The sequence below is a fragment of the Hylobates moloch genome, unplaced genomic scaffold, assembly GCF_009828535.3.
Source record: "Hylobates moloch isolate HMO894 unplaced genomic scaffold, HMol_V3 SCAFFOLD_4, whole genome shotgun sequence".
In the NCBI taxonomy this organism is placed as follows: domain Eukaryota; kingdom Metazoa; phylum Chordata; class Mammalia; order Primates; family Hylobatidae; genus Hylobates; species Hylobates moloch.
Genome location: NW_026652279.1, coordinates 110,853,898 through 110,998,076, shown reverse-complemented (window position 1 = coordinate 110,998,076; position 144,179 = coordinate 110,853,898). Strand labels below are relative to the sequence as shown.

The 144,179-nt window shown below is 40.2% G+C and overlaps 2 protein-coding genes and 1 long non-coding RNA gene across 19 annotated transcripts in view; 2 read left to right on the top strand and 1 right to left on the bottom strand.

The window, feature by feature from the left end:
* CAB39L (calcium binding protein 39 like) overlaps positions 1-69,577 on the top strand; it is a 135,132-nt gene extending 65,555 nt beyond the window's left edge. For 12 of the 16 annotated variants that reach the window (XM_058437883.1, XM_058437884.1, XM_058437894.1 and 9 more), the window contains 9 exons: positions 308-449; positions 3,639-3,803; positions 18,962-19,080; positions 27,884-28,052; positions 32,036-32,167; positions 34,539-34,598; positions 39,038-39,103; positions 46,112-46,255; positions 67,244-69,577. In XM_058437883.1, the coding sequence (XP_058293866.1) occupies positions 339-449; positions 3,639-3,803; positions 18,962-19,080; positions 27,884-28,052; positions 32,036-32,167; positions 34,539-34,598; positions 39,038-39,103; positions 46,112-46,255; positions 67,244-67,423 (1,146 nt within the window). In that variant the 5' untranslated portion in view covers positions 308-338 and the 3' untranslated portion in view covers positions 67,424-69,577. The remainder of the gene's footprint in view (positions 1-307; positions 450-3,638; positions 3,804-18,961; positions 19,081-27,883; positions 28,053-32,035; positions 32,168-34,538; positions 34,599-39,037; positions 39,104-46,111; positions 46,256-67,243) is intronic. The other 4 variants (XM_032150885.2, XM_032150892.2, XM_032150887.3 and 1 more) reach the window with 1 other exon arrangement.
* A 17,291-nt stretch (positions 69,578-86,868) lies between these two features.
* On the bottom strand, positions 86,869-130,873 carry CDADC1 (cytidine and dCMP deaminase domain containing 1). 2 transcript variants are annotated; one of them, XM_032150883.2, is made up of 10 exons: positions 130,652-130,873; positions 129,802-129,899; positions 122,859-122,933; positions 119,239-119,416; positions 110,420-110,989; positions 104,232-104,281; positions 100,229-100,398; positions 98,073-98,262; positions 92,499-92,559; positions 86,869-87,116 (listed from the first exon to the last, which is right to left on the bottom strand). In XM_032150883.2, exons 1-10 carry the CDS (start codon positions 130,731-130,733, stop codon positions 87,043-87,045), a joined length of 1,548 nt encoding a protein of 515 aa, XP_032006774.1. In that variant the 5' UTR covers positions 130,734-130,873; the 3' UTR covers positions 86,869-87,042. The 2 variants fall into 2 exon arrangements, with proteins under 2 accessions (XP_032006774.1, XP_032006775.1); XM_032150884.2 differs by lacking the exon at positions 130,652-130,873 and adding an exon at positions 130,302-130,446.
* Positions 130,874-130,929: 56 nt separating this feature from the next.
* On the top strand, positions 130,930-143,266 carry LOC116467274 (uncharacterized). Its single transcript, XR_004247750.2, has 2 exons — positions 130,930-131,131; positions 142,816-143,266. It is a non-coding gene; the product is annotated as an uncharacterized LOC116467274 (long non-coding RNA).
* The last annotated feature ends 913 nt before the right edge of the window (positions 143,267-144,179 follow it).

Below are 144,179 nucleotides of genomic sequence, written 5' to 3'. Positions count from 1 at the left end.
TATCTAGTTTTACATATCAACTTGGACTCTAAAATTATTTCTTGTATAACCCTTATGTTTCTATTGCAGGAAAGATTTTAAAACTTTGTAAAAAAACTTTCAAGCAAAACTTTAAAAATATCTTTTTAAAAATATCTTATATGTAATTAAATTTGGCATAAAACTTGAAACTCATTTTAATTTGATCACTTGTAATGTTTCAGATTACTGAATTCGTGTTATTGAAAACTTATAAGACGTACTGTTATAAAAATTTAAGCATATTAAGAGTTAAAGTTATAATTTTTGTTGGCTTGTTTGTTTTTAGCATTCCATATTGGAAGAAGAGATTTCTACACATGAAAAAAATGCCTTTGTTTAGTAAATCACACAAAAATCCAGCAGAAATTGTGAAAATCCTAAAAGACAATTTGGCTATTTTGGAAAAGCAAGACAAAAAGACAGACAAGGTAAGAGCTAAAACAGTAACATTATGATTAAAGTACATGCATTGCAATGCCAAAAACCAATGTAAAAGCTTAATGAGGAATTCAAAATATGGTCTGTGATGTGCACATAGAGCCTCTATAAATAGATTTAAGTTGATTTCAGGTTTTATGCAACTGATTATTATTTAGTCTGCTGTGATAAACTTTAGGTTCACTCTCTAGAGACTCTGACCACACTGGATCCCTCTAGACTACACAGCTTAAAGATCTAAAAGGTTATATTGGTGTGTAATGTTACATTTACATGAAAGGTAAAAAGTTTTTATTTAAAGATTGATAGTTTCTGTTACAGTGAATCTCATTTTCATATGGTTTTAAGGTCTTGTTAAGTGGGGCTTCCTCACAGGAATGCTATTTACTCCTTTAAAGGGATATTGAATCCTATATATTCGATTTCTCTCTAAAGTTTATGGCTAGATTCAAGATATCTATAAAAGAAATACACGAGTTCATAGTATCCTTCTATTCCAGTAAATGATACAATCTTGAATTCTACAAGGGGTGTAGAAATAGCTTATTCTAATTCTAGTACACTTTGTAATATTGAGCCAAATCTTGGCCCAAATAGAAGAAAAATGGCCTTTTTGCAAGTATAAATCTAAATGGCAAAAGAGAGAAAAAAAAAATCTTTTGACACATTTTCATTAGTAACTAGGAAAAGGCCAACTAAAACCACAATAAATTCACATTACACAACTACTGTCTTAGCAAAAATGAAAAGGTGTGATGATGTAAGTGTTGACAAGGATGGACAGCAATGAGGACTTTCATAAACTGTGGATGATGACGTATACATTGATGTAACTGCTTTGAAAACCAGTTTATTATCTGTGAAATATGAAGATATGCATGTACTAAAATCCTGCCGTGCCACTCCTAGTTATAAACTCTAGAGGTATTCTTGCACATCTGCACCAGGAAAAATGTACAAGAATGTTCATAGCATTGTTGTTAATAAAAAACCTTCAATGGAAACAACCCAATGTCCTTGAACACTAGAACCAATAAAAAAGTTGTGGTGTAGGCATTAGTGTGGAACATTAGAAAGTGATAAAAATTAAAGAAATTCTGCCTACATGCAACAGCATAGATGCATTTCTCAAAAATAATGTTGAATGAAAGAAGCAAATCATGAAGGGGTAATGTACTGATCCATAAAGTTGAAAATCCGTGGAACTAAGCTATATTGTTTCAGCCTAAGTTTTCTCATCTATAAAATAGGAATAATAAGAAATGTACAGACATGTTTGTCACAAGAGATATAAAAATATTTACATCTGAGCTGAAAGGGGCCTTCAGGTGACTCCTGGGTGCTGAAAATGTCCTGTTCTTGACTGGGCGATGGTCATAAAGATGTTTGCTTTATGATTATTTTTAACTCTCTCTTAAACATGCTCTCCATGTATGTTTAAAGCATTCTTCTGTGGATATATCTCACAATTTAAGATGCTTCCGGTCTTTAGTACATTAAGGATTGCTTCAGTCAGGCTATTAAGGATATGAAAAATTACTTTTTAAAAGTAGTGTCGGCCAGGCGCAGTGGCTCACGCCTGTAATGTCAGCACTTTGGGAAGCTGAGGTGGGCAGATCACCTAAGGTCAGGAGTTCGAGATCAGCCTGCCCAACATGGTGAAACCCCATCTCTACTAAAAATACAAAAATTAGCGAGGCACGGTGGCGGGTGTCTGTAATCCCAGCTACTAGGGAGGATGAGGCTGGAGAATCGCTTGAACGCAGGAAGCGGAGGTTGCGGTGAACTGAGATTGTGCCGTTGCACTCCAGCCTGGGTGACAAGAGCAAAACTCCATCTCAAAAATAAATAAATAAATAAAAGTAGTATCACCCAAGAAGCAGAGATAGAGAAAAATAAAAATAAATAAATAATAAAAGTTGCATCATGCTACCATGAGTTATTTTTATGTAATTTGCCTTATTCTACTCATTTCCTTCTTCATTTATAATGATTACAGTATTATACTTAAAAGTAATAAAAGTATATTTCTTTAAAATGTTCAGACAAATTGTTAACTAAATTAGTCTGCTCTCCTTTCCTACCTATATTAATTTTAAAGATTTTTAAATTGAGATATAATTAACATACCATATAATTCACTATTTAAAGTGTACAATTCATTGGTTTTTAGTGCATTCACAAGGTTTTGCAGTTCACCACTATTTAATTCTAGAACATTTTCATCACCCCCAAAAGAAACCCTGGAGCCATTAGTAGTCATTCCTTATTTCCCTCTCCCCCAGGCCCTAATACCCACTAATCTATGTACTTTCTGCCTCTATGGATTTGCCTAGTATTCTTTAAAATATAGTGAGTTTTTTTTAAGTTTCATAGATAGCAAAAAAGACAGTGATTCTGTATAAGGAATAAATGGATTGACAAAGAAAACTTATGAGTTTTGACAATTTACAATCTTATACTTGGACCATTCAAAAATCAGAGGAATAGGGATTTGTTGAAAAACCTTAACACAATGCTTTAAATAAAGATTAGTAGCTACTGATAAGTCTTCAAAATGGAATCAATTTAATTTTCAAGAATAAAGTTTATGTTGAATTGCTAGCAAAATTAGACAATGAGTGTGGTTTAAAAGATTATTGGGCCAGATGCGGTGACTCACGCCTGTAATCCCAGCACTTTGGGAGGCTGAGGCCGGCGAATCACGATGTCAGGAGATCGAGACCATCTGGCTAACGTGGTGAAACTCTGTCTCTACTAAAAATACAAAAATTAGCTGGGCATGGTGGTGGGCTCCTGTAGTCCCCGCTACTTGGGAGGCTGAGGCAGGAGAATTTTGTGAACCCAGGAGGTGGAGCTTGCAGTGAGCCAAGATTGTGCCACTGCACTCCAGCCTGGGCAACAAAGCGAGACTCTATCTGAAAAAAAAAAGATTATTTAATGTATGTTGACTAAGTAGAAATACCAGAGAGCTTTTTTATATAAATAAATTTTATAATATTTATAATATTTTCCAAAATAAAAAAGGCAGTGCTTACGGTTTTTGTTTGTTTATAACTGTACCATTAATTATAAATAAACAGAGCTCAAGACCAAGAAGTGGTTTTTTGGATTGTTTGTTTGTTTATGGCCTAAAAATTTTTGTTCTTTTAACTGTTAGCATACATTTTGGTCACTAGGCTTCAGAAGAAGTGTCTAAATCACTGCAAGCAATGAAAGAAATTCTGTGTGGTACAAATGAAAAAGAACCCCCAACAGAAGCAGTGGCTCAGCTAGCACAAGAACTCTACAGTAGTGGCCTGCTGGTGACACTGATAGCTGACCTGCAGCTGATAGACTTTGAGGTAAACCATCTGTAAAAGGACGCCAGTGGTGCTTTTCAATTTTAATATCTATCTATCTATCTTTCTATCTATCTATCTATCTATCTCTATTCGACTTTTGCTTTTCATTATTGCTTTCCATATGTTATTTTTTAATGTTTTTTCTAAAATGTCTACAATTAATCTATTTTTTACAAAAGCAAAAAGCCAAACTATAGTTAAGTTTTATGCAGCTAGGTAGCAAAGCTAATGGCTAATAGAAGTAATAATAAGAAATAACATTTGTTGAATGCTTGCTATATGTCAGGTGCAGTTTCAAGCATTCAACTCATTGAATTCTTAAAACTACCTTTGTGTTTAATACTGTATTATTAGCCCCATGTTATAGATGAAGAACCTAAAGTTCAAAGATATTAAGTAATTTGCCCAAAGTCACTCACTTACTTCAGAGCTTCAAATTCAGACAGTTCTTTTAATGAACATATTATACCAATGATTTAAGAAATGTGTTAAATGCTAGTAATATGTTTATCTCCTTTTGAAAGCAATTATACCTAATTTACCTAAATAATAAATTGACTAAAACAAAAGCTTAGAAATGTAAGTGGTGAATATGTCTAGTCATTATTATCTATTGTGTAACTCAGAGGTTGTGATTTTTCAGTGAGAAATGGATACATAGGCAAGTTTGGGCATTGACTGTTGAGGTGACAGAAGTCCTGGTTTCACTTTGTTGCTTTGTTTCTATCATAATACAAATTTTGTTTGTATCAGGTAGGTACTTGGGTCTCCATTCATTCTCAGAGATAGAGGAGATATGCAAAGTGAATAGCTTTTAGTTTTGTTCACTGAATAAGTGGAAGGAAAACTAATGACAGTGATTACCGTGATTAGACCAAGATCAGGTCAGGGCTCTGGGGATCTGTGGAAATAGTAGCCCACAGCTCTCTGCACAAGTTAGACCAGGGAAGATTTTTAGCAGCCGAAGCAGAGGAGGAGGAGTGCAGAGCCAGGAGGTGTGCAGTCCGGTTGTGGCTAGAAGCAGGACCAAGTGGGGACCCGGAAGGGCCCGGACTTCACCTCATCCTTTCAGTTACAGCTGTCTTTTTCTTTCTTTCCCTTCCTTATTCTATCTCTTTCTCTGCCTTTGGCATTTTCTGACCCATAATCTTTTTCTTTTTTTTTTTTTGATTTTTTTTATTATACTTTAAGTTCTAGGGTACATGTGCACAACGTGCAGGTTTGTTACATGTGTATACATGCGCCATGTTGGTGTGCTGCACCCATTAACTTGTCATTTACATTAGGTATATCTCCTAATGCTATCTCTCCCCGCTCCCCCCACCCTACCACAGGCCCCGGTGTGTGATGTTCCCCTTCCTGTGTCCAGGTGTTCTCATTGTTCAATTCCCACCTATGAGTGAGAACATGCGATGTTTGGTTTTTTGTCCTTGCGATAGTTTGCTCAGAATCTTTTTCTTTTTCCTCTTGCTTGGCTTGCTTACTCTCCCTCTCCATCTTACGTCTCATTTCCTTTTAAAACCAGCTATATGTGAAATTATAGTCTTACTGTATGTATATACTTTTCTGTTTCTTTTATTTAGCTTAAAATTAGGTATTATGAACACTTGTAGAAGCTGTGGCATAGGGAAAAAAACACTTGACTTGGAATTAGAATTTAGAGTCCCAGCTCTGCTATTTCATGGTCAGTAACTTAACCTCTTTGAGCTTAAGTTTTCTCATCTATAAAATAGGAATAATATAAACTTACAGCATTGTTTTAAATATTAAACTAAATAAAAATATATACATATATATGATGTGTTATATAGGGACACTAAATATAAATGCAGACTGTATACAAATGTCAAGTAGTAGTATTTTTTTTCATTTCCTCTTTTTCTCAAACTTGGGAACTAAAGTTAAATGTAAGCTGGTTTGTTTTTCTTGTAACTGTTGATTTTTTTTGTTATAACCCTTAATTTGTTTTAGATTTAGTTGGTCAGTGACCATAAATAGGAAAATGATTCCCTATTCTTGTAGTATAGTTTTATAAATTTACTATTGCTTTGCTCGTTTCTCTGAGAACAGCAGCATATTAAGCTACTGTCGTCATTAATTCATAAGTACACTTGAGTTAGTTTATGAGATTAGCCCAATTTGCAGTGGAGTGCTGGAAGGAATACAACTAAGGATGGTTATGTTTTGAAGAATGAGTTCAGGGATGAGATGTCATCAGGTTCAGTGACCTGGAGAAGCCTTGAGCAGCCACAGAAGCTCATAGGTTCAAAGTGCTCTCCAAGAATTGGGGAGTTAGGGAGGAGTATACCAAAGAAAAACTTTGGGTGCCTTACAACTTTCTTTGGCATTGGCTCAGATAACAAAAGTGAAACGTAAGAAACAGTTATGCAAGTTCCCCTTCTTTTACGTGGCACATCAAATATAAATTAAATTTTTGAGAACAAGTTCATTTAAAAATTATTTTGGAATTAAGACATTTCATTGCCTAAAATAGACTTGTACATTATTATCAAGTAAACTTTTATTCTCTGGAATCCTTGGAGAAAAGAAATATCTTTCTGAACATTTGAATTTTCTATATAGCTGAAGATTAAGCCTAAAAATGCGAGTTAAATCGATTACTCTTGTGGATTACTTTAATTTTTAAAATAAAATGTATGATATACTTGCCTTCCCTCCAGAATAATATGCTAGATATAACAAGTTTTTAAACTGATGATTCAAAACTATTATGAAGATTTGTTATTGTGATAATAAGATAGGCAATTCTTAACTTTATTTATTCAATTGACGTGACACATACCTAGAACATAATTATAAGTGAATGTGATACTCCATAGATATGAACTGGAGGCATGGATGATCAGCCTGCAGGCAGCAACTCTCCTTCTCAAGCCTAAAGTTATCTATATAAGCTACTGACAGCTTGATAAAATTCCTTCTGACTTCAAACTTACTCCAACGACACAGAACCCCCACCCCCATGTCTCTTGGTTCATGGCTTGCACTGGGACAGCCACTTCTATGTTACCTTGAGTACTAGGACTGTATTTGCCACACCTAGTGGCATGTTAATTTGTGAATTGATTGAATGAATGTAGTAATGAGAATGAGATGTCAAAGCAGAGGTAAAAGAATTGGACCAAAAGAAGGTATTGGGACATACCAGTGAGCCATTTTTCTGAAGGAATCAGTAAATTGTTTAGAAGATAATTCAAACTCTTTGGAGTGATGATGATATGATTTCAGTAAGTGAATAGCCTCTGCTGGTGCTTCTTTGGATAGCAAAACAGTCATTTGACTGTAAAATTTCTGGTGTGTTTTGATAACGGAAAGGAAAAATTATTATTTTAAGGATGGTATACAGCTTTTGCCAGATAACCTAGGAGAATGGCACATTCCTTACAGAGAAAAAAAGTGAATTTTTATTTAGAAGATACCTTGATTGGCTTTTTTGTTAGTTTGAAAGGCTGAAGTCTCTAGGCAATGTCTGTAAGGAAAAGACTGAAAGAAGAAAGCTTAGATTTCCTTGGCAGAGAAAAGTAACAGAAATTTGAGAAATGCCCTCTTTGGCCAAGGTTGACAGGAGTAGGAAATAGAAGAAAGATAGGAGAAAGGTTTGGAGGGAGAGAGAGGGATCCAGAACCATGACAAAAGGAAAGTGTTCGTGGAGAACGATGATCAGGAAGACTGAAGAACCTTTCATAAAAGTGATCTGTAGACTTCAACTTGAAGGTGTTTCTGCACTGTGCTGTAATTATCCTTTGTTCACCTTAAACCTTTGTAAAGGAACATTGTACTAATAATACATGTTGAGGCTGGGCGCGGTGGCTCACGCCTGTAATCCCAGCACTTTGGGAGGCCGAGGCGGGCGGATCATGAGGTCAGGAGGTCGAAACCATCCTGGCTAACACGGTGAAACCTCATCTCTACTAAAAATATAAAAATTAGCCAGGTGTGGTGGTGGGCGCCTGTAGTCCCAAGCTACTCGGGAGGGAGGCTGAGGCAGAAGAATGGCGTGAACCCGGGAGGCAGAGCTTGCAGTGAGCCGAGATCGCGCCACTGAACTCCAGCCTGGGCGACAGAGCGAGACTCCGTCTTAAAACAAAACAAAAACAACAAAAAACATGTTGAGTGAAGAAGGGGTGGTTTTCTACACTTGGAGTAAACTGAGTGTTGAAAAAATAAGCAGTTGCAGGAAACAAGGCAATGAATGGGGGTTGAAGAGCGCTGGGAGCAGGGGTTTGGAACCCTGAGCTGACAGCAGTGATGGTGGCTGGCAGCACTGACTTAGACTGGATGGCAGGGACTGACTCAGGAATCTTTGACAAACCCACTTCTCTGTCAGGAATCTAGAGGAAAGTGGCCCACTGGGGTAGGGACAATACTGGAGGATCCAGCTATCATCATGTAAATAATGGCTAGTTAGGAGGTCGGCCTTTGGGTTAAATAAAAATCTCATGAAGTAGCTATAAATTTTTATCTAATCCTTTAAGCCTTAAAATTGCAGACAGAAAAGAACCATTTCAGCATACTATTATGAGGTTCAAAAAATGATTTGTGGCTGAGGTTGCAAGGCTTCTGATTTTTATGGGCTCAGGATCAAACTCAGCTGTGTTTTTTGAGGTTTGGCTACTATTCAAGACACAGCTTTAGACTCTTTGATGTTTTGAAACACAACGTGATAAGAGATCAAAGGAGGGAAAATGTATTGCCTATAAGGTCTGATACATTCATTTTAAAGGCAGGTGTGCCTTGCAAAACTAGGGTGGATGCAAAGTGAACTGTTCAGGCTGAATAAGCAGCTCAAAGAAGCAGAAAATTGTCTTCTATGGTAACTTAATCCCTAATGATTATTTCTCACTACACTAAAAAAAAAAAATTAGCAAAACAGGCCCAGTGCAGTGGCTCACGCCTATAATCCCAGCACTTTGGGAGGCTGAGGTGGGAGGATTGCTTGAGCCCAGGAGTTTGAGACCTCCCCGGGCAACATGGCAAAACCCTGTCTCTACAAAAAATAAAAAAAATTAGCAGGGCATGTGTGCCTGTGGTCCCAGCTACTCAGGAGGCTAAGGTGGAAGAATCACCTGGGCCCAGGTGGTTGAAGCTACAGTGAGCCAAGATTGTGCCACTGCACTCCAGCCTGGGTAATAGAATGAGACCCTGTCTCAAAAGAAAAAAAAAAATAGCAAAACAAACACTCCAGGATCAACTTTTCCACTTTTCATTAAGCCATTTTGTAGTCCTATGTTTTGTAAATGTTTATCTTCTAATAATCTTTTTCTATTCCCTGGACCTGATTAAAGTGGTCCTTGGCCAGGTGTGGTGGCTCATGTCTGTAATCCCAGCATTTTGGGAGACCTAAGGTCAGGGGTTCGAGACCAGCCTGGCCACCGTGGCAAAACCCTATCTATACTAAAAATACAAAAATTACCTCTGCCCATGGTGGCATGCACCTGTAATCCCAGCTACTCGGGAGGCTGAGGCAGGAGAATCGCTTGAACCCAGGAGGCGGAGGTTGCAGTGAGCCAAGATCGCACCATTGCACTCCTGCCTGGGCAACAAGAGTGAAACTCCATCTCAAAAAGAAAAAAACGGAAAAGAAAAAGAAAAAAAAAAGTGGTCCTTTACCTTTGGTTTTATTACTGCAAAAATACAACAGAAATTGTAAAGCCTTGAAATACCAGCTTTGACTGTACTTTATACATTTAACAATTTGAAATGCTTACTATGCGTGTCGGCCATTGATTTTATTTAATTATATTTGGTCTTGATTTTATTTGATTGTGTATATATTTTGTGCTCATCACTGGATAAATTAAAGAATTTACAGTCTCAGGTAGGGAAATACTATGTCATAGAAAATGGAATTTTATGTTATCATTACCCTTTTGCCCTCCTAAAATTAATGAATATAAGCTTTAGAAGGCCTTTATCCTATAAAGGAGTATAATTTATGGGTGATTAAAAATGGCATTTGGCATCAGACTCTTAATTAGATGTGAAACCTGCTGATTGTTTGTAGTAAAATTAAGACAGTGACCATTAGTTTGATCGTACCAGACATTTTAAGGAATGTAATCTGCATAAAGATGAAGACTACTTGTGCTGTGTATAAAGCGTTGTGTCTGCCCACTCCCTGTGCTTTCTGGGGAATGCTCCCTCCTTCTCCACTCACATGGTTACCATGGGAACAACCATTTTGGGTGACATGACACCCTGGACAACACACAGCTGAATGACCTGCAAGTGGATATCTGACCAAAAGAGGGCCAGAGGCTTTCTGCAGGAATTCTGGAACTAGAACTGAGACAGAACCCCAGTATTTAGCCAGGTGCTTAAAGATAGTAAATGCAGTTTTTCATCAGTGGCCATATTTTTCACTATGTGGACTAAAGAAACAGAAGAAGCTAGCCTGCAGAGAAAATAGAATGACAAAGATATTGGGGCAGTGGGGGAGATAATCTCCCATATAAATTCCCACAGATGGATTTCATGTAATATGTAAATTTAATTACATTTAAATTTTTTTGAGAGCAACTTTGAGCTAGCTTGTAGTTTCATTCCCTATATCTTTCCCAGTATCTATAAATTAGTTCAATTTGAATTTTAGTCTCCAGCAAGATCCCTCACTAATCCATTCAGTGGCTACCCCTCACACTGCAGACTGTTCTGCCTATCTACTTCTGCTACTGAAATTCAGCACAACCATTTGCTCCCACCCACCTCAACTCCCCCGCAACACACCAGCAAGGATAGAGAAGTCCCTGACTTCACTGGCTATAATTTTCATTTTTAAAAATTATGATACAATTTATAAATAGTAACATTCACCCTTTTTAGTGCACAGTTCTGTAATGAAGAACAGTTCCATCACCCTAAAAAATTCTCCTATGCCAGCTGGGTGCGGTGGCTCACGCCTGTAATCCCAGCACTTTGGGAGGCCGAGGTGGGCAGATCACGAGGTCAGGAGCTCGAGACCATCCTGGCCAATATGGTGAAACCCTGTCTCTACTAAAAATACAAAAATTAGCCAGGTGTGGTGGTGTGCACCTGTAGTCCCAGCTACTTGGGAGGCTGAGGCAGGAGAATCACTTGAACCTGGCAGGCGGAGGTTGCAGTGAGCCAAGATCGTGCCACTGCACTTCAGCCTGGGCGACAGAGCAAGACTTCGTCTCAAAAAAAAAAAAAAAAAAAAATCTCCTATGCCTCTTTGTAATCATCTCCTTTTCCTGTCCCCAGCCTCTGGCAACCATTGATCAGTTTTCAGTCCTTATATTTTCACCATTGCAAAAAGATTGGGTAAACAGAATCATACGTATGTAGCCTTTTGAGCCTGGCTTCTGTCAGCATAAGGCATTTGAGATTCATCCATGTCGTTGCCATGTATTAGGAGTCTGTTGCTTTTTATTGCTGAGTAGTAGTCCATTGCATGGATGGACCACAGATCATTTATCCATTCCCCACTTGTGGGATATTTTACGTATTTCCAGTTCCTAGCAATTACAAATAAAGCTACCATAACCATTTATGTATAGTGTTTAGTGTGAACATAGGTTTTCATTTCACTTAGGTAAATACCTAGGAGTAGGGCTGTTGGGGAATGCCAACTTTTTGTTTTGTTTTATTGTTTTATTTTAGCCATTCTAATAAGGGTTGGTGATATCTCACTGTGGTTTTAATTTGGATTTCCCTAATGACTAATGATGTTGAGCATCTTTTCATGTACATTTTTGCCATCATATCTCTTCTTTTATGAAGTATTTATTCAGATCTTTTGCCCCTTTTTAATTTCGTTGCTGAATTTTGAGAATTCTTTATATATATTCTATATAAAAGTCAATGGCTTGTGTTTTAAAGTGGGTGTTTTCTAGTCTGTGCCTTCTTTTCTCTTGTTTCCCTTTTCTCATCTATGCTATCTGTGAGGGATGCTCTTTTTCAGCAATCATTCTGGTTGCTGTGACTGCTGTTCACCACCTCTTTATTCCCTCCTTTTTTCTTATTTGATTTTAGTTAATACTTCCATATATATCATTCATTCATTCAGCAAATAATTGTGGAGCATTTCATGTTAAAGCTGACCTTTTTTGAATTTGCCAGCAAACACAAGGGCTTCTTCAGGTTTGGGATCTTATTGGTTACATTATATGTAACCCTGGAATTGCTAGCTAATTTTTGGCATTTTGGGTCATTTCTGGATGTTGCTTCTTTATTATCAAAGATATTTTCATGGTTTTTCTGTCTTTTTTTTCTGGCCACTTCTGAGTCCAGGGCTTGAGATCTGGCAGCCTGCGGGTTGCAAAAAACTGGTTTTGAAATAGTTAAGGTTTCACTCCAGTTAGATTTGGCATGACAAATTGATAGCTACAAAGATTAACATGTAATATAGAGATCATTATTCACCAGCTTGTACCTGTTTCAGTGTTCTTTAATCCTTTCTATTCTAATCCTTTCCTCTGTTTTCAGAAGCGGTCCCTGGTAGCAGAACTTGTTTTTGTTATCCACAGGGGGCTTCCTTTGCCTTTGCACACATTTGCTAATGAACTAGAAGAATGTTTTCCTCTATGTAAAAGTTGGATAGAGTTCTGCGGAGCTTCATTTCTACTGGAATGCTGTATGGAATGTTCTTGTGACATTTCACTGGGAAGTATGAAAAACATGTTCCTATGACATTTCAAAGAGGGTTGATGTTTATTCTGCAATATTACACTGTAGGGTCTAGAAAGGTTTGAACAAAACAGATGATTTCTTTCATTTTAAAATCAATTTATGCTTACAGCTATATCTTTTTTTATACAGCAAATATAATCTTTAACATCAGTATAAATAAAATTTATGTAAGATAACCTTTTTTTTTTTTTTGAGACAGGATCTCACTCTGTCACCCAGGCTAGAGTGCAGTGGCATGATCTCAGCTCATTGCAACCTACACCTTCCACCTACACCTCCCAAGCTCAAGTGATCCTCCCACATCAGCCTCGCAAGTAGCTGGGACTACAGGCATGTGCCACTACACCCAGCTAATTTTTGTATTTTTTTGTAGAGATGGGGTTTCACCATGTTGCCCAGACTGGTCTCAAACTCCTGGGTTCAACTGATCCTCCAGCCTTGGCCTCTCAAAGTGCTAGAATTACAGGCATGAGCCACCGTGCCTGGCCTATAAACATTTTTTAGTGTTTTAAAATTATGAGAGCAACTGATTTTGAAGTATTCTTTTAAATTGAAGATTCACCTACGAATTGGTTTTTGTGGGAACATAGTTTTCATTTCTCTGTAATAGATGCCAAGATCGCAATTGCTGTTATGGTTAGCTGCATGTTTAGCTGTTTCAGGAACTGCTAAAGTGTTTTCCAGATTGGCTATACCGTTTTACATTTCCACTACAATGTATGAGTACAGTTTCTCTTCATTCTTGCCAGCATTTGATGTTGTTGCTGTTTTTTATTTTAGCCATTCTAATAGGCATGTAGTAATATTTCATTGTGGTTTTGATTTTCATTTCCCTAATGGCTAACGATGTTGAACGTCTTTTATGTGCTTGTTGCCACCTGTATATCCTCTTTGGTAAAATGTCTCTTCGTGTCTTTTAGCCATTTTCCCTGTTTTGTTTATTTTTATTTTATTTTTTAAGTAGAGATGGGGTCTTGCTATGTTGCCCAGGCTACTCTCAAACTCCTGGCTCAAGTAATCCTGCTTCAGCTTTCCAAAGTAATTTCATGCCTGGGATTATAGACATGAGCCACCCCACCCAGCCTTTTGTCCATTTTCTAATTAGATTGTTCATTCGTTTGAGTCAGGATCTTGGTCTGTTGCCCAGGCTGGAATTCAGTGGCACAATCTCAGCTCACTGCAGGCTCTGCCTCCAGGGCTCAAAGCGGATTCTCGTGCCTCAGCCTCCCGAGTAGCTGGGATTACAGGCATGCACCACCACACCCAGCTAATTTTTGTATTTTTAGTAGAGACAAGGTTTCATCACGCTGGTCAGGCTGGTCTTGAACTCCTGACCTCCGGTGATCTGCCTGCTTTAGCCTCCCAAAATGCTGGGATTACATGTGTGAGCCACCATGCCTGGCAGATTGTTTTTCATACTGTTAAGTTTTTTGGGCTTTGATGGGGGTTGGGTTTCGGAGGGAGGGTGTTTGGAGAGCATGGGTTTGTTTTTTGTTTTTTTTTTAGACAGAGTTTTGCTCTTGTTGCCCAGGCTGGAGTGCAATGGCGCGATCTCAGCTCACTGCAGCCTCTGCCTCCTGGGTTCAAGCGATTCCCCTGCCTCAGCCTCCTGAGTAGCTGGGATTACAGGTGCGTGCCACCACGCCTGGCTAATTTTTGTATTTTTAGTAGAGACGGGGTTTCACCATCTTGGCCATGCTGGTCTCGAACTCCTGACCTCGTGAGAGCATGGGTTTTTATTTCTTTTTTCTCTTTTTTTCTTTTTAATTTTTGTGGGTACATAGTAGGTAGTGTATATGAGATATTTTAGTACAGGCATGTAATGTGTAATAACCACATCATGGAAAATTGGGTATCTGTCCTCTCAAGCATTTATCCTTGGTGTTACTAGATCTTATTCATTGTTTCTATTGTTTTTTGTACCCATTAACCATCCCCATCTCACCATCATACACTTCCCTACTACTCTTCCTAGCCTCTGGTAACCATGCTTCTATTCTTGATTTTCATGAGTTCACTTGTTTTAATTTTTAGATCCCACAAATAACTGAGAACATCTGATGTTTGTCTTTCTGTGCCTGGTTTATTTCACTTAACATAATGGCCTCCAGTTCCTTCCATGTTGTTGCAATGACAGAATCTCATTCCTTTTTATGACTGAATAGTACTTTATTGTGTATAGGGTACCACATTTTCTTTATCCTCATTTTGTCATCTGTTTTTGGACATTTAGGTTGTTTACAAATCTTGGCTATTGTGAACAATACTACAACAAATATGGGAGTGTAGATATCTCTTTGATATACTGATTTCCTTTGTTTTGGGCATATACCTAAGAGTAGGATTGCTAAATCATGTGGTATCTCTATTTATAGTTTTTTGAGGAACCTCCAAATTATTCTCCATAGTAGTTGTACTAATTTACATTCCTACCAACAGCATATGAGGGTTTCCTTTTCCCCACATCCTCACCAGCAATAGTTGTTATCTGACATTTAGATAAAAGGCATTTTAACTGTCGTGAGAGGATATCTCATTGTAGTTTTGATTTGCATTTCTCTGATAATCAGTGATGTTGAGCACCTTTTCATAGAAGGCCTGTGTTCTGTAGGTTTTCCCTTCACTTTATTGATTGTATCCTTCACTGTGCAGAAGCTTTTAAATTTGGTGTGGTACCATTTGTCCATTTTTGCTTTGATTGCCTGTACTTGTGGGGTTTTGCTCAAGAAGTTTTTGCCCAGACCGATGTCCTGGAGAGTTTCCCCAATATTTTATTTTAGTAGCTTCATAGTTTCATAGATCTTAGATATAAGTCTTTAATCCGTTTTGACTTGATTTCTGTATGTGACAAGAGATAGGGGTCTAATTTCATTCTTCTGCATGTGGATGGATATTCAGTTTTCTCTGCACTATTTGTTGAAGACTGTCTTTTCCCCTCAATGTATGTTCTCAGCACCTTTGTAAAAAATGAGTTCACTGTAGGTATGTAGATTTGTTTCTGGGTTCTTTGTTCTGTTCCACTGGTCTGTGTGTCTATTTTTATGCCAGTACCATGCTGTTTTGGTTACTATATAGCTCTGTAGTATAATTCAAAGTCAAGTCATGTGATTTCTTCAGTTTTGTTCTTTTTGCTCATGATGGTTTTGGCTATTCTGGGTTTTTTTTGTGGTTCCATGTAAATTTTAGGATAGTTTTTTCTATTTCAATGAAGGATGTCATTGGTATTTTGATAGGGATTGCTTTGAACCTGTAGACTATGTTGGGTAGTATGAATTTTAACAATATTGTTTCTTTCAATCCATGGACACGGAATATCTTTCCTTTTTTGCATGTCCTCTTTAATTTCTTTCATCAGTTTTTTTTATAGTTTTCATTATGGAGATTTTTTACTTCTTTGGTTAAGCTAATTTCTAGGTATTTAATTTTATTTGTTGCTATTATAAATGGGATTTCTTTTTTGATTTCTTCTTCAGATTGTTCACTGTTAGCATATAGAAATGCTACTGATTTTTGTATGTTGATTTTTGTATCTTGCAACTTTATTGAATTTGTTCATCAATTCTAATAGTTTTTTTGTGGAGTCTTTTGTTTTTTCCAAATATAAGGTCATATCATCTGCAAACAAGGATAATTTGACTTCTTCCCTTCCAATTTGGATGCCCTTCATTTCATTCTCTTGTTTGATTGCTCTGGCTAAGACTTCCAATATTATGTTGAAGAACAGTGGTAAAAGTTGTCATGTTCCAAATCTAAGTTCTGCTACTGTTGTATTGGGATCTATCTCTCACTTTAGCTCTAATAATATTTGCCCTTCATTTCATTCTCTTGTTTGATTGCTCTAGCTAAGACTTCCAATATTATGTTGAGTAACAGTGGTAAAAGTTATCATGTCCCAGATCTAAGATCTGCTACTGTTGTATTGGGATGTGTCCTTCACTTTAGCTCTAATAATATTTGCTTTACATATCTGGGTGCTCCAGTGTTTGGTGCATATATATTTACAATTGTTATATCCTCTTGCTGAACTGACTGCTTTATTATTATATAATGACTTTCTTTGTCTCCTCTTACAGTTTTCTTGAGGTCATGTTTTCTTGGATGGTGTTAGTGCTTGTAGATATTTATTAGTATCTGACAGGACAGTGAGATCTAGGCAATCTCATTAATCCTTAATTTCCTTATTTATAATATGTATATATACATATTTACATTTGTACATTTTATAAAACATATACATCCTTAATTTCTTTTTATAATATGTATAAGATTATTGTATGCATGCCAGAAAAAAATTAACAAAAAGAATATGAAATTTAAAAAATAAGGTTGTTGTGAAAATTGGATAATACCTGTAAAGCTCTTAGCATAAGTGCCTGGCACAGAGTAAGCACTCAGTAAGTATTTGCTGCTGTGAAGGTGGAGGTAGAGGTAGTGGGGAAGAGGAGGTACTGATCAATGTGACAAAGGACATGGTTGTAGTACAGAGAGGGGCACTCATCCCAGGGGAGAAAACTCCTGAACTGAATCTTAAAGAATGACAGAGTTCATGAAAAAAGGAAGAGCATCAACAAAGATATAGAACCATAAAATGTTGTGTACATGTGGTGCAGCAATTTGGCACTAATAGAACTTGATGTACGAATTGGAAGTGATAATTAGCTGATGAGACTGGAAAAGTTGGCCGCTGTCAAGTCATTGAAGGGTATTGGACTTCTTTCTTTTCTTTTTTCTTTCTTTCTTTCTTTCTTTCTTTCTTTCTTTCTTTCTTTCTTTCTTTCTTTCTTTCTTTCTCTCTCTCTCTTTCTGTCTCTCTCTCCCTTTCCTTTCTTTCCTTCTCTTTTTTTCTTTTTTTGAGACGAAGTCTTGCTCCGTTGCCCAGGCTGGAGTGCAGTGGCACGATCTTGGCTCACTGCAACCTCTGCCTTCCGGGTTCAAGCGATTCTTCTGCCTCAGCCTCCCAAATAGCTGGGACTACAGGTGCATGCCACCACAGCCGGTTAATTTTTGTATTTTTACTAGAGACGGGGTTTCACCATATTGGCCAGGCTAGTCTTGAACTCCTGACCTCTTGATCTGCCCCACTTGGCCTCCCAAAGTGCTGGGATTACAGGCATGAGCCACTGCGCCTGGCCTTTTTGTATTGGATTTTTTTCTAAGCAAAAGGGAGACGTTGAAGAGTTTAAGGAGAGAGATGGCATGGTCATATTTGCATTTCTAGCTAGCTCACTCTGCAGGGTGAGGATGCTTTGAAGTGGAGACAGTAACTGAAGCAAGTTCTTTCATAGTTCAGTTGAGAGACGAAGGCCAGAACTAGGGCCATACTGATTGAGAATGCAATGTCATTGTATTAGTATGTTCTCACACTGCTATAAGGAAATACTGAGTAATTTATAAAGGAAAGAGGTTTAATTGACTCACAGTTCCACATTGCTGGGGAGGCCTCAGGAAACTTACAATCATGGCGGAAGGGGAAGCAGGCACAGACCTTCACATGGCAGCAGGAGAAAGAAGAGTGAATGAGCAAAGGGAAAAGAGCCCCTTATAAAACCATCAGATCGTGTGAGAACTGATTCACTATCACAAGAACAGCATGGGGGAAACTACCCCCATGATCCAATCACCTCGCACCAGGTCCTGCCCTCCACACATAGGGATTATAGGGATTACAATTCGTGATGAGATTTGGGTGAGGACACAGAGCCAAACCATATCAGTCATTCTTGTACTTATTTTTCATATAGTAAACTCAGGTCCAGTCCAAGATTTCCTTTGGAAAACCAGGCTAGACAGGTTGTAAGGTGTATGAGAGTGCAGGTCTTGTCCATGAGGACTCTAAGAAGCCCTATCCATGATTGCGTATCTGGTTCCTCTGTCTCACTGATTTGGTAATCTCTTCTATTCCTCTAGGCTAGATATGATTTGTTATGATCACCTAGATCAAATATTTCCACCTAATGGAAAACCCACTTTATTTTTTTAAGTCAAAGCACTAGGGTGAAGAACAGTGAATAAAGTGATAACGTGAAAGCAAAAAATACTAGAAAGTAGATCTAAGAAAAGGAATTTGGTTCTAACCTACATTTTACTAAAACATTATTTTCTTCTTCTGTTTTCCTTCCTTATTCATGAAGGTTTAAAAATTGTAATCATAATTTTTTTTCTTGCATAAAGATAGACAGTGAAAAAACAAAGAATTAAGTTCTGTCATATTCACTTTATGTCCTTCTAGGCTCTGTGGGAGATGGACTTCCAGTTGGTCAAATTTCCCCCAGCACAAATCCTGTGGCAAGGAGCTGCATCCATTTTGTAGACTGTGTTTGCAAGCACAGCTTGTTAGGGGTCTATGGGAAGAGAAGTTAACGTTTTTTGCATATTAGAAAGGATGGTATGATTTCTGTCTGTGTGTATATATGTATGTATATATTCCACATACTATACAATTCATCCATTAGAGTGTACAATTTAATTGCTGTTTGTTTCTTTAACAGGGAAAAAAAGATGTGACCCAGATATTTAACAACATCCTGAGAAGACAGATAGGCACTCGGAGTCCTACTGTGGAGTATATTAGTGCTCATCCTCATATCCTGTTTATGCTCCTCAAAGGGTGGGTACATGGCTTCCTTTCAAGTAGGGCTAAGTTTTTAATAGTTGTTAAAAGTGCATAGCATTAGTCTCATTTCAGATGTGATCAGTTCCCTTTTGGAGCTGCAGTAAAGGTATTTGTCATGTGTGAGGTCAGCCCTCCAGATCTGTCTCTATGATTACTGCAGCAAAATCCTTTCTTTGCACCTTAATGTTTCTAAATGTTATGTTTCCATTTACTGCCTTCCTTTCCTCCACATTTCTGCTGTTTCTGTCTCTTCCTATTACATTATTGCTTATGCTTCCCTATCTGCCCTATTCCCAGCTGCCCACTCATCCTTTTCCTGCTTGCATGAGACTGAATGCCCTCACCACACACATAAGCACACACATGTATATTCTGGTTCTGGGAACTGAAATGCAGGTATGAGAGTTTTTCCAATAGCTAGCATCTGCCAAGGTGAATGTATATGGGTCTATAGGGAAGCCATAAAACTGAAGTCGAGCTGGGTAATAGAATCCCTGATTATTATTTTTATGTATACTTATTTATAAATGTTTCTTGGGCATTTGGAGGCTACTCTGAATCATAAAGACTGGAGATCTGGGTGTAGCAAAGCTTGAGGACAGCAGACCATCTTCTTCCTCCCCTTGTCTTTCTACTCCACCATCTCAAACCAGGACGTCTCCTTATTGTGTTGTATTCCTGTTTTCAATTCTGCTGTTTCATACCTACTCCATCTCACCTGTGTTCATTTTCTCTCTTGTACATTTTAAATATTTAATTGTATCAAAATAATACATAGTTTAAAAATTAGATATATCAATAAATGCCAATTCTTTGTCTCTTCCTTTTTTTTTTCTTTCTTTCTTTCTTTTTTTTTTTTTTTTTTTTTTTGAGACAGCATCTTGCTCTGTTGTCCAGGCTGGAGTGCAGTGGTGTGATCTTGGCTCTCTGCAACCTCTGCCTCCCGTCTTGGCTCACTGCAACCTCTGCCTCCCAGGTTCAAGCAATTCTCCTGCCTCAGCCTCCTGGGTAGCTGGGATTACAGGCGCCCACCACCACGCATGGCTAATTTTTGTATTTTTAGTAGAGCCAACTTTTCACTATTTGGCCAGGCTGGTCTCGACCTCCTGACCTCAAGTGATCTGCCTGCCTCAGCCTCCCAAAGTGCTGGAATTACAGGCGCGAGCCACTGCGCCCGGCCTCTTTGCCTCTTTCTTCTCCATTTTTTATTCTATTACCCAAAGACAACCACTTTTATCTTTTTTATTTGTTCATTCGTTTATTTGTTCATCATTGTTTTCATCATATATTTACCTCTGTGTTACAAATAATGGGCTTATACTAATTTTTCATTTATTAATTTTAAGCAGTATCTTTAACAAGATAAACTAGATGATAGTCTTTTTACTGCCACCATTATTCTATTTCCTTTCCCTTATCTTCCTAATAAACTTTATCATAATTTTAAATTTTAATAATCACATTTAGATTATTATGACTGTGCAGTTATTATTCATTAGTGAGCAAAGTAGTGTACTATGATTACTTTTGTTTTTGGTACAAAATAATTGTTTTACTGGAGAATTGTTTCTTTCAGCTCTGGAAAGGGAAAGACCCTTGTATCATGTATTAGGGGATGCAAAGCCTCTATAACACATAGACCCCAAAGTGAAGTGGCCCCACAAAAAGATAAGTGTATTTCTCATGTAATAGTGCAGAGCAGATGTTCTAGTTCATCAGGGGGTTCTGCCATCTTCAGCATGTGCTGTCTAAGATCAGCCCACAGAAAGGTGAAAGTATATAAGAGATTTTATGTGTTTAGAGAATGACAAGAATTCTGGTGTGACTAGAGCTCTGTGTGAGTCAGAGGGAAGGGTGCCGTATGAAGTTGGAAAGACTGAGACCAGATTATGAAGAGCTTTCCAGGTCCTACTAGGGAGTTTGAATGTCATTCTGTAGGCAACATGGAGTCATCCAGGGACTAGACATGAGGAGTTCTGGTGGCAACATAGAAAATAGCTTGGGGTGGGAGGCTGAGATTCCAGCTTAGAAGAGTCTGGGGAAGAGATTATCATCAGAATTTTAATGGAGATACTGAGAATGAAGAGAATGCATATTTGAAAACATTTCCATTTCTTTCCAATTCAAAAGTAATACATGGTTATTATTTAAAAACTAAAACATTTTAGAAATGTATAACAGAAAAAGAAACTGCATCCCATAATCTCTCCAAAAGAAATCATTATTGACAATCTGGGGACTCTGCCTCTGGTTTTAATTCTCTATTGCAATGATTATTCTTCTGTTTTTCAATCCAAACTTTTAACTCATTCCTTCACATCCTGTTTTATGTAAACCATTTACTCATTGTTTGCTATGTGCCAGCTATTGTAATGTCTTTACTTATGTTATATTGTTTACTTTCCAAATACTATGAGGACTACGTATTTTTTTTTACCATTTTACAGATGAGGAAACTGAAACTCAGAGAGAGTGAGGATATTGCTCAAGGTTATACAGCTAATACATGACAGAGCCTAGTTTTCCATGCAGATCTGACACTAAATCCCATGTTCCTTTCCATTAATATAGCTTTAAGAAGATTCGAGGACCATTCAAATGTGAAGGGAGAGGGAATTGTTGATGCTCCTGAGGACAGGGTAGTGGAACAGTTGTACCATAATCAGTTTTACCTGTTACCATTTTCTTTTTTTTTTTTTGAGATGGAGTCTTGCTCTGTCGCCCAGGCTGGAGTGCAGTGGCATGATCTCGGCTCACGGCAACCTCGGCCTCCTGGGTTCAAGTGATTCTCCTGCCTCAGCCTCCTGAGTAGCTGGGACTACAGGCACATGCCACCACGCCTCACTAATTTTTTGTATTTTTAGTAGAGACGAGGTTTCACCATGTTAGCCAGATGGTCTCGTGATCTGCCTGCCTCGGCCACCCAAAGTGCTGGGATTACAGGCATGAACCACTGCACCCAGCCCCTGTTAACATTTTCTAATTTAGCACTGAATGCTAGAGATTTAGCCCTTCTTAAAAGTCAGGATTTTTACTGAATTATCCTTGTGAAGTCACTTTAAAACCTAGGACATAACTTGATTGGTACATTTATACATCAAACAATAATATAAATGAGAGTATGATAGTAACGTTCTGTATAGAACCTAAGTCTAACCATAAAGAATATAAGACAAAAAGCAATTGATACTTGTCTATCAAAGAGAATTATCTGCGTATGTGGTATTAAACATGGTAAAAAGGATTTGGAGCCCAAGTTTTATGAAAAGATTATAAATAAGGACTTACTCACTCTAAATGAATTTGTCTTCTGGCTCAGGCAAATGACATTCCAGGGTACTGAGAGAACTTGAGAATGAGGTCACTGAACAGCTCTCAGTGATCCATAAAGAACTGTGGCCAGTGGACTATGTTCCAGAAGGCTGATGTTAAAAATCATAAATTTCTCCCAATTATCCTGTTTTTTTAAGTTTATTATAAAAAATTTTAAGCAGTTTCATTTTGGCAGTTATTTTATAGATGGTGCTATGTAGTTCATATTTCATCACATCAGGAGATATACGTTTAGTAATGCTAAGACTGAGCAATGGGTTCAGATGGTGACAGTCTAATCCACTATAAAGTTTCCCATCAACCTTAAACTTAATTGTTTTACCATCCATTGATGAACATTGCCTGACTCCGTCATTTCACTAGAGGTGACAAAAAGGTAATTTTGAATTCTGTCATTCTTTTTGTATTTTTTATTGGCTAAAGTAGTTTTATAGAGAATACTGTCATTCACCCACCACAGCTTCAGGTGTTAGAATACTCTGAAGTACAATTCATACCAGAGAGGCAGAATAAATGCTCAATTCTTTTCTTTTAATTATCATTTTAGAGAAAAATAAGATATCCTAGGAACTTTCATCAGTGTCTAATGAGTTATTTCCCTCCCTCCCCCTGCCTTTATATATGTGTATGTGTATAAATATATATATATTTATATATGTACAGAGACACACACACACACTCTTTTAGTATCTGATGAACTAATGGATTTAATGTTTTCTATATGTCTTATTTAGTTCTACACATTTTTTTTAATGCTTAATTGGCCATCTGTGGCCCCTTCTAGGTGATATCTCTTAACATCACTAAAATAGTTTGTGAGAGCTTCTTTGCTTTCTGGTGTAACAAGATATGCCACCCAACTTGTACATTTGCTGACAAAGACCTGAAATTTCTACCAAGGATGTTGGTTCTTTTTAGAGAGGAATGGTTCTTAGAGACTACAATCTGGACGCTAGGGGTGCTCATTGATATTGGATTGTTATTGCTTCTAGGCCTTTTTGGTGGACAGAATTAACTCATTATTTTATTTATTTATTGAGACAGAGTCTTGCTCCATACTAGAAGGTAGTGCTGTGATCACAGCTCACTATAGTCTCAACTTCCTAGGCTCAAGTGATCCTCCTGACTCAGCCTCCCAAATAGCCAGGACTACAAGTGCATGCCACCACACTTAGCTAATTAATTTTTTTTTTTTTTTGTAGAAACAGGATCCCACTATGTTGCCCAGGCTGGTCTCAAACTCCTGGGCTCAAGCAATCCTCCTGCCTTGGCCTCCCAAAGTGCTGAGATTATAGGCATGAACCACTATGCCTGGCCTAACTCATTATTTTTAGTCAGCAAATGTTTCTAGATTATAAACATACCTTCTTGACTATATTGAGGAGGCCAAGTGTTTGCTGAATGGCATTTTACAAAAGCTTTCCAGGTATTTCTTGGCCTTGTTTACTTCCAGCAATAATCACAAAAGTCATTTTCCCCCTTACATAATGTAATCTTTGTTCTTAAATTGAAATATTCTTGCACAAGATCATTCTTCTAACCATTTTCTGTGTAATGATTACTGTAACTCACTGCCAGCTGAGACCATTGCTCTTACATTTTGGCTTTCATTAAATTTGAAAGAGACTTTTCATTATGCTGTCATTATTTGATGGGCATGCCTAGATAGTGCCTTCTCCACACTGACACAGTTCATTATAGTCCAGACTATATGATCTAAATTACAAATCAAGAGGGAAGATATGATTCAACTCTATAAAATAGTGATTCAGCATTCATCAGATTAACCTTTACTGGGGACCTGCCATGGGTTAGCCATTGTGGGAAATGCAGTAATTAGGCAGGATCCTTGCCATCAGGAAGCTTATCTGTGAGTAGAATAGATTAGGTGAGATAAATATTGATTGTTTAACAGACCTAAGGATATTAATGTTAGTGGGATTTGAAACTCAACATAAGCTTATCTTTTGGAGCACTTCTTTATATAGTAAGCAATAACCTATCAAAAGTCAATATACTAGAGGGTAGTCAGGTAGAAATGATCTATGTGAATTATAAATCCCTCAAAGAGTACTGAGGAGAATTGGAATTCCCTATATATCTCTGTATATCCCTATGTATTTCTAACTTTAAGAAGTTGTAATCTCAGAATGACAGATGTCAAACTGCTGGGATGAAATGATAAGTGTGCTGATCCAGAGGAGTCTTGGTTGTTTAAAAACATTCTTTTGATTCTCAAGAATAAACTGTCAGTGCATCACAGATGGTTTCAATAAGCTTCACAAAATGAAAGGAAAAAGAGAACTAATTATACCCAAAAGTTGGAGTGGAAACTTTTTATAGATGGTCTTAGTTTGGAAATTGAATTAAGAAATGAGAAAATGTTGGCCAGAGATGATGCATATTTTATATATGTCAGAGTTTGACTCTCATTAGAGTACTCTAGTATTAAGACATTTCTTCAGTTTGAGGTTCATTAAATTCATTATATGCATGCTTTGTGAAAAACATTATAATAGGCACTCTTCGGAGACTGGGGTAGGGACAGGAGAAAGTAGCAATAAATGACATAGACACCAAATGGAGATGGGAATAGGCGAGGAGAGGAGAAGGTAACAGGATAAGTAAAACATATCCCCAACAAGTAAATTGATTGTAATGAAGTGAAGAAAATAGACCTATAGCAATTTACTGCAGTATAACATAATACAGAATGAAAAAAGTGTTAAAGAGAAATTACAGACAAGCTGTTGTATGAGTGTGAAGGGCAGAAAGAATAATACTGAATCGTAGTGATTAGGAAAGGCTTCAAGAAGGAGGTGGCATTTGAACTAAGCCTTGAGAGATGAGAAGCATCTGAGTTGTGGGAATGTAAGGAGAAGGGCATTCCAATTGAGGGAATGAGGTGCTCCAGGGAAATAACGAATGTGATGGGAGATGAAACTGAAAAGTTAAGGTTAGGGCCAAATTACAAAAATCCACATATATCTTACTAATCAATGAGTCTGGATTTTAATTGTCCTTCCCTTAGATTCTTTCTCTAGGCCAACAGCCTTTATTTTATACTCTCTTGAGTACTCTATCAATAAATAACAGCGCTTTTCTCCTTTACATTTCAGAACATATACCCCTCTTTACAACATCTTTAATAAAACCCCACCTAACAACTGTTCCTTGTGAGCCAGTAGGCTGAGTTTCAAGTTTTTCTAATAAGAGAAATTGCTGGCACTATAAATTGGCATTCCTTATATTCTGCAAAGAATCATCACTATCTGAATGTATTAGCATTTAATGTTACTATGAGTTATTCAGTGAATACTCAATATTTGTGAATATCATTCAGCATAAACAGGACAAAAATGAATAAATACCACCTGGTATCTTTGTTTGCTGTTTCTTCTACTAATATTTGTAAATTTGATATTGGAAAGTAGTGTATTTCCTCGACTGAATCTTTATTCTTGAATCTGTCTTTCATGAAAATTCTATAATCTTATAAAGAATAGTACATTACTTATTGTTCAACAAATGTTGTTACTAGTGGTTGATGAGTAATAAAATATCTTAAAATTTTATAGTATCAAAAAAGTTCCATAAAAACTAGTATTCAGTTGAAATGGTCAATGATATCTCTTTAAAAATAAGGTCAGATTTTATTTTATTTTTATTTTTATTTTTTGGAGACAGAGTCTCACTTAACTTTCCAGGGTCAAGCAATCTCCCACCTCAGCCTCCTGAGTAGCTGGGACTACAGGCGTGTGCCACCATGCCAGCTAATTTTTTTAGTTTTTGTAAAGTCAGGGTCTCAGCTAATTTTTTTATTTTTTGTAAAGTCAGCCACGTTGCCCAGGCTAGTCTCGAACTCCTGAGCATAAGCAGTCCGTCCACCTCAGCCTCCCAAAGTGCTGGGAGTACAGGAGTGAGCAGTCATGCCCTACCACATTTTTTTTTTTTTTGGAGGGGGCCCTATATTCTGCTCACTTCCCTGTGTATCACAACTATATCTTTCTTTGTTCTATTCTTCTTATATTTACCACACAATTGTCAACTGGAGGGCTTGTTGTACTTGGGCTAAGCATTATTCATTTTCTTGAAATCTTATCACACACTGGAATGTATCTTAAACTTACTTAGAGATTGAATTTGACTTTGAGAGATTGTTGTTGTATTAGAAATGGAACCAATCTAGTATGCCAGTCCTGAATTGTTTCCCACAGTAGATGTTTCATTTGTCTAGCGTATTTTTTGCTGTGAGCCATGATTCCACTTAGGATTTAAGTGAGTCAATCAATCCACAGCTATGTATTAGTCACCTATTGCATGCAAATTATATATTTATATAGGTCTCCCCTATCTTTTTCCTAAAGTCCAGATAAGTGTATCCTACTGCCAAGGAGACATTTCTACTTAGATATCAGCCATCTCAAAACTAATGTGGTCAACCACAAACTCTTAATTTCTTTACTAACTTGTTCCTCTACTAGTTTATTCATCTTAATAAATAGCACCACCATCTAGCCAGTGATTCAAGCCAAAAACATAGGAATCATTCTTGAATTCTCAGTTTCCAAATTTATTCCCTCACCCAACTCCAGCTACATCATCAGCAAGTCTTGTTGACTCTTCCTCCGAACAGTATCCACCACCTGCCCACAGTCCTCTGTTCTGCTCCTGCCACCCCAGGCCAAGCCCCCATTCCCTCTCCTGGGTTCTGCGCCTCCTGCTGTTTTACAGACATTCTCAACAAGAAGCCAGAGTGATCTTTTTAAAGCATAAGTTAGTCTTGTCAATTTCTTGCTTTAAACTCTCCAAAGCCTTCCCATTACACTTAAAATAAAACCACACTGCTTACCTTGGCTGACAAAGCTGTATCTGATCTGGGATCTGGCCACTGCCCTTCTCTCCACCCCTGCCTCATTTCACACCACTCACAGTTCTTCCCCTACAATCGAATCACACAGGCCTTATTTCTCCTTCTCTGTTTCGCCAAGTCTGTTCTTGCTGTGGAGACTTTGAACAGTTATTTCCCTTTGCCTGGAACATTTTGCCTTTTCCTTTAGTCTAAAGTAACTTAAGTAGTCACACACACACACACACACACACACACAAAGTAGTCACCTTTATAATGTGGCGTATTTTATTGTCAACAGTTTTCACAGCCCTTCTTAGTATATGAAATTATCTTTTCATTGTTTATATTCTGCCTCATCCCCCACCCCCGACCCCCAGCTGTCACCACGTTCATATTTGAGTATATCTAAGTGTTTCAGAATACACTCAAATTCCAGAATATGTCTGGAATAGTGCCAGGCACATAGTAGATCTTAAGTGGGTATTGAATGAATCGTGACAAATGGTATGTATGCTTCCATTAACAGCAGTATTGAAATGGTTCTTTTGATGCCATTAATATTATTTTAATAGGATAACAGAGTTCTCTATTTCTCTCTTGTTTATGCTTTAGATATGAAGCCCCACAGATTGCCTTACGCTGTGGGATTATGCTGAGAGAATGTATTCGACATGAACCACTTGCCAAAATCATCCTCTTTTCTAATCAATTCAGAGATTTCTTTAAGTATGTGGAGTTGTCAACATTTGATATTGCTTCAGATGCCTTTGCTACTTTTAAGGTAATTTTTTTTTCCAACTCACCTAGGTCAATTTATAGTCACTTGGCCTCTGAAGAGGCAATTTAATTTTAAAAAGCAAGAAATTTTATTTCTTAGGCCTCAGTGTAGCCAACCATGTATGATGTGGATCATAAGAGGCATCTGTAAATAGAATGCAGTCTATGAGGCCAGTCTGTCCTATTGCAGGAAAACAACTCAAAATATTTGTCACAAGCTCAAATGGAATGAATTCCAGTATATACAGTTACGTGGGAAAGGAATATGTAGTGCTCTGTGTGTGGCATGCTGCCATTTATGTTAAAAACAGATTAAAGGGCATAAGCTTCCACTTAAGGTACATATGCACTGAATACCTCTGCAAGGATGCATAGGAAACAGCAACAGTGATTAATTCTGGGGAAAGGAACTAGGTAGTGAAGGGAGATGGAGAATTACATCTTTGAATGTGAAGGACATGATGTTATTTTATGAATGTAATTTTTAAATGTCCATATGGTGAAACAAAATAGTAGTAAATTATATTGTAGTTTTTTCATAATCATCTATAGTTTGATCATGTATTATCTACTTTGTCACTATGTAGGAAATCATAGGATGCAGTATATTCACATTGTTAGGTAACCAACTACCAGAACTTTTTTATTTTGAAAAATTCAAACTCTACCTCTACACTTATTAAACAATAACTCCCCATATCCTCCTCCCTCCAGCCCCTGACAACCATTTTACTTTTGGTTTCTGCATTTTATCATCAAAAAAATGTTCAGAGAATATATCAGAAAAGAGTGCAGTTAATATGCAGACAAACATACCAAAACTTATTCATCTAATGAGTGATGTTACATTCAAGGTTTCTATTTTAGAAAACCAGTTACTTAGGCTTATGATCCTGCTATTATTTAACATATTTTGAAGTTGGTATCAATGTGTATTACATGCTCATTTTTCAATAATGACAAACTTTTATCATTCAAGGGCAGATAAAAGTTTTGGAAACAAAAGCCTATTTGACATTCCGGTTAGTGTATAAAGTGGGTGATCGAGTTAGCTAGAATTATTTGCGGGGGGGGGGTAATAATTATAAGAAAATTAATTTTAAGATATAAATAGAAATAAAAGAGATATGATTTTCTTCAATGTCTACCAAATCAGCTCTGAAGCCGTTTGAGAAGAGGAATTCAAAAAAATTATAAACTGACAATGTAACAGCATCATTGAAAAAAATAGGTTTTCAGGTTTAAAAAGTAGATAAGACTCATTTAAATGTATATATATATGTATTCAGATTCATTTCTTCAAAAGCATTTTAGCAATTTAATTGTTCTGTCTACATAACTCCAAATTGTTTATACTTTTTTCAGGATATACATATGTAACTTTTTTTTACAAGTTTTACTTAATTGTAATCCATTTATGAATTTTTATTTTTTATATATTAAATATGTATTTCAATAATATTGATATAGTCCATATACTAATATTAATACATACTCCAGTCGTATTACTTTATGAACAGTGATTGAAAGTTGCCTATGACTTAGATGATAAATAGTTCTTTTAAATAGCTCTCCAGAGGTGGAAAAGGGGAAAGCAGTGGTTTGCTCTGCTGAAAACTACCTATTATCTGCAGACTAGGAAGTTACCCAGCCTGTTCTGAGAAGGTGCCAGAAATCTGTTGAAAGGTATATTAGCTCACATGGTGACAGAAAGTGTGAGAGAGTATCAGAGAGTTGTAAAGGGCGGGAGATGTCAGTGGGTAGAAGGAAGCTGGGACTTAAGAAGAATACCTGGCGGAGGGTGAGGTATGGGGCGTGGTCTCCCTGGAGGCGGAACCTGCAGGCTGGGCCGTCAGAGGGATTTGTTGTGATGGAGAAGACCAAAGAGTGGTGGGTGGTTAAGCGGGAGGCAAGTCCTGGCAGCTGCCTGGGACACAATCTATAAAGGCAACCAGGCCATCTCTGGAAATACAGGGTGCAAAGGAAAATCTAATTGACAAGAACTCTGGAGGGAGAATACTGTTTGAGAATGATGGGAATATTTGGAAGCCACTTGGGGTGGGCTGGGGGTGGATTCCAGGGCAGGCTTAAGCCACAGCAGCTGGTTGTTAACAGCTGCCTAGGGGCAGGGTGAGCCCAGTTAACTGCAGCACTTTTTGAGACAAGGTCTCACTCCCTCACCTAGGCTGGAGTGCAGTGGCACAATCTCAGCTCATTGCAGCCTTGACCTCCCAGGCTCAGGTGATCCTCCCACCTCAGCCTCCCAGGTAGCTGGGACTACGGACGCATACCACCACGCCCGGCTAATTTTTGCATTTTTAGTAGAGATGGGGTTTTGCCATGTTGGCCAGGCTGGTCTCGAACTCCTGACCTCAAGCCATCCACCCGCCTTGGCCCCTGCAAAGTGCCAGGATTACAGGTGTGAGTCACTGTGCCCGGCCACTGTGGCACTTTTGTTGTCATAAGCAGGAGGGTGTGCGGGTTTTGGACAAGCACTGAATTGCCCAAGACATCAGAGGAAAGGAACCACAATGCCATCATTTCCCCAAAGCCTCGGGCAAAACTGCAACAAACACAAGGCCTCTAGAGTCCAGGTTTGAAGGGAAGGAGTTTGCAGCCTGCTCGGGTGTCCACAGGCCTCCGTTCAGCCTGCCAGCCTCCTATAGTCTCCCTGAAGAAAACAGGGAAGAGAGGAGGAGCCCACAGGGGAGGTCTGGATAGACAGAAAAGGGCAAGGGAAAGAAAGAGAAGGGAAGAAGGGGAGTTAACGAGAGGCAGAGTATAAAGAGTGGGAAGCTTGGAGTAAGGAAACCGAAATCTCCGGAGAACAGCCGAGTGAGGGAAGGAAGGAAGGAAAAGAAGGAGGAAGGGCTTGGGAACAGACTCCTAGAAGTGACTGCTGGGTGGAGGGAGGGGCGGTGAGGGCAGCATGGCTCTGGGCTCCGAGTGTTGGAAATCCCAGGAGTGGCTGTGTCTCACTCCAGAAGATAAAAATTGTACAGCGGCTAGAGATGATCCCTCAAAAGGTGGATCTAGAGCTAGTGGTGAGATAGGCCTCAGTTGCATCCAACATGAAGAATGACATTAAATACAAAGGATGATTCCATTTCTTTCTACCAAAATGTCTGTGTCTAAACTACTAAGGAGGTGTTTGCTAATAATAGACACTACAGTCCCATTTTTTTCCCCTTTCCTATCAGATGGCTCTTTGCTGTCATGGAAACAAGTAAATTCATTTTTTAAAAAAACACAAGTAAGCCTTCACATAATTACAAACATAGAACAAACGCCAATAGAGGAGGAAAGCAAATACTTAATATGTATTTCTGGAAATTTCCCCAAAGGTTTTTAAACATTTGATAGAATAAAATGTACTTTATAGTAATTTCTTGCTGTCGTATATTCAGCCCAATTTAATTTTCAGCAACAATATTGAATGACAAAAATAAATGATGTTTTGATTTGTATTTAAGCCAATTTTCCATTGAATTTAAGTCAATCCTTTAAAATCTAAATAATCATAAAAAGTTTTCTAGTAAGCTGCCAGTATTGGAAACACCAATTTTCTTTATTTTACCAAATGCTTATGGTTGATATAATGTAACAATGACCATAAATCACTTTTTTTTTTTAAGTAGCTAGTTTCAAAGGGTTTTGTTTGGTTGGATGATTGACTTGATTTTGGCCTTGGTTTTGGGTTTTTATAACCTCCTAATCTTTTTGTTTTTGAGCTCTTAAAGGAACTGTTGCTCAGTTTAGTTATTAATATTGTAACATTGTTAGTTTTTGATTTCGGCATAGATTTGTCTACCAAAAGTCTTTTCCCAAAAAGGATTCCTTACAACCATAATCTCTTTCATCCCTCCCTCTAAAAATTCCCATAATAGAAGTGGTTTGAATTCTGTCTTTCTCTGCCACCTGATAAGCTGGATGTCTTTGAGCAATTTAGTTAACCTTTGAGTTTTATTTTCCACATCTGAAATGAAGAAAATCATCCCTTTTTCACGGACTTGGGAAGATCAGAAACTGTATTTGCCAAGTGCTCGGTACACTCCCCAGCACAGGCAGCCCTCTAAACGGCAGCTGTCGCTGGCTCCTCAGCCTTTTATGTCCCTGCAAGTAAGTGTCTCTCTCACTCCACCCCGAGTTTCTCTCAAGCAGTATTCATTAAAAATATGGATATCAGATTTTTCAGCATAATAGTGATACTATGCAAAACTTAGGCCTCTCAAAACAGAATTGTTAGGAGGTAGGATGTAAGAGTACACCATTTGAATTAAGGTTTTTAAATTCTAAATTCTTTGGAGTTTGAACTTTATTTTCCTTTACAATTTTCTGTCTTTTCCTTCTTGGGTAGGATCCTAGCTGGTTTTTGTGTGTGTGTGTTTTTTTTTTTTCACTCAGTTATGTGATCTATAATGCAGCAATTATATTTGTCTATGTATTATGTGTACATAAGCCTGTGTGTATGTATATGTGGTTTGTACATACATTTATTATGTACATAAATTTGAGGGTATATCTATACATCAATCCTGTTACACACTGGAGTGGAAATGTGGGCGTGAGAGAGGGAATGTGCGCATTGTTTATTGGCTGTATCCATGATATGAGATACATATATATAGATATATATATATTTATATATAGCATATATATGTATGCTGGAGGAATTCCACCCCACCCAATTATGGTTTCCCAATACTGGATTTTAAGCTGTTTCAAGGTTGTTTTGTCCTTGGAATTTGAAAGTGTTGGTTTTAACCTAACTCCCTCCTGATCCCTTTTTCTTTGGGGTAACACTAATGTATGACACAACCTTTCTAGGCAGCACTGATCTGCAACCTGCTCTTTTTGTTGCCACTGGGGCTGTGTGCGCTGGGCCTGCAGTGTGGGGAACCCGGGCCTCACTTTCAAGGCTGACGATAGTTGAAGCAGGTGGAGAACTCCCATGGGTGCAGCAATCCACAGTGTCTGCTGCAGCCCATAGAGGGGGCTCCCTCTGGCCTGGTTCAGCTCAGAAAATTTCTATTACTGCTCATGGGGTTTCTATGATGTTAGGGGAGGGATGCTTGAACGCATGCCACCAATATTATCCTTTAAAAAAAAGAGTAGGGACCTTGAAGGATCCTGTGGAACTACCTTACTCTTTCAAGGGCCCCTGATGCAGGAACTAGTTTGAATCAAGACCTTTGACAGGGTGGGAATGGAACCCCTATAAATGGTTTTCCATTTTAGAACTTCAGTTCCAGAATGATAATGAATGCTCTGCTCCACTGGGGGGAATAAAAATAGGCCCAGTGGTTGATCAAGTTGTGTGATAGCAATAGAGAATTAAGAGCCACTCTTACTATTTTTGAACTTGAAAGTTATAGTAAACAATGCTTTAAATATTTTACTTTTTTAAAAAATTAAAGTAGAAATAAGTGGGTTTTATTATGATTGTTATCTGCCTTTTCTTTGTGAGGTTATGTTGTGTACCTTCTATATGCTTTTAGGAAATTTTAATTAAATATGTATTAAAAGAATTTATTTTGGAAAACTTTAAAATTCTTGTTATGTTTTTAATTAAATTTTTCATAGCACCTAGACAGGGCATTTAGCCTCTAAGCATATAAAAGGGATTAAGTGAGGCTTGTTTTCCTACAACATTAAAGTGAATTAAGGATATAATTTAGGTATGAGTAGAAGACAGTCAAATGTTTCTTCATGCTTTTGTTCAGTTTTCTGCAAGTTTATATCTGCCATAAGATAGGACTACTCATCTTCAATTTTGAAAGGACGGATTGTGCTACTTAGTAACTTGCACCACACCTCACATCCCATTAACCTAAGAGCAGGAACAATACCGGTTTGACACTGCTAAATGTCAGTCCTATGCTTCCAGTATCCGAAGCACCTTCATTTTAAAAGTGGTTAAGGCACTTTGGGAGGCCGAGGCGGGTGGATCATGAAGTCAGGAGATCGAGACCATCCTGGCTAACACGGTGAAACCCCGTCTCTGCTAAAAACACAAAAACAAAAATTAGCCGGGTGTGGTGGCGGGCACCTGTAGTCCCAGCTACTCGGGAGGCTGAGGCAGGAGAATCGCCTGAACCCGGGAGGCAGAGCTTGCAGTGAGCTGAGATCATGCCACTGCACTCCAGCCTGGGTGACATAGCGAGACTCCATCTCAAAAACAAACAAAAAAAAAAACAAAAAAATACATTAGCTCATCTCAAGTTCCATTTGTTTCACCAGTTAAGTTATTTCTATCACAAATCTAACAATATGAATTTGAAACACTAGGTTTAACACCAGGGCTTTTCTTTTCTAACATGAAACAAACTTGTATTTCACATCTTAGGCTGAGCTAGGAATGGAAATAATTTTGTGGCATAAATGAAAATGTTCTTCTGCAACTTTTATATGTTCTTAAACCTTAGAAAAGAGACATTTGTAATATTAATAGCTGTAACAGTTTTGTTTCACTTGGTTTTTCTTTTTCTAGGATTTACTAACCAGACATAAAGTGTTGGTAGCAGACTTCTTAGAACAAAATTATGACACTGTAAGTAGAAATCATTTTTAAAGACTTTCCCACTTTCTCTCTGCCTCCCTCTTAGATCTATGAGCAATTGCCCCTGTGAATTATCCACAAGAGAAATCAATCGTATTCAGCCATACTCCTGATTTGTCTACCTGGAAACCAGGTCATCAGGAAACTTTATGGAAAATTGAGATGGCAGGAGGTCAGGGCTTTCACCTTTTTCACATCTCTTCGTGTTGTGCTCTGAAGCTCAAGAAATGACTAGCACCTGCTTGCTTTGATGTTGCAAATCAAAGGAGTCAGTAGGTAACTCCAAAAGGAAGAGAACCCCACCCTCACTAAAGTACATCATTTTACTTGGTTGATAATTAGTCTTACTTAGTAGTAAAAATACCAGAAATATTTTTTATCTTGCAACTCCCTTCCCTGACAGTGAATCCAACTCATCCTTTTGAGATTCGGTTGAAATATGACTCTTTAGAAAGCTTTCCCTAATCCTACCCCTCCCAAAACATGCATCCTTTCTCTCTCTCTCTCTCTCTCTCTCTCTGTCTCTCTCCCCTCTCCTCTCTCCTCTCTCCTCTCTCTTCTCCCTCCTCTCACTCCTCTTCCCTTCTCTCTTTCTTCTCTCTCTCTCTGGCTCCGTCTTATTTTTCACCTTGTATTATTATGGTGTGTCTGTATCTTTCTGGCTGGCCCTTGCACCCCCTAAGAGGCAGGAGTCTTATCTGCAGGACACAGGGTTAAGAGCACAGCATGGACTTTAGAGTCTGCGTGCTTGCTTGGCTTCAAGACCTGCCCCCTTAGTGGCCCTGGGCAAGTTACTACACCCACTGCAAAATGAAGATAGTCATAATATCTGCATCATAGGGTTGTTGAGGGAATTTGACAGGATTTAAAGTTTTTAGCACAGTACCAGAGTAAGCACTCAGTATTAGTTTTTAATCACTGTTACTTGTTTTCCTAATGCCTAATGCAGTGTCATACATTTGGTGGTGACAGATCCATCCAAAAGTAACTATGCTTTTACTAAATGTGTAAGCAATAGAAGCAGCATTATACAGTATAATATAGCACAAACCTAGAAGGAAAACTTTATATGTTTTGTTATGTGTTGGTTCAGATGTTCTACCTCAGTGCTGTCCAGTAGAAATATGATGCAAGCCAGAAATGAGAGCCACTATGTAACTTAAAATTTTCTAGTTAGCCACACAAAAAGATAAAAAGAAATAGGTGAAATTAATTTTAATAATGTACATCTATTTAACCCAACATATCAAAAATGTTATTTTAATATACAATCAATATGGAAAATAATAATCGCTTCTTGGTCTTTTGGCTAAGATGAAGTGAAAAATGATCGAGCTATTTTACATCCTTTTTTCATGCTGAGTGTTTGAGATCTGATGTGTATTTTACACTTAGAGCGCATCTCAGTTTGGACTAGCCACATTTCAAGTGCTCAGTAGCCACATATGGCCCTGTGTTGGACAGCATGCATCTAAACTAGAACTTAGGGAAGGAGAAGTCTCTGATCCTCATCCTAGCAACAGCCAGAGTTATTTTTTACTGGGATTTTTGGCATTTTTACATGTGTTAATGTTACTACTCTATCTCCATCATCCAGTCTAGTGCCTGACACCTAACAGCAGGAATGTAATCTGCTGTCTTAAAGGAGCACTTAACTATTTGTATTATTGATGCCCAAACCAAGAAGTTCTAAATGTTTATATATATGGTATGATGAGTGGATTTTTTTGTCTTCATCTATTAAAAGCAAAAAACAATTTCATGTGTATATGATATTTATGGTAGTAATAAGCAAATTAAGGTAAAGTATCTTTATTGATTGAAATCTTTAGTATTGAATTAAATTACGTGTACTTACAAAAAGAAGTACATTTTTGATGATTACTATAACTTTATGCCTTCCCAACGGTATGCAGTTTAGTTGGGCACATAATAGGCATATGGACCAGTGTTAGCAAACAAATATTAATAATAGTCCTCAAGGAGTCTCTGAATCATTTATATCCTAGACAAAAGTTGCAACATACTCCTGAATGCTGGGAAGGTGAGGCCTACTCTACCTATCAATAGTATATCTTCACACATTCAAATCACAAATATTTAACTACTTCTCTTTTAATTGTAAATAAAATAAATTTTATTTTTGCCAGTTGTCTTTCAATTTAAGGTTAGGAATTAGCAATATAATTATAAAATCAAAAGTGATTTTTATGTCCTCATGTTATAAAGGAAATAGCTATAGAATCAACTAGAGTATTTGTTTTAAGTGTAAAATGTGAGGGGAGAATGATTTTTTAAATTGATACAAAATAATTATACATGTTTATGGGTTACATCAGATATGTTGATATATGCATACAATTTGTAATGATCATATCAGGGTAATCAAGATGCCCATCACCTCTAATATTTATCGTTTCTTTGCGTTGGGAACTTTCCAAATCTTCTCCTCTAGCTATTTTGAAATATACAGTAAATTATTAACTATAGTCACCCTACTGTGCTGTTGAATACTAGAACTTATTTCTTCTGTTTTTTTATACCTGTTAACCAACCTCTCTTCATCCTCCCCTCCTTCCTACCTTCCCCAGTCTCTGATAACCTCATTCTACTGCAAGGAGAATAATTTTTATTGCCAGAGGCATCCCAAAATGTAAAGACTGAAAGAGATGGGTGGATCACAAGGTCAGGAGTTCAAGACCAACCTGGCCAAGATGGTGAAACCCTGTCTCTAATAAAAATACAAAAATTAGCCAGATGTGGTGGCGGGTGCCTGTAATCTCACCTACTCGGGAGGCTGAGGCAGAGAATTGCTTGAACCCGGGAGGTGGAGGTTGCAGTGAGCTGAGATCACATCACAGCACTCCAGCCTGGGCAACAGAGCAAGACTTGGTCTCAAAAAAAAAAAAAAAAAAAAAGAAAAAGAAAATTGTCTATTTTTGAATTTAGGAAATGGACTGTTAATATATAGTTTGGTTGTTCAGTAACTATATATGCTAGATGGAATGTTAAGGAAAGATTCATTAGACGTCACATTTATAAGAAATGAAATTTTTAAGAGGCTAAGATTACATGGATAAATCTACAATATCAACTAATTACTATTTTTTCCTATAGAATGAATGAGGTAAATGAGTTGTGCAGTAACGCTTTGCATTCAGGTATAATACATGACAATTTGAGAGACTAATAAATTCATTCTCTTTGACTCCATATTTACCTAATTTTGTTTTTACATCCATATATCACTTCTTGTGTAATTTAGTCATTTCACAGCTGCTGAGGCTCCTGCATTGGCCTGAATGCGGGCTCTGAGAACTCATGCCCCTTCAAACCTTTCCGACTTTTTTAGCTGATATTTCTTTAGCAGTATACCATGAAACTGGAGCACATGATGCATGACTCTAAAGTAATAAAGCTGGTGGACTCGGGAGTAGGTCATACCACATACATGTATTTGCATTTTATATTTACTATTCAAATTTATCACAAGGCTTGTCTGATGCATTTAATGATCCACAAGATTCTCCTTGTGTTTCAGGATAGAATAAATAAGTCATTCATATTAAAGAGTATAATTACTGTGATTTTAATGTGAGCTACACCTTTGTATTTTTACTTTTCACTTTATTCTCTTTCGGTGATTGTCAGCGTGCACAGCTTGCCCTCATTACACAGTGGCACACACTCTCCCCTCGCACTTGACCCTCTGAGGGCTAGGAGTTTGCCACCCTCTTCAGTTCCTGATCTCTTGTCCTCCGTCCTGGCTGCGCTCATTCCTCCCACTTCAGTGCTCTATAAGCTGTGTGCCCACACCTGATGGAAGTGAATGCTGAGCCTCCCCAGATGCCAGCACTCTGTGTTAAACTGAAGGGCTAGGCCATGGTTGGTGACCATGTTAGGAAACAGGACTTCATGCACCGGTGTCCCCAGCTTCCAGTGAGAGTGAAGTGCTCCAGAGAGACCAGTTGGGCCATCATGCAACAAAGGTTGCCTCGTTCTTTATCTGTTTATGCAGTGAATTGAACAGTCTGATTCTTTATGGCTTGCCAAGTGAAGCCTTAAGTGTATTTAATATTTTCCCAAATTGTGGACCCATAGCCACCAGCAAGGCTACTTACATAAAGATTTCTTTAAAATGGCATAAAATGAGTTCTCTTGCAACTTTTACTAGAAGTTTTATTCAAAATGATTTATAGGAAGGACTCAAAATTACTCAGTTTTTATCTAATTTGCAGAACTAAAATAAAATAGGGAAGGATGTCACTTGTAATTCTTGACCTCCCTGTCTCCCAGTGTCTTCACATGTAAAGAAGGATGGTAAAATGGCCAGAAGTTGGGAATTTGCTCCTGAAGAAGAAAGCAAGCCAGCCTAATATGGAGAATCCACTGCTGCTTTTACACTCTAATGTGTATTTTCTTTTCATTAGATTTTTGAAGACTATGAGAAGTTGCTTCAGTCTGAGAATTATGTTACTAAGAGACAGTCTTTAAAGGTAATACCAGATTTCTTTAAGTCAGTGTCCCTGTAAGTTGATATCTCATTAGCAAATGACGGGTCTGTTAGTATATGAGTAAACACAGAAAAATTAAAATATCTTTTTTTATAACTTGAGAAGTATTTACTATATTTTATGTTATGACTGTATTTTATAGCAAAATAATGTTGTGTCCTGTCTTGCTTTTGGAAGTAACAATATAAGTACATGATAAGTAAAATTTAGAATATTTCTGCTGAGGCCAGGCATCTTGGCTCACGCCTGTAATCCCAGCACTTTGGGAGGCCGAAGTGGGTGGATCACCTGAGGTCAGTTCGAGACCAGCCTGGCCAACATGGCAAAACCCCATCTCTACTAAAAATACAAAAATTAGCTGGGTGTGGTGGTGGGCGCCTGTAATCTCAGCTACTCGGGAGGCTGAGGCAGGAGAATCGCTTGAAGCTGGGAGGTGGAGGTTGCAGTGAGCCAAGATTGTGCCATTGTACTCCCGCCTGGGCAACAAGAGTGGAACTCCATCTCAAAATAAATAAATAAAGATGTAAAATGCAAAAATTAAACCTTCCCTCTAAGTTTTAAGCACAGCAATTGATAAATTCTTAATATCTGTATTTTTGAGTATAAAATAACGTTTTACTATCAAATTATGTTTACATAGTTGAAATGTTATGGAGCTTCTGTTTTATGGGAAGGATTTATCTACCAGATTTGTAACATATTTTCCTAAAGAATTTTTTATACTATATTTCATCGCCAGGTCCCATTCCCTGAGCATTCACGACAGTGTGTTTTCCTGTAGGTTGCTTAAAATACTTCCACCACTTAACATGACATGTTCACATTATATTTACAGAAGAGATTCTGAAATATGAAACATGGTCATTCCCTAAGAATTAGAAGAGAAATGTTTTTTAAAAATCAACTCTAACAAACAGATATGTCAGAAGACTGCATGATCGCATATACAAAATTTTGCTTTTCTAAAATACTGCCAGGATTACACTGAAACAGAATCTGGCAAGAGATTAAAAGACGATGCAGCTAGCTGGAAATAAAAATAAAGTCAATTCTCAATTACCCATAAATAGCATAGTTTGATGAATTATTGGAGAAGGAGGTGTGAGGGAGGTAATAAGACATTCCATTTAGTCAACAAATATTTATGTGCTCATTCTCCAGACATATGATGACAGCCAAGAACAGCTCTGGGCCTCACATTCTGTTGGTGGAAAACAGACAATAGACAAACAAATACGTAGTTTTCAGATGGTTTTAAGTACTAAAAAGAAATGTAGGGAAAGGAGGCAGAAAGCGGCAACTTGGGAGATAGGCGTGTGTTTGTGTGTGTGTGTGTGTGTATACCAGGGCAGCTAGACGATCAGTGAAGTCCTTGAAAAGTTGATCTTTAAACAGAGGGCTAAATTTCTGGAAAATTAAGATGGCTCTGATAAAGGTGTTTGTGTGTGTATGTGTGTATGTGAAACCAAGTTACATCTGCTACTTGAGGTTATGCACCTATTAACTGGCTGTGGAGATGACAGGGAACCCAACAGAGTAAGACCACATCCATCTATGAGTGGCCCTCCCTCCCTCAGTGGAATGGTGTCTGGAAGCAGCCATGTGGCCAGGGGGAGGTGGGAGAGCCCCTGAGGGGAGGGAGATGTGGGCTGGAGTTGTTTCTCTGTCCTTCAGATCCCACTCAGAATCCCACAAAAAGAATGTTTTCAGCAGATGATAAAACTGGCTGTTTTTAGTGCAGCAACTCATATGACGGTCCAGCTTGCTAAACATCACCCTTGTATTATCATTTTTTCCTATCTTTTCTAGTTTTGGGATATAGTGTCACACACTTGTGTTATTTTTACATGTCAAGATGATGGCATTCATAGAACAATGCATTTGCTTCTAAATTTGGAGTATAATTTTAAACTAAGACAATAAAGTCAATCTGTTTTGTATTGCATTTTTTGTCAATTTACTTTGCCCACGATCCTGCATCAGCCATGACCTGATTTCCTTTGTATTTGTACCCTCATTGTGTGTTAATGGGGAGGCCATTTTTCAGCCAGCCATCCAGCACTTTTTATTGAGTTTCCCCTTTGTGTAGAAACTCGTACCAGGGGACCCATCTAGAAAAAAAGCCCACAGATATGCTGCTGTCTGTGCTGGAGCCAGTAGTGATGAGACCAAACTGTGTGTGGAACTGACCTTTGGGCAGAGAGTTACTTCAGTGCTGTGTTCTCCCATGTCCAGAAAGCTTGCTAAGAGCAGATGAAGATAAGGATGTATTCTGTTTATACAGCTGCATACGTAAAGAATAGAATTCGTTATTTGTAGGGCTCCACAAGGATAGCCAAATGAGGTAAGCTTGTCCATGGTACAACGAGTAGTGGCCCTGGAAGGAAGATGGCAATTGGAGTCGTGAACAGAGGTGACAGTGCTCTGAAGGGCCAGCATATAGGAAGTTGCTCATAAATTCTCCAAATCCTTCCTTTTTTTCAATGGGAGTCTGTCAGATACTGGATCAAAATTGAGAGATTTGTATGAACTAAGGTGATTGAACCAAATTCGGAGGAAGAAAGCTGTTTCTGTTTCCTACTTATTTATAGATGCCTCAGCCTACTCACGAGGCATCTTTCCTGTTTTTCATTAATTCACCCAGACATACCATTTGGCTGCTATTCCTGCCTAAAATCTTTACAGTTAGGCATCTCATGGATATCTGATTTATAGCAGGGTAAAACCAAGCATTGATGGGACACTGGAAAAAAATGCCTGACCAAATGCAGATAAATTACCTAAGAATGCAGAAAGTATTAAAATGGTTACTGGAGAGTTGGTTTTTTTTAATGTTAGATTATAGGAAGAGATGTTGCCAAAATGGTTTTGCATCACTCTGTTCAAGCAAACAAAAAGGTAGACGACTGTGAAATAAGTTCATATATAAACATAGAGCTCATTAAATATTGTTTACTCTTTTTTTTTTTTTTTTGCTAGAAAAAACGTTCTGGAAGCTCCAGTGATGCAATTTTGGTTTTTCCTTTTGGTAATTAGATCTGTGGTAGCAGTATATTCTATTTTGACACAACTGTGTTTATATATAAATGGATTCTGTAATACTTTTTACATAGATGTTTCATAATTGCAGGAAACGAGAGGTTAGATTATTATATAGCAACTTTGTAAGTAATAAACTGTCTTAAGTACCAGGCTATTTTCTGATTCCAAAGTAGTTGGTACCTGCTTCCTTTTATTAATCATATTCTAAATTTTCCTGCACTGCTTAATTCCTGGTGTCAATAAAAAATAATTAACAGAGAAATTCCTTTCCATCATGTGACAGAGCTTAGGAATTTTTTCCTTATCTTCTGCAGAGGTCTGGCATTTAATTACTAGCAAGAAAGAAGCTTGGTGGAAACTGGAGAATTTTTTGGGCTCTGGTCAATTTCATTAAAACACTTAGGTTTCTAAAAAACTTATTTCCACTTGCTGCATGGCTTAACTATGTACTATGAGGCATACAAAATAAGAAATTTAAAGAAGTAAAATATGTGTGTTTTCCATTTACTTGGTATAGTATTGCTTTATAGTGCTTTGTATTATTCTGGAATGCAGCATTTTGTCATTGTTAATATTAAAATAGATTAACATTTAATGGCTAAAAGATTTAGTGTTGAATTAACACAATTGTTTCAGGAAAAATTGTGAAATTCTATTAGCAGAGGATAGATTGGATAGAATTTATATGTAGGTATCCCCAGGTAATAAAAATTGAAGTGGCCTAATCTGAACTTAACTCATAAATATAACTTCAACAAATGTTTATTGCGTATGTGTGTGTAAATTTTCAAAAATGAAATTTTCCTTTTGCTGAAGCCTTTTAACGTGAGCGTATATGATATATATTTGTCTATTCAGTATTTGATTCTTTTGTATATATCTTTAGAAGATAAGTAAGGCTCTTGACAGGCTTACAACCCAGAAGTTTTTTAGTTTTTGTTTTTTCTTTTTGGAGGGTCTGGAAGCCATACCTTTGAAATATAAGCATCTAGGAAGATAATACTATCTCCCTGTCACAAGGAGAGTTTAACCTAGGTGCCCTTTTCCAAGCTGCAACTATTTGCTTGTCAGAGAGATAAGAGAAGTTTTATTATTCAGATAAATAGCTAAAAAAAATGGTCACCTCAATTGCTAGGTGCATTAGGGTGAACCATGAAAGAGTGCACAGAAATGGTAGTCAGGTCCTCCCCTAGTGAACAGATTACCCTTCATCTTGAGGATATATGTATGTAATGGATTGTAGCTGCTTGACTGTAATAAGGGATAGTTTTGTCTGTTTGCAATCTCTTTTTCAGAGATGAGTTACTGTATTGTGCTCTGGATATGTGGGTAGGACTTTTATTTCCCCAACAATACCCATGCACATCACACAGTTAGGTTGTGAGGGGATTTGAAACACGCCCTTATGGAGCTTATTCTTTAAACAGGGTCACAAATAACTCTGCACTACAAGGCAAAGCAAAGTCAACTGTAGAGAAGAGGAAAGGCTTTCCCGAAGACCATGTCTGAGCTGGTTCTGAGAGGATGGGCCGGGTTTGAACAGGCAGAGAAGAGGTGAAAGTGTTTCTCAAGATTTTGGAGCTTGGGAAGTAAAGCCACAGAGACAGGAGAGTGGGGAAGATGGAGGAAGGGAGCCGAGGAAAGGAAGCAGGAGAAATGATTCTACATCACAGAGGCTGGGAACGGCATCTTAATGAGTTTACTTTTTTCTAAATCTATCGGAATCTAGGAATTTGCTTGTTTATTCATTCACTTTCTAATCTAAGTGGAATTGGTAACAAATACTGATTTTTGGAAGATTTCTTTGACAAAATGTGCAGAATGGATTGAATTAGGTGAAGACTGAAGGAGAGACCATTTTGCATGCTGTGGCAGTAGGTCAGCTGAAAGGTAGTGAGGGTTTGAATGAGATTACTGGCTGTGAACATTGAATGAAAGGTGTTCAAGAAACACTTAAAAACAGAATATTGGTAGGTCTTAGATGGAGATTTGATGTGAGGAGCAAGGGAAAGAAAGGAGCTAAGGAAGACTTCAGCTCTCTTCCCAACCAGAGGAGGGCAGCTCCTGATGCCATTAACAAAGAGAAGAAAGGGAGTTGGTTTTAGAGACGCTAAGTGTGACAGTCCAGCAGTGTTCAAGTGGGACTGCCCAGTGGGCAGTTAGAAATGTGGGTCTAGAGGCCGGGTGCGGTGGCTCACGCCTGTAATCCCAGCACTTTGGGAGGCCGAGGTGGGCGGATCACGAGGTCAGGAAATCAAGACCATGCTGGCTAACGCGGTGAAACCCCATCTCTACTAAAAATACTAAAAAATTAGCCGGGCATGGTGGCGGGTGCCTGTAGTCCCAGCTACTCGGGAGGCTGAGGCAGGAGAATGGCGTGAACCCAGGAGGTGGAGCTTGCAGTGAGCCGAGATCGTGCCACTGCACTCCAGCCTGGGAGACACAGTGATACTCTGTCTCAAAAAAAAAAAAAAAGACAGAAAGAAATGTGGGTCTAGAGTTTAGGAAAGAAGCTGAGACTAGAAATGTAGATTTGGGAGACATCTTCCTAGATGTTACAGTTGAACCCATGGGTATAGATGAGACTGTTGGGAGATAAAAGATAGCAGATCCAAGTATACAGCTTGGAAAATTGCTGCATAAGTAGTGCAAAAGGCAAGGGAGCCATAGAAGAGGTAGCAAAGGAACAAGCTGCACGAGGTAAGAAACCAGGAGCAAAGAAAGTTTCCAGAAGGTGTTAGGTTAGTGTTAGAAGCTGCAGAAAGATGAAGGAGGTTGCAGATTAACAATTTGACTACGTGGTTGCTATTCCATGTGTATGAGAATAACTAGTGACCAGCCAGCATCCAACAGGGGTCATCCTTTTTTCAGGTTTAACAAACGTTATTTTCATGCATTAAAATAACCTCAGGTTGTGTACTTCTTTCATGTTTAATACACAAAAGATATATCACAGGCAAGGTGGTGGTTTACTGGCAGCCAGATGCTTGCACACATCTAGGACTCCTTTGATAGACAGTTGGCCCTCAGTTTGATGTGCGCTTTTCTTCCCATCCAGGATTTCTGTAACCATTTAACGATGTGTTACTCTCCCGAGGCCTTCAGAAAAAGTCCAGTAAATAGGATGATTGAAAACTGAACATATCTTCTATATAAAGTTATATTACGGTATGTTTCAGCCCCCCGGCTGCTGAAGCTTTAGGAATTGCTACACAGCCAGGGGGCTGTAATTCTGTTCTCCAGAATTATGGTGAGAACAAAAAGTTTCTGAGATAGAGCAACAATACATTCAGCCATATTGCTAGAGGGTCTTCAACTATTCTTACTTTGGGTATTTTTATTTTGTTTTAGGGTAATGCTGTCTTTGGGGAACTATTAATTTGTCAGCAAAAAATGTTTTGCTTTGCTTTTTAATAAAAACTTGCTGCACTTACTAAATTTGATACAGATTTGGGGTCAATTTTTTTTCTGACTTTATATCAGGTTTTATAATAAAAGTCAGGGGAAATGTAAGAGTCATTTAACAAACTGTCTTAATAGTGAACTCCTAGCATACATTTATGCAGGTAAAGAAGGTATCATTATGGTACCAATTTTGTTATTCCTTCTACCTGAATGCCTATGGAGCAATACATTAGTGGGAAGCAAGATAATTAAAGTAAGTATTGAAAACCATAAATTTATTTCTGCCTACCTCTAGGGGAGCTGCAGCAAAGACCAACTAAAAAAAGGTACTAAGCACTGACATCAGCAAGGCAGTGTGAAAAAATTGCTCAATAACTATTGCTTTTATGGCTGTGCTTTGAGATGCACTTAAGGACACTCTAATTTTTTTCACGACACCATTCTTACTCACATTTATATTTTGTTTTTCAGTGAGAAGATGTGAGCTATACCTTGAATCAGGTGGCTCTGAGATTACAGCTTTGGTTTTGTGTTTTCCTCTAGCTGCTAGGGGAGCTGATCCTGGACCGTCACAACTTTGCCATCATGACAAAGTACATCAGCAAGCCAGAGAACCTGAAACTCATGATGAACCTCCTTCGGGATAAAAGTCCCAACATCCAGTTCGAAGCCTTTCATGTTTTTAAGGTAAAAAGTACAAGCTCTGGAAACAATGTTGTAGGCAATTTTTTTTCCAGTTCCAAATGGCAAACTCCCTGCTCTTTACTCTCCTTCATACTTGAAAGAAAATGAAATAGGCAGTCTTTGTGTTTTGCATGATTTAGATGAAATTTCAGAGTTATCTTAATGAATGCCCATTCATAAAGGTTTGCTGACTAATCCATACATCTAAATATTTTTATTTTTTCACGGAGAAAATGCATGATACTCTTTCCCAAAACTTCTAAAACAATCAGTGATTGAGCTAGATCCCAAACCCTGAGTGTCAGCCTTGAATGCTTTGCTTCCTACAAGCACTGTCTCTTCGAACTTTAAATAACGCCCTGAAGACACAGCCGGGTACTACTGACATTATTAATATTATTTTTTTTTACAATGTATTTTGTTATGATAGAAAAGTAACCCCTTTAGACAATAGTGTTTTTGTTTTTTTTTGTTGTTTTTTTGTTTTGAGATGGAGTCTCACTCTGTCGCCCAGGCTGGAGTGCAGTGGCGCGATCTCGGCTCACTGCAACCTCTGCCTCCCTGGTTAAAGCGATTCTCCTGCCTCAACCTCCTGAGTAGCTGGGACTGCAGGTGTGTGCCACCACTCCTGGCTAATTTTTTTTTTTATTTTTAGTAAAGGCGGTTTTCACCGTGTTAGCCAGGGTGGTCTTGATCTCCTGACCTCGTGATCCGCCCTCCTCGGCCTCCCAAAGAGCTGGGATTACAGGCGTGAGCCACTGTGCCTGGCCCTACGATAGATTTTTTTAACAGGTGGGGGAGGTGGGAGAATTCTATTTGTAATTCTGTATTCCCAGCCTAACTATTGTAAATAGTTTAGTACATTTTATTTTCCAGTGCACACATTCCAGAGTTCTTTCTACAGCTGTAGTCACATTGTACCAACAATTGATATCCTAATTTTATTACTTAATGCTATACCATAAGTAACCATTTTCATTATTGCTATAAATAGTTTTTAGAGCCAGTATTTTTCTCGCCATCATAGTGTATCATTGGGTATATTTCTTCTAGTTTAATAGTCCTATGTCATTGATATTTAGGTTACTTTCAGTTTTTCCTACTCTAAGTAATGCTACAATGTGCCTTTTATGCATCCAGCTAATTTTTTTAATATTTAAGATTCTTATCTTATGATAGATACCTAGAGTGGAAATAAGCGTTCAGAGAGTTCCAGAATTTTTTGATTCTTTTTTCTAAAAATCTTTTAAGATTTTATTTATTTTTTAAATTCAGAGACAGGGTCTTGCTCTGTTGCCCAGGCTAGAGTGCAGTGGTGTGATCATGGCTTACTGCAGCCTCAAATTCCTAGGCTCAAGCGATTCTCCCACCTCAGCCTCCTAAGTAGCTGGGACTATAGACACGTGCCACCTCGCCCAGCTAAGTTTTTTATTTTTTGAAGAAACACGGTCTTGCTGTGTTGCCCAGGCTGGTCTCAAAATCTTAGGCTCAAGTGATCTTCCTGCCTCAGCCTCTTAAGTGCTGGGATTGTAAATGAACACAAGTCGGATTGCTCACCACATGCAGAGTTCAATTAACAAGAGGCAGGTCTGGTAAAAAGAAAGTTGCTTTATTAGCCAAAAGTAATAATGTGAAAGTGGCCAGATTCCCATCCAATGCAACTACTTTGAATTTTAGGGGCAAGGCAAGGTTTTAAAAAGAGAAAACGTGATATGGAAGGCACGTAAAAATGATGCTGAGTACAGTGTCTGTATTTCTTGTTTTGGTGGCTGTCTTGGGTCCCAGTCCAGGTGGAAAGCAGGCTGGTATTGTCTCAACGATGGCTGGGTTGTTGACCAGCCACCTTGAGGTTATCTCTGGAATTTTGCAGCTGGGTCTCCAAGCTTGGTCTGTCTGACTCAAGATTCACGTTTAGCCCCTGGAACTTCTAAGTAGGCAGATAATTAGATACTAGCATGCAATTAGATAAATGTGAAGGGAGTATAGACAGTGAGAAAGGGGTGGGTTGTGGAGTCTATTTTAAGACTAAGGAAAAAAACTTCTGCAGTTTGCTTCAAGGTTACATCTTTAGACCCAAGAGAAATGGGAAAAAATGTTTTAAATGCATTTTGAAGTTAAGCTGCCTAGTTACAGGATTATAGGTGTGAACCATGGCACCTGATCTCGGTTTTTATAAAGAATGTTTAGCGATAGAATTTGTAAGTCCATAAATGGGAGACATGGCAGTTTATAAGGTAATTGTTGCTTTGAAAAGTAAGACATTTTTAGTTGATCTTTTAGCTGCCAGATATTTATTATATCATTATATATATATTTTTTAATTGAAGAGATATGTGGGATGAGGTATGGGGAAAGGGGCATGGAGCTTCCATGCCTTCCCTGAGCAGCCACCCTCCAGGAGTCTCCATGTGTTTGGCTCTCTGGAAGCTCCAGCCCAGATATTTATTGTCCAAAAACCCATTAGAGCAATTAAAATCCTCAACTAATTTATAAATTTTATTCAGTTCCATTCAAAATCCCAACTGGACTTTCCCTGGAACTTGACAAGCTGATTCTAAAATTTGTATGGTAGAGCAATAGCCTAGGATTATCTATGGCAATTTTGAAGAAGGAAGTAATCTTCTCTACCAGATATGAAGACTTGTTATGGATTTAGAGTAAATGAAAACAGCATTGTATTGCCTTAGAAGCTGATAAATAGAACAGCAAAACAGAGTAGAGGGCCCAGAAATAAACCTATATAAATCCGAAACTTGATATTTGATCATGGAGGGATTGTAAACCAGTGAAGAAAGGGTTAAATATTCAATAAATGTTTCTTGGATAATGGGTTGTCCGTGTAGAGAATCTTACCCTGCAGTATACACAGAAATAAGTTCTAGATAAAGATCTGCACTAGAAAAGCAATTTTTTTAACTTTTAGAAGAGAAAATAAGAGGCTGTCTATGTAATATTGGGGTAGGAAGAATTCCTTTAAAAAGAAATTTAAAAATCACAAAACATAATAGAAATTTTTCTTGAGACAGGGTCTCACTATGTTGCCCAGGCTGGAGTGCAGTAGTGTGATCATGGCTTACTGCAGCACTGACCTCTCGGCCTCAAGCAATTCTCCTGCCTCAGCCTCCTGAGTAGCTGGGACTATAGGCCTGCCCTTACCATGCCCAACTAATTCTATTTTTATTATTTGTAGTGATGAGGTCTTGCTGTTTTACCTAGGCTGGTCTCAAACTCCTGGGCTCAAGTGATCCTCCTGCCTTGGCCTCCCTAGTGCTAGGATTATAGGTATGAGCCACCATACCCAGCCATAATAGAAAATATTTAAAAATGTGACCACACTAAAATTTTAAACTTCTGTTCAAAAAAGAAATAATAAAGTGAAAAGATAGGATAGAATGTGACATATATAACTGACAGGTCATTAAGAAAAAGACAAATAACAGAAAAATAGGCAAAAGATACAAGTTGGTAGTTTACAGATGAGGAAACCTGATTGGCCAATAAATAGGTGTGCTTCTTACTTGTAATTGTGGAAATGGCCATTAAAATATCAATGAGATACCACTTTATGTTCTTCATATTGGCAAAAATGTCCAACCATATCAGATTTTTGTAGGATCGGACAGCAGTGGGAACTGTCATACACTGTGTAAATTGGTATAATCACTTTGGAGAACAGTTTAGCAAAATAAACTCTTGAAGCTGTGGATACCCTTCAACTCTGAAATCCATTTCTAGGCAGTTTCTTAGAGACACTCTTGGATGTGTGCATAAGGGGTCATGTACAGTAAGTCCTCTCTTAAAGTTGTTGATAGGTGCTTGGAAGCGGACTTTGAACAAAACCATGTACATTACAGCAAGTCCTCGAATAACAATGTTTTGTTGTAAACTTGATGGGGGAAAAATTGTTTGCCTTATCTGTTGTTTTGCTTAAAGTTACAGTTTCTAAGAACTTATCCACCTTAAATAAGGACTTACTGTGTAAAGATGTTTATTGCAACATTGTTTAAAATGGGGAAAGCCATACATGGGCACCAATGGGAGACTGGGAAAATAAACTGTGCTACACACATACAATAGCACATAATAATGGGTTAAAATAAATAGAGTTATGTGGATCACTTTGCCTAATCTTAGAAACATTTTGTTGAGTGGAATGACCAACTATTTAAGTATGTCATTTATTTAAAGTTTGAAAACATGCAAAAGAACACTAAGTGTGGATTCATATATGTGCAGTTAGAGTCCAAAAACGTGCATGGAAGCCGGGCATGGTGGCTCATGCCTGTAATCCCAGAACTTTGGGAGGCGGAGGTGGGTGGATCACTTGAGGCCAGGAGTTTGAGACCAGCCTGGCCAACATGGCAAAACCCAGTCCCTACTAAAAACACTAAAATTAGCCAGGTGTGGTGGTACATGCCTGTAGTCCCAGATACTCAGTGGGCTAGGGCAGGATTGTCACTTGAACCTGGCAGGCAGAGGTTGCAGTAAGCCGATATTGTGCCACTGCACTCCAGCCTGGGTGACTGAGCGAGACTCTGTCTCAAAAAAACAAACAAACAAGCAAAATGCATGGGAATGCCAAATGCCAAATTCAGGATAGTGGTCATCTCAGGAGAAGAAGTAGGGAAGAGAATAAGCGATATCGTACAGGAGTGTCCAATAGCCTTCAACTATATCTGTAATATTTTATTTTAAAAAAATCTGAAGATAAGTATGGCAAAAAATATTAGATTTTGATAGAGCCAATGAATATGAAGTCTGATATGTTACTCTTGTACTCTTCCGTGTGTTAGAATTATTTAATAAAAAGTTTCAAAAAAATGAATGAAACAAAAATAGAGTGCTTTAGGCCTGGAAAATGCCTACACATTATAAAATGGTAGGCCCTCTCAAGACCCTTGGACTAAAGGAATTGTAGAAAGCTGTGTATCATGTCATTCAGCTCCCACAGAACTTTAAATGAGAATAAACTTCATATAATTTTGTTCGAAAATGCAGTATTATATATAGAAGGAAACAGTGGGTTGCAAAATAAAAATAACCTATTTCCATTCTCTGAGAAGATCAGAATTTGGGTCACCTAATCATTGGATAGGGTAGGTACATTTAAAAATAGTTGACCACTTGTTTACTTGTATGTGTGTAACTTGGCCTGCCCCGTACCCCGGCTATGTTCCTTCCACTGAAGTATGAACTACATTGTTTACTTGCCAAAAATATTTTGCTATTTAGAAAAAAGTAACAGCTAGGTCCTAGGATTGTTTTCACATCGTTTAATTAATAGTATTTTTTTCCCCAAAGCACCTTCCGTAGGGTGCAAAGAATGTGGAACCCAGTCCTGAAAATGTCTTTGCTGGATTGTGAATGGCTGACTCTCATTATCTTGCTAATAGGCTCAACACGTGCTTCCTACTATTGGTGAGCAGGATAGTGTGGTGGGAAAGCCCCGATGGAGGTCAAGAGAGCAGGGTCTTTGTTCTGTCTCAGTTGCCCGCAGCCACTTTGGGCAAATCCACCTGGATCCATTTTTTCACTTGCAAAATTAAAGTGCTGAAGTCTAATTCTAAGATACTAGGTCAGGAGACTTTTGTCTCTGGTCCTGACTCTCCCAGAGATGTGCCCAATATGGATTGAGGGACCCATTATGAGATGATCTTCTCCCTTTCCTTTCCCTGTTAACCTTGATAGCAAAGGGCCGTGTTGCCCCTTCCCACCAAACCATGTAAGGTGTAAGAAAATGGTCTGTGTCATTTGCTTGCTCAGAGCTGCTGAAACTCAGCCATGGCCAGTGCCAAATATGGCACTAGTCTGTCACTCAGATCCTAGCAGTTGGCTGTAATAGCTATTCCCTTCAAAACAAGAAGTTCTGTCCCCAGCTTATTCCAGAATATAAAAGTCAGCTTGACAGTTGAGCCAAAAAAGTATGTAGAACAAGAATGAGAATAGTTTCCATGTGGTCTTACTGAAAATAAGCAAAATTACAGATGAATTTAGTGAAGGACTAACCGTGAATTACTTCCTTAAGGATCCACTTTTTTATATTATTTATTTATTTATATATTTATTTATTTATTTTGAGACGGAATTTCACTCTTGTTGCCCAGGCTGGAGTGCAATGGCATGATCTCGACTCACCGCACCCTCCACCTCCCAGGTTCAAGTGATTCTCCTGTCTCAGCCTCCCGAGTAGCTGGTATTACAGGCATGCGCCACCATGCCCAGTTAATTTTTCTATTTTTAGTAGAGACGAGGTTTTGCCATGTTGGCCGGGCTGGTCTCAAATTCCCGACCTCAGGTGATTGCCTGTCTCAGCCTCCCAAAGTGCTGGGATTACAGGCGTGAGCCACCACTCCTGGCCTAAGGACCCACTTTCTAGCACACCAAACTACTATGGTCATGGTGTACCAAATCTAACTCTACTCATGGAGAAAGCAATTGAGACCAAGTGAATTTAGGAATTGGCTATGAACTAGTTTAATAATGATAATTTCCCCTAAAATTGTAACAGCATATTGGAAAATGTACCAACTTCTGACTTAATGTCTCACCAACTACTTTTAAAGTGTTGTCGAACATTCAGCTTTATCCTGTCCTCATTTGATCTTATTTTGCCCTTTTGCAAATTTAACAGAGAAGCCAAGGAGAAAATGTGAAAAGTCATAATTAAGGCCTCACTTCTCCTTTCTATTTTTAAAAATACTTTCTTTAAAAATTCATTAAACAATCAACTCTGTTTGTTTATAGAAAGGTTTGCAATGAGTATTTCTGGCAAACTTTAGCAACATCATCAAACAAGTATATAAATATATTACTTACGGCTCTGTTTGATAATCCTGCTACTGAATGTTTATAATGTTGTTACCTACTTTACAAAATATTTTTGCAGTAGTATATAAAGAAAATGCAGCCTATATTTAATGTTTGTGAATATTACCTAGAATAAAAAAAAATTTAAGTTGCTTTTCCATGTAATTTTGGGATAAATGTCTAGTTTCCTATGTAACTTCCACAATTATATGAAATTTGTAGATCCCAAAGATTTGATTTCCAAAATACCAAAGCAATTGCATTAACAATAATGTTAGTAACATTTTAACATTTTGTAGCTTACAGAGCACTTTCCCTGACAAAATTCCATGTGATCCTCACCCCATCTGTGAAGTCAGGCAGGAAATAAAATAATTGAGAAAGTGTCCATTTCATTGGCGAGGAAACTGTCTGAGAGACTAAGTGACAAGCCTGAGCTCTCACAGACAAGGCCGTCTTCTGCTTCCAAATTCCGTGTTCTTTCTTTTACATAGCCCCACTTATATGTGGAGAACTGAGGCTGGTAAATTTGAAATGGCAAAGTGCCTCTTTGCTAGACCTTTATATTTTGTAGAGCTCTTTGCGAGCAGGAATTTTCCTCTGATTTGTTCTTTCTCTGCTCTATCTCCTAACAGCTAGAAGGGTTTTTGGCACATAGTGGTTATTTAAATATTTAATTAATGTCTGAGTAAGTAAATTAATACGTATGTTCTTTTTTTAGAATTATTTTTATTTTTATTTATTTATTTATCTATTTTGAGACAGAATCTCGCTCTGTCACCCAGGCTGGAGTACAGTGGTGTGATCTCGGCTCACTGCAACCTTCGCCTCCCAGGTTCAAGTGATTCTCCTGCCTCAGCCTCCCAAGTAGCTGGGATTACAGGTGCCCACCACCATACCTGGCTAATTTTTTTTTGTATTTTTACTAGAGATGGGGTTTCACCAAGTTGGCCAACCTGGTCTCAAACTCCTGACCTAAGTGATCTGCCTCCCTCAGCCTCCCAAAGTGCTGGGATTACAGACATGAGCCACCACACCCAGCCAATATGTATGTTCTTAAAGGAAGGAAACTGAGAACCTCTGTGCCTCTGAACCAGTTAAGGATTGCCAGATAAAATACAAAATGCCCCATTCAATTTGAATTTGAGATGGACAAAGTGTAGCACTGCACGGAACATATTAACATTAAAAAAATTACTCATTGTTCATCTGAAATAGAATTTAATGGGGCATCCTCTCTTTCTGTTTACTAAATCTGGTAATGCTAAACTGGAGGGACTCGTTTCAGTTTTCAAATACTGGGACAAGAACAGAGTCCTGGGTAGTAATACGGTGTCTTTTAAAAAAATCTTTCTGACAAAATGTTTGACAAGCATCGTCATGTTAAATAGAACTATTCTGACTTGAGAGTATATTTAGATCCTTCCTTCTTGGCATATTCCATTCAGAAATAGAGAATGTGTAGGTCTGGAATCTATGTTTTGTGCAGGCAGCTTCCCCTGGGAAGTCCCGGTCCACGTTTCCATCTGAGGCTTGGAGAATGAGGTCAGCAGTGTGTGTGCTCATCACACTCGCCAGACCTTCCAATGGAGCTGAAGGCCTCCGGGAAGAATAAGGATTCTGAATGGTTGTAGTATGTGTCCATTGTAGATGAAACCAGGAATAAGTGGCTAAAAGCTGTGATGACAAGTACAGTATCACAGACCTGGGAAGGAAATAAAATACTTGAGAAAGTGATGGCACAAAGAGCAGAAAAATCCAGGGTGAGCAAGTGATAGCAGAGTGAAGGCCCCTGATGCACAAAGCCAGTATTCTCTTCAACTCGAGTCAGATTTCACTGGGATGAAGTTTATATTGACAGCTCTGGGAATCTTGAGGTTGGCCATGTCATCAGGTAAATGACTTTTCCTTAAAGATCCTAGGAAAGGAGACTGCACAGTTCCTCTGAGGAACTGCACACCTCCTCTGAGGTGCTTACCTGGAGGAGGGTATAGAGAATACAGAGAGGCTCAGCAGAGAGAAGCCACAGAGATGATTGAGCTATTTGGAAAACAAGACCTATGTGGAAAGATTTAAAAACACTTATGCACCAAAAAAGAAGACTGACAGAGAAATTTAACAGTGGTACTTGAGGGCCGAGCACACGTTTCATAGAATATCATAATGCAAGCTAACAGCAGCTATCTCAATAGGCTGCGGAGAGTGACTATAAATAAAACCAATTTCCTGAGAACGGGAGTTGTAGACACTGGAATAGGTCATTGAGGATGGTTATAGAATCACCTTTTCAGGGGATCTAATAGGAATCAATTCTTGTTTGCCAAGAATTACCAGTGGGTTGTGTCTGAAGTGGGAGGATGAATTAGCTAAGTTCCTGAGGTCCCTCCCAGTTACAAGAGTCTATTCTTTCTACAATTGACTGTGATAAAGTATATTAGAAGTACGAATTCCTCTTTTTACAGTATTACTAGAGGAAATACTAGTATACTCATTCTTTGGATGGAGGATAAAATATTTTACCCAAAATAGTTAAAATGAGCTATTGGGTTTAAATATGAATCTTAATAACTTGCATCTGCATAACAGTAAATATTTGGGAAAGCAATTACTGCTGTATGTGACACTGCAGTGATTTCACGTTGAAGGAAGTAGCAACTGTAATGAGCAGTTGCTGCGGGCCAGAAACTCTGCTAAACACTTTACAAGGACATACTCATTGAATACTTTCAAAACCCAATCCAATTTTGGCCACAAAAAGGATGTGGCATTCATAACATGCTACAACATAGATTAACCTTAAAAACATTGTGCTATGTGAAAGAAGCTAGTCATAGAAACCACGTATTTTACGATTCCATTTATATGAATGTCTAGAATAAGGCAAAGCTCTAGGGGCAGAAAGTAGATTAGTGTTACCTAGAGCTGGGAGCAAGTTGGGGTGCGGAGGGGGCAGGTGACTGTTAATGGGTATAGGGTTTCTTTTTGGGATGATAAAAATGTTCTAAAATTGGTTCTGGTGATGATTGCACAACTATGTGAATATACTATAAAACATTAAAAAGTATACTTTAAATGAGTCAACTATATAGTCTGTGAATTTTATCTTAATAAAGCTGTTTTTAAGAAAAACTTTTTAAAAACCCCGGTGAGATATAGGTAATCACTATGCTGTATTCCTTTTACAAAACTGCCTACAGGCTTGAATTGTTCAGTTCAAATCAACGTGTTCTGTTACTCTAAGGAAGTGTCCAGACATCCACCTTGCATTTGGCTGTCTAAAGGCAACATTAAAATGCTGAAAAAACTTTGGAAAGAAGGCAAAAAACAGGTTCCCATTTCTTTGATCCACTAGTTTACTTAACAGTTTTAAAGATGAGAAACGTGATTATAGCTTGACCCCAAGCCCCTTTTCCCCTCCTTGCCCCTACCTTTAGATAAGTAGTTAAGAACATTTGAACCAAATAGTCAGTCACTGCCACACATGGCGAGGGCGAAGCTGGCAGCTGTACTGTCATGCAATCACTGGCAGAAGCACCCAGCACAGCCCGGAAGGCGCACGCTGCACACACAGCCTAGTGGTCAGGGATGCTGCTTTAACTTCTCTCAGCCTCACCTGGAGATTGGGGAAAAATTGTATCTTCCTTCCAGAGCTGTTGTCAAGATAAAAGAATACAATTTGTATAAACTGTTTAGCACAATGCCCAGTGCATAGCAAGGATTCAGCAGACAATATCTATCTTTTTTAAATGGCGATCAACTCATGTAATGTAAGAAGAACCTATAAGCATTAAAAAACATATTAAGGAAAAAATAGGTTACAAAGTATTATGTACAGAATGCAAGCCCAGTTTTGTTTAAAATATTTCTACAAATAGCGATGTGCACAAGAAAAAAATGCTGCACGTACATACACCAGACATTCACAGTGGTTATCTCTGGGTAGAGGAATTATGTCAGTGATTTTTTTGCTTTCTTCTTTATGCTTTTCTTTATTTCACTAGTTTTCCACATGCATCACTTGTGCGATCAGAGTGATGGTAAGAATGGTGGCAGTGAGGAGGAGGATTTGAGGAGGTTCTAGAGGTTTTTAGAGCATCCTGTACTTTCAGGCTGCTAGCCTCCACCACCCTCACTTCCTTCCCAGGGCTTTTCTTCCTCCCTTGAGGTGCAGTGGGGTCCAGTCTAATTCTGTCGTGGGCCCAGTGATGCTTATAGACACCCAACCAGCTTGCAGATTTAACAATCAAGTCCTTTCTTAAACAGGAAAAAGTTGATTGTCTCTGATCAGTACTAGCAAGTATTGTGTCAAAATATTCTAAATTATTACTCAGATGTGTAGTCATATGAATAAGGATATAATTGGCTTATTTGACACTTTGACGGGGTGGGATTTTGCTTGGAGTAACTTCCACGTAACTGTAACAGGAGCATATACAGAGCATTCTAGGCTTGCAGCATGCATGAAAGGCAGTGAGGTCAGCAATGCAGAAGACTAACCTCCCCATACCTTGTCTGGCTCAATCCCTGTTGGCAAAATAGAATTTGAATGAAATTAATGGATATGTGTGTAAGATGTAGATATTTTATTTTCCATGAAATGCATTCAGTTTTAAAATGGAGAGTGCAATATTTTCAATCTTCTAAACTAAAAATATTTAAAATATTTGAGTTGTGGTCATATATTTGCCTTCCTCTCACCACGCCTGAGAACTCCACAAATCACATCTCTCAGGCATGTTATGTAAACTAAGGGATACAGGCAATAAGGCGGCATTCTAAAAGGAGAAGTCCTGGGTAGTTTCATTTGTTTAGGGGTGGTTTGAAAATTACATTTTTTAAAAAATGGTGACAACAAAGACAACCAAAAAAATTTCTACCCTGGACATAATATTCAAAAGACTTGCTTCCCTATACCTTGAATTAGAATCGTGTTTCTTATCATCAGTGGGTTAATCCCAGGCCTTGACCAGTGTCCCGGCTGCCCCAAGGGAATCATGCACTATTGCATTAGCTGACTTCAGTCAGCAACTACTTTTAGAGGCAGCAGAGTTCAGAAGCCATAAAAAATAAAAACAAGAAAAAATTTAAAACTTGGGCACAAACTTAGCATTTTCCTTAGGTTTATGGTACAGTGAATGAATTCGGTGGAATTGAACCAGTGATGCCTGTCTGCAAATTCCAGTACATTTTACATTTATTTTGGTTTGCCACATCGGTTTGTCTATTATAGTTAATCTTTTTTTTTTTTTTTTTTTTTTTAGAAAGAAAGACTGTCATGAGTTATTTATGTAGTCACCACAAAATGCCAGGCAATTTTTAGCTAAAACTTCACAGCAACTCCCTTGTAAACAAATGGTAACCAGAGCAGCCACACATTTCTGATAGGTATTGCATAAACATCAGGCAGTTTGTATAAAGAGGCCTGGAGTCCCTTTTTTTTTTTTTTTAATATAAGTAACAATTTTAGTTTATTGTGGTAAAATTCACATAACATAAAATTCAGCATTAACCATTTTAAAGTGTACAATTCAGTAACAGTGTATTTACAATGTTGTACAACTATCACCAGTATCTAGTTCCAGAACATTTCATCATCCCAAAAGGAAACCCTGTACTCAGTAAGCAGTCACTCCCCATTGCCCCTCACCCCCATCCCCTGGCGATCATTAGTCTTCTTTCTGGCTCCATGGATCTGCCTATTATGGATATTTTATATAAATGGAATCATACAGTGTGTGGCCTTTTGTGTGGTGTTTTGTTCATACACTGTTTTTAAGGTTCATCCATGTTGTAGCATGATCCATCAGCACGTCATTCTTTTTTTATTTTGTTTTAATTTTTTTGAGACAGGGTCTTGCTGTGTCACCAGGCTGGAGTACAGTGGCACGATCTCGGCTCACTGCAACCTGCACCTCCCAGGTTCAAGGGATTCTTCTGCCTCAGCCTCCCGAGTAGCTGGGATTACAGGCATCCGCCACCACACCCAGCCAATTTTTGTATTTTTAGTAGAGACAGGTTTCACTATGTTGGCTAGGCTGGTCATGAACTCCTGACCTCAAGTGATCCACTTGCCTTGGGATTACAGGTGTAAGCCACTGCACCCGGCCCAGTACTTCATTCTTTTAAATGGCCAGATAATATTCCATTGCATGGGTATACCACAAATTTGTTTATCCATTCATCAGTTAATGGACATTTGGGTTGTTTGCACCTTTTGGCTATTGTAAATAGTGCTGCTATGAACACTATTACACAAGTTTTTGTTTGAACAATGTATTCCATTTTTAGGAAAGGAGATGCTTGGTAATATGTAATTCATTGTTGAACTTATTGAGGAACAGCCAATTTTCCACAGAAACTGTGTCATTTTATATTCCCACCAGCAAAAATTTGTTTTCTTTCTTTTTTTTTTTTTTTACACAGTCTCGCTCTGTTACCCAGGCTGGAATGCAGTGGTGTGATCACGGCTCACTGCAGCCTCAACTTCTTGGCCTCAAGCAATCCTGCTGCATCAGCCTCCTGAGCAGCTGGAACTACAATGTGCACCACAATGCCCAACTAATATTTTAATTTTTTGTAGAGACAGGGTCTTGCTGTGTTGCTCAGGCTGGTCTTGAACTTGAACTCCTGGGCTCAAGTGATCCTCCCACCTTAGCCTCCCCAAGTGTTGGGATTACAGGCATGAGCCATCATTCCTGGCCCAGGGTTTCAATTTATCTCCGTCCATCTTTGCAACACTTGTTACTCTCAGGGTTTTTTTGTTTTTGTTTTTTTTGTTTTGTTTTTGTTTTTGCAGTCATCCTAGTGGGTGCGAAGTGGTATCTCATTGTGATTTTGACTTGCATTTCCATAATGACTAGTGATTTTGAGGATTTTAAAAATGTGCTTATTGGCCATTTGTATATCTTTTTTGGAGAAATGTCTGTTCAAGTTCTTTTCCCCATTTTGGAATGGGTTTTCTGTTGTTGTTGTTAAGTTGTAAGAGTTCCTTATATATCCTGGATACAGGACACTGATCAGATATATGATTTGCAAATATTTTCTCCCATTCTTTGTGTTTTTTTCACTCTCTTGATAGTATCCTTTGATATACAAAAGTTCTCAATTTGGTTCAATTTACCTGTTTTTTCTTTAATTGCTTGTATTTTTGGTGTCATATCTAAGAAACCATTGCCAAATCCAACATTATGAAAATTTACCCTGTATTTTCCTGTGAAAATTTTAGCTCTTATATTTAGGTCTTTGATTGATTTTACTTTTTGTTTAGAGTAAGATAAGGGCTCAGCTTCGTCTTTTGCGTGCGAATATCCAAATGTCTATATTGAGTGTTTTTTGTTTGTTTGTTTTTTGAGACAGCATCTCACTCTGTTGCCCAGGTGGGAGTGCGGTGGCACCATCACAGCTCACTGCAGCCTCAACCTCCCAGGCTCAATTGATCCTCCCACCTCAGCTTCCCGAGTAGCTGGGACTACAGGTGTGCACTACGGCGCCTGGCTAATTTTTATATTTTTTGTAGATCGGGGGTTTCGCCATGTTGCCCAGGCTGGTCTTGAATATCTGGGCTCAAGCGATTCGCCCACGTCGGCCTCCCAAAGTGCTGGGTTTAGAGGTGTGAGCCACTGCACCCAGCCTCTGTGTTGAGTGTTTTTATCATGAAAAGGTGTTGGATTCTATCATACTCTTTTTCTGTATCAGTTGAGAAGATGATGTGGTTTCCCTATATTGTGCTAATGCAGTACACTTGTATTAGTTTTCTAGGCTGCCATAACAAAGTACCACAGACTGAATGGCTTAAAACAACAGAAAACACAGTTCTGGAGGCCAGAAGTCCAAAATCATGGTGTTGGCAGCACTGATATCTTTTGGAGACTCTCAGGGAGAATCTTCCTTGCTTCTCTCCCAGCTTCTGGTGGTTGCCAGAGGTCCTTGGTGCTCCTTGGCTTATAGAAGCATCTCTGTTTCCATCTTCACATGGCGTTCTCCTCTATATCCCTACGCGTCTCTGTGTCCAAAGTTCACCAGTCATTGGAGTAGAGCCCACCCTAAGCCAGTATTGACCTCATCTTATCTTGAGTACATCTGTAAAGAAAGTCTGTGTTTCCAAATAAAATCACGCTCACAGATACTGAGAATTAGCGCTTGAACATATCTTTTTGGGGAACACAATTTAACCCAGTACATGTGATGTGTTACATTGATTGATTTGCTTATGTTGAACCACCCTTGTATTTCTGGGGAATAAATCCCACTTGGTCATTGTATAGGATCCTTTTGATATAGTGCTGGACTTGGTTTTCTAGTATTTTGTTGAGGATTTTTTGCATTTTTATTCATAGAGAATACTGGCATGTAGTTTTTTTGTGTTGTTTTTCTCTGGCTTTGGTATTTGGGTAATACTGGCCTCATATCATAAGTTAAGAAGTGTTCCCATTTCTTATAGTTTTCAGAAGAATTTGAGAGAAATTTGTGTTAATTCTTCTTTAAATGTTAGGTAGAATTTACCAGTGAAGCCATCTGGTCCTGGTCTCTTTTTTGTTGGAAGTTACTGATTTGATCTCTTGTTAGAGGTCTGCAGATTCTCTGTTTCTTCTTGAGTCAGTTGGGTAGTCTGCGTGTTTCTAGGAATTTGGCCATGTCATCATCTAGGTTATCTAATTTTTTGGTATATAATTGTTCATAACAGTCTCTCATAATCCCCTTTTATTTCTATAAGGCCATTAGTAATGTTTAGCATTTGAGTCTTCTTTCTTAGTCAATCTAGCTAAAGGTTTATCAATTTTATTGATTTTTTTTCAAAGAACCAACTTTTGATTTCATTGATTCTGTCATTTTCCTGTTCTCTGTTTTGTTTATCTCTGCTCTAAGTTTTATTATTTCCTTCCTTATGTTGCTTTGGTTTAGTTTGTTCTTCTCTTCCTAGTTCCTTAAGCTATAAAACTAGGTTACTAATCTGAGATCTTTCTTTTCTTTTCTTTTTTTGAGATGGAGACTTGCTCTGTCGCCCAGGCTGGAGTGCCATGGCACGATCTTGGCTCACTGCAACCTCCGCCTTCTGGGTTCAAGCCATTCTCCTGCCTCAGCCTCCTGAATAGCTGGGATTACAGATGCACGCCACCATGCCCGTCTAATTTTTGTATTTTTAGTAGACAGAGGGTTTCACCATGTTGGTCAGGCTGGTCTCAAACTTCTGACTTCGTGATCCGCCTGCCTTGGCCTCCCACAGTGCTGGATTACAGACGTGAGCCACCGCACCCGGTCCAGATCTTTCTTTTTTAATGTAGACATTTATAGCTATAAATTTCCCCCTGAGCACTGCTTTTGGTGCATCTCATGAATTTTTTTTTTTTTTTTTTTTTTTGAGACGGAGTCTGACTCTGTCGCCCAGGCTGGAGTGCAGTGGCGCAATCTCGGCTCACTGCAAGCTCCGCCTCCCGGGTTCACGCCATTCTCCTGCCTCAGCCTGTCCGAGTAGCTGGGACTACAGGCGGCCGCCACTATGCCCAGCTAATTTTTTGTATTTTTTAGTAGAGACGGGGTTTCACCATGGTCTCGATCTCCTGACCTCGTGATCCGCCCGCCTCAGCCTCCCAAAGTGCTGGGATTACAAGTGTGAGCCACCGTGCCCGGCCATCTCATGAGTTTTGATATATTTTGTTTTTGTTTTCATTTGTCTCAAAGTGTTTTCTAATTTTCTTTGTGATTTATATTTCCCATTGGTTGTTTAAGAGGAGCCTAGGATACTTTATAACCCAAAAGGTCAAAGGTCAGTTCCTCCTTGTCACCCCATGGCTGTAGACCCACCAAGCAGAAGCTTAGGAAACCCTTTTTCTTCTCTGTTATGGGTCCCCTGGCCTGGCTGAGGGGTGGGCTTACTGTAAGTAAGCCATGTGGGCTGCCAAGAGACTGTCTCATCATGAGCCACTCGTGACCACAGGGACGTGCAGTGTTCCCAGAGAGGGCTCTGTATTCCTTAGCGCTTGCTGCATGAGGGAGTCCACGACCTTTGATGGAAAGAACAGAAACATGAAGAATTTATATATCATATTTATGAACAATTTCAGAACTAAATTGGCCAAATGAACTGAGTATCAGATTTGTGGGCTTTGATTTCTAGTTCTGAACCTCACCTGGTAAAATGTCACATTTCATCAGTTCTCAGAACAAGCATCCTGGGATTAATCTCAGCTTCAGCCCTTGCTAGTTCTGTGAGCCTGGCAAAAGCAATTTTGCAACAGTGTATGTGTTCTACTCCATGTATTTGAATGGTACATGCTGTATGCCATGTACCATTTGAATGCATGGAGTAGAATACATATACTGTTCTCCTTAAGCCTCACAGTTACCTAATGGCACTCAGGTACTGTCATCATCCCCATTTTTCAGATGAAGAAACTGAGGTACAGAGAGGTAAACAAGTTTTGTGAGATCATACAGCTAATAAGAGGTGGTTCTAGGATTTGGGCCCAGACTGTGTGCTTCTGAGTCTGCGCTGTTAACCAGAATACTGTGCGGTCAAGTTTATTAACATGACTCAGCCTGTTTCCTTATTAACAGATGAGGATAACAGCTCTTATACTTCAGGGCTGTCATGAGGGTTAAGTGTTCGATGAGTGTGAAACACTTAGCCCCATGAATGAAGACAACCAGCTGGGAGGGCTATGAACTGGCTGCCCATGGTCGTGTGTGCAGTTGACCAGAATTAGGGTGATGGGGCAGTGACGAGTCCTTGAATTCAGTTCAGGCACTTTGCCTCCAGCAAGCACGAGTCCCCACATACAGTGACAACAGAAGGCTTTCAGGAGACTTACTTGTGCTGACGCTGCTGATATTATCCAGCACATTCTCCCCACCCAGACAGGCAGAGGTCCTTTTATTTCTAGATAATAAAACTTTGCTGGTGGACACACCGCTAGCATGTTGGAGAGGTGGAATTTGAACCCAGGTTCCAGAGCCGGTGCCGCCTTAGCTCCCACGTTCCCTTACTCATTCCTACTGTTGCTCCCACGTCCTGTCCCGCCCACCCAGAGCCTGCAGTGGGACAATTCAGTATTCCTGGAATGCTGCTTTTCTTACCACCACGTGTAAACATTCTCTGCCTGACTCATGGACTAGCTCTCATGCCGCCCACACCGTGAGCCTTCCTGTTCCAAACCCGGAAATGTAATGTCATTGCCACCTCCTGGGATGGGAGCCTCCACAGTCTTGTATTCCCCACATTGGTACTCAACATCCTAGGGTAGTTTTCTCCTTCCCCACACTTGCTAGGGTGGAGGAACCTTAAGGGCTTAGCCATGTAACCCCCACTGCCCCATAACTAGGCCCTTTCATAGTGTGTTCCCTGTAGAGTTGGGCACTGCACAGCTATGGGACAGGGATGGGTGGGCAGAGGGGGTGCCGGGCAGAGGGGGTGCCAGGCAGAGGCAGGAGGCCAGACCACCACACCAGAGAGCTCTGTAGGGCTCAGAGACACTTTGATCTGCATTCTGGTCATTTAGTCATGTATGTAGCAGTAACTAAGGAGTGTGTCTTTTACAAAATGGTGCACCAGTCAGTATCAGATCGTGGTTTCCACCAGGAGTTCACATAAGAATCTCTGTGTAACTTCATAGAAATACAGAATGCTAGACATCCACCACAGACCTGCTGAGTTGACATATCTGGGAGGTAGGACCTGGGCAGTTGTAATTTTTTTTTTTTTTTTTTTTTGAGCGAGACAGAGTCTCACTCTGTCGTCCAGGCTAGAGTGCAGTGGGGCGATCTCGGCTCACTGCAAGCTCCGCCTCCTGGGTTCATGCCATTCTCCTGCCACAGCCTCCCGAGTAGCTGGGACTACAGGCGCCTGCCACCACGCCCAGCTAATTTTTTGTATTTTTAGTAGAGATGGGATTTCACTGTGTTAGCCAGGATGGTCTTGATCTCCTGACCTCGTGATCCACCCGTCTCAGCCTCCCAAAGTACTAAGATTACAGGCATGAACCACCGCTCCTGGCCCGGCAGTTGTAATTTTTAAAGCTTCACATATGTGACAAACAGTGACATTGGTGACCTCCAGGGAGGGAAGGTGAGAGGAGGACTATTCACATTTGTCCTTTTTGAGTTTTGAACTAGGTGATGATATTATGTGTTCAAAAAATAAATTATGTTTAAAAATCATAAGCTCACTCATACTGTATGTTGTTTATGTTTAAATATCTATGTAATAGGAGGATAAGGATTAAAATGTGCCCAGAGATGGTGGCACACTGCTGGGGGTGGGAGGGGAAAGGTGGAAGTTGAGGGTTTGGTTCCATTTGTAATGTTTTATTTGTTTAAAAAGAGACACTTGAGGCACAGTGGCAAAATCTATTCGATTTGTGAGGTAAGTATACTGGATTTGTTATGTTATTTTCTGTTTGAAAGATTTTATAGTTAAGAACAAATATTTAAAAGTAAAACAAAGTCAAATATGAAATGTTCATAGATAGCTTCCACGTGCTCCTAGCTAGTGACTTAGGAGAGTGATAGGAAAGGTGAAGTGCAAGCCTGCGGTGCTTAACAGCAGGGAGTCATTCTGAGAAACATGCTCACTAGGCGATGTCGTCTGTGCGGGAACATCACAGAGTGCATTTACGTAGACCTAGGTGGTGGAGCCTGCCACACACCTAGGCTATATAGTGTGGGCTATTGCGCCTAGAGCACAAACCTGTACAGCATGTTACTGTACTGAATACTGCAGGCAATTATAACCCAATGGTATTTGAGTATCTAAACATAGAAAAGATACAGTAATAATATGGCATAAAAGAGAAAAAATGGTACACCTGTATAGGGAACTTACCATAAATGGAGCTTACAGGACTGGCAGTTGCTTTGGGGGAGTCAGGGTTGAATGGTGAGTGAATGTGAAGGCCTAGGACATACCGTACACTACTGTAGACTTCATAAACACTGCTTAGACTACACTAAATTGATTTAAAATTTTTTTTTTCCTTGTTTTAATAATAAGTTAACCTTAGGGCCAGGCATGGTGGCTCATGCCTGTAATCCCACAGCTTTAGGAGGCCAAGGTGGAAGGATTATTTGAGACCAGGAATTCGAGACCAGCCTTGGCAATCGTAGTCAGACCTGTCTCTACAAAAAACTTTTTAAATTAGCCAGGTGCAGTGGCATGCACTTGTAGTCCTAGCTACTGGGGAAGCTGAGGCGGGAGGATCGCTTGAGCCCAGGAGTTCCAGTCTGCAGTGAGCTATGATGGTGCCACTGCACGTCAGCCTGGGCAGTAAAGCGAGACCCTGTCTCAAAAAAAATAAATAAATAAAAATAACCTTAGCTTACTGTAACTTTTTACTTTTATAAAAAGTTTATTTTTTAATTTTTTAAAACTTTTTTACTCTTGCAATAACACAGCTTAAACACATTATACAGCTGTACAAAAACATTTTCTTTCTTTATATCCTTATTCTATAAGCTTTTTCTATGTTTAAAGTTTTTTATTTTTTACTTTTTAAACTTCCTTGTTAAAAACTAAGACATAAACACTCACATTAGCCTCGGCCTACACAGGGTCAGGATCATCAGTATCACTGCTTCCACCTCCACATCTTGTCCTCCTGGAAGTTCTGCAGGGGCCATAACACCCATGGAGCTGTCACCCCCTACGATAACAGTGCCTTCTTCTGGATACCTCCTGCAGGACCTGCATGAGGCTGTTTTACAGTTAACTTTTTGTTTAATAAGTAGAAGGCGTATACTCTAAAATAATGATTAGACGTATAGTATAGTAAATACATAAACCAGTACCATCGTCATTGATTATTAAGTATTATGCACTGTGCATAATTGTATGGGCTTGAATTTTATGCAACTGGCCGGGCAGTAGGTTTGTTTACACCAGCATCACCACAGACCCATGAGTAAATGCACTGACCTACGATATCACAGGGCAATGGGAATTTTTCAGCTCCATTATGGTGCTATGGGATTACAGTCGTATACATGGTCTGTCGTTGGCTGAAATGTCGTTATGTGGTGTGTGACTGTATTGATCACCCTCACTGAGAATTAGAGTCAGGGGCTTCTACACATTAATAATATCAGTCACGCATGAAACGCGAGTAGCTTGGGTGAGGTCCCTGGCCTGCACTGCTGTAGCGTGGGTGAGGTCCCTGGCTTGCACTCCTAAGTATTTGTTTCTTTTTGTTTCAGGTGTTTGTGGCCAGTCCTCACAAAACACAGCCTATTGTGGAGATCCTGTTAAAAAATCAGCCCAAACTCATTGAGTTTCTGAGCAGCTTCCAAAAAGAAAGGACGGATGATGAGCAGTTCGCTGATGAGAAGAACTACTTGATTAAACAGATCCGAGACTTGAAGAAAACGGCCCCTTGAAGAGCTCCCCGGCCCCTGTCACAGTCAGTCGTCTCATTTGTCCAGTTTGTACAGTGTGTCATTTCAGAAAGTCATCATTCTTAGGAAGACTTTGGAGGTGCCTATTTTTTCTGTTGTAATTGTTCTAGGTAGATGGAATATAAACATTTGAATGGGAAAAAAATTAACCTAGAATAATATATTCATTTTAGTCAAGTCTGTGATTATTTATGTGAAATCAGAACCATTGTATCAGATGTTGATAAAAGCAGTTTTAACTTGCAGACGTGAGCCCCTGGGCACCATGAGCTGCCAAATGGGAGCTCAATTGACAGGCATCACCAAGTCTTCAAGGAGGACTGAGTTCTCAGGGGAGAAGTGGGAATGGGGCCAGGGTGCAGACATGCTTTGCCCGTCTGTAGGTAGACACACAGATCGCTCAGGGCACTGAGAGATCCCAGAAGGTGAGGTTAATGTTTCCAGTCATTGTGTGTCCTTTGTTGCTGCCAGTGTCTTTGGACTGTAATCAGTGCATCCGCACCTCCCAGGATCCAGTGCTCCCTCTCAGCTCAGTCTCTCCTCACTCCCTGTCCCGCATTCCGTCTCAGCCCATCAGCGTGGCCTCAGTGGGCGCGCCCATGCCTCCCGCAGTCCAGGTGAGCAGGGGAGCAACTGAGCAGGAAGAGGATGGATCAACAAGGGTCACGGGGAATAGGGGACCCACGGGATGTGACCTGCTTGCTAGAGAACTGTGAACATGTGGCTCTGGATAGAGTCACTGCTGTTCCATATTGACTTCCAGAGGGTGAGTGAGGGACAGAATATTTCCTTCATAATGGTCATGGGTGAATGCTTTCTGCTGTAAGTATCTTTTAGAGTAGGAATCACCGTAGTGGGATGCCCAGGAGGCACAAACCGTGGGTCCAGGGAGTCTCAGTGGGGAACTTTTATCAGTATCAATAACCATTGGAAGGAGAAATGATTCATGTGTGAAAAAATTCTCATATCCATCAATAATTTTTTTTCAGAGCCATTGTATCAGATGTTGATAAAAGCAATTTTTTTCTAATAAGCTGTCATTCTATAATTGCCCATCACAGTCTTTAGTGAACACATAGAAAGCCTATACAGTTTTGGTCCTGAATAGTCTCTTGCGACTAGGATGATTGAGGTGTTAATTCCTCTTCCTTATAAAAGGCTTGGAATCAAAAATATTTTAAAAGGCCGTGGTTTCATTTCAGACATCAAGCATCTAAAACGGGATTTTAAAGCGATATTTTACAAGAATGAAAGGCACAATTGTTGATCTGTATTTTTTACACTTCAGTTTCTAAATCATGAATCGTTGCCTTCCACAGGAACCCTCCCTTTTTACATTACTTGAGTGTTGTGTACTTTTTCTTCAGCCAGGTATTTCTCTGCCTAGAGAGGGGAAGAGAAATGTGTTCTCCAGGACTGATCCCCTTGGTAGATTTTGTACCTGAAGAATCACCTGGCAGTGCACCACCCTTGGCTAGGCCCAGGTGTGTGTTTCTTCCTTGCCTGGCATGGACCCCGAGGCAGGTGATGTGGAGCCTGGCGCACCTCCCCGCTCTGGCAGCTGTGGCCTCCCTGGCCAATGCCCTTGCAGGAGGCCGGCCGGCAGCCTGTTGACCCGCACTCTTCAGTCACTGACGTCAGATTATTTTTATAACGTTCCCTGACAGTTGAGAGTCCCTTCGAATTGCACTTTTCTGGTTTCGCTTATTTAATTAAAAGAGATGAGTGTAAGTATTAAAAATGAAGGTGAAATCACCACTGGAAATGTATTTGGTTACTTAATACTGTTCCACAACATCTTGGGATGTATGTTTTCCTTTGGAGAGTGAGGCCTTGTTGTTATTCTTTTCTGATAAAGAAAACATTTTATTTCCTTTGGGCTTGCATTAGCTCTTTCCTAGCAACCCATTATCCCAGCTCAGTACCTTTCAAACAGAAAACTAGAGTCTGGGGTTTTGTTGTGATCTGAATTTGTAAGTTATTAATGTGAAAGGGGGAGCAGGAAGCTCACAGTCAGATTTGTTTGTACAAAGTTCACTGTAAATACTGTGAGAATTGAATTCTGAAAAGGTCATATTTAGTGATTTCAAAAGCACACATTTAAATGAAGACTGACTAAATAAAAGGTACCACACACCTCTTGGTTGGTTTCATTCCATTGCGTGTTGTGTGGCTGTGTTTGTTCTTGCCACCGTTCCAGGCAGGGAAAGCCTTATGCTGCCCCAGGGTCCCAGCACACCTTCCTGTATGCCCCACCAACCAGTGACCCTGCACCCGTCCCATCGTCCAAGCGACACTAACCACCATTGACTAGGCAGCGCCTACTGAACACTAAATCTACACATCCCACTGTTGATGCCTCCCCATACCTGGGAGTCTTTCCCATTGTGTAATTGAGGACACTGAGGTTCTGAGTGGTTGAAAGATCCCGGACCTAGTGTGGGATACCCTAGATACAAGCCCACAGTGGCCCAAGGCCAAATTCCTGTTCTCTCCCTCACCTTCATTATCAAGGCTGTGAACTAGGGATGGTCCAGGGCATCAGAAACCATGTGGAACTCTCCCCCACTGCTGCCTGGGAGGTTCCCCAGCTGGGAGGGTCCTAGCGTTAGGCCAGCAGGGACTGAGATCATAATGTTCTTGGACCAGGCTCTTGGCCAGAGCCAGGCATCTGCCCAGACGCTAGGATTGCTCCTGGAGAAACACTCAGGAGCACCCTCCCCTTGGAAATGTCCCAGACCCTCAGCCTCGTGGACGGACCTCCTTTGATGGCTCTGGGGGAGCGAGGTGGCAGTCCAAGGAGGGGCTGTGAGCTTTCCACAGCCCCCCTCACCAGCCAGACTGGTTTGTCCACATTTCCCATGAGACACAGCTGCTGTGAGCCATAGCACAGTCTAGAAATTATATAAGACTGAAAGTGATTGTAACAATGTGAGGAAAATGAAACTCAAAGATTCCTGGAGTCATTTTTAATGTCAAAAGATAGTTGTTTCAAAACAGATTTACAAATCTTGCTGGCCTGTTATATTAGAGGACATTACGATTTTATGTCTTTTACTTTTTTACCATTTTATCCAAAAGAATATTATACATGTGGCATGAATGAACACCATCTCTTCGTGGATGTTCTTTCGGAAAGGTTTTGGATATTGTATTGGGGGCTCACAGTTAGATAAAGGTCTGAAACATACTATTGGGACACCCTGAAAAGCTAGCCTTAGTCTACCTAAAAAGACTGAAAAGATTGAAGATGGATGTAAACAAGGTGTGATTTCGTTTTTGAAACGTGGAAACTGCTGTTATGTAGCTGCCATAATAAGCAGAGCAAAGCTGAGTGTTCAGCCTGGTCTTCACTAAGCCCACACAGACATCTCACTCAAGTCTCCACCTGACGGAGGGAAACTTGGACCACAGAGAGGGTAACTCCCTCCAGATCAGACAGCTGGCCACAGAGCCAGGATTTAGGGTCAGGGCTGACCCCAAGGTCCGTGTCTTTGGAAACCAGGCTGCAAATTCAGGCCCCTTGGCCTATTCTTCAGCTCTCCGCCCCGGGACAGATAACTTCATCTCCTCCCGGCCCCCATGGAAAAAGGAATCCTGGATACCAGTGCTAAAGGATAACTCAGCAGAAAGATTTCGAAAGCTAGATTCATTCAGGGGGGTAGGTAACTTAACTTCACTTGGTCGTCTGATGTTTGGAAGATCTGATTAGACCTCTGTATAGCGTAGGGACATTCAGTCTTGAACTTCTCCAATATTTTGAGCAGTCCTTCAACTTGACATAGGCATTAATTTCAGATTGCAGCGGGGGCAGTGGCTCATGCCTCTAATCTCAGCTCTTTGGGAGGTGGAGATGGGGGTGGGCTGGGGATAGGGGGCGGGTATGGCAGAGTGGGGGATCAGGATTGCTTGAGCCCAGGAGTTTGAGACAAGCCTAGGCAACGTAGTGAGACTTCATCTGTACAAAATAAAACTAAATAATGAAATAAAGTGTTAAAAAATTTCAGATTGCAGTTTTGCACCTGCTTTTGTTTTCTTGGCTTTCTTTTTCAGTTAGACATAATATTAGCTTAGATTTCCCTACAGGAGCGATTGCCACTCAGCCAGCCATTCCACCATTTCCCAGTGGCCCCAGCACCATGGGGCTACAGAGGCTGAAGTTCATGGTGGACGCACATCCAGTACCTGCCAGGGTCCCCGCCTTCCCTCATCACTTCCTCCTAACGGAGGAGCATGTGCAGTTACAATACCCTAAAATAAAGTCGCCATCAAAACACACGGAAAGCCTCAACCCCTTTACCATCAACCAATGTAACATAGATGCAATTTAATCACTCCACGGAGAGCCATCTGTGTTACTTTAAAATGCTGTGATCATAGGGCCCCTTTGGAGAATATGTTGCAATATACATTAATAATTTATCCTTTAGGGAAGGTTGGAAAAAATAAGATCACTTTTAGTTTTAGTTCTGATATTTTAAAGTTGTAAAATAGCAAAAATATGTATTCAACTACTCATTTATTCGTTCATTTAACATCTGTTGAATTCATTCTCCTTGCTGGTTAGGGATGGATCCTGGGACAGGACACCGAGTGACACACCGGGGTTACTGTAGGCCTCCTGTGATGGTGGGAGCTCGTGGGGCAGGGAAGTCAGAGGCCTTTGTAAGTCCGTCCCCTGCAGCTGGCACTGGGGCCAAGTCAGCAGAGAAGGGAGGATAGACAGGAGGTGAGGAGCCCGGGAGGAAGGGCAGATCCCACTGCCGACCCCGAGGACGTGGCAGACCTACAGAAGGGCAGGCACCCGTCAGTGCAGAGCCCCCCGCACTGGGCCCACAGTGGCGAAGCTGAAGGGGGAGGTGCAGGGAATGGGGAACCCTGACAACAAGGGGAGCCAGAGGTCTCTGACAACGCCAGCCAGCTGCGACCACAGGGGCCCCACCCTAGTTCACCTCCCCTCACAGCTGACACGATGTGCTCTTGGGACCAACCCTAATTCATCACCTGCTGGAGAGGGAATTGTGGAAACGCGCTCATGCTTAGCGAAACAGACATTGCAGATGCCCCCAGATGTGTTCTGCCTTGGGGAGAGGCTGACACACCCTCCTACCATCCTTCCCCATCTTGGAGACGTCAGGTCCCTTTTTCCTTTGAAATGTCATCTACTCATGAGAGGTTTGTGTGGATTAACTAGAACTACCTGGACTTTGGGAACGGCCACACCTGGACTGAAATCCTGGCTCCACGGCTAGCTGTTCTCTCTTGAGAATCACCGAGCTTCCAGGAAACAGGCCAAAAGAGGACCTGCCTCACAGGATTGTTGTGGGAACCAACGAGGTAAAGTAGGTGACGTGCCGGGCTCAGATTGGGCGCCCACGTTAGCCCCATCACCAGAGCAAGAGATTCCCACTGCAGGGAGGGCCGTGGGCACGAAGCGTGGCTGGAAAATGACGAGGCTTGTGCCCTTGTGTCTGGGGCATGTGGGGATGTGAGAGGGCCGGGAGGGAGCTTTGAATGCCCAGCAGGGTCTGACGCCATCATTAAGGCGGCTGGCCTTTATTCAGGAAGTGACCTGAACACCTGCGTGTCTGGTGGGGAAAGCTCTGGAGCCGGCCCTGGAGGGGGAACAATGAGGGAGGGTGGGATGATGAGCACCTGCTGGTAACAGCGAGCGTGAACTCGGTGTTGCTGTCAGTCCCCCTCCAGATGCTTTAGAGTATTAACATCAGTCTTCAGAAGCACCTTATGAGGTGCGTACTGTGATTATCCTGTCAACCTAAATAACAACCAGAGAGTGGCTTTCAAAGAAAGTGATGTTTATTCAGGAATAAGGCACTGCCAGGGAGTATGCCTTCCAGAGTAAAAAGCACGTGTGCCTTCAGGGAGGTGAAGGAAGGCAAAGGTTTTTAACAGGAAAGTGAGGACTGTATCGTTGCTTTGAAGTAATGATCCTTGGCTACAAGGGTTAATTGCAAGAGGGACACCAGTCCAAGGCTGGACAGACAGTCACTGGGCAGGTGTCCTCCTAGAAGCACTTTTTGTGCAAGGTTGCAGTTTTCATAGTCTCCCGTGGTAGTTTTTGTTATTAGGCATTTATGCATGAGAATATTTCTCTTCATGGCCTTCTCTTGGCTCTATTTGTCAGGATTTGTTTTTTAACAAAAGTGGCTCCGCTCTGATTCTGACATCTTTCACAATCCCAATATTACAGATGTGGAAACAGGGACTGAGAGGGTTGCTCACCCAATTATACAGTGAGCAGATGGTGGTGCAGGATTCAAACCCAGAGCCCAGAGGCAGCAGCCATAGAACTTGGGAGATACTTAGGATTTACTATTGACCAGGCATAGCTGAACCATTTCTGGAGGACATGGGCCTGTGGCGTGGGTGACCTGAGTAGAAGGTGATGTGCTCGGCCAAGACAGGGAGCCCAGGATGGGGAGGCAGAGGCACACGAGTGTCCTGTGCCTGGAGATGTGGCGTGGAGAAGTCCAGGCAGCCGTTGGACAAATGAGTCTGGGGCTCAAGAAAGATGTGGGCCAGAGGCACCGATTTGGGGGTCACTGAGATTTAGGGAGCAGCTGAGGTCTGGGTGAAGAGGAAGCGATCCGTTCCTTGCTGCGATTCAAACCTCCAGACCCACCCAACTTTTCACCTGCCTCCATTTGTATTTTAACCTTATCTGTGACCCACATCCCACCTCAACCTGGGGTGTGGGGGTGGCTGGGCAGCAGGGGGACCCCACGGTTCCCATGTCCTTTCTCTATGGCAGTGTCCATGCTCAGTCTAGGTCTCCACCCGGCCTGGGTGCACGCAATATCATCCCAAAGTCTGTATTTGATCCAGTTAGCTCTGAGGGCCAGTTAGTCATTCAGAGGCTTGTAACCCTGTTATCCCAGAGACCAAGCTGACAGTGTTTTTATAAAGTGCCATCAGGACAAAGGGTGGTTGAACTCCAGGCCAGGGCCTAGCTGTGTCACCCCAGCCCCGCCCTGGGGAGGTCTCAACCAGGACCCCAGCATCAGGGACAGATGATGCTTATATAATCACAGGACTCTTGGGGAAAACGGGCAAGGCCCTAGGTGCAGACTGGTTCTTCTGCAGGGGAAAAAGTCTCTGCCCCTTTTCCCTGGGAACTGAGCATGACATTTCCATGGCTGTGACCTGCTGGCCTGGATGAATGAGGCTCTGTGCTACCCAGGGTGTGGGAGGAAGGAAGAGGGCGTGCCTGCAGCTGCCCGGCGGCATCTGGCAGCACCAGGCGTGTCCTTCACCTTGACCAGGGACCATTTCCAACCCGAGTGGCTTTGTTCAGTTGTCAATGTGCTATGCCCATCAGAATCAAGGTGTGGCACGTGACCTGCAGCCAGGGAACAGGCACCTGGATAAGAAGGCCAGGGCAGGGTGGGCATGACAGTTTCCCTCGCACCTTCAATTCTCTTCTTGGGTCTTGGCTCTTCTTTCTAATGTCTTCACAAGTTTTCAGGTAGTTCCTGCACAAGACGTGCGTCACCCATCAAAAAAGCACCATTTATCCCTCAGCTGCCCCTCCAGCCCCTTTTCTGTCTCTCTGCCCTCCTTCAGGGTGAAACTTCTCCAATTTCTCCACGAATGGGCTACACCTCCTCACCTGTGATGTACCTCACAACCCACCCGTCTCTGGCTTCCCTACCTCCCTGGAAGATGCTCTTCCCAGGGCTATCCAGGGCCTCAGAGCCGCCAGATCCAGTAGCGATTTCCTGTGCTCGTCTGACCCCTCAGCAGCAGGTGACAGAGCTGGTGGCCTCTTCTCCAGGCCCTCTCCTCTCCTGTCGCCCAGGCAATCCCACCCTCCTGTGCTCTCTCAGCTCAGCCTCCTCCACCTCACAGCCAAGCACCGAGCACTGTTGTGCCCAGGCTCAGTCTCCTGCGTGTCTCGTCTCCATCTCCCCCGTTTTCCTGCAAGGCTTCGGGTCTGTGGTCTGTGTGTGCCCCCCGCGTGGCTCCCACCTCTGTGGCTCCAGGCCGACGTCGGCAATCTCCAAGCTTATGCATACACTCACCTGCTGGCTGGATGCCTCTCAGGCTCCCTCTTTCCAAGGTACAGTTCAAAACATGGCATATGACTTCCTGTCACTCCCTGCACCTGGCTTCCCCAGCTCTGCTGATGCCCCTGAAATCCCCCCAGTTGTTCATGCCAGAAACCCAGGAAGGCACATGAGTCCTCTCTGCCTCTCACCTGCAGCCAGTTCATCAGCATTTCTGCTTCTGAGACTTGTGTCAAATCTGAGCAGCTCTCTGCATCTGCATGGCTCCCACCTGGACTGCACCCCATCTCTGCAAGCGTCCAAAGTGATCTTTTCATAGGTCACATCTGGTCATGGTTCTCTCCTGCCCCCAAACCCTCTAGTGGCTTCCCTTGCTGCACAGAATCAAACCCAAAGCCCTGACCACTGTCCTTAAAGCACACAGGATCCGGCCGAGCCTTCCTCCTGCAACAAGTCCAGCAAGCCTGGCTGCTTTTCCATCCCTCCCAGAGGGCCTTCCCCCATACTGTTCCTTCTGCTAGGAATAGTCTTCCCAGCTTTCTTCACTGGCTGCTTCTTCTCATCCTTGCTCTCTCAGCTTAAATACCCACTTCTGGGCTTCCCAGGCCCAGCACAGGAGCCTCCCGCCCCAGATACCGGCTGCCTCTCCACTAGGGTGCAAAACTCCAGGGCAGGGGCAGTGTCTGTTTCCCTCGTGAATGTTATCGCCAGGGTCTAGCCCAGTGTCTGGGACATAGTAAATGTTCTATCGTGAGTGAATGTAGGACTCATTCTTTACAAAGAACAATTTCACTTTCCTCTTTCTCTCCTCACTCCCTGGCCCCCTCACATCTTCCAGGTGACCCTCCCTTCCCTCCCCCTCCCCTCCTGTTGGGTGGCTCCTGCCATTCTGTCTCCTGTCACTCTGCCCTCGTTCTGCTCAGTTCACTTACATTCCTCTGTCCCCTCCTTTATTCCCTTCAGATGTCACCTTAGACCTTTATCATTTCTCTTTCTGAACCAACCAGCAGCCATCCAATTCCCTTCTTCCTCCCTCCATTCCACACGGATGCTGGAGTGACGGCTTTAAGATGCAAATAGGGGCTGGGCGCAGCAGCTGGCGCCTGTAATCCCAGCATTTTTCGAGGCTGAGGTGGGAGGATCGCTTGAGCCCAGGAGTTTGAAATCAGCTTGGAAACTGTCTCTACAAAAATAAAAATAAAAAATTAGCCAGGTATGTTGGTGTGCACCTGTAATCCCAGCTACTCAGGAATCTGAGGCAGGAGGATCGCTTGAGTCCAAAAGTTGAAGACTGCAGTAAGCCGTGATTGCGCCACTGCTCCGCAGCCTGGGTGACAGAGACCCTGTCTCAAAAAAAAAAAAAAAAAAAAAAAAAGCATAATATGATCGTGCGGCCTCTGCTTAAAGTTCTTCTATGGCTTCCTATTGCTCCTCAGAAGTGTTCCTAAGGCCCTTCGTGGTCTCTGCCAACCCCCTACTCCTCCCTCTCCTTGCCCACGAATGCTGCAACCATCTGCAGCTCCCCAGTGTGCTACACTCTCCTCTGTGCCCCCGCCCTGGAAACTCCAAACCCCATAGAACCCAACAGTGCTGACATTTCCTAGTTTCACTTCTAAGCGGCACCTGCATCAATTTCTGGGACATGCAGCCCTCTAGTGGCTAAAACAAGTAATAATCTTTACTGTGTTCCTGCGGGGCCCTTTCTATTCAACATTATCGATGACTTGGATGGGACACAAGTAACGCATTGATCAAATGCCTGAGTGACCCTGGTCTCTGAGAGCGACGCCTAATTAGTGTCTGAAACAAAATTAACAAGCGGTAGGACAAGCTGCAGTGTTGGGTGCAATCTAATCATGCCTAGATTTAATAAGGATAAATGTGAAGTCCCACACTAAGGTCTGCAAACAAAACTCCAGCTCTGCAGGGAGAAGCATGGGTGCCCAGACAGGGGGTTCTGGTGACCCTAATGCCCTGTTGGGCCGCATCACTTCTCGCCTGGACTCCTGCAACACCTCTCTGGCGGGAGCCCTGGCCACTCTCCCCTACGCCAGTCTTTCCTCACGTGCTGGTGATCATTGCTGTGAATCAGGCCCCCGGGGGAGCCGTCTAGGGGCGTGCACACACAGCTGCACCTGGGAAGAGACGCAGGCTGGGAACAGTTGTCAGCACTTTGGTGGTCCTCAAGGTCCTGAGAAAGGATGGGGGCCCTGGAGAGGAAGCAAAGAGGTGAGAGGGCCCAGGAAGAGCCGTGGGAGGAGAGGAGAGAGATAAGAAACACAAGAACAGGTCGAGGCCGACAAGAGGTAAGCGTTATGAAGCCAAAAAAGGAGAGTTTCAGGATGGGTTGATGCTGCACACTGAAGGCCCAGGGCCCAAGCAGGGTTAGGCCACTAGGAGCTGGGGAGCACCTTCCCACGGGGAGGGGGAGCAGAAAGACAGCAGTGGTTTGTGGAATAAACAGGAGGAGGATGTTGAGAAAGCTAGCACAGGCTTCCAAGTAATGAAGGGAAAGGAACCCCGTGGGGAAAGGGAAGCTTTTTGAAAGCTGGAGAAATATATTGCTTAGCAACTGCGGCATAACCAGCCCCCTGAAACGCAATAACTTAAATAAAACCAGTGTTTTCTTCCTAAGTCTGTGGGTTGGCTGGGAGTCACCTAATCTCGGCTGGGCTAGCTGGGGTGGCTCTGCTCCGGATGTTTGGTGATGGCAGAAACGCAAAGTGGAAACACACAGGCTTCTTGAGCCTAATGTCGGAACTCGCACGAGGACATTTCCACCTCATTCTATTGAACACAAAGTCAAGCAAGGGGAAACAAGTTCCACCTGCTGATGGAACTGGCAAAACGTGTGAAAGGGAAGGTTGAAAAATTGGGGCCACTGATGCCTTCCACCACGGGAGACATGAGGAGTTGCAATCGGAAGAACGAAGACATCAGAGGGAGAGGCTGGACAAAATGAATTGCATATTGTGCCAGGCGCGGTGGCTCACGCCTGTAATTCCAGCACTCTGGGAGGCCGAGGTGGGCACATTGCTTGAGTTCAGGAGTTCGAGACCAGCCTGGGCAACATGGCAAAACCCCATCTCTACAAAAAATACAAAAATTAGCGAGGTGTGGTGGTGGGCACCTATAGTCCCAGCTACTCAGGAGGCTGAGTTGAGAGGATCACCTGAGCCCAAGAAGTCGAGGCTACAGTGAGTGGGGATCACACCACTGCACTCCAGCCTGGGCAATAGGAGTGACATCCTGTCTCAAAAAGAAAAGAAAAAAAAAATGAAGTGCATATTGGGAAAATTATGGAAGGCATTGAATTTGGAGCAGATTCATGTTCTGGCTCTGCCAATTGTTAGCAGTGTAGCCTTGGGTAAGTCGTTTAACCTGAGACTCCATTTCATTATCTGTACAGTGGAAATGCTAATCCCTGCTTCACAGTGTGAACATTTAATGAGGTGAAGTAAAAAGTGCTTCACTGTAAAATGCAAACCTAGCTACAATGATGCAGTAAGTTTCCAGGAGAGGTGGGAGGCTGTCACAGGACAGCAGGAACACAATGGCTACTTTCAAGTATTCCAGGGCATTCCTGTGGGAGAGGAGACACAAACAGCCTGTGCTATACACAAGGTCTGAGGGGAGTGACGGGGGGGGAGTTTACTCCATAAAAATAACATGTTAATAATGAGGACAGGTCAATGTGGCTTCAGGAGGTGGTGACTTCTTCATCGCTGGGGATGCTGGAGCAGAGCCCGGCTGATCTGTCCCTTTAGGGGAGTGTTGAAGAGGAGATGCAACCGCTAACCAGTGGTTGGATGGATCAGCTGTGCTCAAGCAAGGGCAGCCCACCATCCCAACACGTGGGGGGCCTTCTGTTGTTGTAGAAATTTCTGAGTGATTGAAATGGCATTTGGTGGATGTGTGCCAGGGCTGCTAAACCTCTGGCAGTGGTCATGCCAGTCCTAATCAATGGCAATGCCAATGGTCCTCTGTGCATAAACACTGGACTATGTGAATTCAGAGCTCCAATCTTGACAGTCCAAATAAATTCATGACTTATTTTCAGCAAGTGTAACCAGCAAGACCCCACTTTTTTGCCAACGCCTCACTGTGATAATGGAAAAAGTATTTGACTTCAGAAAAGTCTTAGCTATGATTAAACAAGCAAAGTCACAACAGCAAAACATTGTAATCTATTTAAATAGTAAGGTTATATGCAGAGGGTATTAAAGTCACAGATACACATGACCATTATGTAAATGGCTATGATAAGGCTGTCAGAAGCATAAATCATTGATTATTCTCCCAGATATATAACGAGAGCCAACTACTCTGCTTGGAGACACCACAAATAAACAGTACACATTTAATGAACTCCTCGTTTGCTTGCTACCTAGGACCAAAAAAGGGGTCTTTGGAGATCTCTGTTTTCTTCAAAAACACTGGCCAGGCAGTTTGAACAAATACCTTCCTTTTTTACATCAGCATTCACATTTTCTTGATTTGGGGGCTTGGATCATAGTAGGAGATTCCGTAAATATTTGCCGTTGCTGCTGCTGTTGTTGTTTTTCTCACTGATGCATTTTTACAAGAAATGCATGTGGCCCTTTTCTCATTGAGGCATTTTTTACAAGAAATGGCTGTCACCCCCTCCTCCCTCTCAGCTTGTGCAGAACCTGTGTCATCAAAAGGCAGGGGGAGTGGTTGGCTGCAGAAGGGCTAGAAAGTGGTTCACCCTTCCTGCAGGTGTCTTCTTAAAAGGAATTCTCAGAATTGCCTGCAGGGTCCCTGATGGCATCTGATTCTGGCCCATCCCCAGGGAACAGGGAGGCAGGAAGCACTGAGGTTTATCACTTTGGCATCAACCTCAGCCAAGAAAGGTGAAACCTCCCTGGCCCATATTCATCTTAAAATGTGAGCTTTCCATTCATTAATGAGGGGATGGTCTGGGCATTATTAGACTAGCTATCATGGTGGCTTTCCCTAGCATGTTGAAGATGAATCTTTAAACTTTCAGGAATACCCACGTTTGTGCAGCAAAACAGTTACCCAGAACCTCTCAGACTTGCCAACTAAAATCTGGGTTTGTGGATTTGGACAACTGCAACTTCTTAGGAAACATCATGAGGGCTTCAATTTGAAGGTTCTCAGAACCGTGTGCAGTGACTGTTAGCATTGCCGTTAAGTGTGAGGGAGGTGAAAAGTTCCACGAGGAGTAACGGTCTTGGGGACAGAACTCTGCTCAGGGGCCAGGACATGGGGCTCCATTCCCAGTGGCATTCCCTTCAGTGATCTGCTCTGTCCCTGCGGTGAACGTTACTTTTGTGGTCCCCTGTGAACTATACCTCCTGGCTCCACGTCCTGTGCAGGCCTCTCCACATGGACTCTGGGTGTGGCCACGAAACTGGCCTTGGCTAATGAGCCATGAGCCAGCATGATGCAAGGGGGACACTCTGGGCACGTCCTTGTGGAGCACTCACTTTCAGAGCCCTGTGCCACCTTGTAGAGGTCTGGCCACCCTGCTGGAGAGCCCTGGCCAGCCGCCAGCTGTTTCAGCCATCCAAGCTGAGGCGCCAGAAACCTGAAAGAAGCCCCTTGGATGGTCCAGCCTCACTGTCCCTGCGCTGGCTGTGCCCCCCTCTCAGCTAACCCACCAGTGGCACACAACTGTGAGTGACCCCAGCAAGTGGAGCTGTTCTGCTGAATCTTGCCCAAATTCCTGGCTCACAGAATCATGCAAAATAAAATAGTGGCCTGGGCCACTAAGTTTTAGGGGGTAGTCTGTCATGCAGCAATAGATAGCTGTGGAGTGAATGGATAACTGTTGCTCTCTGTGGAACTTGTGCTTTTTCTGCAAAATAAAGCACTTTCCACCAATACCGCAACCAGCATAGAAGTTCTTCATCATATTACACTAAAGCGTGTTCAGCTCAGCAGAAACCGTCTCCTTTCACAAGGCCACCTCTGCATCAAAAAGAACCAGGAATGGTAAAATTCCTGGTCAACAGAAACACTCATATCTGAAAGTAGAGTACTATATGCATTCTTTTTCTTTTTGAAACAGTATCTCACTCTGTCACCCAGGCTAGAGTGCAGTGGTGCAAGCATAGCTCATTGCAGCCTTGAACTCCTGGGCTCAAGTGATTCTCCTGCTTCAGCCTCTCTAGCAGCTTGGGACTACAGGTGTGCACCACCACAACTGGCTGTTTTTTAGTTTCTTTTTGGAGAGACAGAGTCTTGCTATGTTTCCCAGGCTGGTCTTGAACTCCTGGCTTCAAGTGGTCCTCCTGCCTTGGCCTCTCAAATACTATAAAATCTTAATTACATCAATAGAAGGAATTTCTGGTTACTAAAATAATACATTTAATGCTTGGTACAGTTTCTCTAAATTCCCCTGCTCTTTATTAAAACTTATCACATCTGTACTTATTTACATACATTTTTTTCCACCCTGACAAGTCACAGAATCTTGAGGTTAAGGGTCATGGTCCTATTTTTTTTTTATTTTTTTTTGAGATAGTCTTGCTCTTTTGCTCAGGCTAAAGTGCAGTGACACGATATTGGCTCACTGCAACCTCTGCCTCCTGGATTCAAGTGATTCTCATGCTTCAGCCTGCCGAGTAGCTGGGATTACAGGCACACGCCACCATGCCTAGCTAGTTTGTTTGTTTGTTTGTTTGTTTGTATTTTTAGTAGAGACAGGGTTTTACCATGTTGGCCAGACTGGTCTCAAACCCCTGACCTCATGATCCGCCTGCCTCAGCATCCCAAAGTGCTGGGATTACTGGCGTGCGCCACCGTGCCCAGCCCTATTTGCATTTTTAATATGATTGTTCTCTCCTTCCAGAGGTTTCCAAAAGATTCTCTGCTTAAGCGTGTAGGATATCTTTAAAAAAACCCAAAGCAGTAGAACTTTCCAGGTCCACTAAGTGCAGCCCATGGTGCCATTAGAATTATAATAGTACTAGATCTCTGTGAAGTGGAAGAACTGAAAAAACATGTGCCTGTATTTGTTGGGAGGCCAGTTCTTTTCTGTGTACCTTTCATTCATTTTCATGAATACTTGATGTATGTCCATCTCCCCAACTAGACGATAAGCTCCATGAGGGCAGGGTTTGTGTCTGGTTTTGCTCACCACTGTAACTGCACTCCTCACAGTGCCTGGCTCATGGTAAGCTAAGCCCTGGCAAATATTTGTTAATGAATTGTAGCATGTTCAAAATAAAACAACCTGGAGAACCTCTGCTGGTTATCACCATGGGTAAAACAAAGCTGGTCGGGAGTTAGGATCTGCCACACAGAAGCCTCCCGGCTCACGAGCTTCCGTTTCTTGCAACTCAACAGCACCATGCACCACAGTATTTCAGACTTCTCACTTAGCTCTTGTTTTCGTTTTTTTCTAACAGTGTGAATGTGCGCACACACTACACAAGGTACTTCAAGCTGTTCAAGCCACCCCCAGCCCCTCACGCACATTAGGCAGAGCCAGGCTGTTTCCATTCACTCCACAGGAAGTGAACTCCCCCAGCCTCCTCCCTCCACCTTTTGTCCTTGGGATACATCCCGGGCCCGGGCCTCTCTGGGTGTGGGTGTCAGCACTGGGATGAAATGTGGTTTCTTCCTCGTTCATCCTGGCCTGGACCCCAATTTCTGAGAATCATGGGGTGGTGGGAAGTATTCCAGGAAAGTCCTGGCTCATGTCCTTCTGGAAAGACATGTGCTTTCCCTAACAAATCACTTTGTGCTACACTCACCAAAGGAGCTCCTATCCCAAGATGGGCTCACTTCTTTCTTTCTCCTTCCCAAGTGTTACGTGGGTTTAGATATAGACATTCAGGGGCAATAAGCTCATTTATGTATCATAGTGTCACTAAAGATAGAGTTCATGTTTATAGAGTGTTGGTACCATTCATTGACCCAGAAATAAAGCTAACTTGGCCAGGCACGGTGGCTCATGCCTGTAATCACAGCACTTTGGGAGGCAGAGGCAGGAGGATTGCTCGAGGCCAGGAGTTCAAGACCAGCCTGGGCAACATAGCAAGACCCCTGTCTCTACAAAAAATAAACAAATAAAAAATAAACTAGCCAGGCGTGGTGGCACGTGCCTGTAGTCCCAGCTACTTGGGAGGCTGAGGTGGGGAGGACCGCTTGAGCACAGAAAACAGTCAAGGCTGCAGTGAGCTATGAAGGCACCACTGCACTCCAGCCTGGGCAACAGAGTGAGACCCTGTCTTGAAAAAGGAAAAAGGAAAGAAAAAGCTTCAGCAGCAATACAATGAAAATACACACACTTGTGTATGCTCTGCATGACTGGGATGAAGGAAACCGGGCAAATGCTTACACTTAGCTCCCCTCACAGCAGCATATTCTGTGGCCACTTAGGCAGTAAACAAATGACAGAGCTATTTTTTTTTTTTTTTTTTTTTTTTTACAAATTATGAACTTGCCATCATCCTCCCATTCTTTGAAACTTAGAATGACATTGTATTTTTTGTTTAAGTGTAAGTTCTGATTTCTCAGGCTAAGGGATGAGGACTGGGAATTTATAGATCTGGGTCAAAAGTGCCCCACAGAGCTTCTCCAAACCCAGGCGGGCTCCTGGGGTGGCTCAGCAGTCTGTCTCCATCACTTTTTCCCAGAAGTTTGTCTCATTCCCGCTGTTTGCCTGGCAAACCCCTGGATCCCCTCAGGCCCCACCTTATCATCTCTGCCTCTACAGGGCCCTTTCCATGACTCCCCAGAGCGCTGGTAAATCCTCGTGTGCCCCCATTGTTCCTATAGTTACATCCACAGTGGCAGTTCTCAGCCTTAAAGGTCACCAGAATCACCCGCAAGGTCGTGAAACCCCAGCTTGCTGGGCCCATCCTGAGAGGTTCTAATTCAGTAAGCCTAGGGTGCACCCTAAGAATATGCACTTCTAACAAATCGTCTGCTGGTCCAGAGACATTTTTCTTTTCTTTTAGACTAAGTCTCGCTCTGTTGTCCAGGCTGGAGTGCAGTGGCATGATCTCAGCTCACTGCAACCTCTGCCTCCTGGGTTCATGCGATTCTCCTGCTTCAGTCTCCCAAATAGCTAGGATTACAGGCACGCAACACCATGCCTGGCTATTTTTTTTTTTTTTTTTTTTTTTGTATTTTTAGTAGAGACAGGGTTTTACCATGTTGACTAGGCTGGTCTTGAACTCCTGACCTCAAATGATCTACCCCCCTCAGCCTCCCAAAGTGCTGGGATTACAGGTGTGAGCCACGGCACCTGGCCTGAGAATCATTTTTCTTAATTACTTGATTCCATGCTTGTATCTTCCACTTGACTGTGAGTGTCTTAAGATCAGGAAGCATTTCTCACACATCTCATCCCCGGGGTCTAGCAGTATTTAGCAGTCATTCAATCAATCAACAAATATTTACGGAATGCCTACTGTGTGCCAGGTACTGTTCTAGACACTGGGGTTCAGCAGTTAAAAAGTACACACACACACACACACACACACACCTCCCTACCCTCATAGACTTCACCTTCTGAGGCTATACAGTAAACCATCAATGATTATTTATTGAAATCTGACCAGTTGTACAGAAGAAAAAAAATGGCATTATCATGACTCTCTTAATAGTACTGTGGAAATGCCTATTTTTCCCTTTCTAATCACAGTTTTTCCTACTTGTATGCTGCTTCCTCTCATATCCCATCCCAACACCCAACAGGGAAATCCACAGACCTGGCAGTATGCCAGGATTTTGGGTCTTACAAAATATTTACTGATTGATTTATAAAATGTTTGGTGTACATGACACGTTAGTTAGAAACAACAAATCCAAGAGCTGAAGCACGAGAGTTAATATAATAAAGCAATTTGGGAGGTAAGCAATCTCAGTGTTTTTATACTGATAAGAATATCTTAACTCATGGTTTTCAAACTAGCCTTAGTTACCTCTAAGTGTACCTCGCCTCCTCTCCCGTCCTACCCCATGCCTTCCATCTGTGTAGTGTTTATGGCAGTTCTCGGCTGCCTTGTATGATGACTCTGAACTCCCCATGGACCTACACATGCTGCAGTCACAGCCCTGGCATGGAGCCAGTGTTTGGATGGTCCTGCGTGTAATTCTGAGAAACTGGTAGGAAGCCCAGTGAGGCCGTGTGATGTTGTGGAAAGGCAGGGAACAAAAGCAGAGGCAACCCTGACCACCGCAGATCCAGGGAGACATTTCTCATGAAGCACCCCAGGCCACCCCCTCTCTAACCTAGGAGAGAACAGAAAATGTACCTTCATTTTTGGAATAATTTTCTGAATGTTTCTCAGCAAATAAAAATGTGAGAAATCACAGACAGCAATCTGGAATAGCTGAAATGACCATACTTTCAAGACTTTCAGTATTTATTCTCGAGGTTGGCAAATGTTTTTAAAAGGCTCTTCCTTTTGAAGATCAAAGCCATGAGACAACCTATGTTAATTATACAGAAGGGAAGATTATATGGGGGAGCAGCATTTATTAATGGAATTCTAGGAAAGCTAGTTTCAATATTCCAGACTCAAATATTTCTTCTCTGTTAACATCATAACCAAATTTGAGGTTCACTGTTAGTGATTTCAAGAGTCAGTGATATCAAGCAGCGACACTGTCTCAGAATAACACTCTATTCTTATTGCTACCCAAATTCTGTGATAAACAGGACCACAGAATTAACATTTACAAAATATACTTTAAAAATGGAGAGACCAAGTCCACTAACTTTATTTTTTTATTTTTATTTTATTTTATTTTATTTTTTTTGAGACGTTGTCTTGCTCTGTCGCCCAGGCTGGAGTGCAGTGGCGCAATCTCGGCTCACTGCAAGCTCCGCCTCCCGGGTTCACGCCATTCTCCTGCCTCAGCCTCTCCGAGTAGCTGGGACTACAGGTGCCCGCCACCACGCCCAGCTAATTTTTGTGTATTTTTAGTAGAGACGGGGTTTCACCGTGGTCTCGATCTCCTGACCTCGTGATCCGCCCGCCTCGGCCTCCCAAAGTGCTGGGATTACAAGTGTGAGCCACTGCGCCCAGCCCACTAACTTTATTTTTATAAGTCAATTCTAATTAAGTAAATTCTGATTACTAGAAAGCTTTGGGTATAAATGTGACCTTTTGGTTTGCTATACACTGACTCTTAAAAAGATGACACTTATTTCCCTGGAGCAGTTTACTGTCACTCTTGTAATTAAAAATAATTAATATTTCTCAAAAGGTGTGTGATTCCCTGCAGAGGCATGACCTCTTGTGAAGCAGACCCTTTCAAATTGGCTAATATAAAGTCAAGATAAATAGAAATCAGTCCCTGTTGGTGATTACGTTGGTTTAAGTTATTGCTCCCTCATTTCATGTAATAAAATAACACACTACTACATTATGGAAAACCCACACATAAATCTAAAAGACAAATATTCTTATTAACACCATTTGTATCCTAGAAATAAATTAGCTTCCTTAAAAAATCTTTTCAATTATTCACAAAATCCATCCTTATTTTCTGAATGAAGAAGGCTGAATTTTAGAAGTGCAATGAAAAGTTCTTGAGGTTCCCCTGCAGTGTAGACAAGCCTTCTTAGTGGATTCCGAGGCGCAGCTTCTTATCCTGGTGTTGCTCTTCCTTCTGTGGGACAGGTCTCAACACACCATCTAGCATTGAGAATAACGCTAGGTCAGGACAGCTTCATTTCAAACCCATGGGCACTTGTTTCAGCCTTACAGGTTGTAAGAGCAAAACAATGCTTAAGTTAAAGGAACTTTCACTTTATTTTATCTTCAAATTCTCAATTGTAGAGAATCCAATCTAGATAACTTACTCTCAGGCAATGCAGAATCTGGCTTTTAAAAATTGGATTCACATTGGCCGGGTGCAATGGCTCACGTCTGTAATTCCAACACTTTTGGAGGCTGAGGAGGGAGGATAACTTGAGCCCAGGAGTTCAAGACCAGCTTGGGCAGCATAGGGAGACCCCATCTCTACAAAAAATTTTTTTTAAAAAAACAGGTGTTGTGGTGCATGCCTGTAATCCCAGCTACTCAGGAGACTGAGGTGGGAGGACTGTTTGAGCCCAGAGAGGCCGAGTCTGCAGTGAGCCATGACTGTGCCACTGCATTCCAGCCTGGGTGACACGGCGAGACCCTGTCTCAAAGAAAAACAAAAACAAAAACTGAATTCACTCAACAGCGTACGGCAAGTAATTCATAAAACTTTTTGTTTTATGTTTTTGGTGGGGGAAGTCCTATTACTAGACTGGAGGAAACAAAATGTACCTCCTAAGGGAGAAGAGGACTGTGTGTGGAGTAGGGAGAATCTGGGGACTGGAAGGAAGACGGACTTATCTGACAGGGCAGGCTGGGAAAAGAGTATGGCTTCAACCTCTTCCTGGCTTTTGTTTTTAATAGCTTTATTTGTACAATAAATGATACATGTTTAAAGTATACAATAAACTAAATATTTAAAGTATAGTTTGATGAATTCTTTTAATTTACTTTTTAATTTGTAATATTTGTAGAGATGGAGTTCTCAGTCTGTTACCCTAGCTGGTATTGAACTCTTGGCCTCAAGTAATCCTCCCACCTCAGCCTCCCAAAATGATGGGATCACAGGAAGGAGCCATTTTGCTTAGTCCAGTTTCATGATTTCTGACATAAGTATGCATTCATGAAACTATCCCCACAGTCAAGACAATGAACATATCTACCACCTGCAAAAGCTTCCTTCTGCCCTTTTCTTCCCATCTTTTGAGGGATTTCCTGCCTCGAGCCTGTATGTTCTGCCCTGCTGTTTCCTTGTCCTAAGGACACCTGGGCCAGGGCTCAGACTTGCTTTCCAGAGGTAGATCTGGAAAGCCACCCGTCTCTCTTTCTCATTCTCATCATATTATGTAATATTTGAAACATTCTCTCTCTCTATATATAAAGTATTATGTAATATATAATAATATATACATAATACAGATGGGAGTTCTAAAGCCTAACAATAAAATGAACACTCATGAACTTACTGCCCCAAAAGAGTTACATTTTGTTTAAAACTGAATAAAACTACATTATGTGTGTGGGGGGGAGATGGAAAAAAAACAAACAAAACATACTGCCGAATCCAACAACTAGAATATTACCAATTCCTGTGCGCTCCCTCTCTCGTCCCATCCCCTTTCACCCCACTCAGAGGCAACTCCTATCTTGATTTTTGTGTTTATCAATCGATTTCTTCTTAACAATAACTTTACTGTATATACTATATATTAAAGTATGTTTTATTTATTTATATATTTTTTGAGACAAGTTCTGTCTCTGTCACTCTGTTACCCAGGCTGGAGTGCAGTGGTGCGATCTCAGCTCACTGTATCCTCAACCTCCCGGGCTCAGGTGATCCTCCTATGTCAGCCTCTGGGGTAGCTGGGACTACAGGCACAGGCCACCATGCCAAACTAATTTTTTGTATCTTTTGTAGAGATGGAGTTTTGCTGTGATGCCCAGGCTGGTCTTGAACTCCTGGGCTCAAGCAATTGGCCCGCTTCAGTCTCCCAACATGCTGGGATTATAGGTGTGAGCACCATGCCTGGCCTACCACATTTAGCCAATATATGGTATGTCTTTTTGAACTTTATACAGAAATGGTATCATAATTCTGTAGTTTGCTTTGTTAAATTCAACATTTATATTTCTAAGATTCATCCATGTTGAAGAATGTAGCTCTAGTTCATTTGTTTTCACTGCTATATAGTAGTCCATTGTGGGAATACACCATAATATTTTTATCTAATCACCCAAAACAAACATTTGTGTTATTTGCAGTTTTTGCTTTTAAGAACAATATAGCAACAAATTATTTGTCTCTCTGACTCTTATACAATATGCAAGAGTTTCTCTAGGGCATATACTTATAAAAAATGCTATTTCAGGCCAGGCGTGGTGGCTCATGCTGGTAATCCCAGCACTTTCAGAGGCCGAGGCGGGCAGATCACCTGAGGTCCAGAGTTTGAGACTGGCCTAGCCAACGTGGTGAAACCTCATCTCTACTAAAAATACAAAATTAGCTGGGCATGGTGGTGCACGCCTGTAATCCCAGATACTTGGGAGGCTGAGGCAGGAGAATCGCTTGAACCTGGGAGGTGGAGGTTGCAGTGAGCCGGGATCACGCCACTGCACTCCAGCCTGGGCGACAGAGTGAGACTCTGTCACAAAAAAAAAAAAAAAAGAAAAAAAAAAAAGCTACTTCCATGCAATGTTAATTTGCATTTCTCTGACTATTAATAAGTTTAATCATCTTTTCATGTGTTGATTGGGTGAACTAAGTTCAGTTCACTCACCTTGCAGCAGACCCAGACCTGCTCTCAGATCCCAGCTTATATGGACATTTGTCCCCAGGATAGCTCTGGCTATTGTGTTCGCTTACTATTGCTCCTCAGATTCTAGCAAAATGCCTTCTTATCTCTATTTTGTTCTTAGGAGAATATTTCTCTTATTTTCTTGAAAGCCCCATGACTCTTTAAAAAGAATGCTTGTTATGGGTTACCTGGGTTCCATTTGTATGGAGCGGAAGGGCACTTGAGAGTTGTCAGTCACACTGCCTGCCTTCGTTCTCTGTTTGTCCCTGCTACTGGCACTGAGAGAGTATCCAGCAGCAAGTCCCCCTCTGAGTTAGACAGACTGATTTACCCAAAGGTCAAGCCCTAGTCTAACAACAAAGCTGGTGTTGTAACTTTCATCTGTTGATTCTGGTGTCTATTTCTCAACTGAATCAAAAATTGGAAAGGAATTACATACTGTATGATTCCATTTATATGAAAGGGCCAGAATAGACTAATCCATACAAACTGAAAGAGTGGTTGCCTAGGGCTAGGGGGAGGGAAGAATGGGGAATGACTGCAAATAGGCATGAGACTTCTTTCTCAGATAATGAAAATGTTCTGAAATTATGTTGTAGTGATGCCTGTACAACTTCGTGAATCTACTAAAGAGCAAATTTACGATAGATGAATTACATATCAGTAAAACTATTACATAATTAAAAAGGAAATGGGGTATTGTTTGAGATAAAACACTTGTTCAGAAATGCATAAACATAAACTTAACCGTTCAGTTGAACTGCCACAAAGCGAGTATATGTAACCATCATCTGGGTCAATAAATAAAACATTGCCAGCAAACCAGAAGCCTTCCTTTTGTCCCCTCCTTCCAACCTTGGGGCTTTAACCACAGCATGTCTTCCTTTTCCTTAGTGATCTAGGAATAATAAATCCTAGATACAAGCCCTTTGTTGATTGTAAGTGGCAAGTATCTTCTCATATTCCATGGCTTGCCTTTGCACTCTTTTAGTGATATCTTTTTTTTTTTTTTTTTTTTTTTTTTTAAGGCAGGGTCTCACTCTGTTGCCAACGTTGGAGTAGAGTGGTACAAGCATGGATCACTGTAGCCTCAACCTCTTCATACTCAAGAGATCCTTCCACCTCAGCCTCCTGAGTAGCTGGGACCACAGGCATGTGCCACCACAATTGGCTAATTTTTGTATTTTTTGTAGAGAGAGGGTTTTGCCATGTTGCCTAGCCTGGTCTCGAACTCCTGGGCTCAAGCAATTCACCCACCTCAGCCTTCCAAAGTGCTGGGATTACAGGCGTGAGCCACTGCACCTGGCCTAGTGATATCTTTTAATGAACAGATGTTCTTCATTGTAACATAGATAAATTAACCTTTTTATGATTCATGCTGTTTGTATCCTTTCCCTAACATAGGAAATTATTCATTGGCCACTTCAAACACTGTCTTTGAGTATATATTATTTAATCAGATGTATAGATAGAGAGATAGATAGATAGACAGATAGATAGATAGATAGATACGGCCTTTTTTGCTGATAAATTTTTAAAAAGAAAGATGCAGTGGATATGCACTTTTTTCCAAATTGCAAACAATACATTTTCTATTTGAATCAAATAAAGCTAATTCAGAACACTGAAAATCAATATATTTACAGATAAATTATTCTGAGGCCTTTATATTTCTTGATTTTTCAAGGTTAAAAAATTGTTATTATCAAGAAAACTTACAGAAAACTTCCATTTACTTCAAATCCAAATAATTCGATAATATAGTTACTGTTTTATTTTTATTTTTAGAGACAGAGTTTTGCCCTGTCACCCAGGCTGGAGTGCAGTGGTGCTATCTCAGCTCACTGCAACCTCCACCTCCTGGATTCAAGTGATTCTCCTGCCTCAAACTCCCAGGTAGCTGGGATTACAGGCATGTGCCATGATGCCTGGCTATTTTTTGTATTTTTAGTAGAGATGAGGTTTCACCATGTTGGCCAAGCTGATCTCGAACTCCTGACTTCAAGTGATCCCCCTGCCTTGGCCTCCCAAAGTGCTGGGATTATCGGCGTGAGCCACCACGCCTAGCCTATAGTTACTATTTTAGAATAATATTATATAGCACTCATGTCTAAAATTATGTGCCTAAAGAATTGTAAGACTTCTCAAAGATTATATTACATTCAAAATATCTGTAGTAGTATACAAATAATAAAGCTTTAAAGACTAGTAATTCATTATGGTAGCTGTGATGATTCTTAGTTAATCAGATTATTCAAGTAACCAGAACATTTCCAATCTGGGCAAATGTGGCTTTACTCTAGAAGAATGTATGTATCCTCATCATTTGGTCCCAATCCATCTGTACTAATTATACATATTTTTCCTTTCTCACTCCCCAGTAAGCTTTTGTTTTGTTATAGAAGAGCACTGTTGTTTACTGTTTCACAAGCATTTAATTTATAAAGTCAATTTGTGCATAATTATTTGTATTAACCTGTAGATTCTATAGGAGTAATTATTCATCGGCACTTTCCATAGCACCTAGCATATGGTAGACCCACAAATATTTATGAACAAATTGAATGGCAAAAATCTAACCTTCAAAAATAATATGCTCCATCTATTAACACAACAATTTTCATCACCTGATCATTAAAATTCACTGTATATCCTTTCTCCTTAGCAACAAAGTTCACCTCAATACATAAATACTTACTTTCTCTCCTTTCAGGCTCATTTTGTTCAAGACCATAAGCTCCTGATGGATTCAGCTGCCACTGTAAGAGTGCACAAACATTTTACTTGTTTAAAAAGGATTTAATACATAGCATTCCAGCACATTGATTTTAAATATCAAAACAACTTCTTAAAAATGGAAGAAAAATGGCTGGGCATGGTGGGTCACATCTGTAATCCCAGCACTTTGGGAGGCCAAGGTAGGTGGATTACCTGAGTTAAGGAGTTTGAGACCAACCTGGCCAACATGGTGAAACTCCGTCTCTAATAAAAATACAAAACTCAGCCAGGCGTGGTAGCACACGCCTGTAGTCCCAGCTACCTGGGAGGCTGAGGTAAGAGAATTGCTTGAACCTGGGAGGTGGAGGTTGCAGTGAGATGAGATGGTGCCACTGCACCTCAGCCTGGGTGACAGAGCAAGCCTCCATCTTGAAAAAAAAAAATTTAAAAAATAGAAGAAAAAGGAGTTAGCATGTTCAAATTAACAAAGCCCTAATAACGCCACACTGAGTGATCCTGAATGATATAACTTCTGGGATCCAAATCAATACTCTTAGAGAAGTTGAAGATTCTTTACATTCATTTTAATTGGAAGTAAGTGGAAGACCAGAGGATTGGAGTGACTTGTCTCAGGTTACACCCTAACTACAGGAGGCAATAGAATTAGAACCCATGCCCAGTACTATGGAATTAACATCGCATTGTATTCTATCTCCAGGTCCTAGAGAATCTTATAGTAGCTAGAAAAGGCCTAGGTATTAAAGAATGAAAATATGACCAAGATAGGCCAGGCACAGTGGCTCATGCCTGTAATCCTAGCACTTTGGGAGGCCGAGGCAGGTGGATCACGAGGTCAGATCAAGACCATCCTGGCTAACATGGTGAAACCCTGTCTCTACTAAAAATACTAAAAAATTAGCCGGGCGTGGTGGCGGGTGCCTGTAGTCCCAGCTACCCGAGAGGCTGAGGCAGGAGAACGGCGAGAACCCAGGAGGTGGAGCTTGCAGTGAGCCGAGATCGCGCCACTGCACTCCAGCCTGGAAGACAGAGTGAGACTCCGTCTCACAAAAAAAAAAAAAAAGAAAGAAAAAAGGAAAAGAAAATATGACCAAGATTACCTTGCCTTTTAATGTTGTTATATCATAAACTATTACCTGAATTATATCATTTTATATCATATCATATATCTCCTCTGGTTACCGTATTTCATCTCAACCATTCAGGAATAAATAGGGAAGCCTGAAGATTCTCAGATATTACATAGAATATTGGAGCAGCAGAAAATAAAAATGGAGAGTAATCTATATCTTTTAGCACAGCCCTTCTTTTCTCAGCTGGCTAGAATCTCTATCAGAAACACTAATGACTTAACCAAAATGCCCTGCTAGGGCACCATCTCAGGACACACAAATATGGATTACCCGGGAGCCTCTTCCATAAACATCAGTTCACTCATCAGATTAACTAGTTAACATCATGAGCCTTGAGGAAGGATGAGATATAGGACAAACATTTTACCATGTATTAAAAGTCCTTGGAAAGGGAGGACATCTAGAACTGTCCTCCCTTTCACTTGGTCACTTAAAGAAATGGGATGGTTTAGGCTAATACCAAGAAAGAGAGAAGACTTAGAAAGGGTAGGAAGCTACATGAGAAATTACCAAAAAATGTTTAAAATGAGGCATTTTTTGAAAGATATCAAACCACTAAAACCTATTAATTTGGGCAGACAAAGTAAAAACAAGTAATCCTGAATTTATGTTTAAGGACATTCATAAAAAGGCTTCTTATAACTGTAAAAACTTAGAAATAATCCAGGTGTCCAACAACATGGGAATGGTTAAATAAGTTAGGCCTATGGGTTAGAATATTGTGTTAAATTATTTAAAATATTTTTTAAAGAACTTTTAGTGACAGAAAATACAGCAACATGTTAATTGTGGTATCTATGAGTTGTGAGATAATACACGTTCTTTTTTATTTTCCTAGACTTCTACAATGAGCATATACTACTTCCATAATAAAAATAAGTAATATAACCTAATAGAGAAAAATCCACACATATTAAAGAGAAAACAAAGAACTGAATACGTGGACATGGATATAGATTGATAAAATCTATTCTTGAAAACAGTGTTGCCCAGTCCTAGCCTGGTTTGCGACAACACCACAGAATAGAATTACTTATCTGAAGGTCTATGGTAACATATCAAAAAGGAAAGCCAAAATCTTTCAAAGTTAATTTCAATTTGCTTTAATTTTAAAAACAAATACCAAATTTATTGACACACACTACTTTTGATAATCTTGTTACTGAAATTCAGATTTAGAACAAATTCTAGTTCATGTTAATTACTGGCATTTACAAAACTAGGTATGTAGCTAACCATCTACATAATATTTGCAGCCAGTCCAGATGAGAAGGATGAGAAGATGGACAGCTCATCTTCATTGGAGGTAGAACAGAGAACAACCATGAACAGCCTTTGGAACGTGTACCTGAGTGAGGGTACTCCCAGGAGGGTCTGGCCCAACTGGGTGCTTCCTTTCCCATCTCTGCCCCTGAAGATCCCCTTAGTCTTCCTGCCTCCTTCCGCTTCTCTTGCCCTATCTTAAGTTATTCTGATCTCTTCATTCTCTTTACAATTGAAAAGCTATTAAAATCTACCAGTAAGCAAGATATTTCAGAATTTTCCATAACCCATCACTCATAGTCCTAATCTTTATGATTAAGTCACTTAATCTTTATGAAGAGAACTTGAAAATCCTATTTCTTCACATTCTTCAGGAGGAATGAAGAGACAGAAAACAAAAACGCGGAAGTAGAGATTTCTCTGACTAGTTGGATATAAGCTTTTATTGAGTTTTACAAAAAGGTATCTTTCCCATCTCTGCCTTCTTTCAGTGCCATGTCAACACCCCTCTCATTTAAAAATGTGATAAACTTTAAATAAGACAATTAGAAAAAAATGATAATATTACAAATGGTAAAAACTTATGATACTTCATATACACATGACAGACACTGGATAGTATGTTTCTATATTTAAAATTATATACATATATAATTATATGTTATATGTCCAAGTTAATCATATATATGTATGTTCCAGGTACCCTGGACTTAAACTGATCTATATGGAAGGAATGTAAAGCTGAAATTTATAAACGGTTCTTTTATATCATTTTTCTTCCCACTGCAAATTCTAGTAGTTAAATGTTACATTAACTCATTCAATGCCAGGATTAAATCATTGGATGTCATAGAAACAATGTATGATTCTGGACAGGATCCTTTTGCTATATAAAAGCAGTCCCCAACCTTTGTGGCACCAGGGACCAGGTACCGGTTTCATGGAAGTTTTTCCACAGAGCAGATCGTGAGGAGTGGGGGATCATCAGGCTTTAGATTCTCATAAGGAGTGCACAACCTAGATCCCTCGCATGGGCAGTTCACAATAGGATTCACACTCACATGATAATCTAATGCTGCTGCTGATCTGACAGGAGGCAGAGCTTAAGCAGTAATGTGAGCAATGGGGAGTGACCGTAAATACAGAAGAAGCTTCTTAACTGGTACCCAGGGGTTGGGGAACCCTGCTATATACGACATTTCTTGGGCAGCTGATGAACTTTGACTGGAATCTGGATTAGTGGCAGTAATGATGTATCAATGTTAACTTCCTGATTTTTATGGTTGTATTGTAGTTATGTGGTTATTTCTCATTTGAGGAAATAAAGGGTGAGCTGGTATCATGTCAACAACTTCTGGGAAAAAATTTCTTTGTAGTGTTTTTATAACTTTTCTGTATGCTTAAGGTTTTTTCCAAATAAAAAGTTTTTTTGAAAACCAAAACAGGCTGAGAACAGTGGCTCATGCTTGTAATCCCAGCACTTTGGGAGGCTGAGGCAGGCAGATCGCTTGAGCCCAGGAGACAGAGATTGCCAAGATGGCGCCACTGCACTCCAGCCTGGGTGAGATAGTGAGACCCTGTCTCAAAACAAAAACAAAAACAAAAACAAACAAACAAAAAATCCACAAAAACCAAAACCCAAATAGTGAAGAGGTATAAAGGTTAAAAGTTCTTGAGTGTTCCATGAACTACCTCAGTACATTTTTGGAACTATCAAATAAGAAATTCTTTTTTTCTCGGGCCAGTCGTGGTGGCTCATGCCTGTAATCCCAGCACTTTGGGAGGCCGAGGCCGGTGTTATCACCTGAGGTCAGGAGTTCAAGAGCAGCCTGGCCAACATGGTGAAACCCCGTCTCTATTAAATATACAAAAAATTAGCTGGGCATGGTGGCGTGCGCCTGTAATCCCAGATACTGGAGGGTAGGGGTAGGGGGGCGGGGGTAGCAAGGCAGGAGAATCGCTGGAACCCGGGAGGCTGAGTTTGCAGTGAGCCGAGATCACGCCATTGCACTCCAGCCTGGGCAATGAGTGAAACTCCATCTCAAAATAAATATATAAATAAATAAACAAACAAGTAAATACTCTTTTTTTCCTGATTTTTCTCATGAGAAATGTGTGTGTGTGTGTGCGCACCTCCCTTTGTTTGGGGGTGGGGGTGACCTTTAAACTATTGCAGGGGATCCCAACCCCTTGGCAGCAACCAGTATTGTTCCGTGGCCTGTTAGGAACTGGGCCGCACGGCAGCAAGCGAGTGCAGGCGAGCGAGCATTACCGCCTGAGCTCCACCTCCTGTTAGATGAGCGGTGGAATTAGATTCTCATAGGAGCAGAACCCTATTGTGAACTGCACACCTGAGGGATCTAGGCTGCACGCTCCTTATGGGAATCTATTGCCTGATCATCTGAGGTGGAATAGTTTCATCCCAGAACCATCACCCCATCTGTGGAAGAATTGTCTTCCACAAAACCGGTCACTGGTGCCGAAAACGGTGGGGACTGCTGAAGTATTTTCACCTCTATCCACCGCTCCAAGCCAGAAAGGAGAGGGGAGATGGGTCAGAGATTTTTCTTTTATCAGCCACCAGATGGCACCAAAAGATCCACTGGCTCAATTCTCTACAGAGATGTCAATTCATAAGGCAGGAATCCTTAGCTGAACAGTTGCAGTTAGGTAAGGGTTTGCACATATAAATAAACTCAATAATAATAATTTGTTGAAACTCGGCCGGGCGCGGTGGCTTACGCCTGTAATCCCAGCACTTTGGGAGACGGAGGCGGGCGGATCACCTGAGCTCAGGAGTTTGAGACCAGCCCGGACAACATGGAGAAACCCCGTCTCTACTAAAAATACAAAAATTAGCCAGGCGTGGTGGCGGGCGCCTGTAATCCCAGCTACTCGGGAGGCTGAGACAGGAGAATCATTTGAACCCAGGAGGCGGAGGTTGCGGTGAGCCGAGATGGAGCCACTGGCACTCCAACCTAGGCGACAGAGAGAGACTCTGTCTCAAATAATAATAATAATAATAATAATAATTTGTTGAAACTCTTTAAAAGGGTGGGAATCACTAACTTACAATATTGCAGCAGGGTACCTAACAACATAATACAAAATACACCTGAAAAAAATGTGTATCTACTTACTGTAAATTTGCTAACACCTTCAAGCTCCCCGAACCTCATGTAAGAGATGTCTGCCTTCTTTTTTCCAACATCTACATCTCCTGCATAGATTTGTTTTATGCCTGCACCTTTAATTAAAGGTACACACTCATCACATGGGCACTTTGTCACAAAAATCATGCTTCTTTCTTCTGGTTTTATTTCTTGACACCTACAAAAAAAATTATAAAATATCAGAAAGGTCGTTTCTGAAAGGGTAAGTTATTTTTTGGAAAAATCTTTAAACACTGAGCTGTTTTAAACACAGATTTATGACATTATTAATAATGATCATCAAGCCTTAGACTTGCTGAATTACTGAATGTTCAAAGTATGTAAACCCACAAAAGTGTTTTGATACAACCTGAACATGACAATTATTATAACTAAAAATAATTTATTGATTCTAAGTAAGAGGTTCAGTTTCAGATTACAAAATAAATGAAATCAGGAAGATACAGACACCAAAGAAAGAGAGAAAAAAAACCCCAATGCTTTCTAAGTAAGTACCTGTTTAGAATACTGGAATTAGATTTGAAACTGATACCTTAAGAGCTAATCATGTCTGATTAGACACTAACTCATCTTGTTAGACAAATGACACAGCCCTATCTGGTACCTAGTGGATATTCAATAAATGTTTACTAAATGAATAATTAAATATTTAAGTTCTGTTTTGACTTATAGTTCCCTTACCCCTTCCCTATCATAGGATAATTTTAAAAAGAAAAGTTTCTATTTGACATATTCACACCTCCGTACAAAATGAAGCAAGTAAATCTGTAATGAAGAGGACTAGGAAAAGAATAGAGGGAATTTTGGGTGAAATTTTGCATGCTGAGGGTAGTTTAGGACTAACGACTGGGGCTACATGGACTGACTTCCGGGTTCTGAGGCTTACGCAGCTCTCAGCCAGCCATCTTCAATTCCTCCACCGCCAGCCTTCCATATCCATCTTCCTTGTTGAGACTGGACTAGGGCAACAGAATTCTATGCATCTAGTCTATTCAAACAATACTACCTACATAATCTATAGAGTATGGCTCTGTCAATGCCATTCCATTTCCCCGCTGCCTACCAAATGGAGCATAAACTCAAAGTCCTCTGGAGTCCAGTCCCAGCCTGTCCTTGTGCAGCTGCATTTCCCTTGTGTCCACATTCCAACCTAACTGGAATATTCATGCTCCTAAACACACCACGGATTTTCCTACTTCTAGACCATTGCTTATGCTAGAAGCAAGAATGGTCTTCCCTTCCCTTCCAATCGCCCCAGTCTAGGAATCCTTTAAAGCTCAGTTCAGATGCCAGTTCTTCCCTAAAGCCTTTCGCTTGCACGCTCCCATTTGTACATAGCAGCTCCAGAATGTCCGCAGCACTTTACATTTGCCCCTCCCACAGAATCCACAGCACGAGGTGGATGCCGTCTCATAACCCCTACTGCATTAGAAGCTCTCCTAGGACAGGAGCCATGTCTTACACAGTTTTTTAATCCCTTAACCTTAATGGTAAAGGCTGAGAAGTGTTTGTGAAAATGATGTAAATTAATAGCTACAACCGCTAACAAAAGCTCTTTTGAAGCAATTTCGTACATTATAAAGCCCTATTCTGAATACTGCAGGCCATTGTAACACAATGGTATTTGTGTATCTAAACATAAAAAAGGTAACATGTGATGTTATAATGGCTACTTGACTCAGTAACAGGAATTTTTCAGCTCTGTTATAATCTTATGGGAACACGTTGTGCATGTAGTCCATTGTTGCTCAAAATGTCTGTGGCGTGTAACTGTATTAATAAATGCGTGCTCCAGATTTAGAAAACAAAGGAGCTCTTAACATCCAGAAATATGAGAGGCTGAGCAAGATCCCAAAGGATAAACTTAAAGCAGTTTCATATTGGAGAGAGGGAAGAGAAAAAAAGACATGCTCAACAAATGGGAAGTCCTGAAGAGGCGATGACCTCAGGTCAGGTCATAGCTTCAGGTCTGGCAGTGAGGACCAAGCTTTACCAAAGTTGTACTTCTGAAAGGAAACTTTCTTGGAATTTGAAAAAGGAAATAAATTACAATTATAAGAAAATTAATTTCAACCAACCCTGGCTACACTTTAAAGAAAAGTACACCAAGAAGGATTTCATACCTAAATGTCAAGGCATTCTGTTCCGCATGTATGATGTATCTGAATTTCCTTATTTCTCTGTCTTTCTGCTTGTCATCCATGTGTGGGAAGTCAGCATACTCAGATCCAACAGGAAAAGCATTGTAACCACATCCTACGAAGTACATGGCACCTGTTCCATCACAACTTCTCTACGAAGAGTGAGCAAACCAACGGTTAGTTTCAACATTCTGAAAAGACACTTTGCAATGTATTTTTGAAGCTTGCTATCATACTTTGTATAATGAATATTCATTCAGTTTTCTACAGTAAACTGAGCTATCAAAAAAATATAATATCAGATACTCCTACTGCAGTGTGATCTTGTCAAAGCTAAATTCCAAGAAGGCTGACCACCTCTCTAATCTATAATCTCAAGGAAATACTTGTTTTTTGCAATTAATTAAATACTATCTTACTTAACTAACAAATTATTTCACTTGATTCAGATATTACTTCCCAAATAAATTATAAGATCCTGGAGAGCAGAAACCATGTTATATATTTCTTTTCTATCCCTTCAACATGTTCGAGTGTTCTGTACATAGCAGGTACTCAACAAGTGATTGTTAATTTCTTATGTGCTCTGTGCCATGCTACTGGTTAGCAAGTCAAAAACTTTTAAATACTTTAAACAGAAATTTTCTGTTGTTGGGCTAAAAATGTGTTATTGTGATTTAGTTGGAAAATAAAAAATGCATTTTCATCTTCAGTATTTATTGAGCCTCTATTATATGCATATTATTATAGAACTTCTTACTCCAATGGCTCTTTCTTATTTCTCTTTTAAAGAGAAATAGTAGTTAATATGAAAGCTTTATCAATTATTAGAATGAAATATTTTATCAATAATGTGTGTGTAATAGTTTTTTTGGAACATGCTATAAACCTCATTAAACTTCAATATAATTACTCGTGATAATATCAACAGACTCATTACTGCAGCAGCTTCATAAAAATCATGTAATAGTGAGCCAACAAAAGGCTGCAAACAAAATATTATCTCAATAAATCTGTTTGAACATTTACTAAATGTCAAACATCATGCTGAGTTATTTATTTATTTACAGACAGGGTCTCGCTCTGTTGCCCAGGTTTGACTTCCTGGGCTCAAGTCATCCTCCCACCTCAGCCTCCCAAGTAGCTGGGACCACAGGCACATGTCACTATGCCTGGCTAATTTTTTCATTTTTTGTAGCGACGGGGTCTCACCATGATGCCCAGCATTGCCTTGGACTCCTGGGCTCAAGCAATCCTCCCACTCCAGCCTCCCAAAGTGCTGGATTACAGGCATGAGCCACTGCGCCCAGCCATACTGAGTTTTATATGGATCATTTCATTTGATCAATTCTTGAAACAACCTAAAGAATGATACTATTAATATTACTGTTTTACAGATAAGGAAACTGAGGACAAGAGTGATTAATTGTCTAGGGTCACAAAATGAGTAAGTAACATAGCCAGAATTCAAGCCCAGGTTACTTGACTTTAAGCCGTGTGTCTTTCCATTTCACTGTGCTGCCTGCCGGCCTACTCTAGAGATAACTAGAAACTGACATTCTCCACAAAATCGTTAAGAACCAGATGTTAAGCCAAAAGTCTGCTGAGCATTCATGTACACAAAAATGAAAGTTCCAACCACCAGTTAGACCTATGCTAGGTGCTGGAATACAACTGTAAACAAGACAGAGAGTCCCTACCCTCATAAGCCTTCTAGTCTGGGGAGGGTAAGAAATTGAACAGATAACTTTAACTGTGATGAATGTCACAGACAAGTTGTACAGAGTGCTGAGGAATCTGTGGCAGAGGAGCCTAGTGTTCTAGTAGGAGTTAACAGTTGGGGTAGAGGTAAGTAGAGTCAAGAGGTATTCTGAAGGTGGAATCCATTGTGCTAGATGATTGTATGTGTACAGTAACAGACCAGATGGTGACCACTGATGAGGGAGTAGGTTAGCAGGGAAGATACTGGATGAGTTGAACTTGAGGAGTTGTGAAACATCAAAGCAAATTGTCAGATTACTTTCTGTGAAGTCCTTGAGGCAAAATATAGGCTCACCTTTCAGTCAGCTATATAGTTACTAAATATCTCTCGATTCTAGCCTCCTAACCCATCCCCACAACTCCAAGTCCTCATCTCTTTTTATTAATCTCCTTATTTCCTGTCTAGCCCTACTTCATTCTATTTATAATGCAAATCTGATCAAATCATTTCCCCACTTAGAATATTCTAGGACTGCACTGTCCAATACAGTTGCCACTAGCCACATGTGGTTAGTCTAGATTGAGAGGTGCTGCAGGTGTAAAATACACATAGAATTTTGAAGATTTAATATTTTTTAATGCAGAATATTTCGTTAATAATTTTTTATTGATTACATGATTAAATATTTTCTTAAAATTAATTCATCTGTTTTCCTTTTAAAAATATGGCTCCAGCCAGGCGCAGTGGTTCACACCTGTAATCCCAGCACTTTGGGAGGCCAAGGCAGGTGGATCACAAAGTCAAGAGATTGAGACCATTCTGGACAACATGGTGAAACCCCATATCTACTAAAAATACAAAAATTAGCTGGGCATGGTGGCACGCACCTGTAGTCCCAGCTACTGGGGAGGCTGAGACAGGAGAATTGCTTGAACCCAGGAGGCAGAGGTTGCAGTGAGCTGAGACTGCACCACTGCACTCCAGCCTGGCGACAAAGTGAGACTCCATCTCAAAAAATACATATATATGGCTCCTAGAAAATTTAAAATTCAGTTTGAGGCTTGCCTTTTCTCTCTACTGGTTAGTGCTGTGCTATGGTATGTCACTGCCAGGATAAAGTCCAAAATCTTTACATGGGATATAGAGTTCTTCATGGTCCAGTACAATTTGTTGCTTACTCTATGTGCCAAATCAAATGCATTTTCCCATATTCTCTCTCTCACCCCAGTCTCTGTGTGTTATTCTCCTGGTCCCGTTAACTTGCTCTGTCTGATGATATCCTCCTAATCTTCAAGAATATTAACATTATTAATATTAATATTAAGAATATTCAGGGCAGGCATGGTGGCTCACACCTGTGATCCCAGCACTTTGGGAGGCAGAGGAGGGTGGACTGCTTGAGGCCAGGAGTTCAAGACCAGCCTGGTCAACATGGCAAAATCCCGTCTCTACTAAAAATACAAAAATTAGCCAGGTGTGGTGGTACATGCCTGTAGTCCCAACTATTCAAGAGGCTGAGGCATGAGAATCACTTGAACCCAGGAGGCAGAGGTTGCAGTGAGCCAAGATTGCACCACTGCACTCCAGCCTGGGTGACAGAGAGGGACTCTGTCTCAAAAAAAAAAAAAAAAAAAGAATATTCACCAAGAATATTCATGTTTTCCTCTTGGTCCTATTGACTTGCTCTGTCTGATGAAATTATCTTATTCTTCAAGAATATTAATATTATTAACATTAATAATATTCACCAAGAGTATTTACTTATTTTTCCAAGCAGAGTAAAGGTTCCTCCTCTATGTTCTCATGATATCAGTTATAATTACACTTACATATCAGTTTTTTTTACTTCTACATCTCCATCACTAAACTATGAGGCCATAAAATGTGATCTTTAATCCCCAGCATTCACTGTGGCACAGTGCCTAACCTGTAGAGAGTGTTTAACAAATGTTTGCTGAATGAATGTGTCTATCTAGAAAATTGTTGAGGGATGAGCAAATCTTTATAGATCTTCATAAATGCACCATTACAAAAATATTAATTTTTGAGAGTCTCTTTGTCACCTAGGTGAGTGCAGGGATCTCTGTCACACAAGTCCGCCTCCGGTTCCCTCCTCTGCCTCATAGTAGAGATGGGGTTTCATCGTGTTAGCCAGGATGGTCTCAATCTCCTGACCTTGTAATCTGCCCGCCTCAGTGGTCAATAACCTGTAATGCACCGAAGACTGAACTATGTTTAAACAAAATCCAGGTTAAACATTTAAAGAATTGTTTTCATACTTACAGATTTCCCTTCTGCCCAAATGACTGCCCCAACTCCTGTTTTATGATCCTCTGAAAGATATATGGCATTTAACTCAGTAAAAATTATGATATGTTAGTTTCAGAAATATATTTTTCCAAAAGTAACAAAAACTTGTATTGAAACATACTTCATAAATGTAGCAGCAATCCTTGATATCTTCACTAATTACAGAAAAGTATTAAAGTAAACACTTTTAAGTATGGAATATGGGAGCTAGGTACCAAATAACTAGAGAGAGTCACTACCAACTCAGTCACACATACGTATGTGGAGGCCACTAAATGGCAGTGTCCACAGTCAGGTCCCTCAAAGCTGTAGCCAGAACTAAGTGCAACTTCATTGATTCTCCATTAACAAGTCGGTTTCTAAACGACTACTTCTGATAGATGATAAAATTGAATAAAGGTTTCAGAACTAATGGATTTTGTGTAAAAACTGTTCACAACAACCAAATTTGTCTTTTCCCAGCATTATTTATACTCTAATCATGGAAAATATATCTTATGTTCTTGCTAAGAAAAAAGTTCAAACTTCTCATACAAACATAAACAAATCTTTATGGATCTATCTGTTGCTAGAAAGTACATGAAGAGAATTCTGATTTAAACAAAATGTTGTCCTTTCTTTGACCTTCAGTTTACCTTGAGAGAAAAAGAATGCAAGTTAATGACATCTTGCCCATTTCTAAATCAAATAGCAGAAGTTATAAACAAACATATGATTATAATTTCCCTGTAGAACCAAAACCTTTGCAAAAGTAAAGCTGTACTTCTTAAAACCATTAATCTGAAACAGAAAATAAAAAAACAAAATAGAAATTCTACATATTAAGGATTTACTTTTTCCTTCTATACAATGTTGAGTTTCAAATTTCTAAGACAAATTACACTAATTATGAAAACCATAGTATTTATCAAAATCTTAATAAGGGACTAAGGTAGTTAAATGGCACATTTACACGTAGAAAATAACAATTATCTGTAAACTTACCCTAGGGCATTTTCATTTTGGGGAGGATTAACTGAAACTGTGGTTTCACCCTACAATTTCCTAAAAGTGAATCCCTCCAATGATAACATTTTTAAATACCTACTTTCCAGTAAAGGTACAAAGAAAATCTGTGCCACAATTGCATTAAAAACTAGAATGAATGTCTTATTAAGCGGTTAACTTTAAAACAGTTATGATACTCTAATAAAATTTCCCATCTCAAATTCAAGCAAGCCCTGGTTTTCAAAATTATACCACAAAGCATTTGTATAATTTATGTTAAACACATTTATTCATGATCTCATTTTTACCCTAAAGGTAAAGCAGATAAAATTTCCATTTCTAGATGCAGAAACAGGCAAAGAAATAGACTAAAACTTAGCCCTCCAGATCCAACCTGCTTGGCCTTTCCTCCACCTTGCACTGTGACATAAAGAATTCCTTGACACAGCCTGGCCAACATGGTGAAACCCCGTCTCTACTAAAAATACAAAAATCAGCCAGGTGTGGTGGTGCATGCCTGTAATCTCAGCTACTTGGGAGGCTGAGGCAGGAGAATTGCTTAAACCTGGGAGGCGGAGGTTGCAGTGAGTGGAGATCGTACCACTTCATTCCAGCCTGGGGGACAGAGCAGAACTCCATCTCAAAAAAAAAAAAAAAGAAAAAGAAATCCTTGACAAAAATTTCCATTTATTGAATGCCTCTTATGTTCCAAGTACTGTGAGAACTGAGGATGCAGTGGTGAGGGAAACTGTAGTCCCTTCCTCATATGACTTACAGTTGGATGGTGAAGGAGAACAGCAACAAGGAAACAAACAGTACTTTATGTGCTGTGCTCCAACGGAAATGAACGAGGCTCAACAGCAGAGTGCACGGGATGGCTTCCTTCTATAGAGTAGAGGGAAAACGGATTTTGGTGTAAACAGAATTGGGTTCCTTCCTAGATCTTTAGAGTTTAACATGAGTGGGCAAGAATACAAATCAATGGCTTTATGCTCATTTCTAAGGTAAGTGGCAGAAGTTATGTCATAAGATTATATTTGCCTGCAAAACCAAAATCTTTAAAGTTTTATTTAATTTATGTATAAATCTAAAATGAAAAAATAAAAAACCAGAATAAAAATTCTCCATATTAAAAGCCCCCTTTTCTACCATCAACACTGCATATTTTTAATGCTATGTTTCTTAGTCACAGAAGCCACTTTTTCTGTTTCAGCCTGGGGACACACTAAACCTTGTTAGGAGGAAAACAAAATGTGATTTTTCCATCAGCATGCAGCTCTACTGCCTAGCTAAGGTTGGTTACATCAAGAGAATATTCTTTACTACTTGTCTTTTAAAATAGGAATAAATTTTCATCCATATAAAACAGATTCGATGTCACTCAGCATCAAGGCTGGTGACAGATGAGGTAATTTCTCAAAAATCTTTTCATGTCTATAATTTTTACAGAAATTGCTCCCTATGATCTGGTCATTCACAGGGTTTTCTCTGTACAACTTTGAAGGAAAGGTCAACTTACAATCACTGAGTCAAATTCCTGGGGCTCTTTGATCACTGAAAATCAGAGGGGAACTTTTTGTTCTAGAACACAGATGTGGTTATTTTAGCTCCCAATCCTGTGGTCATGTCAGTGTCCAAGGTGCTCCACAGACGTCTTGCATCAAAATTACTGGATGCTTGTTTTTAAAATTAAAAAAAAAAAAGAGGCAACTCCTAGCTTCCATGGAAGTCCCCTAAATCAACCTCTCTGAGAGAGGAAGGCAAGGCTTAGGAATCTGCATTTCTCCTGAGCTCCCCCTTGATTCTCAGGCATACTCATATCTGAGAACCACTGAGTTCTGTTTTAAAAGTTAACTTTCTTGATTACTCCAGCCTACTCTCATCATCAGTACTGTGGTCCAGGAGGAAGGCATAATCCTTAGCTTTAGAAAACACCTAATCTGATGAGAAAGCAAGACACGAAGAGATCACAACTCAGTACTTAAAGCAGATAGATAAGATGTGATGCCTTCCTCCTGCTCTTTTTCCCCCAAGAGTCTAAACACATTTTTTTCCACTTTTTTGCTACCTTCAGGTATTCTAGAAACATACTTTTGGAACTCCTGGCCTCAAGCAGTCCTCCTGCCTCAGTCTCCCAGTGCTGGTATTACAGGCGGGAGCCACCGCACCTGGCTCCAGTAACATACTTTTCATGATATCTCTATGGATCCTGTTTATTCATCATTCAAAAAGCAATTATAAGCAACTACTTTCATTTTATAACTGTTGTTAGAGGTTTTGGAATTCATTTTAATCATATGTACATTTTTAAATGAAATGGTATCTTCATCTATTAATTAGGGAGAAATGAGGTCATCAAACCAAACTGAATAATGTGAAATTAAAAGCTTAATTGGAAGCGCACTGTATCATAGGATATCCACCTTACTGAAGTACCCTCAATGTTAAATGAGATACATATATAAATCACCAAGCTCAGTGCTTGACACATAGTAGGTGTTCCATAAACTGTCATTGTTATTATTTATCATCAAGGAAGAATTACAGGTCTAGAGTCCTTGATCTGAAATCTCTTAAATCAAGTTTTTTTGAAGTTTGATGCACTTATTTTGTGGCCAAATCTGACCCAAATTGAGTTATTTATAGCCCTCAATTATTCTGCTTAGTGCAAATATTCCTAGTTTTTTCACTCTGTATGTATTAATGTGATTACAGGGTACTGTCCCAGATGCCACTAGGAGTCCTATATAACAGTATATGTACCATATGACCTTTTTAAAATCTGGATTGGGCATGGTGGCTCATGCCTGTAATCCCAGCACTTTGGGAGGCTGAGGAAGGAAGATTGCTTAAGCCAAGGAGTTCGAGACCAGCCTGGGCAACACAGTGAGACGTATCTACAAAAAATTAAAAATTGGCTGGACATGGTGGTGTTCGCCTGTGGTACAAGCTACTCAGGAGGCCGATGTGGGAGGATTGATTGAGGCTGAGAGGTTGAGGGCTGCAGTGAGCCATGAGTGACACTGCACTCAGCCTGGGCAACAGAGTAAAAACCTGTCTCAAAAAAGATAAAATCTGAAAAATTCTGAATTCCTTTACATTTGGCCCCAAAAGTTTTGCATAAGGGACTGTGGACCCTTTATCTCTGGATAAAAAGATTTGTTTTATCCATTCGACACACATTGTGTTTAGTGCTAAGGAAAAAATGATTAAGACATGCTTCCCTGGAAGAGTGCACAGTGGAGTAGAGTGAGTGACAGAGGAGTTGCACTCTATACAGGATTTGAGTTCCATGTAAAAAAAAAAAAAATCACCAACAATTAACCTTGAAAAATCTTTTAAATTGACCATCAAATGTGTAAGGGCTTTATGTACAAAATTCTGCATAACAGTGGATATATTTATAATATAAAATATAACTATACAGTAGTGTAGAGTATCTAATAAAGAATATAAATGCAAATGTATACATACTGCATCTTTAAACACTGGAATCACAGCTGGTATGATACGGTGTTCTATGAGAAGCAAGAGGTACTAAGATCCAGTAAAACAATAGTAGATTCACATCTCCCTCTTACTCTGGAACACAGGCAGGGTTCTGCTGAATTCTAATTAGTGAAGGGTAATTAGTGAATTATAGCTACAACAGCTGTTCCCATTTATGTTTTCTGTCTTTTTGAATGGTTTACAGAAAAATTCTTTACAAAGCTGGAGTTGGCAAAGAAACAAATATATAACCCACAACAGAAGATAATTACATGAAACCAGACTTTTACACAATGCAATTGTTTGGGGTCATATAATGTGTGCCTACAGAATCAAAATCTTTAATAAGAATTGAGCAATTATTAACTCTGCTGAACATCAGAACACCTTGCGGAACTTTTAAAAACATAGACCTTGGCCATATTTGGTTAGGGACTTGGTTTAATAGGTCTGGCTTGGGGTTTGAGCATCTGTACTTTTTATAAAAGTTTCAGTGGTGATTCTGATTTGCTGCCAGCTGAGAACCTCCCTTCTGTTGACTACTGCAGACCAGCAGCATCTGTAGAGACCTTTTCTGACGACTTTCTCTTCTTTCTTGGGATAATTTTTAAATCCTACTACAGTACACTCCCCAAACAAATCTTACTCTACTGCTCCTCCTGTCTATGTTTTTTCCCCTTTATTTCAAAGATGCATTTTAAAAAGTGATCATGATTCTACTTTGAGAAATCTTACATCAGGTAAGATGTGATAATACTGTTCCATGTTTGGAAATACAGATGCCGTCTTTTATCATAACAAAGAAAAATCCCAAGTAATATTTTCCTTTTCCAAATATACAACTTAATACAATACAGTAAAAATGTTTCTCAACTTGCTGATTGAAGACATACCAGCAACTGGAAGAATCTGCAATAATCACCATTCCTTTACCTTGATTCTATTAGTTATTTTGAATTGTTACTGTGAAGATTTTTTAAAAATTTTGTTAAATATTCAGTACATCAAAATATTGAAGAGTTAACAAAATAATTAATTTTGGTTTCCTCCTTTTTCTTTTTATTTTTTTGGAGATAGAGTCTTGCTCTGTCTCTGGAGCTGGAGTACAGTGGTGCTATTGTAGCTCACTGCAGCTGCAAACTACTGGGCTCAAGCAATCTTCCTGCTTTAGCCTCCCAAGTAGCTGGGACTACAGGCACGCACCACCACACACCACCATGCCCAGCTAATTTTTTTGTATCTTTTTGTTAGAGTCAAGGTTTTGCTATGTTGCCCGCACTGGTCTTGAACTCCTGAGCTCAAGCGATCCTCCTGTCTCAGCCTTCTAAAGTGTTGCAATTACAGGCATGAACCACTGCACTGGGCCTCTCCTTTCTCTTCTTGTCCTACCTTTAGTGGAGGGCTCAAGGAACAGTGAAATCATAAAAGCAAGAAGCAGAAAGAAGGGCCTAGATTAATGAGGGCCTGATGTAGAAATGTGGTACTGAATATAAGGCCACGAGGAATCCCAAAACTGCTGGGAGAAAGAGTTGTCTACTCAAGGGTCTCACTAACTTCTCTATATTGTATGAACAGCAAAACTTAAGTAACTATGAGTAAATGAACTCTACCATAAATGAGACGAACACTTCAGAGACAAATACAACCCAACCAATCAGCCCCAATTTACGATCTATGTAACTCACCAGTTCGATATGCCAATAACCTGGCCTGAACCATGCAGTGCCTTGCAATTTCCTGTGGCAAACTTTGATTGTGAATTTCATTAATCTGTTCTGGATTGCTACGGTAAAATCCGAAGTGTTTAAAGTTCGGCACACTGGAAGCTACTGTGGCCAAAAGTAGGATAAGGTCTTTCATGTTTTGCCTTAGATTGCTAAAGTATGGATTTTCACACAGGTTCTCCAAACCTATAGTCATCAGTATTTGCTTATGCATTTCTTCATTTGAAACCAAAAATAACATTTCATATTCTTTTATTCTTTCTTGTTTACATTCATAATAAAAGTCAGTGTTAGCATCCGGCAATGTTTTGGTAATTTTTTGAATAAAGTCACATTTGTAAGAGGTCTCCTCTACAAACTGCACCATATAACACACCAAAGGTTGAAGTAAGACACACACATGGGCCCGACTGTTTGACTTCAATCTTTCCACTGCTTTGGCATCTAACTTTGCATCTTCAGAACTAGAAGCCTCCGTAAGCAAACTTATTTCTGGATCAGCAGGCCAATATGAAATTCGGTTAACTCCAGCTGAAATACAAAATACGAAAGGTAATTATGAGATACATGCTGAATTTAGGGTTTTCATGATAAAATCCACCCTTTCATTGTAGTATATATAGAACCCTCAATATAATAAATGTCTATTACCAAGTCACCTATTATATAGCCTGAGGGTTGGCAAACTACCACCCACAGGCCAAATCCAGTCCACTGCCAGTCTTTGTACAGCTCACAGGTTAAGAATGGGTTTTACATTTTAAAATAGTTGGACAAATCAAAAGAACATTTTGTGACACATCAAACTGTAGGAAATTCAAATTTCAGTATCCATAAATAAACCTTTATTGAAACACAGACACACACACCCATTCACTTATATAATCTTTGGGTGCTTTCGCGTGGCAGAGTTGAGTAGCTGTGACAGACACCACATGGCCTGCAAAATCTAAAATATTTATTATCTGGCCTTTTCAAGAAAAAGTTACCCAGCCTCTAACAGAGCCTCTGGGAATGCATTTGTGGAATTACTGGTGTTGTGAAGTGTGATCCCAAAGCCCAGCGCTAAAACTATATACTCGAAGAGTCCTCCATGGTGCCATGGCTGTTTTTTAAAATGTTACAGGGAACAACTAATATTGCCTAGAGTTTTCTATCTGGAATAAATACCTCTTCCATGCATTAAAAATGTTCCTGTCCACAGACTGAGAATTCTTCTGAGAATCCATTCTAGGAAAATATTCTAAATACAGAGAAGAAATCTCATGCATGCACATTTAGTGCAGCATTCTTTAAAATAGCAAGCAAAGATGTTAAACAAACAACCCAAACCCAAAAACCTAAATGACCAAAATAGGGGAATGGTTGAATTAATTATGGTCCTCCTCATAATAAAACAGTTATCAAAAAAGTCCACGAAGAATTTATACCATGAAAAAATTCTTATGTGATGTTGGGATGGTGTCTGAAGGACAATAATAACTTTTTAAAGCTCACAAAATTGAAGACAAAACAACAAACTAAACAGATCATTTTTCAATCAGTGTGACAGAGGAAAGGTTAGTAATGTTTAACATACAGAAAATATTTCAATTCATTAGAGCACATATGAATTGACAAGAATAAGGCCTAAAGAGAGACAAAAAGATATGAACAGACAATTTGTAAAAGAGAAAACATAACAGGATAACAAACGTGAAAAAATATTTTAATTTGTATTTGAAATTGAACGATGAGATGCCTTACACATAGTTAAGTACACAAATGTTCGTCAATTAATGAACAGTTTACAACAAAGAGACCCCTTTGCTAGTATTGCATGTAATGTCAGCTAGGAGAGACTTTTTTTTTGTGATTGTACCCAGAAGCAAATAGAAATATAGCCCACAGAGTGTTCTACTCTTCAAAATAATTGATGAACTAAAAAGTCTCAGTTAAACAAATGAACATTCTATCCACTCCCTGGTACTCCTGACTCACTGTGGCTTATGCTGCAAAGCAATTTTGAAGGCCTCAAACCTCATACCAGAGTGTTTCCTCTGGTTGCATTTCACCTTCCCTCTGTTCGAGTTCTCATAATCCATTTCCTAACCAGCAGTGATGGTAAAACCTTTCATCTAGGCATCTTAGCTGCTCCCAGAAATCCTGATTCAAGAGGGGAAAAATCCTCTTTAGACAGACATTTGTGTATTAGTGGCAAATGCTAAAGCAGAGTTTCTGAAATTTTTTGATCTCAGGATTCCTTAACACTCTTAAAAATTATTGAGGACCCCAAAGAGCTTTTATTTATGTGGAATATATCTACTGATATTTATTGTACTTGAAAATTAAAACAAAATTTAAAATATTAATTCATTAAAAATAACAATAATCTGTTATACATTAATATAAATAACATTAGCTTTATGAAAAAAACTATTTTCCAAAACAAAAATTTGTAAGAATGAGATTGTTTTAAATTTTTACAAATATCTTTAATATTTAGATTAATAGTAAAAGGAAAAACAATAGTTATCAGCAGTATTAAGAACAGTGGAAGGACAAAACTGAGCAGCAGAATTCGTACAGACATTTAAGTTTAAATTCTAATAGCCCAATTGAGATTTTCACTGAGGGTTTGTTTTGCCCTTTGGCCTCATGAATGGGTTTCATGAAGGGTTTCATGGATGGGCTTCAGTGGCCTATAAACTCTTTAAATTCTGTTCTAAATTTTGCACATTTATTGTGTTCTGGTTAATTCCAGAAGACATTTCAAACATTTTTCTTACATCATATAATCAAAGTACTTAAATAAATTGACAATTATAAAAATAGATTAGTGAAATGCACCTTATACTTTAATAAAAAATGTTTTCAGAAATAGATAAGTGAAAGCTGAGTGTTTCTTTGATAGATTCCCCTGTACTACAGGAGTGATAATTGCAGCTATTGCAATAGTAGTAATTGTTAAATGGATACTAATGAATAGCACAGCATAGTGAGTAAGAGTTTATATAGCACAGGCTCTAGAATCAGATTAAGTAGGTTCAAATACCAGTTCTGCCAGTAACTGGTTTTAGAACCTGGGGCAAGTTAAATAATGTCTCCCAGCCTCAGTTTCCCTATTTGTAAAATGGGGGAAATAATGGTAGCTACCTCATAATTCATTATGAATTCAGTGAGTTAAACTTGAAAAGACTTATTACAGTAGCTGGCACATAAAGACTTGATAGTAGTTTATACCATGCTATCTCACATTGGCATACATGGAATTAATAGTGTATCACTATACCTTTTTTTTTTTTTTTTTTTTTAAATAGAGACCAGTCTGTCACCCAGGCTGGAGTGCAGTGGTGACATCATAGCTCATTGTAACTTCTAACTCCCATACTCTACCAATCCTCCTGCCCCAGCATCCAGATTGGCTGTGATTGCAGGTGTGCACCACCACACCCAGCTACTTTTTTTTTTTTTTGGTAGAGACGGGGTTCTCGCTATGTTGCCTAGGCTGGTCTCAGGCTCCTGGCCTCAGGCGGTCCTCCCACTGGCCTCACGATGTTGGGATTGCAGGTGTGGGCCACTGCACCTGGCCTGTACTATGCTATCAATTCCATATATGGAAAGGTGTTTTCCCTTTCAGAGCTCTTTAAAGCTCTGCAGAAGATTTACATGTGTTTATAGAGCTAAGAGAAATCAGGGAGTGGAAATTGAGTGTGTAATAGAAATTAAACTCTTCATGTTTTATAATCATGCATAATTTCTATCTTCATTCTCCGAAGTTGCCTAAAGCACCATCAGTTAGGAAACTTCCATTGTGAATTACCTTATTTCCAAAAGCAAGTACCCAAATAATTGTCTCAAGGGAGGAAGGACAAAACTGTTGCAAGCTAAAATATTTGGGGATTTGTGTGACTTGACTAGGGAACCACAGGGTTTTATAATGCCTGATCTAGCCCTGTGCCTAACAGTTTATTTAAATCTTAATGCTAATGTTAATTAGTTCCCAGGTGGTTGACCTTATAAGAAAACACTGTGTGGTATTTTAATGTGGTAAACATGTGAATGAAGGCCTATGGCTCAGTTAATCACTCCCACAACTTTGAGCTGTGGGTTTTACTGGTGGAAGGAACTTTAACAGGTCTTCACTCTTGTTATTAGATATCAGAGAACTGAAATTAGTTGGAATTGTAAGCAGTGAATAGATGTGTTGTTAGAATGATTCCATCACTTATCTATTGTTTAAAATTCTAATAAAGTAACTTGCTTTGTAAAAAAAAAAAATTTGGCTTAATAGAAGACAGCTGGATGCTCAGATTTGCTTCTGTTTTCAATCTGTTGCAATATGTTGTTTTCACTGAAGTATAGGAAAATTATCTGGCCTCATATAGATATGTGGTTGAAAAAGGAGTATTTTAACAGCCATTTCAGATACTTGTCAATATTCTTCTTTGGCACTACATAAAAATTTGACAAGGGATACTTTCTTAAAGGTTAGTTACAATGTAGAATCTGAAACCACATCAACAAACTTTTTTTTTTTTTTTGAGACGGAGTCTTGCTCTGTCCCCCAGGCTGGAGTGCAGTGGCGCATCTCGGCTCACTGCAAGCTCTGCCTCCCGGGTTCACGCCATTCTCCTGCCTCAGCCTCCCGAGTAGCTGGGACTACAGGCGCCCGCCAACATGCCCGGCTAATTTTTTTGTATTTTTAGTAGAGACGGGGTTTCACCGTGTTAGCCAGGATGGTCTCGATCTCCTGACCTCGTGATCCGCCCGCCTCGGCCTCCCAAAGTGCTGGGATTACAGGCTTGAGCCACCGCGCCCGGCCTATCAACAAACTTTTTGAACTGTTACGTTAAAGTCCGTTGGTCTGTCTTGCACTTAGAATGGCTTTTACTCATGCATGATTTTGTAGCATTCATTGTGCATTGGTCATCCGGAAAACAATGATTTACTGATTTTACAATATTAAAAAAAATCCCATTCATTAATATCACCACCAATCCCATCAAAAGAGTCTACGTGGTGAGATGCTGTCAGGCTCATAATAGAGAATATGAGTTTTCCAAAATTCTAATTTTCACTTGATAGCTCAAATTTTATCACTGGCAACAAATACTGTCAGTTGTCTATCTGAAAGTGACAGGTTCACTATATTTTCAAGAAAATATCTGCCAAATATCCAAGTCTAACTAACCATTGTCAGTTCATGATGTTCCATTAAAAAAGTAGAGAAGTCGGTCTGCAACTCAAACAATCACATACATGGTTTTCCTTAAAGCCATCTTCATACCTTAGGTCTGTAGCAAAAGCACTTTATACCCACCTCCTGTTTCCTCACACAGAATATTAAAAAGATGCAGACTCAAGTTGGGATTTAATAAAATTAATACTTTTTACGTTTCATCAAGGACCTTCTTATGTAAAACTGGTTTTCTTTTTTCCCTCTGAGTGCAATGAAGAGTATGACGACTACCAGTGCAGTTTGGCACCACTGTCTTAATGATATGCAAACAGGCCGGGCGCGGTGGTTCACGCCTGTAATCCCAGCACTTTGGGAGGCTGAGGTGGGCAGATCATGAGTCAGAAGTTCGAGACCAGCCTGACCAACATGGTGAAGCCTCGTCTCTACTAAAAGTACAAAAATTAGCCGGGCATGCTGGTGCGCACTTGTAATCCCAGCTACTCAGGAGGCTGAGGCAGGGGAATCGCTTGAACCTGGGAGGTGGGTGTTGCAATGAGCTGAAATTGTGCCACTGCACTCCAGCCTGGGTGACAGAGCGAGACTCTGTCTCAAAAAAAAAAATAAAATAAAAATAAAGATACGGAAACAGTAGTTTTACCTATCATTGTTTTGGTACCATTAGTACGAACGTAGTGTTTTTGTTTTTGCTTTTTGGGACAGGGTCTCACTCTGTGGCCCAGGCTGGAGTGCATTGGTGAGGCACGATCACAGCTCACTGCAACCTTTGCATCCCAGGCTCCAGTGATCCTCCCACCTCAGCCTCCCGAGTAGCTGGGACTACAGGTGCGCACCACCACGCCTAGCTAATTTTTCTATTTTTAGTAGATACAGGGTTTCTCCATATTGCCCTGGCTGGTCTCAAACTCCTGGGCTCAAGCAATCCACTTGCCTCAGCCTCACAAAATGTTGAGGCTACAGGCATGAGCCACCATGCCCAGCCTGAAGGTAGTGTTATTATGAAAATAACATTGACCTCGTGGACCATCAGGAGTCCACAGACCACACTTGGAGAATCACTGTACTACAACAATCTTTGCCTTGTAACTGAGGTAACAGCAATTCTAACTAAAGTAATCTAGCTATAGCATGGGGTTCAACCATGCCACCTTCCAAAGATAACTAAATATAATACATAAGCCTAATCTAACATAGCAATTTTGTTTATATATTGTCCAACACCAATATACAAGCATTTCCATTGTAGGTCCTTCCTGACTTTCCATACTTCATTATCTTTCTTGTCAGGAAGAAATGTCTTAAGACATCAAGCAGTGATGAGTTACCTGCAGTCTCCTATTCTTCCCTCTAATTTGTGGCTCCGAGGCTATTAAGACTGCTTTCGGCACAGTTAGCTCAGCACAAAGCACAACTATCTTTTACTCGTTTTTCTCCCTTGATCTAGAACAGATCAGCCAACAAATATTTTGGTTCTTTCACATTCTTTCATTTCTGTATCAATGTCATCATCTGAACCCTATTTGTACCTTGCCTAATGCAATAGTCCACTAATCAAGCTCCCAATCTCTAATCTCTCCCTGCTCCAATTCAATAACAGCAATAACAACAAAAATTTCAATCATGTTACATCTTTCTCAAGAATCTTCAATGTCTCCACATTACCTATGAACAGAAACTGTAGGTCAGTTGAACATGAGTGATAAAATGCATGTCCAATCTACCTGGTTAGTTGGGAAAAGGTGAAAAAAAATGCTACCGCCACTTTCATACCTATCTTCTCAACTGGTAACTGCAGTTGAGAATATAGAATCCAATCACTACCACAGGTACCTACCTGCTCGAAATACTTGTTGCAGGCCGAGAGGTTTCTAGCCACATGATCCATTTCTTCTAGTTCTGCCATTTATAGCTCAAGGCACTGACCTTGACATAGATCTGATCATTACTCTTAAGGCTTTGATGTAAATAAAAATAGCTCTTTCTCACAACAGGCCTAGGAACTCTGTTTTATAAGATAAAGTCCAAAGGCTCTACAGTTCTTCAAAGTTCTCCACTATCATTATAATTCATCTGCCACTATTCTTCAAGAATAATTTTCCATTTCAAATACTGACGCTAGAACTTTGCTTCTTCCAACTTGATGACTCCATATGCACTGTTCCCCCTGACCAGGAATGTGTTCCTCTTCCTCTACCTATGATGCATCAAGATCAAGCTTAAGCCCCAGCCTTTCATAATATGGCAATCTGCAGGGATCACTATTTCTCCTCTGAGACCAAATATCACTTACAACCTGTATCACTGATTTGGTACTAGATAATGCATCACATTAAATTGTTATTTTGGCCCCCAAATAACACCTCAAGGGTAAAGATTAGGAACCACATTCGTTTTTTTGTTTGTTTTTTGATCTGCCATGATGCCTATGCAACAAGATGCATATTTTTTAAATGAAAGAATGGTCGGCATATACCTGGGTGCAAAACAGAATCATAAGCACAAAGAGGTTTAGTGAATTACCTGGTGTGGATGGATGGCTATACATTAAAAATTTGTGTTCCTCCTTCCAAAGTGTAGAGTAGTCACTGAAAGACAGCTGCTCAGTGGGAACAACAGTTCCCACAATGGATGAGAACAGAAATGATGTATGTGACTTCCAGGTCAGGGTTTTTAAGAAGCAGGTTCACCCTCTACTCATTCTTTCTCAGTCTGCCTCTGGATACAGAGGACTCAAACCCCTAGAGATGACAACAGCAATGAGACAGAAGATGCCTAGCCCAGGAATCAACCAAATGGAGAAAGCTGCCTGCTGTTTAGCAACACATGTGCTGGACTATTATACAGGTGATAAATATCTAGTACATTAAGTCACTGAAATTTTGTTTTGTTATAGCAGTTAGCATTAGTCTACTCATACACTGAGGGTCATTTAATAGGTTAGTAGACATGAATGAGACCAGAATCCATGTTTTCCGATGCTTACTCTTATAATGTATCAAACTGTCTTCAGATATATATTTATATATTTTTTATTTTATTTTTTAGAGACAGGGTCTTGCTCTGTCACTCAGGCTGGAGTGCAGTGGAGCAATCATAGCTCACTACAGCCTTGAACTCCCGGGCTTGAGCAATTCTCCTGCCTCAGCCTTATGAGCAGCTGGGATTAAAGGTGCAAGCCATAGCACCTGACTTTCAGATATATATTTCTAAATTATCTCTGTGGTATTTGGCAAATGTGTTCCCACTGACTGCTCTCAGACAAATGCTCTTTTTTTTTTTTTTTTTCTGGAGACAAGGTCTTGTTCTGTCACCCAGGTTAGAGTGCAGTGGCACAATCACGAGTCATTGTATCCTTGACATCCTGGGCTCAAGCAATCCTCCCACCTCATTATCTCGAGTAGTGGGGACTACAGACATGCACCACCATGCCTAGCTAACTTATTTTTTGTAGTGATGGGGTCTCCCTATGTTGCACAGGCTATTCTTGAACTCCTGGGCTCAGGCGATCCTCCTGCTTGTCCTCCCAAAGTGCTGGGATGAACCACCACGCCCATCCCAGATAAATACTCTTAATCCTCAACAAACCCTTTTCTTCACTTACCATTTACAATCATTTTCAAACAAGCAGAACATGGTTTTCTGGAAAAATAAAGATCACAGTTTTTCAGCCTTGACCCATGTTTAATAAGAGCAATCTGCCCGGCATGTAAATCTTCACTAGAACAGTGGAGACCAACAATTTTCATGTTTTTCACCACCACAAGACCAGTTCTCTTTACCTACATTAAGATATAAAATAACAACTTATTAATTATAACACCTAATAATCATATTATGAATTATACTTGAATTATTAATAAAAATGGAAGTTTTGTTTAATTCTTTATCTAAACAGAGTTTGTACAAAGCACATTTCTCATTAGATCCAAAAAGCTTCTGAAACTTTAGTGTTGACTTTAGGCCAGAAATTTTCTAAACCTAGGCTCTACTAATCAAACAACTAAGCAGGTAATCATCATTAATTTGTTCTAGTTAAAGATTAGATACATTATAACCTAGTAAAGGGCAAGAACTAGGTCAATTTGACTTGTTTCTTATAGGATTGAGTGTAGCACCCTTTAGTATTAAGCTTCTAGATGGTAATAAAGAATATAAAGCCCTGATTTTACACATGGATAAGTAAAGCCCAGAAAGTTTACATGACTTTCTGAAAGACCCACAGATGGTAAAAGGCAGAACTAAAGCAGAGGTCATCTTAAATTCTAACATATTTTAGATATTGACCAAAGTAAAGATAATTCTCAATTTCTTTCTAGAAACTACTGGCTGTATCAATTTTTAGCACTATGGCAGTCTAGACTACTATAGTTGGGTCCCACCTCCTACTATAGGTAAGTTATAAAAACAAAAAGAAGGAAGACATACCATCAAGTGTCAAAAAGGATGAGAGAACTTGATGTCAGAGTAGTGAGCTTGAGCTATCTTAGCAATATTCCACAAAGCAGGGACTGGCTGAGCCTGATTTAAGCCCTGCAGACCGGGGACTGACTGGGGTTCTAAGCACTTCCAGTGGATCTCTTTGAGTGAAGTGAAGGTTTTGTGTTACTATTGAACCTAAAGTTTCTCAACTTAAGCAAATACTAATCAAAGCTGGTATAACAATATCAGATAAAACAGACTAAGGTTAAAAAAAAAGTCAGTTCTGCATAAGGCACAAAACAGTCTATGCTGTTTTCACAGCAAAAGCCTCTGAAGTAAGGAATATAAACCTGATCCTTGGGCTTGGGACTGACTGTTACATGAGGGGAGTTTGGGCTAAGGAGAGGGTGTCCCTATTCCCTATCCCCTTCCAAAGGGATTTAACCGTATACTTATCCCCCAGTACAGCATATCTGAAATCACTTTAAGGATCGAAGCAAAGTGATATTAACTAGTCAAGTTTCAGTTTCAGTTTTGAGTATAAATGTTTGAGATTATGGAGAATAATTTGTAAAATATCTAAAAAAGAAGCAACAGAGAAGATTTTATGGAATTCCATTTCTGAGTTAACCAACCATCTCCTAAACTAGAAGGACATTTAAAAAGGAATACAAAAATCTCTGCTTTACAAAATATATACCTAAGAATGTATGTAAAATATGAAAAACCTATCTATATTGGCTTTTAGAATAAGCTTTAAATTGACCTTGAATTTGTGAACACTTTCCCCTCCCTACCAAAATTTCTTGAGTTTTATGCTCCTCAAATGCGAAGTATATATTATTATTGAATTCTGAATACTTTTAATAAGTTTATTTATTTATCTATTTGAGACAGAGTCTCACTCTGTCGCCCAGGCTGGATGGATTGATTGATTGATTGATTGACTGATTTGAGACAGAGTTTCGCTCTGTTGCCCAGGCTGGAGTGCAGTGGCAGGATCTCGGCTCACTGCAAGCTCCGCCTCCCGGGTTCATGCCATTCTCCTGCCTCAGCCTCTGGAGTAGCTGAGTAGCTCCCGCCATGCTCGGCTAATTTTTTGTATTTTTAGTAGAGACGGGGTTTCACTATGTTAGCCAGGATGGTCTTGATCTCTGGACCTTGTGATCCGCCCGCCTCGGCCTCCCAAAGTGCTGGGATTACAGGTGTGAGCCACTGTGCCTGGCCAATAAGTATCATCTTGGAAAAGAAGTAATGCTGCCTCATCAAAAGATCTTGACAGAGCTCCTGTTGTTAAATTGAATCAACGTGACCAGTGGAAGTGGCTGCAAGGGAATGATTTCAGCTTTAGATTTTCCCAGTTAAGCAGACAGAAATAAAGCCAGAACAAAACATAAAAAAAAAAATTGTTCCTATCAAGTGAGAAGCACACTCATCAACTTATTTGTTATTAGAACAATCTTTTGGGTCGAGTTTATTTATCACTTTTTTGTCTAGAGTCCTTTTTACCTCAGAAAATATGTACTTTTTCATTTTGTACCTAGGTAAGGCCAAAATATCAAGTTTGAGACAAAGATTTTTCCATCCCAAACTCAACAAAACAAATAAAAGCTCAAGTTGCATTCCATTTCGGCACTTCCATTTACCGCAACTCCCAGAGGACTGAATCTTTTCAGTGAATCACTGCTCTGAATTTGATTTTGCTTCACTTCGCTAACATTTTGGCAAGTCATCTATTTGATCCTAGTCACAGAGTTTTACACTAAAACATGGGCAAAAGCGGACAGTCTGTTTTGTATATGGACTAGTACATTGACTTAAATGGTGATCCACTATTTTTTTTCCCTTGGCCTTTCTTATTATGAAAACGTAAATATTCTGAGACAGATTATTTCTATATTCCTACTGGGCTCACTCTCAGAATGAATTAGGAAATCTCTAGGAATATACATCAGAATCATCAAGGTAACTCTTCAAAACATACATGCTTAGTCTCCACTCTGCACCCAATGAATTGGAACCTCTGGAAAACTCAAAGGAATAAAGTAACAAGGAAATACTATACAATATTAAAAAGAACAAGGTTCATCTTTCAAGTCTGCACTTTGATTTTACCCTACTTACCAGCTAATAAGTTAACCCGTAACTGTTTCATGGATATTAGCAGAAAACATGAAACTTCTGGGTTAGAAACAATGAACTTTATTATTTGCAGCACAGCAGTCAGTATGAGCATCATTTCTGTTTCCTGCCCTCAAGCCCCATGAGGGTAATACAGATGGGCACAGATGGCTGCCTGGACACAGGGTGGGTAGTGTTATAGGAGAGGAACACTGAGCTTGAGGGTCCTACTGTTTCACAGCAGAAAGTAAGCCAGATTGCTCTTTGTCCTGGAGGGAGACATTACCTCAACCTTCAAGGCTGATCACTGCAAACACAACTCTGAGAAACGACCCAGGTAAAAAGTGGTTAGGGCCTTGCATTCTTGGCATACCCAGCAAGGTGTGTGGGAGTGTGAGAGAACTAAGGAAGAGTATTTCTTAACACATCTATATGAACTATCAAGAGTTTTTTTTTTTTTTTAAAGCAAGATGTAGGATGTAGCATAGAATAATCCCATCTGTACTTTTTTTTTTTAAAAAAAAGGAGTGACATATAGTCTTGTAAATATACAGACCATTTTTAGAAGAGTATTTTAAAAGCTCCCTTGACAGTAGAAATTGAGGCACTTTTATTCTACTTTATACTATTCGTTTTGCTTTGTTATTATGAGCATATATATGTGAAATCATAAAAATTTACCTGTCTTTTGTCAGTAGATACTCTGGTCATCTCTTCATTATCTCCTAAGGGTCCATGCTTTCCCTCTTCATTTTTCTAATAAAAATCAGATTAAGGAAAAAAAAGATTAGCACATAAGACATATGACTAATTCAATATTTCCATATTTAAAGGCTGGCTTCCTTGGCTTTGACAATTTTTTTCCATGATGAAACTCTACATTGACTTCCCACTTTGTTCGGATCAAGTTCATACTACTTTACCTAGTAAATAAACCTTTATAATCTATCCCCTATGTACTTTCCCAAAACATAGAAGGATTGGAAATTGTAATCAGAAAATAAAATTCTGAAGTTTATGGTTTCACAATTGTGGCAGTTTTGAGTAATGGAAAAGTCCAAAGTGTGGCCATGAATGACTAAAGTGGAATAGAGGTAAATTAATTGGAATTGAGAAGATAAGGAACTATGTAACAAAGGTATTAGATCGGGATTGTGGTAGGCAGGATAATGCCCCGCCAGAGATCTCCTTGTCCCAGTCGCTGGAGCCTGTGACTATGTTTTGTTACATGGCAAGGAGAAATCAGGTTGCAGCTGGAACTGAGGCACTAACCACCTACCTTGAGATAGGGAGATTATCCTTGATTATCTGATTGGCCCGATGTTATCATAAGGGTCATTATGAGTAAAAGAGGGGTGTGGGAGAGTCAGTGATGCAACATGAAAGACCTGACTGGCCATTGCTGTCTTTGAAGATGGAAGGGGCCCATGAGCCAAGGAAAACAGCCAATCTCCACAGGCAGAAAAGGCAAGGAAAGGTCCTCCCCTAGAGTGTCTGAAGGGAATTTGGCTCTGCCAACACTTTGATTTTAGCCCAGTAAGACTCATTTCAGACCTCTTACCTACAGAACTGTATAATAAATTTGTGTTGTTTTAAGCCACCAACTTTGTGGTCATCTGTTATAGCAGCAATAGAAAACTAATACAGGCATATCCATGAGGGAAAAAGTGAAAACTTGAAGTAGAAAGAAAGTTTTGAGGCAGGGACCAAAGTCCTTCATTTATTAGTTCAACAAATACTTACTGAACCCTTGCTATATGACAGCCTAATTGCTCAAGATGCAGCTCTCATAGGGCTTATGATTTATGAAAACAGGAAAGTGACTATGAAGTAAGTTGATTAAGACAAAGAAAGTGACATAGAATTCTGTGAGCTCCAAAATAAGTGGGATAGCCGGGTGCAGTGGCTCATGACTATAATCCCAGCACTTTGGGAGGCCGAGGCGGGCAGATCACGAGGTCAAGAGTTCGAGACCAGCCTGGCCAACATAGTGAAACCCTGTCTCTACTAAAAATACAAAAATTAGTTGGGCATGGTGGCACGCGCCTGTAGTCCCAGCTACTCGCGAGGCTGAGGCAGGAGAATTGCTTGAACCCGGGAGACGGAGGTTGTGGTGAGCCGAGATCAGGCCACTGCACTCCAGCCTGGGCAACAGAGCAAGACTCCATTTCCAAAAAAAAAAAAAAAAAAAAAGAAAAAAAAAAGGTGGGATAGTTAATACATTGATAAAGTTTTAAAGTAGGAATGGGAAACTTTGTAAATGTTGACCTGCTAGTCTTATAAAAGAAAGAACCTTCAAAAAGAAGTTTACAAGAAAACCCATGTTCTGGGAATGGGGTTTCTGTTCAGACAGAACAGGAAGTAGAGGAAGTGATGGTGTCAGTGGAAAAACGGTAAGGATGTGGGTGCTAGTAGTGGTAATAATTATATGAGTGATGATAATAACAGTACCTAACATCTACTGAATGTTTATCATGTACCAGGCCCTAAATTATCTCATTTAATCCTTATAACTTTATAAAGTAGCTCCTATTATTCTCATTTTACAAATGAGGAAATTGTGGCTGAGAGAGATTAAATAACTCAACCATAGTCACACAGGTAATTAAGTGGATATGCCAGATCCAGCCCAAGATCTGTCTTAACCATTATGCTACATTGCTTCTGTTCTGGAAAAGTACAGTGAGGGCCTTTAGCATAAGGTACCAGAAGACACAATGGAAAGAGTTAGGAGGCTAGGTGCGGTGGCTCATGCCTGTAATCCTAACACTTCAGAAGGCTGAGGCAGTGGACTGCTTGAGCCCAGGAGTTAGCGACCAGTCTGGGCAACATGGCAAGACCACATCTCTATTAAAATAAATAAATAAATAAGGAGACAAGAACAACAACAACAACAACAACAACAAAAAAAAACACATAGTACCTAACATGTGCCAGGCACTAAGACCTTTACAAATATTAACTCATTCATTTCTCATAAAAGCCTCATGTAGTAGATACTAGTAACATTTCATTTTACAGATGAGGAAGCTGACACAGAGAGGTAAAGTTACCCAAAGTTATACAACTAGTAAGAGGTGGAGCCAGAGTCTGAACCCAGGCAGGCTGGCTGTAAAACCACTGGCTACTCTAAATTACTAGACTAAGGTGCTACTCCAATGTTTATGCTAACATTACAGCATAAGTATTTTCTTATGTTAAGTGAAAAGGATAGGATACAGAGTTAAATGATCTCATGTAAGTAAAGAAAATAAGAGAAAAAAGACTGAGAAACAATTTTAAAAAAGTAATTAGTCTCTAGGAGGTGGAATTATGATAAAATCTTTCTTCTGTTCATTTTAAAAATAACAAACATATATTACTTTGGTAACTCATAAAAATACTTTTAGTAAGACAAAAGGTTGGTAAAGTATCAAAAGCAGTATTTCCAATACAATTACATGTCTAATTGCATCTTGGTGTTTCTGTGATTTACTCTGTACAGCAAAAGCAGACTAAAGAATTTAAGTGAAACAATCTTATTACTTTAGCTTAAAGAAGATTTTTTTTCTCTTATTGGAAAAAGTTTGTACTCAACTCTACGAATACCATGTGCAAATGATACTGGAAAAAATATACTATAGTAAATGGTAAAGAAATATTAGGCACAAAATTTGGCAACATTTTGAGGAATTTAATATTTCCACAAGTATAAACGCAATGGCAGCATATACTATATGTATATGAAATTTAGATGTATTCTTACTGTATAATTTAAAATTAATAACTTATCAACCCTGTAACAGTACCGAAACTGTCAAATACAAAATTGTATTCCTGCTATGACTGCAACTAACTGCAAAATTTTGTGGATATTAACTAGTACAAAAAGGAAATCCAAGAGAAAAAAATATAGTTTTTAAAAATGTTGCAGCTATAGATTCAGTTTCAATGACAATGTTTGTACAATAAATAACACTATAAAAGTGGAGTATAATATGCTCCCTTTCATTCTGTATTCTTCCCCCACACTATCATTGGTCTTGCTTTTTTGCAATGGCCATGATATCAGAAGAACTAATGAAATTATATACTTCTGCTTTATTGACATTAAATATACAAGTAATTGACAATCTACAATCATGTTCTAAATACTTGGTAAATCTCCCTTTTTGGAATTTAAAACACATTTTTCTCATATAAACAATGTTAAAAATGACAGTCAAGTTCCCAAGCTAACACGCAAAAGCCTATTTCACCCAGATCACTGCCAGAGTAATCCTGAGGCTCTCCCTCCCCAAGTGCCTTGGAGTCCCAAGGCCTGTAGGTAAGAACAGAAGTAAAGGCCTACCCAAGACCACGGTGAGAGGATTGTAGTCCTAGGACACATGGGTGTGGGAGCACAGCTGGAAAGACACCAATGCAGTGAATAGGAGCTGGGCAAGCTCCAGGACCAGGAGCTAAGAGTGACAACCTTTCATATAGCCAAGTCAATCCTAGTTCCAGGTTGCCTGGCTTTCTGAAGACATGGATATTCTTTGTTTTGATACCTTCTGTACTCATTTCTATGTGTTTTAATTTTCCATTTAAAAGCCTTTAAATAGACATGCATATGAGTCAGATTTCTAAATAAGATCCCAAATAAAATATTTGAAACAAAAGACTTATTTATTTTCATTTAGAAAACTTCCATGATGCCCACCAGATGAAGGAATGAGATGCCAGGAAAACTTAGGGTCGTTGGCTTGGGAGAAAATAGAGAGTCATAACCTTGATCTTTTGTTAAACATGATATAAAGTTGCATAAAATTTTGTTGCTAATATAGTTTTGAAATTTCCTTGGTAGCATTTTTTTTTAACAAAATGCTAACTGAAAGCTTCACCTCAGTTTTCTGAGATCCACAGTTTTCTCTATATAGTATGAGGAAACAGTAGGGTGTGTATTATTTGCAAACAAACTTCAACAATTTGTTGGCCAATCAATTCCTTCCTAATAGAAACATAAATATCATTTCTCACTAATTAAATATAACTTGTGCCTGTTGAAAAAAAAAACTTAATTTCAGCACAGGATGTAGTGTGTATGTAAAAAAATAGAACTAAAACGAGATCAAATCTGGATATTTACAAAAGAAAGAACGCCTTTTCAAAATTTGTATTCAATCCCTAATATGTTCAGTTTTTAAAAGTCTTTTTTTCTTTTCTTTTTTTTTGAGACAGAGTCTCACTCTGTCGCCAGGCTGGAGTGCAGTGGCGTGATCTCAGCTCAATGCAATCTCTGCCTCCCGGGTTCAAGTGATTCTCCTGCCTCAGCCTCCTAAGTAGCTGGGACTACAGGCACGCACCACCACGCCCAGCTACTTTTTGTATTTTTGGCAGAGACAGGGTTTCACCATGTTGGCCAAGATGGTCTCGATCTCTTGACCTTGTGATTTGCCTGCCTCGGCCTCCCAAAGTGCTGGGATTACAGGCGTGAGCCACTGCGCCTGGCCTAAAAGTCTTAAATCTCTAAATATTTGTTTCTAATCTGGCTCTTCCAAATAAATTTTATCTGAAAACAAAACAAAACAAAAAAAACAACAATACACAAAATCCCTAACAGCTTGGAAATCTACTTTCATAAAATAATACTAAGCTATTAACAAGTAGAAGGAATAAAGGAATTTCAAAATTAATGAAGGAAATGAAGAGCTTTCTCAGCCATTAATAAAATGTAGAGCCAGAGTGGGGGGATGTGGGTGAGAAATATGGAGTAACGATGTATAATATTTTAAATAATGTTTTACTATGTATAAAACACTTCACATAGGAATTGGGGGAGGAAACTACACCAAGAGATATCATTTTATTATGAGAAGTGAATATCCTCACATCCCATTAAAATTCCTCAATGCAATTCCTATATTGATAGGATAAAATCTAAACTCCTTTGCAAGGCATACAATGCTTTTTATGATATGATTCCTGTCTACATTGTCAAGCTCCTTTCCAGTCTCTTCCCTCTACCTAACTTCACTTTCTGGCCTGAGGACCACAAATTCTCTCATTCCTCCAAGGTTTTCCATGTAGAGTTCCTTGGCTTGGGCAAAGTCCACTCATTCTTCATGTCTCAGTGCAAATACGACCTTCTCTGTGAATCCTTCCTTCACTTCCCCATATAGAGCCTGGCTCCCAGTCTTGCCAACATCTCTGCTTATACTATGTACTCACTCCACCAATTCTGTTTTAATTATTTAAATGCCTAGTGTTTCTTCTCATTAGAAAATAAAGACCATGTTTTTTCTGCTTTGTATGTCCAGTGCCAAGCACAAAACCTCATCCACAGTAAAATGAAAAGAGTAGGTGGTCTCCTAAGAGTACTGTGGGAATTTAAGGATTTATAGTCTTTCTCTGGAAAATCTAAAGCAACCTTTCAGCAGAATTATGGGCAAGTTGGAAACTTCAGCGAGTACATGCAGAATATAACTACAACTTTGTAAGAGTAAAAATAAAAAACCTCATGATTAAGATTGGAAGTATCAAAATGTTAACAGTAATGTTTTTAGAAGTGGTGAGAAGCCATGGGTAATTTTCTGCCCCACCTCCTCCTTTTACCTCTGTTTTCAAAAAAGTCTTAAATGCTCGACTTAACCTAATACTATTTTCCAATGGCCGTGGCCCCCTATAAAAATTAACGCCAACATCCTAAGCTTCCAAAATTATCAAACAGAAATGATGAGAACCTAGCATCATGCCATTCCAAGCATGGAGGAAAATGAGAATCTAGCACCTTGTTGCCCCAAGGGTAGGAGAAAGAAAAGATGTAGGATGTCTATACTTCCAATTGCAATATATTGGCTTTTATGATTATTCTTACTATACATTTCTGATCTTTTTTTTTGAGACGGAGTCTTGCTCTGTCACCCAGGCTGGAGTGCAGTGGTGCAATCTCAGCTCACTGTAACCTCCAATGATTCGTTCAAGCGATTCTCATGCCTCAGCCTCCCAAGTAGCTGGGACTACAGGCGGATACCACCATGCCTGGCTAATTTTTGTACGTTTAATAGAGACAGGGTTTCACTATGTTGCCCAGGCTGGTTTGGAACTCCTGACCTCAGGCGATCCACCCGCCTCAGCCTCACAAAGTGCTAGGACTACAGGCGTGAGCCACTGCACACAGCCCATTTCTAATCTGTTTTGATCCTGTCTTTCAAGATCCAAAAAGAGACTACTTCCATCCAACATTAACCAATTAGCACTCATATAATGGTAGATGCTAAAGGGTATATGCTAGGTAAAATAAGACATGGTCTCTATCTCCGCAATTTATATATTTCTGTGGCAGAGGGGTAAACTACCTAGATAAAACACCAACAGTATATATAACTGGGGGAAATTATGTGGTATAGACAATAATCTTATTAGCCGAACTGACATATGAATACCATTAGTACCTGATAAACATGGCAGTCTGAGAAAGTATTTTTAGAATGGAAGATGACTTATTACGGCTAGGAATTATAAACTGTCATGTTAATCAATAAAGGTATTTTTTAAATCTTAAGGCTTGTTAAGTTTGGTTTTAGGTATGACAGAAACTGGAGCAATAAACTCAGATTTTAAACCATTGCTTTTCTAAGGGGAAAAACTATGAAACAAATTATACCTGAGATTTTTGCCGCTGGTCTTCTACTGCTGGGAAGAGCTCCATCCAGAGGCTGAGCAGAGTGAAAAGGTTGACTTTAGAAAGCCTTGGTATCTGACCTAAAAAAGAGACGACAAACACTTAAAAATGTGTTACTAATGGTGAAAAAGGGAGCCAATCTCAATGCCACTTAGGTGCTGCAGCCTAAGCCCAGCTGCTTTCGCATGAAGCACAGAAAAAGATTAGGGGACAAGAGAGTCAGAGGTATCTTAGCAGGGACGCTTCAGCCTTACTCGTGGCTACCTCCTTCTCCACTTAAAAAGTTGAGCCTTCTTTCCCCAGCCCTCACCCTGCAGGAAAAAACGGTACAGCTAATACACATAGCTGGGGGGGACAACCCCAAAGCAAGCTGTGAAAAGTCTTCGCATCTGACGTCGTCGTGGTGCAAGCTTTTCTTCGGACTGTGATGGGGCGTTGCTAAAAGGAAAGCGGTTAGACCACAGCCCGAAAAATGCGCTGACCTTCGACGGTAAAGCAGTCGAAATACAGGAAAGCGTCACGTGCGGTTAATTTGGAAATCAAGGCAAAGGCGCGGTTTGTTAATGTTCAGGCACTTTGACCTCAGAGGCCCCAGCTCTAGGTCCTGTGAGAAGTAGCTAAGAGGGGTAAAACGCGAGACTTCGAAAGCCAGTGCGACCGAGCCGATTGGTCCTGGCGACCGAGGAGGGGACACGCAGAGGGCGGGCAGGAGACATCCAAAAGCAGCAGGTGAGGCAAAGAGGCCCAGACAAGGAATCTGGAGTTCAATGACGGGAGACGCACAGGGCAGAGCGAAAGGTAGGGTGGCGGGAGCAGGGTCCCGGACACTCACCGGTCATGCTGCCAGTCTGGGTGCTGACTGACCGCCCGGCCCTCGCGCTCTCCAGATTTTGCATCTGCCCAGCTTCTTTCATCCCAAACCTAGCGTCCTCTGCTGCCAAGGAAACCTCTCCCAGTCAGACATGATCTTGCCCCTAGCGTCCCCGCCTCTCGCCTCCTCTCAGAAACTGTAAGGCAACGGCCCACTAGGCGCAGCCAGATGACGCCTCAAGCTTGACCGCCACTTCAGGGCTCCTCGTGTGACGTCATAGAGAGGCGGGGCTGCGGCGTCAGAGGGCTGCCTGTCGGCCGGAGACCGAGTTAAGCACCGAGCTGTAAATCGCTTGAGACCTGTTATTTGGTTGTTTTGTTGGTTTTGCCAAGTAAGGTCACTTGAGGATATTTTGGCTCGAGGTCCCAGGTTGCGCAGACTGCATCGAGTTGAGAATTTTGGTCAGAATGTTAAAGGGGAAACCTACCCCAGGCTGTCGTGGTCAGTGTTTTAGAGAACTTCCTGGGTGGGGGTGTGGAGCTGGGCGGTGCAGGTTGTTCTGTCATCAGAGACTGGCGGGTTCTGGGGAACTTGGTGCGGTGGAACAGAGTAGGGACGTTCTGCTTCTCATCAAGAACATGAAGACATTAAGAGGTGGAATTGTAATGGGGAAAAAGGTGAGAGGAGGCAGTAGGAGTTATTTTGTTTTTAATTTCTAATGTCTAGTTTATTTCCACAAAACATCTTTATCATACCAGTTCTTTGAAATTTGTTCAGACTTGTTTTATGACCTAGATCAGCACTGTCCAGTAGGATTTCCTGTAATATTCTATATCTGCACTGTCCAATATGGTAGCCACCAGCCACATGTGGCTATTGAGCATCTGAAATGTGGCCAGTACAACCAAGGAACTGCATTTTTAACTTCATTTAGTTTTAATTAATTTACATTTTAAGTAGTGACATGTGGCTATTGGCTACTACTGTATTGGACAACATTACTCTAGACTCTCCTCCTGGAATTCCTATTAGGCATAGGTTAAACCTTCTGAGATTTTAAATTATTATTTTAAAAATATTCCATCATTTTGTTTCTCTGAGCCACATTCTGGCTAATTTCTTCAGATCTTTCAGCTTGCTATTTATTTCTTTGGCTGTGTAGAATTTTTTCTAGTTCGCCTGTTCTGAGGGTAAAGCTCTTCAGGTGATTTGACTATATCCAGAGAACTCCATTCTGCACCTTTCCTGAGGTCTAGACTTTGTTGACAGTGCCTTCATGGCAATTAACACTAAGGCTTAAAGACAGGCCATGGACTAGGAGAAAATATTTGCAAAGCACGTATCCAACAAAGGACTCATATCCAGAATATATAAAGAACCATATAAACTCAGAGTAAGTAAACAGTCCAGTTAGAAAATGGATCAAAGACTTGAATAGTCATTTCACTGAAGAAGATATACAGATGGCAAATAAACATGTAAAACAGTGTTCAGTGTCATTAGCCATTAGGGAAATGCATATTAAAACCACAATGAGAGTCTACTACACACTTATTTAAATGGCTAAAATAACAAGTACTGACAGCACTAAATGCTAGTGAGGATGCAGAGCAACTGGATCTCTCATACATTGCTGGTAGGACTATAAAATGGCATAACCACTCTAGAAAACAGTTTGACAATTTCTTATAAAGTTGCACATATGCTTATCATATCACCCAGCAATCACACTCCTGGGTATTTATCCTAGACAAACCAAAACTTATGTTCAAACAAAACTCTGTACATGAATGTCATGGTGGCTTTATTTTTAATAGTCAAAAACTGAAAACAGGCTGGGTGTGGTGGCTCACACCTGTAATCTCAGCACTTTGGGAGGCCAAGGCAGGCGGATCATGAGGTCAGGAGTTTGAGATCAGCCTGGGCAACATGGTGAAACCCTGTCTCTACTAAAAATACAGAAAATTAGCCAGGTGTGGTGGCACGCAGCTGTAGTCCCACCTACTCGGGAGGCTTAGGCAGGAGAATTGCTTGAACCCGGGAGGCGGAGGTTGCAGTGAGCCAAGATTGCGCCACTGCACTTCAGCCTGGGCGACAGAGTGAGACTCCATCTCAAAAAAAAAAAAAAAAAAACTATAAACAAGCCAAACAGTCCTTAGTGAATGAATAGAAAGCAAACTGGAGTATATCCATGCCATGGGACAGTACTCAGCCATAAAAAGTAATGAGCTATTGATACGTACAACTTGAATGAATCTCAAGGGCATTGTGGTGAGTTTTCAAAAGCCAGTCTTAAAGTGTCGTATACTGTATGATTCCATCTAGATACCATTCTCAAAGCCAAAAAAAAGATTATAGCGATGAAGAACAAATCCATGATTGCCAAGTGTTATGGTTGGGACAAGGGTCTGACTGTTAAGAGGTAACACGACAGAGTTTCTTTGTGTTGACAGTTACTCATATATATACATGTGATAAAATTCATAGAGCTATACACCAAAAATACAAAGTGGTACATTCAAAACTAGTAAAACACAAATAAGATCTATACCTGTATTAACAGTATTGTACCAGTATCAGTTTCCTGATTTTACCAAAGTGCTATGAATATGTAAGACATTATTATTGCAGAAGCTGGGTGAAGGGTAACAGAGGAACTCTGTATTATTTTTGCAACTTTCTTTAAGTCTTAAACTCTCAAAATAACTATATATATATACACACACCTATATATGTTATATGTGTGTTTGTGTGTGTGTGCATGTGTGTGTGTCTGTGTGTATCTTTAATCCCCAGCAGTCTAGATCTGCCCTGCCCTTCAAACAATCATTAGCTTTACTGTTCATTAACCTCTCTTTGGACTCCTGGTCTCATTCCATTTTCAGTCCTTTAGTATTTCAGAGCAGTTTAAATACTTGGACTATTTCTCTTACTTTCTTGCTAGCTCCGCCATATTTTATTCTGCATTTTTAGGTATTTTTAGCTGAAATATTTTTCAGACTAGGCTAACTTTTCCACACTATTGGTGGAATAATTGTTCTGCTGCAGAGGAGTAAGAGGACTAAAAATGATTATAAAATGAAATTTTCCCTAAGTGCTGAGAAGTGGACAAGCTCAGAGCAGCTGAGTTCTACAAAGGCCAGTTTAATCAATAAAATGGTTTTTAAATCAATAAACAATTCTATATATCAAGTGGAAGGAGCATGGGCTTTGATATGAGATAGACAAGCTGTATTCATACTCTAAGCACAGAAATTATTTACCAGTTACTGTATCAGTTGGCTTAGACCCAGCTTGCTGTGGGTAACAAATGTGAACCCCCCAAATCTAAGACAGGTCTCAGTTAATTTAGAAAGTTTATTTTGCCACAGGTAAGGATATGCGCCCGTGACAGCCTCAGGAGGTCTTGATGACATGTGCCCAAGGTGGTCAGAGCACAGCTTGCTTTTGTACATTTTAGGGAGATATGAAACATCAATCAACATATGTAAGATGAACATTGGTTTGGTCTAGAAAGGTGGGACATCTCGAAGTTGGGCGGGGACTTCCAGGTCTTAGGTAGATAAGAAACAAATGCTAGCATTCTTTTGAGCTTCTGATTACCCTTTCTAAAGGAGGCAATCAGATATACATTTATCTCAGTGAGCAGAGGGATGACTTGAATAGAAGGCAGGCAGGTTTGTCCTAAGCAGTTCCCAGCTTGACTTTTCCCTTTAGCTTAGTGATTTTGGGGCCCCAAGATTTATTTTTCTTTCACACAAATGACCATGAAATCTCAGTGGCTTGCCCCAACAAAGGTTAATTTTTACTCATGTTACATGCTGCCACTCCTGTGAATTGGCTCTGGGATCCAGGCTAAAGAAGCAGCCTCTGTTCTTTCTTTCTTTTTTCCACCCTCAATTCCCCTGTATGTGACTCATCTTCCTAGCATGCTAGTTGCTTCTTTGGCTTTCCAGCCCCTTCCTCTGCCTCTGCTGTAATAGCCTATTCTCCCTTGAAGGGGAGGGGAGGGGAGGTTATCAAATGCCTTTTTGACTGACTGACTCAGGGAAGAAGGAAGGGAGGAAGGAAGGGGCCAGGGAAAGAAGGAAGGAAAGGATGATGGTAAAACATTTATCACAAATTTTCATGAAGACTACATGATCCCAAGTAGTACGGTGCTTGGCAAAGCACAGGTGCTCAATACTGTTGATTGTCCCTCCCTTTTTCATCTTTCATTTGCCTATTCTCTGTAGTAGCCTGAGTTTTCTTTTACTCTAGGTCCTGTGGATTGGGAATGTTAGTCTTAGCAGTGTGTTTATTAGGACAGAATCCTCTCAACAAAGCAAGCTGATGGCCTGTGGAGTTGATCATAGTCACTGAATCTGTAGCTGGATCTGCTGATGCTGGTGGTGCTTGTGGAATACCTGGCTTGTGGAAGAAAAGTACCTCACACTCAATTTTGCTCTTGTATGTGAGAAGGTACTCCATGACCAGTGCCAGAGACACTGGGTTGTAGCAGATAAAGGATTTACCCAGAGGGTCACCAAAGGAGGCGATGGGAGGGAATCTTAAATCCATCTGTCTGAGGAGTTTGGGGCTACAGTCTAGGATTTTGGAGTGGGCCCAAGTGTGGAGAGTGTTCATTGGTCGAAGAGCGCAGGGTGAAATCATGGGACAGGGAGATGAAGAAGCTGTGTTCTCATGCTCATCGCATTCTGTGAGGGTCTCCAAACTGGTTGCTGAAATTTGGGTCTGAGAACATCTTAAGCAATCCTTAAACAAAAGCCTTATGATTCTGTCAGAGATCATCTCTATAGGAACAACAGGGATGCAAATCAATTTTTAAACAGTCTTATTGAAGCAGGATATTTCCCTGACCCCTTCGCAGGACTCGCAATAGGGGTGCCCCATTTACTCAGCCCAGAGCTCTCAACTCCTTGCGGGAGGCAGCACATGAGCAAATAAGGCAGGAACTGGAGTACACAACCACTGGAATCAGGTGGCCACTTTGTTGCCAGCAGGAGTGAACTCCACTCATTCGGATTCACTGCACTCCACCCCTTATGGGAGGGAGCACATAGGTGAGCGGGTGCAGGAGCCAGAGTGAGCACTTTTGAGCACCAGTAGGAGCAAACTCCATGCATGCCCCAAGGCATTGTCTGGTGGGATGCCTGCAACCCCTGAAGCCCCAGAGGGAGTGTTACAGTGGTCTTTTAGCTCTGCCATCTGCAGACAGCTTAAGTGTTAACAGCTCTGCAGACCCTCCCTCTGCCTTTTCATGTGAGGGAGCTGTCTTCCACCAGTGAGGGCAAAGGGCCAGTGTGACAGCCTTTTGCATCTGCACTTGTGGCTCCTGGGCTCTTGTTTGGCATCCAGGAGAAATGAGTTTGGGCGAATGAATCGAAGGATGGTAAAAACAGGATTTTATTGCTGATAAAAGTGGCCCTCACCAGGAAGGGGAGCTGAAAAGGGGATGGGGTGGGAAGGTAATCTTCTCCTGAAGTCTGGCTGTTTCTGGCCAGATTCTTCTCTGAAGTTATGCTGTCAAGCTGTCTCTCTGAAGTCAAGCCACTTCTCTCGGACGTTGAGCCATAGTCTCTGATGTCCAGCTGCTTTTCCTTTCTGCTGGCTGAGTCTGGGGTTTTTATAAGCACAGGATAGGGGGCAGGGTGGGCCATGGGTGGTTTTGGAAAAGGCAACATTTGAGTGGGAAAACAGGGATGTAAGTTCTCACTTTGGGCTGCAGTCTCAGGCTTTTTGGCTTGAGGATGGGACTTTGCCAGGGACCTGCCCCTGTCTGCCTAGAATTTCTCTGCCTCCTGTCTCCATCACTATAACCTTAATGTCAGAAATCCTATCTTTAGGAACAATGGGGATACAAATGGTCAGGATCTAGTGACTTTTGGCAACAAGGAAGTGCGCTGAATTGTGGCCTGATTAGTTCTTTTTTTTTTTTTTTTTTTTTTTTTTAGACAGAATCTCACTCTGTTGCCCAGGTAGGCTGGAGTATAGTGGCACAATACTGGCTCAGTGCAACCTCTGCCTCCTGGGTTCAAGTGATTCTCATGCCTCTGCCTCCTGAGTAGCAAGGATTACAGACACATGCCACCAAGCCTGGCTAATTTTTGTATTTTTAGTTTTGTATTTTTTAGAGACCAGGTTTTACCATGTTGGCCAGGCTGGTCTCGAACTCCTGAACTCAAGTGATCCACCCACCTTGGCTTCCCAAAGTGCTGGGATTACATGTGTGAGCCACTGCGCCTGTCTGATTAGTTCTTTTTTTTTTTAAGATACGGAGTCTTGCTCTATTGCCCCAGGCTGGAGTGCAGTGGCACGATCTCGGCTCACTGCAACCTCTGCCTCCCGGGTTCAAGCATTTCTCCTGCCTCAGCCTCCCAAGTAGCTGGGACTACAGGCACATGCTGCCATGCCCAGCTAATTTCTTTTGTATTTTAGTAGAGATGGGATTTCACCATGTTGCCCAGGCTGGTCTTGAACTCCTGAGCTCAGGCAGTCTGCCGGTCTTGGCCTCCCAAAGTGCTAGGATTACAGGCGTGAGCCATGCACCCAGCTGATTCATTCTTAATTATAACTATATTTCTGTCCAGAACCCAGCATACCATTCTTGTCAACTCTGTGGGGATGGTTTCAATTTGGTCATTTTGGGCAAAAAATGTGATTATCACCACCACCCTGAGTCCGGAGATTAAGGTTTCCTAAACAATTCTCAGAAGGCCATTCCTGGCAGTACTTAAACCCTGAGGAAGCAAAGAGAAACCTGAAACAAAATCCAGATGCCCTTCAGGAATATGTGCTTTGTTATGGAGGGCAGTGCTGCCAAAGAGAAATGACTTCTCAGGTTTTCCATATATTGTCCCAAATAATCTTCTCAGAAAAGTAAACTTGGTGCCATGTAGATTAATGTGCTGCAGAGTAAGAATGTTTAGGCAGCCCTGGAAATGGTGCTCCCCTGCAGTGGGAAGGACTAGCAAACCCACTTTCCCTTGTCTTCCCAAGCTCTCTACCAAAAGCCTGTCTGAGAAGGGGTGGGCAGAGGGGCCTGGGCAGCACAGTCAGTGTCCAAGCTCATTTTGGGTCCCTGTTTGTGTAGCACCTCTGGACTGTCAGGTAGGGCCACCTGGGTTCGGATATTTCTGAATCAGCATCCCTATAGAAGTTATCTAATTAGACACATTAGAAATCAACAGAAGGAGGGCTGGGTGCAGTGGCTTGTGCCCATAGCCCCATCCCTTTGGGAGGCCACAGCCAGAGAATCACTTAAGGCCAGGAGTTCAAGACCAGCCTGGGCAACATAGCGAGACTCTATCTCTACAAAACACTTTTTAAATTAGCCAGTTGCAGTAATGTGCACCTGTAGCCACAGCCACTCCAGAGGCTAAGGTGAGAGGATCACTTGAGCCCAAGAGTTTGAGGCTGCAGTGAGCTATGATTGTACCACTGTACTCCAGCCTGGGCAACAGAGTGAGACCCCATCTCTAAATGAAAATAAGAAATCAACAGAAGACACTAGAGGGAGGGGTAGGGATGAGAGGATGGATAGGAGAGGGAGTCGGGAGGAAACTAACACTGATGGAATATCTGCTATGATCAGACACCCTATGTAACAATAATGATAATAGTAGTAATAATAGTGTCTTACATTATTGAGCCTTTACAGTGTTCCAGGCTCTTTTCTAGGTACTTTATGTTTATTATCTCATTTGCTCCTTCCAGCAACCTTGTGATGTGGGCAATATTATTTAGCTCCACTTATAGGAACCAAGACATTCGGTAACTTGCCCCAATAGACATAGCTTGAAAGGGGTGGGGGCAGGATATAAATGGACATTATGACTTCATTTAATACCCACAAAACCCTGTGAAATAGATTTTTATCATCTCCATTATGCAGATGAGGAAACTAAGGCCCTCAGACCAGCAACATCGCCATCACATGGGAGCTTGTGAGAAAAGCAGAATCTTGGGCTGCACTTCAGACTTTCTGAGTCAGAATCTGTACATCTACCACTGGGCTAGGCCAGTGGGCTACAGTGATTCTCCAACTGGAGTATGCATAGGAGTCCCTCAGAGACTATGTTAAAACCCAGATTTCTGGGTCCCAGCCTTAGAGATTCTGAATCAGTGGTTTTTAGCTAAAGTATTTTGGCCCTCTGTAGAACTGCTTTTACCAAAAGCAATTGATACCAAGTAGTTTTTGGTATTGTATCATCTGCTGATGTTAACTGATGATACCAAGTACTTTTTGGTATCATATCATCTGCTGATGTTAACTGATGCTACAAGCAAAATTTTCATACCAGATACGAGCAAGTGTCAAAGTTTTATTTGGCCCGGAGGTTACAAATTTTTTGGAAAGGCCCAGATAGCAAATATTTTAGGCTTTTCAGACCATTTAGTCTGTGTCACAACTATTCCATTCTGCTACAAAAGGAGCCATAGAAGATATGAAAGCGACTGAGTGTGGCCGTTTTCCAGTAAAACTCAATTAACTCCCCCTCATTTAACTCCTAAAATGAGTGAAACGTCAGTGGCGGCAATGAGACCTAGTTCAGAGTGTATCTGAGGAACAGGATTTAAATACTTGAAGAGAAAAGGATTCTCTAAAATAGCTAAGTTAGGTACAATATGCCTGGTTAACTTTCTTTAGGGCAATGAAACCATACACTTTTGGGTTAACTTTTTAAAAAAGATTTTATTTTTTTAGAGCAGTTTTAGGTTCACAGCAAAATGGAGTCGAAAATAGAGATTTCCCATATGGCCCCTGCCAAATACATGCATAGGCTCCCCAACTATTAACATCCCCCACCAGAGTGGTGCATTTGTTACAGTTGATGAACCTACACTGACACATCATCATCACCCAAAGTCCACAGTTTACATTAGAATTCACTCTTGGTGTTGTACATTCTCTGGGTTTGGGCAAATGTGTAGGGACATGTGTCCACCATTGTAGTATATAATACAGAGTAGTTTCACTACCTTAAAAATCTTCTGTGCTTTGCTTTATTCATCCCTGCACCCTAACTCCTGGCAACACTAGTCTTCTTTTTTACTGTCTCCATAGTTTTGCCTTTTCTAGAATGTCATATAGTTGGAATCATCGTATGTAGTTGTGGAGGCTAAAGCAACTCCATCTTGGATGCCAATCCACCATGTTGACTTACTGATTAACCTCAATTTAGGGAAGGCTGCTATCTTCCATTTTATCTACTGTTCCTTGTGTAAGAGCTTGTACTTACTGTAAATCCTGCCCTTAGGTCAAAAGTCCCTTGACCATAAATTCTGCTCTAGGCAGATTCACATAGCATCTTGCCTTTCCCTATAATTGTCCTACACATTCCTTCCTTATGACATAGAAGCCCTGGGTCTTTGGGGGTCATAGTGTGGGAATCCAACACCTTGTCTGGCAGCTGCCCAGGACATTGTGGCTTCTCTTCCTCAGTCCCTATTAAATGTTTTTTTTGTTTTTTGTTTTTTTTTTCCTGAGAAACTGAATGTATCAGCCTCTTTCTTGGCCTCTTAGCTTCCGCAGACTTTATGGGCAGATTTCCATAGACCTGCCCATTGCAGAACAGTAGTCTGATTTTCAGACTGGCTTCTCTCTTAGTAATATGCATTATTTAAGTTTCCTCCATGTCTTTTCGGGCTTGATAGCTCATTTATTTTTAGTGCCAAATAATATTCCATTGCTTGGTTGTAGCACAGTTATTTATCTATTCACTTACCGAACAACATCTTGGTTGCTTCCAAGTTTGGACAATGATAAAATTAAAAAAAAAAAAAAGAAGAAGAAGCTTCTGCAAACACCCATGTGCAGGTTTTTCTGTGGACATATTTTCAACTCCTTTGGGTAAATACCAAGGAGTATGTCTGTTAGATCATATGGTAAGAGTATGTTTAGTTTTGTAAGAAACTGCCAAACTGTCTTCCAAAGTAACTGTACCTTTTTTTCCTTTCTAACAGAAATGAATGTGTAAACCAAAAATAAAATTCTAAGCCCCCCAACCATCTGATTGGACCCCTCCTCTCCACCAAGGGCATTCCAAAGTTAACCTGAAAAACTAGTTCAGGTTAACTTTCAGGCCATGTTGGGAAGGAGGAGCTGGACCTGCCTCATCATGCCCTCCTCCATTTTGGAATTACTGATAGAATAGAGTCTTTAAGTCTGATAAGAAACCTTTACAATCTATTCTCTCTGAAGCCTGCTACCTGGAGGCTTCACCTGCATGATAAAACTTTGGTCTCTACAACTGCTTATCTTAACCCAGACATTCCTTTCTATTGATTCCAGGTCTTTAGATAATAACTCTTTCAAACAATTGCCAGTCAGAAAACCTGTGAATCCACCTATGACCTGGAAGTCCCCGCTTCCAGTTGTCCCGCCTTTCCAGACCTAACCAGTATACATCTTACATGTATTAATTGATGTCTTATATCTCCCTAAATTGTATAAAACCAACTTGTACCCTGACCACCTTGGACACATGTTCCCAGGATCTCCTGAGGGCTGTGTCATGGTCATTGGTCACTCATATTTAGCTCAAAGTAAATCTCTTCAAAGATTTTTTAGAATTTGACTCTTTTCATTGATAAATGAGAGCTCTGGTTGCTCCACTTCCTCACCTGCATTTGTTATTGTCAGTGTTGTGGAATTTGGCCATTGTAATAGGTATGTAGTGGTATCTTGTTTGGGATTAATTTACTTATTTAAAAAGGCTATAAAATCCTTACACTTTTTCAGTTTCAGCAAGGTAATCTCTCTTTTTACAGGGCTATGCTTCTATGAATTGTGTGCTATTAATTTAAAAAATGTGACAACAAACTTGCATTCCCCCCAAATATCAAATGAGAGTTCCCTTTAACAATGTCCTGCTTTTATTCAAGCAGTCATGTTATTTTCTAATACTAGAAAATGTGGCTGGGTGCAACGGCTCACACCTGTAATTCCAACACTTTGGGAAGCCAAGGCAGGTGGATCATGAGGTCAGGAGTTTGAGACCAGCCTGGCCAACATGGCAAAAGACCCTGTCTCTACTAAATACTAAAATTAGCCGGTGTGGTGGTATCATACACTTGTAATCACAGCTACTTGGGAGACTGAGGCAGGAGAATTGCTTGAACCTAGGAAGTGGATGTTGCAGTGATTATAAAAAACCTTTGCATGAGAGATTGCCCACTGCACCTGGTGGCGGACGAACTCTCTCCAAAAAAAAAAAAAAAACATACAAAAAATTAATATCACTATTAACATTTTCAAAATAAAAAAAAAAAGAAAAAGCTCTAGGACATTCATTACTATGCTTGCCTTAAAGATTGTTGTTGAGGACATAGTTTTCTAGCTTTTAAGATGTCATCTTGGAACACTTGAAGGATCAATTCTCCTGTCTCCCATGAATCATGTAAACTTCTTAACCATACACCAGGATATGAATTTTATGTCCTCAATTTCCTCCTGGTATAATCTTATTTTGCCTATCCTAATTTTTTGTTAGTTTCTACTTTCCCCATTTACTTCATGTGTGTTTTATTTTAGATGCTTTTATAAATTGCTTTATATGCTTTTTGGAGCACAAATTTATTTTAATAAAAAGAATGTTCAGATTTGAGGACTCTTTAGTTCAAAGTGCCTTGAGGAAGAAGAGGGAGTTAGTATTTGCATACTTATGCAATAATGCACATATGTCTTGTCAACAGCTAGCATGTAATTTATTCACATTTACATAGTCACTCATATGACAAAAGCTGAATGTTGTTAGTTTACATGTGCATCATATACATTTCACCTGAGTGACCTAAATAATCTGGACAGTTGAAACTGCCTTTGCAAAGATTATGACAGTCAGAAAAATCTAGCATGGCTGACCCCGTCTTGCTTCTAGGTTCATAGGCTGGCTGTCATCACTCATTCCTGGTCATAGGCCAAGCTAACCATAGGAAGAATTTAGTTTATAGTTTAACTTGAAAGCAATAGTCTCTCCCTAAAATGACCCTCTCCTTGTCCAGGAACTAAAACTGCCTTTGTAAGTCTAATGAAAGGCTACGAGGTTAGGATTATGGGACGGCCTGAATTCTGCTAAATATGGGCATAGTTTTCATAATCCCTTACTGCCCAGGAGTCATTGCTCCTATAGATAACATCACTATTGTAGAACCTAAGATTGATCTTTTGATATATTTTTCAGACTTTTGCATTCTGGTAACCAACTGATCCTACCCGGACCCATGGTGCATAACTCAGCCGGTCCTGTGGCGCACACCCAGAGGCCGACTTAATGCATGAAGACTGTTTTCCACACCCCTATGATTTCATCCCCAACCAAGCAGCAGCATCCATTCCCTAGCCCCCTGCCCACCAAATTATCCATAAAAACTCTGGCTTCTGAGTTCTCAGCAAAACTGATTTGAGTAATAACTCCAGTTCTTCCACTTGGCTGGCCTTAGTTAATTAAACTTATTCTTTACTGTAATACCGTGTTCCCAGTGAATTGGTTTTGTCTGTGTAGCAGGCAGGATGAACCCATCAGGCAATCACACAGTTACTGTGCAGTGCTTCTTTTTATTTTGCTTTTCAAACAAATTTCAAATATTATTAGATTGAAATAAACTATACAAAATAGCTTTTCCTCACAAAAATGCAATATTTTGTGTATTATTCCTAGGTAAACTACAAAACTTTTATTTTTGTAAGTTTTTTTTGCAAAAATAAATCAAGATGCTTATGCATATAAATCAAGATGAGGCAATGAAAAAAAACCAAAGAATAACCAAAGAGAGACAAATCAGTTGTCAGTGTCTGTGAACTCATGTTTGGTCTTGCTTGTAAAACAGAGGGTTCATGTGTGTCTGCTAAAAAGCTGATGGCCCAGTTAGGGTAGAGATACAACAAAGTGGTGCAAGCCCCAACAACACATGTGGGGCAACAGTGAGGCATCCCTCCATTCAAACTGTAACTGTAACTCCTTCCTTCCTTCCTTCCTTCCTCCCTCCTCCTCCTCCCTTCACTTCCTTCCTCCCTTTCCCTTCTCCTTCTCTTTTTTTAAGAGATGGGGTCCCACTATATTGACCAGGCTGGTCTATAACTCCTGGCCTCAAGGGATCCTCCCAACTCCACGTCTCAAAGTGCTGGATTACAGCCTGAGCCACTGGACCTGGCTATTGTCCATTCTTTGATGAAGACAAAGTTTACCCTGAAATCCTGTTCAGGTGAGCACACAGTTTCTATCACTTTCTGGTAACTTCCTAAACTACTCCTTATGCAATAGTTTTAATAGTGCACTTAAAACACAATGCATTTGAGTTGGAAGCTTCATTCTTTTGTATAAATTTTTTTCTCCCTCCCTCACTTCCTCAACATTTATTTCTTCCAAAAACTGATAACTCAAATCCTGGTCATTAGACTGGTAGATTATAAATGTCATTCCCAAAATGACTTTAATCTCTTCATCACGCCACTGGCGGGCATCGCATAGAAATGAAACTTGACACTTTCAATACCATCTTCTTGGAGACAGACTAAGTTTTCAAAGCATGCAAGTTCAGGCTGTGA

Bases quoted from the DNA above. Each gene is read 5' to 3' on its own strand.
- CDADC1 (XM_032150883.2), bottom strand. From the start codon at position 130,733: ATGAAAGAAGCTGGGCAGATGCAAAATCTGGAGAGCGCGAGGGCCGGG. The intron at 129,900-130,651 runs GTGAGTGTCCGG...TCTCTTTTTTAG, and splicing joins CCAGACTGGCAGCATGACCG to GTCAGATACCAAGGCTTTCT. The intron at 122,934-129,801 runs GTATAATTTGTT...GATTTTTATTAG, and splicing joins ACCAGCGGCAAAAATCTCAG to AAAAATGAAGAGGGAAAGCA.